Here is a 144,179-nt window from a genome sequence, read left to right as displayed (position 1 = left end):
CTTCACGGCAGAGGCTACGGTGGACTATTCGAACTTTTATCTTACATAGAAACATAGACTGTGTCGGCAGATAAGAACCATTTGGCCCATCTAGTCTGCCCAATATATTAAATACTATGGATAGCCCCTGGCCCTATCTTATATGAAGGATGGCCTTATGCCTATCCCATGCATGCTTAAACTCCTTCACTGTATTTGCAGCTACCACTTCTGCAGGAAGGCTATTCCATGCATCCACTACTCTCTCAGTAAAGTAATACTTCCTGATATTACTTTTAAACCTTTGCCCCTCTAATTTAAAACTATGTCCTCTTGTAGCAGTTTTTCTTTTAAATATTCGCTCCTCTTTTACCTTGTTGATTCCCTTTATGTATTTAAAAGTTTCTATCATATCCCCTCTGTCTCGTCTTTCTTCCAAGCTATACATGTTAAGGTCCTTTAATCTTTCCTGGTAAGTTTTATCCTGCAATCCATGTACCAGTTTAGTAGCTTTTCTCTGAACTCACTCCAAAGTATCAATATCCTTCTGGAGATATGGTCTCCAGTACTGAGCACAATACTCCAAATGAGGTCTCACTAGTGCTCTGTAGAGAGGCATGAGCACCTCCCTCTTTCTACTGGTAATGCCTCTCCCTATACACCCAAGCATTCTGCTAGCATTTCCTGCTGCTCTATGACATTGTCTGCCTACCTTTAAGTCTTCTGACATAATGATCCCTAAATCCCTTTCCTCAGATACTGAGGTTAGGACTGTATCACTGATTTTATGTTCTGCTCTTGGGTTTTTACGTCCCAGGTGCATTATCTTGCACTTATCAACATTACATTTTAGTTGCCAGATTTTTGACCATTCCTCTAGTTTTCCCAAGTCCTTTTCTTTTCGGTGTATCCCTCTAGGAACATCAACCCTGTTACAAATCTGTGTGTCATCAGCAAAAAGACACACCTTACCATTGAGGCCTTCTGCAATTTCACTGATAAAGATATTAAACAATATGGGTCCCAGAACAGATCCCTGAGGTACCCCACTGGTAACAAGACCTTGGTCTGAATATACTCTATTGACTACAACCCTCTGTTGACTGTCCCTCAGCCACTGCCTAATCCATTCAACAATATGGGAGTCCAAGCCCAAAGACTGCACTTTATTGATAAGCCTTCTATGTGGGACAGTATCAAAAGCCTTACTAAAATCTAGATAAGCTATGTCTACTGCACCTCCTCCATATATTATTTTAGTCACCCAATCAAAAAAAAAAAAATCAATAAGATTAGTTTGACATGATTTCCCTTAAGTAAACCCATGCTGTTTTTCATCTTTCAATCCATGGGATTTTAGATGTTCTACAATCCTCTCCTTAGGTATGGTTTTCCAATAATTTCCCCACTATTGATGTCAGGCTTACTGGCCTATAGTTGCCCGATTCCTCCCTACTACCTTTCTTGAGAATGGGCACAACATTTGCAAAGTTTCCAATCTTCTGGAACAACTCCTGTTGCTAGTTCACTGCTGAGCTCTTTTAATAGCTTTGGGTGTATCCCATCAGGCCCCTGTGACAGTTGACTTAGAACCTCTTCCTCTGTAAAGACACATGCATCAAAAGATTCATTAGTCTTCTTTCCTAACTGAGGTCCTTCTCCATTTTCCTTTGTAAAAACTGAACAGAAGTATTCATTGAGGCAGTCAGCTAGTTCTTTATCTTCTTCCATATACCTTCCTTCTTTTGTTTTTAATTTGGTAATTCCTGGTTTTAGTTTCCTTTTTTCATTTATGTATCTGAAGAATGCCTTATCGCCTTTTTTCCCTGACTGAGCTAATTTCTCTTCTGCCTGTGCTTTAGAAGCTCTTATAACTTGTTTGGCCTCTCTCTGCCTAATCATATAAATTTGCCTGTCATCCTCTTCCCCCCCCCCCCCCCTAAATGCTATCTTTTTGTTTTTAATGATTTTGGCCACTTCTGCTGAGTACCACAGTGGTCTCTTTCTTTTTTTTGCTTTTACTGACAAGCCTAATGCAATTTTCTGTTGCCTTCAATAGTGCCACTTTTAAAGTAGTCCCATTTCTCCTGGACTCCAATGAAACTGTTCCAGTCTGATAGGGACTCTTATACCACTAATCTAATTTTAGAAAAGTCAGTTTTTCTCAAATCTAAAACTTTTGTTTTTGGTGTGGTGTGACTCAGTCACTGTACTTATAATAAACCACACTGACTGGTGATCACTAGATCCCAAGCTTTCCCCTACAGTAATATCAGATACCAAATTCCCATTTGTGAATACTAAATCTAAAATGGCCTCCTTCCGGGTTGGCTCCTCCACTACTTGCTGTAGAGATAATCCCAGTAGGGAATTTAGAATATCTGTACTCCTGGCAGAACTAGCTATTTTGGTTTTCCAGTTAACATCTGGAAGATTGAAGTCTCCCATAATGATAACTTCCCCCTTCAATGTCATTTTAGCCATTTCCTCAACTAGTAGATCATCTAATTCTTTGACTTGGCTAGGTGGTCTATATATCACACCTACACAAGTTGCCTTATGATTATCAAGCTGCAAGGTAACCCAAACTGACTCTAAATTGTTCTCGCTAACTTGTATCAAATTAGATTTTATTCTATATTTCAGATACAGGGCCAATCCTCCCCCCTTCCTGCCTTCTCTGTCTTTCCTGTATAGAGAGAACCCTGGTATTGATATATCCCAGTCATTACTCCCCTTGAACCACGTCTCAGTAACAGCCACTACATCTATATTCTCAGATGCCATTATAGCCTCAAGTTCATTGATCTTATTCCCTAGATTGCGAGCATTTGTAGACAAGACTCTGAGCTTGTCATTTCTTAAGCTTTGTGCTACTGGCCTCTTCTGGCATTGTTCCGGGGGGCAGTTGGACTGCTGGATTATCACTCTTTTGCCCCCCTTTCCTAGTTTAAATGCTCCTTAGCAAATACTTTGAACTGTTCACAGAGGACATTCGTTCCCTTGAGAGAAAGATGCAAACCATCTTTCTTGTACAGTTCTTTTCCATTCCAACAAGAGCTAACATGAGACACAAAGTCAAACCCTTGGTTCAGACACCATTCACCAAGCCATACATTGAATTCCTTAATGCACATCTTCCTGTCATGCTGAAGGTTATGCACAGGCAAAACTGCAGAGAATGAAACAGTTGATGCAACCTCCTGTATATCCTTTCCAAGTGTGTGAAAAGCTTATTTCACCTTTGAAACCTCATTGCAAGCCAGATCGTTTGTCCCAAGATGGAGAATAACATCCACTTTCCTTTCCTGCTTTGCTTGCCTAACAATATTAAGGATCCGTCGTCTATCCCTGCTAGCGGTAGCACCAGGGAGACATCTCAACACCATTCTCCTCAAACTTCACACCTCTTATGATGGAATCGCCCACCAACAGCGGCTTACTATCAAACCTCACCTTCTTCTTTTTGTCTTTGGCTGCAGTCTTACATACTTTAGGCATGGGAGATGATTGTTTCTCACCCACTGTGCTTGAGCCATCCTCCATGTTGCTCTTGCACTCTGAAAGTGCTGCAAATGAATTATGGAGAGCCACAGACTGTGAGACATGCCTTCTATTCACAACTCTCAGTCTACCAGAACCTACAGTAACCCATCTTCCATTTCTAGGGGGCCTCTGTGGCAGTGGCATTGCAATGTTCTGTTTAGTGGTTAATTTAAAAATCTCATATTTCAAAAAGGTAATTTCCTGCTGCATTATGGAGAGCTGTCTGCAGATCAGACAGTATCCAAACCTCTGAAGAGTGGAACCTGAAATAAAAGCACAACAATTCCTGTACAGAACCAGGTCTGCCATTGTAAAGAGGGGAAAGATTTTAAACAAACAAATCTTACTTGTTTAGATTGTATCCACCTCCAGATTACCTCCTGAGTATCTCCTGAATATCTCCAATGCTCTTGGAGATCAGCTCTTGGAAAAGCAGCAAGCTATGGAAAAGCAGCAAGCTATCAGGGCATCAGGGGGATGGGTGGAGGGGGGCAATAGACATGACTGGGGTGACCCCTTCCAGAGCCGACAACCAGGGAGGAGGAGTGGTGGGAGAGCCGGGGAGGTAATGATTTTGGCCACTTTTTTTATTTACTTTTTATAAGTCACTCTGGTTGACTATAATAGGCAATCATTAGGTTGCCTATTGATGACTCTATAGCCATCACTGAACACTTCACTTTCAATATAACAATACAGTGCTGCCACCTAGTGGTCTGTATAGGTATATTCCACAAATAGCTGCCGAAGCCTGCTTGAGGCTTCGGTCTATTAGTATAGCAGAACAGGTTCCCCCATCTCAACTAGGGAGTACTGTTACAGGAGCGGGTGAAAGGCATACGATCAGCCACCTGCGCATGTACTGCAGGTCTCTGCTGTTTGAAACAGCAGAAACCGGACAGCTGTGGTGCCCACACGCATGTGCAGCGGGTGCCATAGCCACCGAGTTGCTGGCGAGTTCCTAGAATTTTTATTTTTTTGTCACAAGTTAGTGGAATATGAGACATTGTAAGAAAGAAATAAAAAAACATCATTTTCCGCTAACTTGTGACAAAAAATAAAAAAATTCTAGGAACTCGCCATGCCCCTTACGGAATACCTTGGGGTGTCTTTCCAAAATGGGGTCACTTGTGGGGTAGTTATACTGCCCTGCATTTTAGGGGCCCTAATGCGTGAGAAGTAGTTTGAAATCAAAATGTGTAAAAAATGCCCTGTGAAATTCTAAAGGTGCTCTTTGGAATTTGTGCTCCTTTGCCCACCTAGGCTGCAAAAAAGTGTCACACATGTGGTATCGCCGTACTCAGGAGAAGTTGGGCAATGTGTTTTGGGGTGTCTTTTTACATATACCCATGCTGGGTGAGAGGGCATTTGACCAAGATATTTATCTCACCCAGCATGGGTATATGTAAAAAGACACCCCTAAACACATTGCCCTACTTCTCCTAAGTACTGCGATACCACATGTGACACTTTTTTGCAGCCTACATGCGCAAAAGGGCCCAAATTCCTTTTAGGAGGGCATTTTTAGACATAGCTACTTTGTTCTAGAAGCCGTGCCACAAACCTGTCCGTGGGTTGTCTGGTAGTGTAGATCACTTGCACTAAAGTAAATAAGGCTGCAATACCACACACAACCTGCTGACAGGTGTGGCGCTTTTTTTTTTTTTTAAAGAAAAAAGAAAGCCGCCGTGTTTTTCTAATACACGACAACCCCTTTAAAACTTAATGTCTATATATTTGTCCCCACTTTTTATATTAATTTTCACTCATATTGTTAATAAATTTAATCCTAAGAAAAAAAATGGATCTCATTTCTTCCTGCTCCCTTGAATACTGAGTACAGTATGAATGAGATCCAATGGATCGTGCTGTGTACTTAGGTATGGAACATCTGTATAGAAATACAGACAAAAAAACCTATGGCTGTTCCTCCACTGAACAACATTGGCTCCATATTAGGGAACAAAACAAAATAGAAGCAAATGGTTGAGGCGCCGTCTGCACGAGGCCCTTCTCTGAAGAACATTCCTGTAGTCCTCGCACATGGCAGCCCGCAAGTGTGCGAAACCTGGAATTCGAAAAGCGAAATATCGAAAGTTCATGGTGAATGTCTTCTAATACGTAAAAAAAAATGATATATCAAGAAAGATAAACCCCCTTTAACCACCTCAGCCCCCCTAGCTTAAACCCCCTTAATGACCAGACCACTTTTTTTTTTTTTATTTTTTTATTTTTTTATTTTTTTTTTGGTAAGTTATACAAAAATCTCCTTTTTATTTAATTATCAGAAATAGCACATAGTAGTAAATACAAATCAACTAATGGATAACCTTTAAGGGTCCATTCACACATCCGCAATTTCGTTCCGCATTTTGCGGAACAGAATTGCAGACCCATTAATTTCTATGGGGCAGCACAATGTGCTGCCCGGATCTGGAATTGCGGATCCGCACTTCCGGGTCCACAATTCCGATCCGGAAAAAAATAGAACATGTCCCATTCTTGTCCGCAATTGCGGACAAGAAAAGGCATTCTCTATGAGAATGCCGGCGATGTGCGGTCCGCAAAATGCGGAACTCACATCTCAGATGTCCGTGTGTTGCGGATCCACGGATCCGTGGATCCGCAAAATACACACGGACGTGTGAATGGACCCCCAATCAATCAATGAAGAACATGTTAATGGGAAAAGACTCGACAATAACAATCTATGACATAGGCTAATATTGGACACGTGGTGTACAGCGTATTCCTCCGACATCTAAGACGTCATTTAGTTCAGAAAAACTGAAATTAAACTAATAAAAAAAGTGAAAAAAAAGGATGTGTGCGTCTTCCGAAGAATGATGGAGGCGGAGCATATGTGGTTAATGGCTCGGTTTACATTATTCCAAAAACAGTGGAGATGTGCAGGCATTCCCACCAATAATATGCCCCTCACCATGCCCCAACACTCTGCAGGTAGTGAGGGACTTATTCTATCAAGATTTCCAGGGTCCGATACCACCTGGTCACAAGTTCTTGTATTCGGATGCACCTAGAGGTGCCATGTGAATTTTGAAGGATTGTTTAATCTCCGATTCTGAGAGAGAGACCTCGTTCCTTCTCCCACTGTAAAAGATATGTGGGCTTAGATGGAGAAGTTCCCTCTAGAATCTTTTTATAGAAGAGAGATCTAAGACCTTTATGCTGGGTATGCAAAACCCCTTTAAAGGGAGTCTGTCATCAACATTTCACCTTTGTAACCCTTCCCATAGCTTTCTAGCATCCTTACAGTTAATAAAAAACTTTACCTTTTATGATCAATCCTGGACCTATAAAACCGGCAAAAAACATCCCTGCCGCACATGCAAATGAGGGCCCGCAAGCGCCCAGGGGCGGCGCCCCCCCCGCAGGCGCCCCGCCAGCTCAGCCCCCCCTTCACCCCCCCCCCCCCCCCCCCGCCCCTTCCCTCCCTCCGACCGCGTACCCACCAACCCCCCGCCTCGCCGAGATCCCGCGCCCGCGCACCCAGCCCGCCGGCCGGCGCATGCGCACCGCGACTCCCAGTTACGGCATCACCATAACTACGGCATTAGTTACGGCATCATGCGCTGGCTAACGGCGTGAAAACTCAACAAAGGAGGCGGTCCATCGGCGCATGCACATTAATTACTGTGATGCCGTACAAGGAATGGGCATCGCAGTGCGCATGCACCGGCCGACGGACCGAGCGCGCAGGCGCGGGACCCCAGCGAAACAAGAAGCCAGCAGATAGGCGGCCAGAGGGTAGGAAGGGGCGGGGGGAAGCGAAGAAAAGGCTGAGCAAGCAGGGCACCCACGAGGGCAACGCCGCCCCCGGGCACCCGCGAGCCCCCACCCGCACACGCCACAAAGATGTCCCCCGCCGATTCTCTAAGTCCAGGACCGATCACAAAGGTAACGTTTCTATTTTTTTTTTTTTTTTTTTTTTTTTTTTTTCTATCTTTTTTTAAAGTTTATTGGGAAAATTACAAAACATTAACAGCAAATTTTTTTACAACCCCTCAATTATTAATGACCCAACCAAATGTAGATAAATATAAATATAATTAGTTCATCTTTTAGTTGCATTTATAAAAAACCCTCCCCTCCCTCCCCCCTAGTCTGTGGTGCGTCAAGGTAGGACCCCCATAAACAAACCAACATGACCTCAGTTAGTCAATCTTCCAGCCACCCCATATCCTATTCCACTGGTCCTCAACTTCCCTCCGTTTATATATGATTTTCTCGTAATTTTTTACCTTATCAGTTAAATTTATCCATATATTTATGTCTGGAGTGGATCGGGCAAACCAGGTCCGACTAATCAGAACTCTAGCCAACATCAATATTCTGCTCAGAAAGATCTTTTGATACTTGTGATTTTTTAATTTGGAAAAGTCGTTAAGCACGAATACATGAGGTTCAAAAGGAATTCGAATTTTTAGTTTATGGATAATACAATTATTAATACTATTCCAGTATTTTACAAGTTCTGGACAAGTCCAAACCATGTGGAGGAAGTCTGCTCCTACAATATCACATTTGGGGCAGTTAGATGTGGCTCTCAACCCGCATTTATTCATCCATAGGGGAGTAATGTATAGTCTATGGGAAATGTAAAATTGTATTAGGACATGGTTAAAGTTCTGGGATACTGAAGTCAGATTCCCAAAAATATTCTCCCACCCTTCTACTCGCAAGTGCGGGCAGTCCGCTTCCCATGCTTTTTGTCCTGGTGATTGTGTATCGCTAAACCGTGCCTTAATTAATAACTTATATATATTGGAAATCTTTATTCTAGAAGGTGTACCCCCTACCCAATCATTCAAAAAAGATAAATTATCTATTTCCAGCAGACGTTTATCGTCCAAACTGGATAGTACAGATCGCAATTGAAAATACCTAAACCATGAGAGATTTCTTATATTATGTGTCATTTCTCTAAAGGATTTAATTTCTCTATCTTTAACTACCTGTGAAATATATAATATTTTATTCTTCTGCCAAAAAGTGTCAGCTGCAATATCATCTAACCTATGTAAATAGAAATTATGCCAAAGAGGCGTAAATGTGAGTGAACCCCTAACCTTCAACCATGTCCTAGTTATACCCCACACTTTCAGAAGTAGATTTCTAGTCTCTTTATAGTCTTGCTCATAGCTCTTCAAAAGCCCGGATTCCAACAAGGTAAAAATATTGTTATGAGCGTGGCTAGTTACCAGCTTCCCCAGGAGTGCACTGTCCTCTGATTCATAACACCTCAATAGCTGGGCTGCAATAAAATACCCTTTAAAGTAGGGGAGATTTAAACCCCCACACTCCACTGATTTATACAAGTATTCCAGCTTAATTCGCACTCGCTTTCTTCCCCATATTAAATCATTAATTATTCTTTCCATGAGTTTAAAATGTTTGTCTTGTATCCAAATAGGTGTATTCCTGAGCACGTAAAGAAATTGTGGTAATATCACCATTTTAACTAGTGAAACTCGATCAGCTCTGGATAGGGGAAGTTTCAGCCAGATTCCTATTTTAGCTCTGATCTTTACCATTATGGGGATCAGATTGAGTTGTACAAAATTTTCAACCCGAGGCGATATAGTCAAACCCAAGTATTGAATAGTATCAACAGTATCCAACTGTGTAGCAGGAACCTCCTTTTGTGGCAGGGGATCTATTGGGAGCAGACTAGTTTTTGCCCAGTTTATTCGGAGACCAGATACCTCACCAAATGCGTTAACCATTTGAATAATCCTAGGAAGAATGATTTCCGTATGATCTATAAAAAACAGGATGTCATCTGCATATAGTGAGATGCGGTCCTGTGTTCCTAGGGTACCAAATCCTTTAATCTGGTCATCCTGCCTAATGGCCAACGCAAGGGGCTCGATATAAATATCGAATAACAGGGGAGATAATGGGCAACCCTGTCGGGTGCCTCTGTTTAGATCAATACTACTACTCAGAATTCCATTGAGACTCAGTTTTGCCCTTGGGGATCTATACAACAGCCTAAGAGTACGTATAAATTTTTCCCCAAAGCCCATCTTAGCAAGAACCTTCCAGAGGAAGCGCCACTCCACCCTGTCAAAGGCCTTAGAAGCATCCAATGACAGGATGGAGCGGGCAGTCCCCCCCGGGGCCTGGATATTGGAGAAGAGTCGGTGTAAATTATGGTGTGTGCCCTTGTTTTGTATAAAGCCACTCTGATCAGGATGCACAATGGAGGAAATGACCCTGGAGAGCCTTGTGGCCAGGACCCTCGCAAGAAGCTTTACATCTGCATTAAGCAGTGAAATTGGTCTATAGGATTCTAAATCTAAAGGGTCCTTGCCTTTTTTTGGAATTAATATTATTATGGCCTCCATCATTGAGTCTGGAAGCATCCCCTCCTCTGTTGATTCAGCAAAGACCTCCAATAGTCTGGGAAGAATACAGTCCTCATATTTACTATAGAATTCATATGGAAGCCCGTCTGAGCCAGGGGTGGAGTTAGTTGAGCATAATTTAATAGCTCCCTCAAGTTCCTGAATTGAGACCTCCATTTCTAGCGCTTTCCTTTGCATCTCGGTAATTGTTGGAAACTTGATCCTATCTAAATAAAGATCTATCTTATCATCTGTAATGTTGGAGTCAGCTTTATACAAATCAACAAAGTAGTCAAGAAAAGCCTTCTCCACCAGGCCCTGTGAAGTGACTATCCCACCATCACTCAATCGAACCTTATCTATATGTTTTTTAGGTTGTTGATTGGAGATTACTCTAGCGAGGAGTTTACCAGGTCGCCCTGACTCTGTAAAGTATTTTTGCCCCTTAAAAAAAAGGTTCTGTTGGGCCTTATCCAATAAAAACTTAGCATATATTTGTGTGGCTCTTTGCATATTTTCCCTATTCTTCTCCGTCTTATGCATCTGGAAGGATTCTGTCGCCAACACTACGTGTTCTTCTAGATTTTTCTGTTTTTTTCCATATTCCTTTCTAAGGTACGTGATATTACTAACCATCAATCCCCTCATATACGCCTTATAGGTGTCCCATACTACTTGAATTTTTGTTGAGCCGTAATTAATATCCCAGAATCGGCCTATGTCATTTCGAATTGCTTCATGCGTCTTTATAACTGATAACCAATAGGGATTTAATCTAAAGGGAGATTTTGGTATATATCTTTCCTGAGATAGACATAGTTCAATTAGTATCGGAGAGTGATCTGATATTGACCTTGTTTCATATTTCATTCGCTTTATAAGTTTCACATATTTACTGTTAATCAATACAAGATCTATTCTGGACAATGATTTACCTGCTTTGCTAGAGCATGAAAAAGCCCTTTTCCCCTGTCTCAGGTGTTCCCAAGCATCCTCAAATCCAATCTCCATGCAGAACCGTGCCAGGGGGGACCCCCGGAGCGGACTATCACTCCTAGCTCTCGTAGAAACCCTGTCACAAAGAGGATCGATGACACAGTTAAAGTCACCCATAATCAATGTTGGACATTCTGGCCATTTATCCATGAATAGTAGAAGAGAGTTAAGAACCGAGAGAGAAAACGGCGGAGGGATATAGACAAAGGCCAAGATACATATCTTCCCCCCTATCCTACAATATAGGAAAATAAATCTCCCCTGTTGGTCAACAGAGGATGCCTCACAAACGAAATCAATAAGTCTGTGTATCAGCACCGTGACACCTCTCGAATAATTGGAGAGGGTGGAATGAAACGTGTGCGCAGCCCATCCCCTGTCGAGCACTCTAGTATTCTCCTCGGTAAGATGGGTCTCTAACAAGCAAATTATTGCTGGTAGGTGGGCCTGAGTTAAATCAAAAATCGCTTGTCTCTTACCTCTATCTCCCAGACCACGTATATTCCAAGCAAGAATTCTAGTCAGCGTCATTACCAGTGGTCAGATGGAAAAACCGGAGAAAGAGGAAGAACAAGACAAAGAAAACTAAAACAAGGGAAACTACACCTACCCTGACGCACCACAGCCCAACCCCACCCCCCCCTCCCCTCACCCCCCTCCTACCCCTCACCCCCCTTCCACATGCAATCCACCACATATTGTAGTAGATTTCTTTCCTATGACCAACCCTCGACCCTCCCCCCACTCAGCCACCCCCACCCCGCGATTAGGAAGCAAAGAAAACTATATTTCTTTTTTTTTTTTTTTTTTTTTTTTTAAAGGGTATAAGCCCCTTATAATACTAATTATTCCCGCCCGATCGTAACCCAATTGAGTCATCGATTGTTTCGCTCTAGCCAATCCACGGCTTCTTCTGAGGTATCAAAAAAAAAGATTTTATCTTCAAAAACAATCCGCAATTTGGCCGGGAATATAAGAGAATATTTAATATCCCTTTCTCTTAGCTTCTTTTTAACAGTCATAAATGTGCGTCTCTTTTCTTGTATTTCTTTCGAAAAATCAGGAAAAAAGGCCAGTCTAATCCCGTTATACAGAACCGGTGAGGATTCCCTCGCCCTTCTCAGGAGGACATCTCTGTCCCCTGTAGTCAGTAGCTTAGCAAGGATTGACCGAGGTTGTCTCCCTGGAATTGGTTTTCCTCCTGGGACCCGATGGGCTCTTTCAATCATAAAAAGAGGAGAGAATGACTCTTTACCAAAGTTCTCAAGAATTAATTTCTGTACAAATTCAGTTGGATTTTTTCCTTCCTCACCCTCTGGGATCCCTATTATTCTCACATTATATCTTCGTGACCTATCCTCCAGGTCCACTGCCTTTTTCTTCAAGAGATTATATTCCACTTTAAGTGTAGAAACTTCCGTATTTATTTTTTTGGATTCCTTCTGTATTAGGGTGACAGAACTTTCAAGGGTGTTGACTCTGTCTCGCATTTTGGACAATTCATCTTTTATTAGTCCCACATCAACTTGAATAAATCCAAGTTGGGTTGTAACCACCTGTATTAGGTCCCCGTTCTGTTTAACCGCTAGGAGTATTTCTTCCAGCGGTGAAGAGTTATCATTAGGGATTGCTTCCCCCATTATTCCATCTTCCTCTTCAGGGTATCTAGCGCCTTTTTGTATTTCTAGGTCTGTTACCTCCGATTCATAATTTTTTTTTTCCAAAAACTCCTTTTGTCCACCCCTCGTATTGACCCTTGGGGACTTCAGAAACTGGTCCAATTTTGTTGGTTCAGCAGTTTTGGACCCATGTTTCTGACCTGATAGATCAGTCGAACGCCTAAAGGCTTTTGGGCCCATAGCTTATTCCTCTTTATTCCTTTTTTTAAAATATTTATTTTTATTTATTTTTTTTTGGAGTATTTATTTGGTTTTTATTTTTTTTTTATTTTTTTTTCCCCCTTATTCTGCCTCCTTCTCTCCTTTAAATATATATCTTTTCTTCTTTGCTCTCCTTCTTTCTCTTTTTTTTTTTTTTTTTACTTTTTCCTTTTTCCTTATTCCTTATCCCCCTTTCCCTTTTTTTTTTAAAGTGCCTTCTTCTTAATTCTGTTTCTCTTCTCCTTTTTTTTTTTTCGCTCTCCCCCTTTTTTTTTTTTTTGTGTCCACTCTTCTTTATACTCTTTCCCCTCTTATTATTATTATTTTTTTTTTTTTCCCCCTCTCCACCTTATACTTTAAACTTTAGAGTTCACTTTCTTGTAATCATGTGCGATCATGTGCAATTTTGTCAAACTCCGTTTCAAGGTTAGTTGGAGTCAGCAATCGTGAGGAGGTTAGTCACTAAAGAAGAGAAGCTTATCAGCTTATCATCTTCTCCAACAATCCATTAGGTGGGGGGAACACAAATAGGGGGGGAACACAGAGGTTACTCACGGCACCAAAGGGGGGGTAGCAGTTCAGGCAGGAGCCGGAGGCACAGTCCACGGGGGTAAAGGAAAAAAGAACCTCCAGACAACAAACTGTTCACATCGACTTAGTGGGCGAAAAAGGAGGCAGGAGCGCAGAGTCGGGAATGGCAGAAACAACAAGCAGCAGCATGCAGGCTTGGACAAAAAGCAGGAACCAGAGGCACCCCCCACATCCGAACCAGCAGTCGATAACAGCGCCGCGGTTCAACAACGCTGATCACCCGTTCCCGGTTACAGAGAAGGTGGATGGAGGATTCGGCACAGAGACGCCAGCATAGTCGAGGTGGCAGCGGTGTAGCTGAGCAGCGGGGAAAGCCGGGAGCGCGACGTCCACTACGTCATCACGTCATCCCGTCATGACCAGACCACTTTTTACAATTCTGCACTACACTACTTCCACGGTTTATTGCTCGGTCATACAACTCACCACCCAAATGAATTTTACCTCCTTTTCTTCTCACTAATAGAGCTTTCATTTAGTGGTATTTCATTGCTGCTAACATTTTTACTTTTTTTTGATATTAATCAAAATTGACCGCAAATAAAATGTACCCCACAAGCTCCTTTAACCCCTAATTGACCACCAATATGCCTTTTTTGTTTTTTAAGGTGGTCATTAAGGGGCCTTAAGCCCCATTCACACGTCCGTAATGTGTTTTGCAGATCCAAAGATTCGCGGATCCTCAAAACACGGACACCGGCAATGTGAGTTCCCCATTTTGCTGACCGCACATCGCTGGCACTAATAGAATATGCCTATTCTTGTCCGCAAATAGGACATGTTCTATTTTTTTCGGGAACGGAAACGCAGACCCGGAAGTGCGGGTCCGCATTTCCAGAGTCGGGCCCGATGTGCGGCCCCATAGAAATGAATAGGTCCGCAATTCCGTTCCACAAAATGCGGACGTGTTAATGGGGCCTTAGTCTAAGCGCTGCATGGGTCTCCCTCACAGCGCACAGTCGGGCTCATGAAGTGCCGATCCTGGTCATTTAAACTCTTAGGGCTCTTTAACACGAGCGGATCCAGTGCGGATCTGGACAGCAGAGACCCGGAGCAGTAACATGATTGATAATGCTCTGTGCCTCTCTGTGATCTTTCTACTACAAAATCATGGTGACAACTTTATCTCACATTGATTTTGTAGTAAAAAGATCACAGAGAGACACGGATCATTATCAATCATGTTACTGCTCCGTGTCTCTGCTGTCCAGAGCGCGGCTTGGCCCTCATTCATGCTGCGGATGACACGCATGGGATCCGCTTGTGTGAAACAGCCCTTAGGTGCTGTAGTCAGTAGCTAATGAGACATCTAAGCAATTTAACTTGGTATAGGTTGTATGCCTATAAGGGCTCATGCATACGACCGTATGTATTTCGCTGTCTGCATAACATGGATCTGCAAAAAAACAGATGAAAGCCATGTGGCGTCCGTGTTACATCCGTTTTTCTGTGGATCTATTTTAACAATGACTGTCCTTGTCTGCAAAAAGAACATGTTCTATTTTTTTTTTTTGCAGAACAGACTAGCAGACATAAGGAATGCACACAGTCACTTCCGTTTTTTTGAAGTCCCATGGAAATGAATAGTTCCACATACAGACCACAAAAAAAACCAAAATGTACAAGGACAAAAAATATGTTCATGTGCATGAGCCCTTAGGCTGTGCAAAAAAAAAAACGGAAAAAAAACCAAGCCCCCATATGGCTACATCAACAGAAAAATAAAAAAAAGTTATAGCTCTAGAAAGGTGACGATGAAAAAACAAAATTGCTTGGGCACTAAGGGGTTAATGACTTTTACATAGCAGACAATCATTAGCCAGGGAAGTAATATAAAATCAATAGCAGGGCTAAAACATAAGTATGCTGAGCAAATAATAGTGTGCAAACACCGACCAAGGGAGAGCGCCGGCCACCCCAACGTATGCGTCGCTCCCGAAGCGTCTCCTAACCCCCCCACCTGCTATTGAGGTGATTTCCCTGGCTAATGATTATTGTCTGCCATGTAATAGTTATAATTACAGCCCCGCAGTACCTGGGCACCGGCCCGTCTGCACTCCGCATCACTTCACTTGAATGGGTCCGTAATCACAGAGATGCGGAACAAGTTGAATAGTTCTCGATCCGTCCCGGCCGCAACACATGCATTAGGGAGCGCAATTTGTGGTCCCTGATGCACAGAACAGATGCACAACGTTCGTTTGCAGTTTGAGTGCCTGGGTACCACTGCATCTGTGTAGTTAGTCCTATTTATATATTAAACCCACAAAAATATATAAAGTATTACTTTTATTGCAAAGTGATTTTTCCTGTGCATTCTTTGTGCGTTTATGGAGGTCAATGGGAAATATCAATGGTGGTGGTCTATCCTCAGGATAGGTCATCAATATCTGTTCAGTGGGGGTCCGACTTTTTATTTCTGTACACTCATTTTTCCTGTGCATGGCTTGTGGTATTTAGACGTGGCATTGTTACTTATTCTATAGGCCCTCATATTGGTTTATCCGTAGACTTCAATGCAACATCTGACATTAAAATTTTTTTTGCTTAAATTTTTTTTTCGTGTCCATTCCGTTTTTTTTTTTTTTTTTTTAGAACATGTGCTATTCTTGTCCGTTTTAGGCATTGTTACAATGGACCAGCCAAAAAAACACATACGGTCATGTGCATGTAGCCAAAGGATCGGTTAACAGTCCATTTAATATTAAAACCTTTAAAATTTTTCTTTTTTGCATCGCTTTGCGCTGCTGCCATGTAAATGAGGAAAGGGAGGTGCTGGAAGTGATGGGGGGGGGGTGATAAAGAAGAGGCTATGCTCCCCAGTTTATCACAGATCCTTGCACTGGGAAAATGTTTAAGGCTACTTTCACACTAGCGATTTTGCGGGATCTGGCAGGGTTCAGCAAACACGCTTCCGTTACGGATAATACAACAGTCTGCATCCGTTATGAACAGATCCGGTTGCATTATCTTTAACATACCAAAGACTGATCCATCATGAACTCCATTAAAGGTCAAAGGGGGACGGATCAGTTTTCTATTGTGGCATAGAAAACGGATCCTTCCCCATTGACTTGCATTGTGGGTCATGACTGATCCGTTTTGCTCCACATCCCAGGACGGAAAGAAAACTAGCATGCTGTGGTTTGCTCTCCGGTATGGGAATGCAACCAAACGGAACAGAATGCAATTTGGAGCATTCTGTTCTGTCCCCATTGACAATGAATGGGGAAAAAACTGAAGCGTTTTTTTTCCTTTCTGGTATTGAGACCCTATGACTGATCTCAATACCGGGAAATATTAACGCTAATAAATCTACAGATTTATAAATAAATTGTGAACATGTAGAGGAGTGCACACAATGCATTATTTTTAGGGCGGAATAACCCTGTAAGAGGGCAGGCGACGGCACACACACAATCCAGGAGACATGCAAAAAATGTATCTGAGGTATACGGGTCTATTTTATTCTATGGAGTTTGTGGAGCATTAGACCTCAGGCCCAAGACCATATCCATTTAGCGGGCCGCAAAATAAAGATGCAGTCTGTGTGCTGTCCGCATTTTAATTTGCGGACTTACTGTTTTCAACGGGTCAGTGGTCTGCAGTCAATGGATCCACAAGATATGCAGATGCAACATCTATATTTTCCGGATCCGTGATTAGCGGACGGCAAAACTGATACTGTTACATTTATGAGGCCTCAGGGTGTGCTTCCATAAGAGAATTAGACATCAACATGTCAGATTACCATGGACCTGCCATCAGATTGGTTGCGTCAGGAAGCTATTCTTCAGCATATTGCTGAACTGTCTAAGGGCTCAGTGAGATGAACACAAGGGCTCCGTGTTGCGGTCTGCAATGCATAGGCACCAGCTGCGTGCAAACCGTAGTGCGGATACGGACCCATTGACTTGAATGGGTCTGCAATCCACAGGATACGGGCAAAGGTAGGACATATCCTATCTTTTGCAGTGCTGAGGCACGGACCCAAAAGCCCAGAGAAGCGCTTTGCAGTGCTTCCGTGGGCTTACAATCCATGCCTCCAGTTCATAATACAGGTACAGTGCCCCTACGGTCTTGTCAATGGAGCCTTAGGCCCCTTTTTCGAGCGTGTCCGGATGCGATGCGGCAAAGTTTTGACTGCGATTGCGTTCCGTTGTTCAGTTTTTATCGCGCGGGTGCAATGTGTTTTGCACACGCTTGATAAAAAAAACTGAATATGGTACCCAGACCTGAACTTCTTCACAGAAGTTCAGGTTTGGGTTCAAGGTTGTGTAGATTGTATTATTTCCCCTTATAACATGGTTATAAGGGAAAATAATAGTATTCTTAATACAGAATGCATAGTAAAATAGGACTGGTGGGGTTAAATTTTTTTATTTAACTCACCTTAATCCACTTGTTCGCACAGCCGGCATCTCTTCTGTCGTCTTCTTTGAGGAATAGGACCTTTGATGACGTCACAGCGCTCATCACATGGTCCATCACATGATCTTTTACCATGGTGATGATCATGTGACAGACCATGTGATGATCGCAGTGACGTCATCAAAGGTCCTTTTCCTGTGCACAGCAAAGAAGAAGACAGAAGAGAAGCCGGGCTGCGCGATCAAGTGGATTAAGGCGAGTTATATTATATTTTTTTTTTTAACCCCTCCAGCTCCATTGTACTATGTATCCTGTATTAAGAATGCTATTATTTTCCCTTATAACCATGTTATAAGGGAAAATAATAATGATCGGGTCCCCATCCCGATCGTCTCCTAGCAACCGTGCATAAAAATCGCACCGCATCCGCACTTGCTTGCGATTTTCACGCGGCCCCATTCACTTCTATGGGGCCTGCGTTGCGTGAAAAATGCAGAATATAGAACATGCTGCGATTTTCAAGCAACACACAAGTGATGCGTGAAAATCACTGCTCGTGTGCACAGCCCCATAGAAATAAATGGGTCCGGATTCAGTGCGGGTGCAATGCGTTCATGTCACGCATTACACCCGCACGGAAATGTGAAAGAGGCCTTAGGCAGAGGTTTTCTTGGTGAATATCTTGGCTGAACACCCATTACAGTCAGGCACAATTCTGGGTAGTCACTTCCTCTGCATGTTTTGGGGACATCCAATATAAAAAAATGGCATTCCGCCATCTGTGATATATTGTATAGTTACAGTTTGATGAAGGTCACTTTGGACCGAAACATCACTTTGAAATAAGGCTACTTTCACACTGGCGTTTTGGCTTTCCGTTTGTGAGATCCGTTCATTGCTCTCACAAGCGGTCCAAAACGGCTCAGTTTTGCCCTAATGCATTCTGAATGGAAAAGCATCCGCTCAGAATGCATCAGTTTGCCTCCGTTCTGTCTCCATTCCGCTCTGGAACCGGACACCAAAACGCTGCTTGTAGCGTTTTGGTGTCCGTCTGACGAAACTGAGCCAAACTGATCCGTTCTTACACACAATGTAAGTCAATGGGGACGGATGCGTTTTCTCTGGCACAATAGAAAACAGATCCGTCCTCCATTTACTTTCAATGGTGTTAAAGACGGATCCGTCTTGGCTATGTTAAAGATGATACAAACGGAGCCGTCCTGGCACACAATGTAAGTCAATGGGGACGGATCAGTTTTCTCTGACAATAGAAACCGGATCCGTCCCCCATTGACTTTTAATGGTGTTCAAGACGGATGGGCTATAGAAGACATAATACAACCGGATGCGTTAATGACGGATGCATGCGGTTGTATTATTGTAACGGAAGCTTTTTTGCAGATCCATGACTGATCCGCAAAAGACCCTAGTGTGAAAGTAGCCCAAATCACGACTTGCATTCTTATACTTTGGAGTGCTGGAATTTTGTATTTTTTTCAGACTAGAAGTTGAACACAGAGTGCCACAAGATATTTATTATGTTGTTTGGACGATTGGTTGCCCATTTGGCCATTGAGCAATATGTGGAAGAGAAATTGCTGCCTCCGGGGAAAACGGGATGGAAGTTTTAACTTTTTGAATAATGCGAGTATAATAAGATTTGGTAGATACATAAAATATATATAATTACCTAGGAGAAATAAATAATGTGGTAATCTTGAGTTAGGCCTCATGCACACGACAGTTGTTGTGGTCCGCATCCGTGCCGCATTTTTTGCGGCTCGGGTGCGGACCAATTCACTTCAATAGGGCCGCAAAAGATGCGGACAGCACTCCGTGTGCTGTCCGCATCCTTTGCTCCGTTCCATGGCCCCGCCCAAAAAATATAGCACGTCCTATTTTTGTCAGTTTTGCTGACAAGAAAAGGGATTTCTACAATTGGCCGCCCGTTCCGTAAATTGCAGAAGACACACGGACGGCTTCTGTTTTTTGCGGATCCACGGTTTGCGGACAGCAAAAAACGGCACGTCGTTTGCATGAGGTCAAATTTAATTAAAAAAAGTACACGACTCATTACGGATAGTACATTTAGGGTACATTTACACGACCGTAAGTGTTTTGCGATCCGCAAAACAGGGATACAGGTTGTGTGCGTTCCACATTTACCGGAACGCACGCGGCCAGCCCTATGATAGATATGCCTATTCTTGATTGAGGACAAGAATATATGTTTTATCTTTTTGGTGGGGCCACGGAACTGAAGTACGGATTCTGATAGCACGTGGTGTGCTGTCCGCATTTTTTGCAGTCCCGTTGAAATGAATGAAAAAAATAAAAAATAATAGGTTGCAGTGCTCACCTGGTCTGTTGCTTTCGAGGGAGGCACGGATAAGTAGCAGGAACCACGCGCCTATGCAAAACCTAAGAAAAATCCAGCTTCCCAAAGAATGTGTTAAACTTTAATCAAAAAGTGCCATAAAAATCTGACATACAGTCCATGTCTACGCGTTTCGGATCATTAAATGTAGACTCGTGACATAAAAAAACGGACATGTTCACCTGAGTGAATATAAAATCAAGACTTGCAATATCAGGTGCTAACAATTAACAAACAACTCCACCTACAAAACCTGTTTCCAAATCACACGACATAAAAGTTTTAAATCCAAGAGATTATAAAATACACAAAAGGAACAGAATAAGAATCAGTACTGTAATATCAGTAATGCAATATCAAATCAGATTTACGATTGAGAGCTTTTGGAATGCGAGAGTCCATGCGAAAAATCCAAAAGGATTCTCTATTTAGAAGTAACCTATGATTACCTCCTCGTTTAGGAGGATTAACCCTTTGCAAACCCTGTACCTGATTCTTATGGCACTTTTTTGATTGAAGTTTAACACATTCTTTGGGAAGCTGGATTTGTCTTCTTTATTACACTGGTATGACTGGGTCCGCACCCGTTCCACAGAACTACTGTCGTGTGAATCTGCCTTTAAGAGAACATATTTATAACAGAAAAAATATGATGGTCGCCCTCTATCAAGACATCAAGGAAAACGTACAGGTTCCAGAGTGTGTGGCGTGGTATAGGCGAAGTAGGACTAGCGAGGAGGAGATTTTAATACTGATCAGTGGGGGGGTCTCACACCGGGGACCCCTGCCAATCAGACATCCATTTGCCCCGCCGATCAGATACTGATGACCTTGGAAACCCCTTTTAAAGCAATGTCAGGAATGGAAACTAAATGGATATTTAACCTGAATTCTATGTTCCCAGAAGGTTTGAACTCGAAGGTTTGCCTTTGAGAACCAAATACAGCTCATCAAAAGCTTATTAAAGAAGCTCCCCCCTTAAACTGTATATATAAGACAGTAGACACATGGACTTCCTGACGATCAATGACGAAGGAAAACTATTTATTTTCCAAAAAACTTGTAGGTTTATTGGTCTATACTGACACCCACAGCCTTAGTGAGGTCACTGGGCACTGGCATGGAGAATTGCCACTGGCCAGGGCACACTCCACAAACATTATATCACTCACAAACATGCCCAGAGCCTCAGGTCAGACGGGTGGATAAGGACGCCTTCACAAGCAGCAGGTTTTGTGTCAGAAAATTCTGCAACTGAAAATCAGTTCCATTCACCTTAATGGGCCTTGCAGAAATCCATGCGCTTCCTGCCCCATTCAAATGAACGGAACCAATTTTCAGTCGCAGAATTTTCTGGCACAAAATCTGCCACGTGTGAAGGCGTCCTAAAAGTGTTCAGTGGTGGGAACGTGACAGCAGCAAAACGGAGGATTGGATTTTGTGAATGAGGATCATGGATAGTGGGTGCATGATCATTATCCAAGGTCATCACTGCCCCCCTTCTCATTATCTAAATAGGGTCCACCATGGGTTATTAGAGTATCCGAGATAAATCTAGGTATTTGAGTACCCAGTGATTGTCTGAATATCAATACCCTGTGCCTGTAGTTCATAAAGACATGACAGATCATGGTGACTACTGGTTTAGCACTTAAAGGGGTTGTACCATTAAAAATATTCTAAATTTTTCAAACCAGCACCTGGATCTGAGTACTTCTGCAATTGCATGTAATCAAAATTTAGTCAAGCTAACGAGTTATTCACTGAAATCTATCTGCCGTTTTCCCAGCTCACAGAGGTGGACGCACATGCTCAGTTCCATCCTTCAGCTGCAGCGGAAAGGACACACCCCTGCTAGATTTATCGTGCATTTGAAGCAATGAATGGGGAGATCTCTGGATCCATGTGAGGTACAGGGCTGGTTCTAGCTTTGTTAGAAGGATATTTTTATGTACTATATGATGTCCGATTTTTTATTTTTTACATTATTCATGGGATGACCCCTTTAAAATGACACCAATATCAGATCAGATATGGGCGTCACGTATCAAAACGGTCTCAGAAAAGGCTTTCTCGACAATAGTGAACAACTAAAGCCTGTGTCATTGGATGTAGTCTGTTCTGGAAAGATGTAAGAGGAAATCTGTCATTTCAGAACGGTGCAGAAAATATGGCTCAGAACGCAAATCGTTGGTGTTGACGTAATAAATGAAGACTATGCCGTGCACTCTGCGTCCCATAATACTTTTTACCTGGCTACATAAGTGCATCTAATAAGCAACATGATTAACACTGACATTGGCAGATCTTCTGCTGGTAGCGAGTGCCGATTGAGGATATAGCGCCATTTACACGGAGACGACATGGTCACTGTAGGTGACCAAACCAATGGTTATTTCAATCGATTGTTCACATAGGACAGGCACGGCCAACCTGCGGCTCTCCAGCTGTTGTAAAGCTACAACTCCCACCATGCCCTGCTGTAGGCCGATAGCTGTAGACTGTCAGGGCATGATGGGAGTTGTAGTTTTGCAACAGCTGGAGAGCCTCAGGTTGGCCATCCCTGACATAGGGTGTCAGTCTGCTGCGCATCCCCCTTTACCCAGGACGAAGTGCGGATGACAAAGGATTTCAATGTCCGCATAAAAGAGGAGATCCACAAACACAATCATCTTTTAGATAAGTAATGAGAAGAATGAAAAATATTTTACTGCATTATCTATACAGTGTGCATAAATAAGAATTCGGGGTATACATAGTCAAATATACTCACAGTATACAGTCATGTGGATTTAGTAATATAGCGGTATTCTTTACATTGACTCGTGGTACCTAGATTTACTAGTGTCCTCCGCTAAAGGAAGGACGTCCTGAAAAAGATTATATTTTAATTGGACAAAAAAAAAAAAAAAAAAACACCTTTGGTGAAAAGGAGATAAAATACACAAATTCTGAAGGAAATAAAAATGAACAGAAGCACCACTACACGACTGAAATGGGTAACAGGTTCATAGATATGCAATTTGGCACAAAAATCTAGTTTGTTCAGTTGTTTCTTTAATAAAATAAACATTACAAGCCCCTCCTGATATAATATCACATTCATCGCACTCCCCTGAACATAAGGCTACATCATATAGGTGCATCTACCATGCAGGACCCGCTGATTACATAGGCTCCTGACGTCGTCTGTGGGGTCCTTGGAGCACTGTAAATAGGGGCCTGGCATCTGCTCCGCTTGTAAAGCATCGCCAGCATGCAATCACCAGGACCCTGCTTTGTGCCCCTCTGAATGTACACAAGTACGAGCCGTGGTCTCTTCCCCTACCACAACCAAGACTTAAAAAGGAACGTATATTTCACAAACAGCTTAAAAGAGGACCTCTCGCCTCTCCTGACATGTCTGCGTTAGTAACTACTTGCATTTCCCATGTAATAAAAATTCTGGAGCATCAATTTTTACGACTTCGGATAAATACTGTACAGAGATCCGTCTCCGTACAGTATTAGAATGTATGTGCTCCGATCAGCCACAGTTAGTCATTTGCGAACTTCGGTAGTGGATTTTTGGTACCTTGTTTGGTTCCAAGTTAAATGAAGTCACGCGCAACTTCGCAAATTACTTACTTTGGCTCATCAGAGCCCATACATTCTAATACTGTACGGAGACTGATCTCCATACAGTATTAATCCAAAAGTTAATGAAGAAACTTTGGATGTTGCATCCAAAACTCGCTTCGCTCATCACTAGTTATGACTATGTTAGGCCTCTTTCAGACGAGTGTCCGGATTTGCTCCGGATGCATCTTGGGTGCATTGCGGGAAACCTGTGCGAGTGCGCACGCAATTTCAGTCAGTTTTGACTGCGATGTTCAGTTTTTATTGCGGGGGTGCAATGCATTTTGCACGCGCGTGGTAAAAAACTTATGTGGTACCCCAGACCCGAACTTCTTCACTGAAGTTCAGGCTTGGGATCGGTGTTCTGTATATTTTATTATTTTCAGAAAATAGCAGCATTCTTCATACAGAATGCTTACTAAAATGTGACTTTAGGGGTTAAAAAAATTAATAAAATTAACTCCCCTCATCCACTTAAACGCATAGTCGGCATCGTCTTCTGTCTTCTTCTTTCAGGACCTGCAAAAGGACCTTTGATGACTTAATCGCGCTCACGTGGTGAGCATGGTGAAGTCAGCGCAGGTCCTGCTGAATGAAGATAGATCCTTCTATATTCATTCAGCAGCACCTGCGCTGATGTCACCACACTAACCACGTGGTGAGCGCGATTATGTCAAAGGTCCTTTTGCGGGTCCTGAAAGAAGAAGAAAGAAGACCATGCCGGCTGTGTGATCAAGTGGATGCTTGCGATTTTCACGCAGCCCTAATTATTTCTATGGGGCCTGCGTTGCATGAAAAATGCAGAATATAGAGCATGCTGCGATTTTTACGCAACGCACAAGTGCTGCGTGAAAATCACCGCTCATCTGCACAGCCCCATTTAAGTGAATGGGTCCGGATTCAGTGCGGGTGCAATTCGTTCACCTCACGCATTGCACCTGGGTGGAAAACTCAGTCGTGTGAAAGGGGCCTAAGCCATACCTCTATTACATTTATGAATGAATGGCCAACTGGCTGCAATGAGGGTCCAAATGGGTGTTACCAGTTTGGGGGGGGTCCCTGCACAGTCTGAAACAATCCAATTAGTGCTGAGAGTGGCAGTGTGCAGGGAGACACCCCCCCCATCACACTGGTAACACCCAGCTGGACCTTTATTGCAAACAGCTGGCAATTAAAGGGAGTCTGTCACCTCCATATGGCCATATACAGTGCTTACATGGCTCTGTAGCACACCTATACAGGATTGTAACAGTACCTTTGTTCTTTTCTTTAGACTTGCACCAGCAGGAAAAACTAAGTTTAATTCCTATGCAAATGAGCCCTCGCAAGTGCCCAGGGGCAGCGCAGTGTGTAGGTGCCCAGGGGCGGCGCAGTGTGTAGGTGCCCAGGCTGCTCTGCCTTCTTCTCGCTTTACTCCTCCCCGGCCTCTTCCTTTGCCCGCCCTCCAAGTCTCTTGCCTCATCGATAGGTCCGGACTTGGAGGGCGGGCAAAGGCAGAGGCTGGGGAGGAGTAAAGTGAGAAGAAGGCAGAGCAGCCTGGGCACCTACACACTGAACGCCGCCCCTGGGAACTTGCGAGTGCTCATTTGCATATGTATAAAACTTAGTTTTTCCTGCTTGTGCAAGTCTAAAGAAAAGAACAAAGGTACCGTTACAATCCTGTGTAGGTGTGCTACAGAGCCATGTAAGCACTGTATATGGCCATATGGAGGTGACAGACTCCCTTTAAGTCATAATGTCTAGTAGAAATAATAGAGGAATGGCACAACATAGAGCCATAATAGATGCTCCAAAATGGTTACGCTGGGAATACAAGTAGTTAGTAAAACAGACTTCTCAGGAGGTTTTAAAGGGGTTGTCTCATCTAGAACGTTGGTGGCAAATCACTAGGCTATGTCACCAACGTTAGATAGGTGAGGGTCCCATGTGCCCTTCATTCAATTCTATGGGAGCGCCGGAAATAGCTGAGTGGCGTGGTCAGCTATTTTCGCAACTCGCATAGAAATGAATGGAGTGCGCACCGTGCAAGCGCAGCCAATGCTCTATTCATTTCTATGGAACTGCCGAGCCAGCGCTCAACTAATTTCGGCACTCTCATAGAAATGAATGAAGGGCATGTGCAATGTGCTCTCGTTCTCTTTGGGAGCTTTATTCTAGAGATAGGTGTGGTTCCCAGTGGGAGGGGGACCTGCAACTATCTGACATTAGTGGCATATTCTAGTGATATGCCACCGATGTTCTAGGCGAGACAACGCCTGTAAGTTTGAAAGCCATTTAGATGGGTAAAAAAAACAAAAATAAAATACAAGAAAAAATAAAATAAAATGATAGAATATATGAACTCTGCAATGAAAGCTAGAAAACAAAGTAAATGATTGAGATGGCATTGTGAATTACACAATACCTGCTGGGTGACGAGCAGAAAGATATGAAAGCCATGTGGTGGGTCCATCAAATATATAATCCTCAGACAAATAAATATGAAATGTCTTCGATAAGAAGTACAAATGAAGACGCACTGCTCAGACATGGTGCCAGTCAGATACAAAGCGGGTGAAACAAAAGACGAGAGTATATCCACAGTGAAAACAGCATTGGATCCATGCCGATGATCGTGTCCAAAGCGCAAATCATAGAAAAACAAAAAGCAGCATGTAAATGCGATATGTGGACTCATGTCGGGTATGATCCTTGTAGGGGACAAACCACAATCACATTGCTTGGAACCTCCCAGTGCGGAGAAGGTTATGTAATTCTACATCTCAGATACGTTACAATAGTAAGGCAGAATATAAAAAGACAGGGAATGCTCGTGGCAAGGAGTTTAGACACTGGACAGAAAAAAATAAAAAATTACAGTGTATCTTCCAATTCATACATAACGTGACAAATGTCATTGTCATTGGGGGCTAGGAGATGCCTTTGGTTCTATTCCAGGGGTCTCACTTTCCGTGGCTGCCGTCTTTCGGTGACTTCACCTTAGCTGGAGTCCAATTTCCCACTCTCCACGTAGCAGTCTCATGACAAAGGCTTGATTAGATAGAGTTTCTCGCCTTGCTCGCTGGTAAAAATAGGGGCCTTTTTGTAATGTTCTACCAACTCCTCCATGGTGTTAAACTTGCGCTGGCCAATGCAGTACACATTGTCTTTCATCTGAACTTTGAAATGTTTGTTCTTGCCTTGGGCTTTCAGGGACACCGAGAAATCATTTGGCTATTGGGAAAAAGAAAAAAAAGAAAGACAGACAAAAGAATTACAAAATAAAGAAATCAACGAATAAAAAAAAAAACCTATGGAAATTATTTATTTATGAACGTAAAAGGGGTTGTCCCACGAAAAACACATTCTTTCAAACCAGCACCTGGAACTGAATACTTTTGTAATTACATGTAATTCAAAATGTAATTTTTTTTTTCCTGCTCACCAAGATGTTGCACATGCTCAGTTTCATCCTTCAACTGACCCCGAGCTGCCCTAGGGGAGAGCCGAGATACCCCCCCCGAGCTGCCCTAGGGGAGAGCCGAGACACGCCCCCCCGAGCTGCCCTAGGGGAGAGCCGAGACACGCCCCCCCCGCCCCCCCGAGCTGCCCTAGGGGAGAGCCGAGACACGCCCCCCCCCCCCCCCCCCCCCCGAGCTGCCCTAGGGGAGAGCCGAGAAACGCCCCCCCCCCCGAGCTGCCCTAGGGGAGAGCCGAGACACGCCCCCCCCCCGAGCTGCCCTAGGGGAGAGCCGAGACACGCCCCCGCCCCCCCCCCCCCCCGAGCTGCCCTAGGGGAGAGCCGAGACACGCCCCCCCCCCCCCCCAGCTGCCCTAGGGGAGAGCCGAGACACGCCCCCCCCCGAGCTGCCCTAGGGGAGAGCCGAGACACGCCCCCCCCCGAGCTGCCCTAGGGGAGAGCCGAGACATGCCCCCGCCCCCCCCCCCCCGAGCTGCCCTAGGGGAGAGCCGAGACACGCCCCCCCCCCCCCGAGCTGCCCTAGGGGAGAGCCGAGACACGCCCCCCCCCCCCCAGCTGCCCTAGGGGAGAGCCGAGACACGCCCCCCCCCGAGCTGCCCTAGGGGAGAGCCGAGACACGCCCCCCCCCCGAGCTGCCCTAGGGGAGAGCCGAGACATGCCCCCGCCCCCGCCCCCCCCCCCCGAGCTGCCCTAGGGGAGAGCCGAGACACGCCCCCCCCCCCCCGAGCTGCCCTAGGGGAGAGCCGAGACACGCCCCCCCCCCCCCCCCCCGAGCTGCCCTAGGGGAGAGCCGAGACACGCCCCCCCCCCCCCGAGCTGCCCTAGGGGAGAGCCGAGACACGCCCCCCCCCCCCCCCGAGCTGCCCTAGGGGAGAGCCGAGACACGCCCCCCCGAGCTGCCCTAGAAGAGAGCCGAGACACGCCCCCCCCCCCCCGAGCTGCCCTGGGGGAGAGCCGAGACACCCCCCCCCCCCGCGAGCTGCCCTAGGGGAGAGCCGAGACACACCCCCCCCCCCCCCCCGCGAGCTGCCCTAGGGGAGAGCCGAGACACCCCCCCCCCCCCGCGAGCTGCCCTAGGGGAGAGCCGAGACACGCCGCCCCCCCCCCCCCCCCGAGCTGCCCTAGGGGAGAGCCGAGACACGCCCCCCCCCGAGCTGCCCTAAGGGAGAGCAGAGACACGCCCCCCCCCCCCCCCCCCCGAGCTGCCCTAGGGGAGAGCCGAGACACGCCCCCCCCCCCCCCGAGCTGCAGCAGAAAAGAATCTCCCCTTGAGCTTGATATAAATCTAAGAGCAATGAATGGGGAGATCTCTGGATCCATGTGAGGTGGATTTCAAGCTAGAAAGAGATTATCCTGCACTATATGATGTGCGATTTTCATTTTTTACATTAGTCATGGTATAACCCCTTTAAATGGGTCACTTATATAAGTGTATCCCGCCCAACAGATATTGCAGTTATATCAATTTCTCCAAATACCACCGTTTATCAAAGCTGCCTTATTCTAAAAGTTATTAGGCTACTATTACGCCCTGTGACAAATCTGTTGAGTTGCTGTGGGTTATGTCCTTGTAATACAGGACGCACAAGCGTCATTGGTAAAAACAAGGGGTGGTTAGTAAAACATGATCTGCTGAAGTCAGGACATCTCGCTTTCCTAGGGCATGACAGGACAGCAGACACATGACAAACCAGGAAGTTGGATTCAAGCATAGGGGATAAGAGACAACTGCAAATTAGGTAAATTTGAAAATAAAACAATCCAAAAGGAGTAATTGATGAAAATACACTTCATAGAAAAAAGTAGTTTATGGCACAACCCCTTTAATGCTGTAACTACATACAGTATAATAACAAAACTTGGATGTACAAGGAAGTAGGTATGACCATAATATTTCAAGTTAAAGGGGTTGTCTGGATTCAGAGCTGAACCCGGGCAAATCCCCTTCTTCACCCAGGAAGCCCCTCTGAGATGAGCATCAGAGCATGAAATGCGCAGGAAAAGAGCTTTTTCATTAGATCCGGTGACGTACCAGGTCTCTGCTAAGCAGAGGCTTCTGCCTAGCAGTGTTCCCAGTGACATCACCGACACCAACAGGCGGGCTTTAGTGCTTCCCTAGCCTCCGCCTAGCAGTGCGAAAATGGAAACAGAACAGCCCTTGCCCTGCGCAATACAGTATGGAGCATCGGAGCATGAAGCGCAGATACATGACAAACCACGAAGTTGGATTTAAGCATGGGGGATAAGAGAAAACTGCAAATCTTATGTCAGAGGGGCTGCCTCTGTGAAAGGGGACCTCTGAGTTATGCAAGATTTGACCACATACTACGAAAAGGTGACTGGCGTCCATAGTCAAAATTATTTAAAAAGTGTAAGGTGCAAGTGTGCATCAGAACTACCCAATGTGTGTTGCAGATGAGCAAAATAAATCATCTATACTGTTTCTATGCTATACTACTATACTATTTTCGGACCTTATTTTGTACTATGTTTTAAGTTCTATACATCTAGCACCTCTCTGGGTTGAAGTCTGCTAAAGGGTTTTACGCAATTTTTAAGCCCTTCAATGACTAGACAGATTTAAAAAAATGTCATTTTTACAAAGTACTACAATCACACCTGCTAAAAGTAACCAAGAAATACAAAAAGTCATGGGGCTGCATATAAAAAATAAATAAAAAAAATCAACTGAACCCCTCAGTTTGAGTGGTGTGTGGTCTGTCAGTCGCCAATCATCGAACCTGCAATTAACAGCTTGTACCCTACAAATCCCCCCCCCCCCCCCCCCCAAACACACCTTAGTTAGCTTAATGCCCATATTTCATGTCAACCGAAGCAAATAAAAAGACCTTCAGCAGGCGCTGCACATCGAATGGAATTACAAGGTGTAATGCCTGGTAGGGGTTTTTACAAATCAAACAGATTGTACCAAAATCTACACATGGAGGTTCCATTCAATAAGCAGCACCTGCGGAATGTATTTTTCCTTGCTTCAATTGACGTCTTTCATCCGGACTCACTCCATAGGGACTGCTCTGAATATGCTTACTTTGGCATGTCGGGTTGGAACCCAAGGTGAGAGTACTTATACCCTCCCTTCTACTTTTATTCCCATAGGTATTGCTCTATGCGCTGTTTGTGTATTTTTACTAGATTTTTTGGAAGACCTATCTTAGAGTGGTCCTTATTTGGCTCCAAATGGAAAGGCCATGATAGATTTTGCTGCTCTGACCTCGGAGATGGCCTCCTAAGAGTGCCTCAGCGAGGTTCACCTATTACATGGCTGCGAGGCAAGGCTGTCCTCGCACTGGAGTGCACAGCTTAGGTGTGCTTACTGCTTTACTATTCAGACTCCATTGACTTACCGATGACTCACTGTCTCGAATTAGAAAGTCGCCCTCATTCCCTCTCTCGTTGAGTGCCATTTCTGCTTGGTGCCGCGTCACTTTTCCATAATACCACTGGTTGCCAGCAAAACGTCCAGTCACAGAGGGTCCAATGTAATCACATCGTGGTGGTAAAGGCTCATAACCCGAACTGGTCTGCATAATAGTAACGTAGTTCTTTGGCACCAGTCCTACAAGACCATTGCTCTTCCGGCATTTCCACCACTCTGGATCATTTTCTGGCTTCTCAATAACATCCATCATTTCACCCTTCTCAAAATTAAGCTCTTCCTCATTCGACGAGCTAAATGGATACAGGGCTTGAACGACATGTAGTGAGCGACCGTTATTGAGATTGTTGACCACTGCTGCTAATTTTTCAGACAATGTGCCCACTTGGTCACCAGAAGGGCTATCGCTCTCTTCAGTTACGTAGTTTGACGGAAACCATCCTACGCGTCCATTGTAACTTCCACGCCACCATCCATCACTGCACTTCTCCATTACAATCACCTTAGTGCCTTTCACCAAGGACAATTCATCATCCCTCTCTGCGGCGTATGTGAACTTTACGTAAGCTGGCATGTTGAGGTCATACAATCGCTCTGTGTCCGAGAAGCTTTCATCTGCTGTGGAAGAGGAATCTGGCATGTTGGGTTTTCGTTTTACTTTTCCAATACCTAAAAAAAAAAAAAAAAAAAGTCTGATTATTTTCACTTCCCAAATCTACCTGCAGGTTTGGTCCATTGCTTATAAAGCAAAACATCGAGAATACATGATGCAAGAACATTCATTTTGAATACTTTGTAGCAAATGCAACCTCAAGTACGGTATGAAAATAATACCGCCAGCATACTGGTTGTCAGTGCATAGGAACTCTACTATCCAAGGAGAGGGCAACTGATCATTTGTGGGTGGTCCACCACTTTCAAAACATAAAAGGAATACAAATACCACACTACTACAAAACACTGTGGATAATGAACACTATGAGTGCCAATCACTGGTAAGTAAGAGAAAGCAATATTAAAACCTCCCAAAATAAGTTCTCTTCTTCACTGATCCCTCAAAACGTTAAATCACTGAGAAAATGTTTCATATCTCAAACTTTGCAAATTGATGGTTCCTTCACTACGAGCCATACAAGCTAAGGTTTCCTGCATAGCAATGAACAATGACAAAAAGGTCTTCGATATATTTCCTGGGAGGCATTCATTTTACCTCCCTCTCCCACCATTACAACATGCGAACAATAGGTTTAGGAAAAGGTGTGGGGCTTGGACAGCATTGTCTTTGGCCGGGAGCCAGGTTTCTGTAATACTGACCAAGCACTGCCAAACCAGTCCCCCTTTTAGATAGATACTAACCCTCTTTGTGAACTGCAAGGTGCCAGCAAAACACAATGGCTCGGCCACCCCTCCCAATGCACCCAAAAGACGTGCACTCAAAGAAGCCAGCATGTTAAGTTCAGTGGGTAAGTGGTGTCTGGCAGCAACATCTCCCACAGGAACATAGTCATCAACCTCAGCTTTGTGCACTGAGCACATGGGGGCATATTTATCAAGACGGGCATTTTAGATGCGAGGTCATATAGCGGCTTCAAGACGGCCGGCGCCACGCCTCCTTTTTTTAGGCCTGGCGTGAGCGGGGAAGAAGTCACAGATTCTGCCGCAACATAACGTCCGACAGAATCTGCGCCAGATGTATGCCACAAAAGTGCCGTATATAGGTTTGTAAATGATCCCCATAGTCTTCCCCCACTGCTCTGAGTGATGGCTCTAGAAGTCGTATGACTGGATCATTCAGATCAGAGGGAAGGAGATAAAATAGAAAAATGTTCAGAACCGAGGGTAATAAACACAAACTAAACATCTCTGGGGCAGTTGTGGCACCAGGCAGATTACAAGCTGGATTTACTGGACATGCAACCCATAACCTATACAGTGCTGTCCGCAGTTCTGTGGGGTCAAAACTGCTGACAGACTCCTTATAAATACTCCAGGCAAAACTGATACAATGGTCTTCATAGACAATAGGAGAGAAGTAGTAAAACTTGCTCAACTTGCACTCATTTTTTCTGGACCATTTAGGAAATTAAACCAGTGACTTTGCATTTCGATGCATCTACCCCACTGTACTGTAAGGGCCGTAAGCCTTCCAGCTAGCTTCACACCGTTGGTTACTTAACCACTTCAGCCCCGCTAGGTGAAACCCCCTTCATGACCAGAGCACTTTTTACACTTCGGCACTACACTCCTTTCACCGTTTATTGCTCGGTCATGCAACTTACCACCCAAATGAATTTTACCTCCTTTTCTTCTCACTAATGGAGCTTTCATTTGGTGGTATTTCATTGCTGCTGGCATTTTTACTTTTTTTGTTATTAATCAAAATGTAACGATTTTTTTGCAAAAAAATGACATTTTTCACTTTCAGCTGTAAAATTTTGCAAAAAAAAACGACATCCATATATAAATTTTTCGCCAAATTTATTGTTCTACATGTCTTTGATAAAAAAAAAAAATGTTTGGGCAAAAAAAAATAATGGTTTGGGTAAAAGTTATAGCATTTACAAACTATGATACAAAAATGTGAATTTCCGCTTTTTGAAACAGCTCTGACTTTCTGAGCACCTGTCATGATTCCTGAGGTTCTACAATGCCCAAACAGTAGAAAACCCCCACAAATGACCCCATTTCGGAAAGTAGACACCCTAAGGTATTCGCTGATGGGCATAGTGAGTTCATAGAACTTTTTATTTTTTGTCACAAGTTAGCGGAAAATGATGATGATTTTTTTATTTTTATTTTTTCTTACAAAGTCTCATATTCCACTAACTTGCGACAAAAAATAAAAAATTCTAGGAACTCACCATGCCCCTCACAGAATACTTTGGGGTGTCTTCTTTCCAAAATGGGGTCACTTGTGGGGTAGTTATACTGCCCTGGCAATTTAGGGGCCCAAATGTGTGAGAAGAACTTTGCAATCAAAATGTGTAAAAAATGACCGGTGAAATCCAAAAGGTGCACTTTGGAATATGTGCCCCTTTGCCCACCTTGGCAGCAAAAAAGTGTCACACATCTGGTATTGCCGTACTCAGGAGAAGTTGGGGAATGTGTTTTGGGGTGTCATTTTACATATACCTATGCTGGGTGAGAAAAATATCTTGGTCAAATGCGAACTTTGTATAAAAAAATGGGAAAAGTTGTCTTTTGCCAAGATATTTCTCTCACCCAGCATGGGTATATGTAAAATGACACCCCAAAACACATTCCCCAACTTCTCCTGAGTACGGCGATACCAGATGTGTCACACTTTTTTGCTGCCAAGGTGGGCAAAGGGGCACATATTCCAAAGTGCACCTTTCGGATTTTGCAGGCCATTTTTTTTTTTTTACACATTTTGATTGCAAGGTACTTCTTACACATTTGGGCCCCTAAATTGCCAGGGCAGTATAACTACGCCACAAGTGACCCCATTTTGGAAAGAAGACACCCCAAGGTATTCCGTGAGGGGCACTGCGAGTTCCTAGAATTTTTTTTTTTTTTGTCACAAGTTAGCGGAAAATGATGATTTTTTTTTCTTCTCTTTTTTCCTTACAAAGTCTCATATTCCACTAACTTGCGACAAAAAATAAAAAAAATTCTAGGAACTCGCCATGCCCCTCACGGAATACCTTGGGGTGTCTTCTTTCCAAAATGGGGTCACTTGTGGCGTAGTTATACTGCCCTGGCAATTTAGGGGCCCAAATGTGTGAGAAGTACTTTGCAATCAAAATGTGTAAAAAATGGCCTGCGAAATCCGAAAGGTGCACTTTGGAATATGTGCCCCTTTGCCCACCTTGTCTGCAAAAAAGTGTCACACATGTGGTATCGCCGTACTCAGAAGAAGTAGGGCAATGTGTTTTGGGGTGTCTTTTTACATATACCCATGCTGGGTGAGAGAAATATCTTGGCAAAAGACAACTTTTCCAATTTTTTTATACAAAGTTGGCATTTGATCAAGATATTTTTCTCACCCAGCATGGGTATATGTAAAATGACACCCCAAAACACATTCCCCAACTTCTCCTGAGTACAGCGATACCAGATGTGTGACACTTTATTGCAGCCTAGATGCGCAAAGGGGCCCAAATTCCTTTTAGGAGGGCATTTTTAGACATTTGGATCCCAGACTTCTTCTCATGCTTTAGGGCCCCTAAAAAGCCAGGGCAGTATAAATACCCCACATGTGACCCCACTTTGGAAAGAAGACGCCCCAAGGTATCCAATGAGGGGCCTGGCAAGTTCATAGAAATATTTTTTTTTTGCATTCTCACAAAGTCTCACTTTCCGCTAACTTAGGACAAAAATTTAAATCTTTCATGGACTCAATATGCCCCTCAGCAAATACCTTGGGGTGTCTTCTTTCCAAAATGGGGTCAGTTGTGGGGTGTTTGTACTGCCCTGGCATTTGAGGGTCTCCGCAATTATTACATGTATGGCCAGCATTAGGAGTTTCTGCTATTCTCCTTATATTGAGCATACAGGTAATGAGATTTTTTTTTCCGTTCAGCCTCTGGGCTGAAAGAAAAAAATGAACGGCACAGATTTCTTCATTCGCATCGATCAATGTGGATGAAAAAATCTCTGCCAAAAAAAAAAAAAAATGGAGGGGAAAGGAGTCTGCCAGGACATAGGAGCTCCGCCCTACATCCATACCCACTTAGCTCGTATGCCCTGGCAAACCAGATTTCTCCATTCACATCAATCGATGTGGATGAATAAATCATTGCCGGGATTTTTTTTTTTTATATATATATATATATATATATATATATATATATATATATATATATATATATATATATATATATATATATATATATATATACATACATATATACATACAAAGTGTTTGCCAAAGCATAGGAACGCTGCCTCCTCCTCAGCTCGTATGCCTCGGCAAACATATCTGTTACTGCAGAGGAGAAAATCCCGTCTTGCAGCGCCGCATACACCGACTTGCGTGTAATCTGACAGCAGCGCAATGCTTCTGTCAGAATGCACATCGGTGCTGCAGCTGGTCGATCGGTTGGTCCACCTGGAAGGTAAAAAAAGAAAAAAAAAAAAAGAAAAAACCAGGCCGCAACGCAATAATTTTATTAACTTTGCAACAGAACATATAAACTTTAACTTTTTTAACTGAACATTAACGTGTTTGCTTACTGGTGTGTTTTTTTTTTGTTTTTTGTTTTTTTACCTTTATAGAACAAACCTCTCCTTCCCCATGGGTCAATGTGCAAAGCGCAAATCGCCCAAAGATGTGAAAGGAGACGTTTGCAGCAGCAGTGAGTGAATGGGCCCTAATAACCCTGTGTGCCTGTCCTGGTGAGATGATCCCTATGCTAATAGTGTACCTGTGAGTGGTACTTCCGGAAACACTCTCCAAAGCATAGGGCAGGGTGGTCCGGACAGTCAGGACAAATAGCGGGTGTCACGCCTTATTCCACTCCTGCTACAGACACTACATCTTTGTCGGGGTGACTGTTGGGTTGAGGTACCAGGAACGACATTGGGGAAATGTCGCTCGTGTAGACGGCTAACTACACTGGTGGTTGGGGCCACGGAACCTCCTGGATACAGGAGGTTCTCGATGATCTCTTCCTGAAATTTGAGGAAGGATCCAGTTCTCCCAGCCTTACTGTAGAGAACAAAACTATTGTACAGAGCCAATTGAATTAAATATACAGACACCTTCTTATACCAGCGTCTGGTTCTGCGGGAAACTAAATACGGAGACAACATCTGGTCATTGAAGTCCACCCCTCCCATGTGGAGGTTATAGTCGTGGACTGAGAGGGGCTTTTCAATGACACGGGTTGCTCGCTCAATTTGTATTGTTGTGTCTGCGTGAATGGAGGAGAGCATGTAAACGTCACGCTTGTCTCTCCATTTCACCGCGAGCAGTTCTTCGTTACACAGTGCGGCCCTCTGCCCCCTTGCAAGACGGGTGGTAACGAGCCGTTGGGGGAAGCCCGCGCGACTAGTTCGCGCGGTACCACAGGCGCCAATCCGTTCTAGAAACAAATGCCTAAAGAGGGCCACACTTGTGTAAAAATTGTCCACGTAAAGATGGTACCCCTTGCCGAATAAGGGTGACACCAAGTCCCAAACTGTCTTCCCACTGCTCCCCAGGTAGTCAGGGCAACCGACCGGCTCCAGGGTCTGATCTTTTCCCTCATAGACCCGAAATTTGTGGGTATAGCCTGTGGCCCTTTCACAGAGCTTATACAATTTGACCCCATACCGGGCGCGCTTGCTTGGGATGTATTGTTTGAAGCCAAGGCGCCCGGTAAAATGTATCAGGGACTCGTCTATGCAGATGTTTTGCTCTGGGGTATAAATATCTGCAAATTTCTGGTTGAAATGGTCTATGAGGGGCCGAATTTTGTGGAGCCGGTCAAAAGCAGGGTGGCCCCTGGGACGGGAGGCGGTGTTGTCACTAAAGTGCAGGAACCGCAGGATGGCCTCAAAACGTGCCCTGGACATGGCAGCAGAGAACATGGGCATGTGATGAATCGGGTTCGTGGACCAATATGACCGCAATTCATGCTTTTTTGTCAGGCCCATGTTGAGGAGGAGGCCCAGAAAAGTTTTTAGTTCGGAAACTTGGACTGGTTTCCACCGGAAAGGCTGGGCATAAAAGCTTCCCGGGTTAGCGGTGATAAAATTGTGTGGCATACCTGTTTGTTTCGGCCACAACTATGTCTAAAAGCTCCGCAGTCAAGAACAGCTCAAAAAATCCCAGGGCCGAACCGATCTGAGCTGTCTCAACCCGAAATCCAGACTGGGCAGTGAAAGGGAAAACTACAGGTGCGGCTGAAGTTGGGGACTGCCAATCAGGGTTTGCCAGCACCTCTGGGATTCTAGGGGCTCTACGGGCACATCTTTGCGGTGGCTGCGACGGGGTCACTGCTGCACGTGCCACCGTACCAGCTTCAACTGCCCTTCTGGTGCTCGCTACTTCACCAGGTTGTACGGCAGTGCTGGTACTAGGTCCAGGGAGGGCTGGGCTGCTGGTGTATGCCTCACCACGTAATCCGACAGCACCAGCCCCACTCTGCTGCTCTTGAAGCGGATCCTGCGGTCTAGCGACACGGGGCCGGGTACGCCTGGTGCTATCAGGGACCTCAGCCTCCTCGTCCGAACTTTGGGTCAGAGAGCCACTGCTTTCTACAGGTTCGTATTCTGACCCGCTGGATTCATCAGATGAGGGTTCCCACTCCTCATCCGACTGGGTCAGAAGCCTGTAGGCCTCTTCAGAGGAATACCCCCTGTTAGACATGTGGGCAACTAAATTTAGGGGTATTCCCTGAGACTACCCAAGAAAAAAAAAGCAAGCCTGTCTTACAAAGGGGAGGCTAGCGAAGTACCGGAGGCCGCTGCGGTTGATAAAAAATATCAAAACTGATTTTTTTTATCGCCGCAGTGCGTGTAAAGTGAATGTGCAGTGATCAAAAAAAAAATTTTTTTGTCACTGCGGTGGGGCGGGTGTGGGCGAACGCACGTGTGGGCGACCGATCAGGCCTGATCGGGCAAACACTGCGTTTTGGGTGGAGGGCGAACTAAAGTGACACTAGTACTATTATAGATCTGACCGTGATCAGTTTTGATCACTTCCAGATACTATAAAAGTACAAATGCTGATTAGCGATACGCTAATCAGCGAATAACGGACTGCGGTGCGGTGGGCTGGGCGCTAACTGATCGCTAACTACCTAACCAAGGGACCTAAACTATACCTAAAACCTAACGGTCAATAACAGTGAAAAAAAAAAAGTGACAGTTTGCACTGATCACTTTTTTCTTTTCACTTGTGATTGACAGGGGTGATCAAAGGGGTGATCAAAGGGTTAATTGGGGTTCAGGGGGGTGATCAGGGGCTATAGTGTGGTGTTTGGTGTACTCACTGTGAAGCCTGCTCCTCTGCTGGATCCAACCGACGAAAAGAACCAGCAGAGGAGCAGGCAGCCATATATCAGATCATATTTACTAATATGATCTGATATCTGGCACTTTGATTGGATTTTTTAAAAATCAGCAACCTGCCAGCCACGATCATTGGCTGGCAGGTTGCTGACGAAATACTGCTGTGCGAAATGCCGGCGCGAACTGCGCATGCGCGCGCGCATATTCGCGTCATCTCGCGGTATATGCGTGACTGTGCGCAGCGCTGCCACCTCCGGACCGCACATCTGCGTTAGGCGGTCCGGAGGTGGTTAAAGGGGTTGTCCCATGAAAAATATTCAGCAGTTTTCAAACCAGCAGCTGGATGTGAATACTTTTGTAATTACAATGAACTCTATCTGAATAGCGCCACCTGCTGTTTGCTCTTTTTCTAATTTCTCTGTCCTGTTCACCGACCTGGAAGTACATGCTCAGTTCCATCCTTCCACGGCCACCAGCTGCAGCAGAAAGGACACACATCCCAAGCTGCCAACTCCAAATAAATCTAGCAGATTCATTGGCGCAGTGAAGGGGGAGATCTCTGGATCTTTGTCAGCTACAGCGCTGGTTTTAGCTTTGCTAGAAAAAGACCGTCATGTACTATATGATGTTCGATTTTCATTTTTTACATTAATGGGGTATTCCCATCACATACAATGGGGGCATATCGTTAGGATATGCCCCCATTCTCTGATAGGTGCGAGTCCCACCTCTGCGACCCACACCTACAAGGAGAACGGACCGGGGAGAGATGTGGCTGGAGGACCCCAGGTTTCCCGAGTTCCGTCCACCACCAAGCGCTGCTCTCATACAAGTGAAGGGGAGCGCACCGCGCACGCTCGGCCCCTGCTCCTGTTTGTTTCTATGGGGCAGGTGGAAATAGCCGAGCCAGCACTCTGCTATTTTCGGCGGCCACATTGAAATGAATGCAGGGCTGCTGCGCATGCGCAGTGCGCCCTCCATGAATTTCTGTGCTCTGTTGTCGTTGTAGGTGCGGGTCCCAGAGGTGGGACCCGCACCTATCAGACAATGGGGGCATATCCAAGCAATATGCCCCCATTGTATGTGATAGCAAAACCCCTTTAAGCATGGAATAAGCCCTTCAACACTTTGGCCTAGGAATTTATGGGCCAGTGTGCACACTACATGAAGTACTAAGTTGCCTCATGCTGGACCCTTCCACTCCTGAAAGGGGTCAGCATGTTGGCAGATATATAGTCCAGGACTTGTAACTGCAGGTAGCTTACTAGAAATGCCAATCGTAGACAGTATGGTTGAGGGAACCTCCTGGCCGCTCCCTGGTTTGTGTTGACAGGACTCTCTATAGTGGTCTTCATGTTGGTAATCGCACACTAGAGATCCTGCCTCCGTGTTTTTGAAGCCGGATGCTTTTCAGCTGTTTAACATTTGGCTGCTGGAATCATTTCAGACATTCCATCCTGAGACTTTAATGTCTTCTTCCTGTTGTGCACAGTGACATCCTGCTCCAATGCTCTAAAAAAGGACCTTCTGAATGATGCCGCTGATCGAGATTTACAACAGAGCTCATTTACAGATACTGTGAAATACTAACCAGTGGAATTAAAATCTTACGCTTTTCTTATTCACATGATTTTCATCACAATTCCTTAAAGGGTTTCGGTCATCAGAAAAATGGGTATTAACCTGGCTGACATTAGCGGTGTGCTAATGTCAGCTGAACATATTTTAGTCCCATGTCACTATGTGCTGCTGTTATTTAGAAAAATTAGCTTTTATAATATGCAAATGAGCCTCTAGGAGCGGGGGGCGGGGGGTTGTACCTGCTCCTAGAGGCTCCGTTTGCTTACCTCTTTCCACGCCTTCTACACTTCATTGACAGGGCCAGGCCAGCAATGGTCTCCTGTCTGCGGGGAAATCACTTGCCTGCGCCGTCCCGTTCAGTATTTGGCGCAGCAGCAGTGAGGGAAGGACGTTCGCTGGCAGCCGGCTTCCTAACTGCGACATTCAGCACAGGCGCAGTGAGGAAGCCGGCTGTCGGCGAACGTCCTTCCCTCACTGCACCGAATACTTAACGGGCTGAAGCGATCAATTGAATCGAGTAATTGGACAAGAGGAAAAAAAATATATATAAAACTATGCACATTTTTTGCATCAAGTATTCGTTTGTGTCATGTGACCACGGTGTCAGGTCATAGTGCAGGTAAGCGCGCACTATAACCAGACGCTGTGTGACATCAGGATCCAGTACAGCGCGAGAAGAAGAGGAAGAAGCTGTGGAGCGGCACCCCTACAGGAAAGGTAAGTATTTTATTTCACTGGCGCTGGGGACATGGCACTGAAGGGGGACAGCCGGAAATGGATGGCATGCAGGGGCAGATGGCACCGGGGGACACAGAGGGGCTGATCTGATAGCATCAAGGGACACAGAACTGATGGCACTGGGGTGGGGGTGGGGGGGCTGATGGCACTGGGGGAACTGATGCACTTGGTCTGATCACACAGGGGGGAACAAAGGGTGTTGGGGGCTGGTGGCAGGGGGTCTGATGAGTTTTTATAAAAGGAAAACAGTCTTAATAAAAAAATTTATTATTCGATTAATCGTAAAAAAAAAAATTGATGGAATACTCGATTACTGAAATACTAGTTTACTGCAGCCCTAGCATGAACGCACTGAGCACAGGATTTGACATGCATGATATATGACTTATCAAGGGTCAGCCTTAGTGCGCTACACTAACACCACTGCCAAACTGTCAGCCCAATGGCTAAAGGATTGAGGCCTGCAGAAAACAGCTCTGTTTGGGAGCCTCAGGCTGGTGTAAGACTTAGCTTTTTGTGGTAGTTTTTGTGGCAATTTATGATGCAGTTGCTTTTGAGCCAAAGCCAAAAGCAGGTTGGGAGGGCTGAGAGATATAAAAGGAAACACTTTTGGCTTGGACTCAAAAAAACTGCGTAAAAAGCTGTATGTGACAACTTCTAAGAGGCTGTTCACACTGAGTTGTTTTACATAAAAAAATAAAAATAAACTGCAGGCGGCCACAAGGAAGACGGCTCTCACTGTTTTGAATAAGAGGTCTTGCTGCAGTTCATGCGACCACAGATTTTTGCCACAACATTGCCAAGAACATATCCTTTCTTGGCGAGTGTACAGCCATGAAATGCGGCTTCCTATTAAAAACAATGGGAGGTGGTTTCCGCGCAGCTACCCGTTGGTTTATGGCATGTAATCAGCGCCAAATTCAGCCGTCAAAAACTGTGTGAACAGCCCCTAAGGTGTGTGTGTATGTATGTATATATATATATATATATATATATATATATATATATTTATTTATTTTTTTAACCGTGGGTGGAGGCTGTTAGTACATGATGGGAGTTGTAGTTTTCCCAACAGCTCGGCTGCCACAGGTTTGTACACTTTGGTCATTAATGTAAGATGCACTGTAGCAAAATAAAAGCTGTGCTGTGATTGGCTGATGTGGCAAAATGCTGGGATGATCACCTCCTATGGGCAACAAGTAGTTTGCCTTTAAGACAGCACATGCAGGGAGATGAGGGGCAGACTGAAATGCAGGGGAATGAGAGGTAGAATGAGAACCAGTGCCTCAGCAGTAACGGTTACACGAATGTATAAAATGCATGTCGGCAACAAACAGTACATGCAGGGAGATGAAAGCCAGAATGAGGGGAGATGTAAGATCCAAAAGATTCTATGTAAAGGGGCACTCCCAAAAGAGGTACAAAGAGGTTTCCTCACATGAGGCAGTAACAGGTATTGCAAAGTTTGCAAGCAAGACCTAAGTGTTAGGGCAGCCATAAGCATTCAATAGCTGCTGGCTGAATGATAAGCTCTCTCTCCTAACTTCTTCCCAGCAACCCCATACACATACATGTCTGGCCAAATGTGTATGTGTATTCAATGGGGAGAGGGGAGAAAGCCGCTGCCAGAGACTTCTCATCTCCCAGGAGAACAGATGCATCAGGCGAAAATATTCATTTCACCCAATCCTCATCTCCCTCAATACATTAAACTGTGGCTGAACCCACCAAGAACGGTGAGTTCAGCCAACAAAACACTAAGGAGTATGGGGGCCTTTAAAGAAAAAAACATTTTTTGTAAAAAATATTTCAAAATATTGTGGATGTCATCTTTACCTGTGTAATTTCTAGGTAAGAAATAGCAAATCTATGAATAGAAAATATTTCTATAGATGTACAGTACAGACCAAAAGTTTGGACACACCTTCTCATTCAAAGAGTTTTCTTTATTTTCATGACTATGACAATTGTAGATTCACACTGAAGGCATCAAAACTATGAATTAACACATGTGGAATTATATACATAACAAAAAAGTGTTTAACAACTGAAAATATGTCATATTCTAGGTTCTTCAAAGTAGCCACCTTTTGCTTTGATTACTGCTTTGCACACTCTTGGCATTCTCTTGATGAGCTTCAAGAGGTAGTCACCTGAAATGGTTTTCACTTCACAGGTGTGCCCTGTCAGGTTTAATAAGTGGAATTTCTTGCCTTATAAATGGGGTTGGGACCATCAGTTGCGTTGTGGAGAAGTCAGGTGGATACACAGCTGATAGTCCTACTGAATAGACTGTTAGAATTTGTATTATGGCAAGAAAAAAGCAGCTAAGTAAAGAAAAAACTAGTGGCCATCATTACTTTAAGAAATGAAAGTCAGTCAGTCCAAAAAATTGGGGACACTTTCAAAGTGCCCCCAAGTGCAGTCACAAAAACTATCAAGCGCTACAAAGAAACTGGCTCACATGCGGTCCCGCCCCAGGAAAGGAAGACCAAGAGTCACCTCTGCTGCGGAGGATAAGTTCATCCGAGTCACCAGCCTCAGAAATCGCAGGTTAACAGCAGCTCAGATTAGAGACCAGGTCAATGCCACACAGAGTTCTAGCAGCAGACACATCTCTAGAACAACTGTTACGAGGAGACTGTGTGAATCAGGCCTTCATGGTAGAATATCTGCTAGGAAACCACTGCTCAGGACAGGCAACAAGCAGAAGAGACTTGTTTGGGCTAAAGAACACAAGGAATGGACATTAGACCAGTGGAAATCTGTGCTTTGGTCTGATGAGTCCAAATTTTAGATCTTTGGTTCGAACCACCGTGTCTTTGTGCGACGCAGAAAAGGTGAACTGATGGACTCTACATGCCTGGTTCCCACCGTGAAGCATGGAGGAGGAGGTGTGATGGTGCTTTGCTGGTGACACTGTTGGGGATTTATTCAAAATTGAAGGCATACTGAACCAGCATGGCTACCACAGCATCTTGCAGTGGCATGCTATTCCATCCGGTTTGTGTTTAGTTGGACCACCATTTATTTTTCAACAGGACAATGACCCCAAACACACCTCCAGGCTGTGTAAGGGCTATTTGACCATGAAGGAGAGTGATGGGGTGCTGCGCCAGATGACCTGGCCTCCACAGTCACCGCACCTGAACCCAATTGAGATGGTTTGGAGTGAGCTGAACCGCAGAGTGAAGGCAAAAGGGCCAACAAGTGCCAAGGCATCTCTGGGAACTCCTTCAAGACTGTTGGAAGACCATTTCAGGTGACTACCTCTTGAAGCTCATCAAGAGAATGCCAAGAGTGTGCAAAGCAGTAATCAAAGCAAAAGGTGGCTACTTTGAAGAACCTAGAATATGACATTTTCAGTTGTTTCACACTTTTTTGTTATGTATATAATTCCACATGTGTTAATTCATAGTTTTGATGCCTTCAGTGTGAATCTACAATTTTCATAGTCATGAAAATAAAGAACTCTTTGAATGAGAAGGTGTCCAAACTTTTGGTCTGTACTGTACATCAGGGAAACGCCAGGTATATCATCTTACACCTGAATCTGGCATAAACCATAGCACAAAATGTACACCAGCTCACAGCTGCCAGAGAGTTGCTTTGCTAATGCACGGACTGCCAGATGTGTGGAATTTATTAAGCAGCTTCTGTTAGAACTTCAGAGATTCTACCGTTATGTGTGAGCGGGTGAATGCAAGCTCAATATTTTCTGAGGACTGTACATCCAGTGGTTTTATTAGCCGGCTGACACTGGCAGATTCCAACATTTCACATAATGGAAGCCTCTACACAAGACCCTTTTAGATAGACGATTGGAAACTCGACTGCGTTCGGGACAGTGAACACAGCTGTGCTTTAAAACACAATGCAAATGTACGGCATCTGTACGCAGTGTGCTTTATCTGCAGACCCATTCATTTGAATGAGTGAGTCTCACAGGAAAAATAGGTAGAACTGTCAGACCATGCAGAAAATTACTCATGGACATATATCCATTCAATTGAAATGGTTTTTAAACTCAAATGGAAACACTGTCTATATGTTAAGCGGAAACCAGGACCAAACAGACTTTGGGAGGAAGAAAAATAAATAAATTGGCAATAATGTAATATACGGTATTACCCAGACAGGATCCCAAATTTTAAACTTTCCCTTTTCTTAAACTTTTAAAACTTAGGTTTATAATATTTATTAGACAAGGCAATTGTATTTCAGAAATTACTACAGTAAGGAAGTCCTGTAACATTCCACAGACAATATTACTGGGCCATCTCTGCATCTGAATTCTACATTAGGAGGTTTTTTTTACTGAATCACGATTTTATTATGGGAATCTGTAATGTTTCATTTGTGCTGTAGGCTCCACTGACGGGACCTCAACCATCCCGCTTTGGGGATTAAAAGGGTAGAAGTTTCTCATGTCCTTTTGACAGAACGCCGACACTGGGGTGAACAGACTCTAGAAAGTCCAAGGAACAATTAAGTGGAGGGGTTATGATCTTTTAAGCGTGGAAGAGTCAGGGAATATATGGAGAATAGATCAAGGACTTTCCTCAAAAGCTTTTACACACAAAAAAAAAATGCAATTAAAATAAAGATCTAAAAAGATGAAAGATATTTGCCCAAAAAATATATTTTTAGATCTAGTGAGGGGTAGATGCAGTATGAGTGCCTTTTATAATTGCATGCACGCCAGGCTTTGGCTCAGAGAGGTGCATAAAAAAAAAAAACGTAGGAAAGGGCTACATTCGCCAGTCGTAGAGACTTTAAATGGTTTGGCAGAGAACATGCCTGACCACCGCTCCAGTTAAACACCACACTGTGGTTGTGCAGTCATAAAGGAATGGGTGGCCTCAGGACTCCCCTGATAATGATCGGTTGTGGTTCCAACAACAGGTGATAAATGTGGACTGCTAATAGTTTCAAAAATACATTTATTCTGCAGCAGGACAACGACCACAAACACACAGCCAACGTCATTAAGAACTATCTTCAGAGTCCTCGAAGTTATGATATGGCCCCACAGAGCCCTGATCTCAACATCGAATGGAGTAACAAACCCCAATAAAAAGTTGAATAAAGAACCAAGTCAAGAATTTGGGTGTCTGGCGCATGTATTCACATTTTTATTGAGGTTTCTTATCCTGCACACAAGTTTGACGTCTGGGAAGTACTCCTCTACACCGGCAGCCACCCAAGTGATTTCCAAATGCTATCAAAGTGGTTGTTTCTGTTCCCAACCAAACAAGGTGAAAGCAATACCTTCAGTTCTAATAACCATATACAGATCTTTGGGTCATACTGGACTACTCTATGTAGCGCTTGCCGATGTATACATTATTTTCATTTCAGTGTACTCAACATCATTGAGTCTGACTGGGATTACATGGAGACAGAAGGATTTGAGCAAGCCTACCTCCACAGAAGATCTATGGTTAGTTCTCCAAGATGTTTGGAGCAACCTCCCTGCCGAGTTCCTTCAAAACCTGTGTGTAAGTACCTAGAAGAACTGGTGCTGTTTTGAAGGCAAAGGGTGAGCACATCAAATACTGTTTGGATTCACATTTCTCTGTTGTTCATTCACTTTGTATTTTGATTTATAAAAATACTACTTCTATTTTCTGAAAGAATACCAAGAAAAGTATTGAAACACTCAATATCAATTGATACCACACAAAAAAAAAAAATACATGGGGTCAATTATATATACAGGTCCTTCTCAAAAAATTAGCATATTGTGATAAAGTTCATTATTTTCTGTAATGTACTGATAAACATTAGACTTTCATATATTTTAGATTCATTACACACCAACTGAAGTAGTTCAAGCCTTTTATTGTTTTAATATTGATTATTTTGGCATACAGCTCATGAAAACCCAAAATTCCTATCTCAAAAAATTAGCATATCATGAAAAGGTTCTCTAAACGAGCTATTAACCTAATCATCTGAATCAACTAATTAACTCTAAACACCTGCAAAAGATTCCTGAGGCTTTTAAAAACTCCCAGCCTGGTTCATTACTCAAAACCGCAATCATGGGTAAGACTGCCGACCTGACTGCTGTCCAGAAGGCCATCATTGACACCCTCAAGCAAGAGGGTAAGACACAGAAAGAAATTTCTGAACGAATAGGCTGTTCCCAGAGTGCTGTATCAAGGCACCTCAGTGGGAAGTCTGTGGGAAGGAAAAAGTGTGGCAGAAAACGCTGCACAACGAGAAGAGGTGACCGGACCCTGAGGAAGATTGTGGAGAAGGACCGATTCCAGACCTTGGGGGACCTGCGGAAGCCACCGTGTACAGGCGTGTGCAGGAAATGGGCTACAGGTGCCGCATTCCCCAGGTCAAGCCACTTTTGAACCAGAAACAGCGGCAGAAGCGTCTGACCTGGGCTACAAAGAAGCAGCACTGGACTGTTGCTCAGTGGTCCAAAGTACTTTTTTTGGATGAAAGCAAATTTTGCATGTCATTCGGAAATCAAGGTGCCAGAGTCTTGAGGAAGACTGGGGAGAGGGAAATGCCAAAATGCCTGAAGTCCAGTGTCAAGTACCCACAGTCAGTGATGGTCTGGGGTGCCATGTCAGCTGCTGGTGTTGGTCCACTGTGTTTTATCAAGGGCAGGGTCAATGCAGCTAGCTATCAGGAGATTTTGGAGCACTTCATGCTTCCATCTGCTGAAAAGCTTTATGGAGATGAAGATTTCATTTTTCAGCACGACCTGGCACCTGCTTACAGTGCCAAAACCACTGGTAAATGGTTTACTGACCATGGTATTACTGTGCTCAATTGGCCTGCCAACTCTCCTGACCTGAACCCCATAGAGAATCTGTGGGATATTGGGAAGAGAAAGTTGAGAGACGCAAGACCCAACACTCTGGATGAGCTTAAGGCCGCTATCGAAGCATCCTGGGCCTCCATAACACCTCAGCAGTGCCACAGGCTGATTGCCTCCATGCCACGCTGCATTGAAGCAGTCATTTCTGCAAAAGGATTCCCGACCAAGTATTGAGGGCATAACTGAACATAATTATTTGAAGGTTGACTTTTTTTGTATTAAAAACACTTTTCTTTTATTGGTCGGATGAAATATGCTAATTTTTTGAGATAGGAAATTTGGGTTTTCATGAGCTGTATGCCAAAATCATCAATATTAAAACAATAAAAGGCTTGAACTACTTCAGTTGGTGTGTAATGAATCTAAAATATATGAAAGTCTAATGTTTATCAGTACATTACAGAAAATAATGAACTTTATCACAATATGCTAATTTTTTGAGAAGGACCTGTATATATATTTTTTTAAGTGAGGCACATTGACATCTAAATTGATAAAACCATGTGCCTCAGACTAATAGTAACCGAATCAAGTACCTCCTCATATAATAGGCAATATGGGCAATGTGAGATACATGGAGTTACAGTACTTACTATTAATGTGAGGCACATGGTTTTATCAATTTGAACCTCCATGTGCCTCATATTAATACTAAGTGAACTCACCAAGTACCTTACGCATTAACTCTATATTGTCATCTATATGAGGAGGTACTTGATGAGGGTCACTTACTGTTAATGTGAGGCAAATGGAGGTACTAAAGTAATAACACAATGTGCACAATGAAATCACGCCCCTTTGAAAAAGCCGAGCGAAACGCGCGTCGGGGTGCACTCATCAAGGCTCTAGGGTTTGCCCCCCATTACATGCCTGATTGGTGTTTTACATGCCTGTTGTGGTTATTTGGGTTTCAGGTGGATTTGGCACATGAGTGTGTCTGATGTTTTTGATACTGATTACAGATTATTTCCAAAAACCTTTGCAACTTGGTTGGTATGTTATCACCTGTATGACTATCATAATGCACGTTTTCCTTTGGCCTGCTGGGGAGATTTATTATCTCTGTACTTATAATATGGTCAGGTCATTAGGAGGGGTGCATTAAGGGGGTGCAGTGATCTGGTGTAACCTTGGTGTGGCGCCGATTTGCAGCGCTACTGAATTACTGCTATGTACTAATTATATTTATTATTGTCCATTTGGTTGTCCTTTATGAGACTATTTAATAAAAATGTGTCATTTATGTATAAGTGTGTTCTTGTTTATTGGGTATGTATAATGTGCACAATGAGTCACATCAACCGTGATGTTCCTCTGTGAGGCTGGCTGGCCATGGTGCTGATCACTGGAAGGTAGAGGAACCCTCCTGACCTCTGCACAGGTCACAGAGCACGTCTAGAAAACTGTCCCACAGAAGTCAATGAGGTCTCTTCCTGTCTATGGCCTATGTGCTGCACTCAAAGAACAGAAAGTCCTGACATATTTTAGGCCTAGTGGCCAGTGTGAAAACTCACCAATTTTTTTTTAAAAAAAATATATGTTTAACATAAAAACATAATTTAAACAATAGGTCACTTTCTGGTGTCACATTTTCTTTAGGCATGTGTGGGCTAGTGACACAGATACTATATGAACGCTCACTATTACATAGGTGACAATTATGGCCCATGACGGCCGCTGTAAAGTAGATCACTAAATGCTGTTAACAGCAGTTCAGGCAAGATGGCCGCTCCTATAATCAACTTCAGGAAATAGAATAAAAATAAAAAAAGACCTACAATCAGAAAATAAAAACAGACAAGTATACATGTTAATATCTGGTCTTAACAGGCAGAAAAACCTGTAGGTTACATTCCCTTTAACTGTAGCACCGGGACAGATTCTTTCAAAATAGTTATCATACCACCCTCAACCAAAAAATGTTGTTAGGCCTGAACCAGCCAGTCCACAGAAAGTACTATAAAACTCCTCCAAACAAGAGAAAAACAAAGAAAAACGATTTGTAGGACATGGAGAACTTAAGATGGTAAAGGTGGCCGTGCACATTAATTTAAAAGTTTAACAAAATGGACAATTTTGACCATAACAATTGTTCATCAGGTGAAATTTAAACTACAAATTTTATCTTGGGCAGCCAATGACAGACTGTCATAGCCTGGAATGAAGTTGGCCGTGTTCAAAAGTTTTACCTGACAGTCGCTGGTCAATGAATGACAGAATGTGCTCCTTCACTCTGTCATTGAACGTGTATGACCAGTGTTAACGAATGCTGTGTTGGGTTACTGCAGCTAAGCTCCTACTGAAGGGAACGGAGGCCGAGATGCAGTAACACAGTACGGCCACAACACTTAGAACGGAGCTATGCTTCCTGTTCCATTCAAAGTGCAAGTTCTAGAGCCAAAGGCTGCAGGGAAGAGCAGATTGTCGGACCCTTACCAAATCATATATTAATGACTTATCGTGAGGACAAGTCATCAGTATCACACTCTTGAAAAACTCCTTTAAATGCCAAGAACAGGATCAGATCCTGTTGGGACAAAAGAAGGGAAATCATTCCTAAACAGCGCGGTCGGGAAAGTTTTCCCTGTTCTTAGCACAGAAGTGATATTAAAGTGGTAAGTGTGGGGGAGGGGAGGTGTTTCTTCTCAATAAGTTCTTATAGACACCTCCGGTGTTGTGAAGTCCACTACAAAAATAAAGGGTCTGCAACGCACTCAATTCTCATATGGTGGGCTGCAGTGTTTAAGCAAAAAGCAGTTGATGTTGAGGCTCCAAGGATAATGAAGAGATGAGAGTTTCAGGTTTGGACAAGACAGACACATGTAAATTATTCCAATCGTTGAACATCCAAAAATCACATATTTTGCATGGCAAATATATTCCAATAATATAAAGTGGTGGGGAACGGGTGCAAAAGAATTTGGCATCATCTCAGCTGAGGGCATTTTATACACACAGATACCTGTTGGCCAAACACTTATTTCTCCTGACGGGGTTTAACCAACATACATGGGATGCCTACGGGCATCTTAAAGGGGTTAATCCAACTTCTATAATAAACCACAGAACACACCTCCCTTAGACAATACTTACTTGCTCTCTGAAATCCGCGCCCCTGCATCTCCCCACGTGGATCAAAACATCTGGCAACGAGGGGAGCAGCCAATAGCAGACCGCGAAGGAGACCAGCCTCCCTAGCATAACCCGGGCAAGGAAACAGCAAAAAGCGCAGTGCTTGCACGAGTGCTGCATGCTCATCAGCAAGGGGTGTCGGGAGTCATCGACGTCATCAATATAGGAAACCAGACAACCCAGTGGATGATCCTTCCCCCATGTTCCCCATGACACTGATAAATGCATTTACCAAGGATTCAATGGCTATAATATAATCCAATGAGTTTATATAGGTGATGCTTACTAAAAAAGAAAACAACTACCACCACAGGGTAAGATGAAATATTGCATGACTTGTAACGATGCTTTTCCATTAGTCACTTTCAGCAGGCTTACTAGGTATACAGGGCTCATCACCTATGAACGCCTGGATAGTGGAGCACCACTCACCTCGTCATACACCGCAGGAACAATTTCACAGAAAAGCAATTTACCTACTCAAGTTTTTGGAATGGTAGTGAAACACAAAATACTCAGAGGAAGCCCACCCAGGCAAGGGAAGGGCATTCAGACGCCATTCAGGATGCCCCTGGTTGTATTCCAGCTCAGGTAAAGGTAGCAAACTGGAGACTGAGACTAATCATGTTTCCAAGTTTTATTTCCTTCAGTAATTAAGAAGTCATCTTGAAGGGCTGCCACTGCTCATTAGGACTCCATACTGATGCAACAAACATCGGGGAGGAAATCTACAATGTCATAATGGAGTCCTAACTCAATCAGGGGACCATTCATGGTCCCAGCTGAGTGATGCCACATTGTAACTCCTTTCCTGCAGCCAACAGATGCTTCCTGTTACCAAGATAACCTCTCATCTGTTACTTGTAGATTATTTATTTAATTTCTTTACTATTGGTTATATTTTTGGGAGAATTACAGAACACCAATAAGAGAACATTCTCCAGACATTCCAGGACATGCACTGCAAGGAATTACGACCAAACGGTTTAAAGTGTTGCTCTACGTTTAGGCACTTTTTGCCATTTTTTAATTTCAGTTAAACCTGAACTCTAGGATATACATAAGGAGATATAACCAGTAAATCTTTCTTAAAAGGGGTATTCCAGTTGTTTCAAGTTATCCCCCAACTACAGGATAGCGCGTAAACTATTAGATCGCTGGGGATCCTTCCACTGGGACCCAAACCGATCACAAGAATTGGGACCCTGTACCCCCCCCCCCCCCCCCAACCCGAGCCCACCGAAATTAATGGAGCAGCAGGTATAGCATGCGCACAGCCACTCCATTTATTTCTATGGGAGTTCAGACAGCAGAGTACAGTGCTTCTATAGAGATGAATGGGGCGGCTGTGCACACGCTCTACCTGCTGCTCCATTTATTTCCAGGGAAGGCTCTAACAGTTATAGGGTCCCCGTTCCCTGGTGGGGGACCCAGCGGTAGGATGCCGACCAATCAAATAGTTATCTGTAGCTATACATTAACATGTAACAACCAGAATACCCCTTTAACAGAGCCATGACCAGTATTTTCTATTTTTACATAGCTCCCATTGACTGAAGTCCATCAGATTTCTTGCAGCTCAGTGCTTAGCACTGGTGCCTTGCAGTGTTGGGGGTCCTAGGTTCGAATCCAACCAAGGATGACCTCTCCATGCAGTTTGGGGACAGCGAGCAATGATAATGTCAGTAAGGGCTCATGCATACAACGTATGGCCGGCCCATTATAGAACAGTCCTATCCTTGTCTGTAATGCAGACATGTTCTATATTTTTGCGGGGCCACGGAACAGACAAACCTCTTTTACGGCCCCATTGACGTGAATGGGTCTGCACCCGACTAGCAAAAAACGCGGATCGGATGCAGACAAAAAATATGTTCGTGCACATGAGCCCTAATGTGTAGCAGAATATACAGGTTAGTAAAATAAATGCTTTATTCTTGTTGTCAAAAACAGTGGAACCCAAATGAGAAGGACAAAAAGTCCTAGGAACAGAACCAAGCACTTCTCTGATGTCACGGCATAGCATTGTGGCACACTGAGCCCATTTATTTATTCGGCAGTGGTAACGTGTCGAAAGCTGTGGCGCTAAAACTGGGATGCTCCAACCAGTTTTTTTTTTTAGGTTTCAGACAACCATGTAAAGACTGACCAGTCTAAGGGTCCATTCGCACGTCTGTAGTTCTGGGTCCAGATCTGTTCCGCAATCTTGGGTCGGCAAAAGATGCTGACAGCACACACCCTGCAAAAAAAGATAGAACATGTCCTATTCTTGCCCTCGATCGTGGACAAGAATAGGCATTTCTAACATAGGACTGGCCATATGCGGTCCGCAAATTGCGGAATGCACATGGGCCAGTAACCTGTTTTGCAGATCCGCAATTTGCGGAATGCAAAAACACTTACGGACGTCTGAAAGGATCCTTAGGCCCCTTGCAGGAAAGAAAAAAAAAAAAACGCAATTTCGCAAGCAAGTTCATTCAGTCTTGTATGCGATCGCATTCAGTTGTTGAGTTTCTATCACGCGGGAGCGATGCGATTTAATGCGTTTTGCACACACGTGATAAATAACTGAAGGTATACAAACAATCTCTTAGCAACCATCCTTGAACGCATCACATGTGCTTGCGGATGCGATTTTCACGCAGCCCCATTCACTTCTATGGGGCCAGCGTTGCGTGAAAAACGCACAATATAGAACATGCTGCGATTTTCACACAACGCACAAGTGATGCATGAAAACCAACACTCATGTAGACAGACCCATTGAAATAAATGGTTCCGGATTGAGTGCGGGCGCAATGCATTCGCAACACGCATTGTACCCGCGCGGAATACTCGCTCGTGTGAAAGGGGCCTTAATTTGTTGTCCACTGGCCTCATATTATTAAGGGGCACACGCCTCTCATATCTGTGGTGCCCTCCGAGTCATACATGCACCAGAACTAAAATCTATGCCAGCTAGGAGCTAGCACAGATCCCACATAGAACTTATGCTAGTTTTCAGTGTTTGGGCGCATAAATATGCCAACTCGCCTAGATCCCATTAATTATAAAAAAAAAAAAAAAAAAGGAACAAATCCACACTAAAAATTTGTACCAAAATTTGGGACCTATTCCACAAAACTAACAAAAGTGTTTAATAAATGTGCCCGCCCCAAAAAGTTTACATTGTGATCTACTAAGGACTCTAGATATATCCGGACCCCTGCTGCCTTCGTATCCGCATCATCACTTTGTCCCATCTCTGTTCAGGGTACGAAACAACAAAATCCCCCGTTAACCCCGGACATTACTTCCAGTCTGCTTCCCCAACTCATCGCAGAACTTTCCATTGTTTCCACAAAGTTCTCTGAAGCCGACGACTCTTTAGTGACTGAAATTCTCAGAACGCGGTAGTATTTCATGATGTGGTAAATTTTATAAACCACCGTGAAGTGTGTACTGGAGGGGAGCCGAATGGGAGTACTAATCTGGTAAAACTTCCTCCTTCAGACCTGTACGACTCTGACCTGTAAGCAGCAGAAAGCTCTTAATCCCAAAAATAAAGAAAGACAAAAAACGGGCTTAACCCCTTCTCTGTGCCTCTTAATCCAGCCAGGAGCTTCGACTTCACTTCCATTTCCTGTGAACAACCAGTTGCCAAAAGTCTCTGTGAGCCTTGTGACCCACCATTGTTTAGAGAGAGACCCCCAGTCTGAAATAGTACGGCCTTCCTGAGGAGCGTTTAACACCCTGTGCTACCGAAAATCCCTACACTCTATACCCTTGTTACAGAGCTACAGAGAAACCCGATAACTTCTGTTCATCAGATGTAGCAGAGTGGGGTTTGTCATTTGGTACAGCCATAGGTGTTTTATCAGAACTGGAGAATGCTCAGGAGCCAGACCCATAGAAAGCTGTTACTGGTGCCGAAACATTAGGGTGGTTTCCTATTTTACCCTATTAGGACTCATTCATATGTCAGTAAATCACAGACCTGTTCTGACCATGTTCTCCACAGACTGCACAGGATTCTATTGACTTTAATGTGTTCATTCACATATCCTTGTTTTTCCACTGACTGTGGAGACATGCTCCATTTCAGACCATGATACGGGCCAAACATGCCCCTGGAAGTCTATGGGTCTGTGACCACTGATGGCAACCATGTTCTGTCAGTGGTTTTCCACTGACCATTGGTAGGAGACCCTCTGGAAATACCTTTCTCAGCCTGGCAGTGCATGGGATGTACGGATAACACATGGACCGAACACGGAAGCCTTTACAGACATCTTCACGGATGAAACACTGCCCATCTTCAAGACTGTAGATGAAGTGAATCCACAGCACTCAATATTAAGGGCAACAGACATAGCGACGTTTCGACCTGTGGTCTTCATCAAGCCTTGGTCTCTATCCGTGAATTTTTTTTTTTTTTAATGAACCGTTTCCAATTTGGGTTTGGAGTGCTGCTTATTATGCTGTATTATGTTATACATCTTCAACACTGGACATCGTCAAGGAGGTGCGAATAAAGCCTTACTGCAAACTAATGTCCTTCTCAGTTTGACAATATTCCCGTCCGGGAGATGTCAGAGCGTAGAACGGACAGTGCTCGGACTGAACACTGACCAATGAAAGCAGAGTCGGACTGGCTCACCACAGTACCAGACGAACCTCCGGTGGACCCCCTAATAAAAGAGCGCCCTTAAAGGGGTTGTAAGTTATTTTTTGTTCTTTGAAGGTTTCCAACTAGGCAAATGAAAGGACTTTACAATTCACTTACTTTATCTCCTGTTGCTGCTTTCTCAGATTTCACTGAGGGTCACATGACCTGTGATGTCAGCCACTCTCCAGGGCCGTCTTTAACGCAGGGCAAAAGGGGCAGCTGCCCCGGGCCCAGTTGTTCCTGGGGGGCCCAAAGCAGATGCCTCTTGAGCCCCGCTGGCAACTGGTAACGTGGGGGGGGGACGGCAGGGCACAGGGAGATTAGCGCTTCCATTGTGGAAGCGCTCATCTCCATAGTCATCTGCATCGCCGTCCTCAGGACAGCGATACAGATGGAAGTACTGCGGCGGGGCAGGGGAGGGGAGGGAGAAGTGTCCCCATTCCTCTGATAGGCTGCAGGTACTAGACCTGCAGCCTATCAGAGGCCAGTGCATGATGTCATCGCACCGCCTGAGCCGTACAGTGCGGAACACAGGCTGGAAGAGGCCTGCATCGCATCGCTGCCAGCCTGATGGAGGTAAGTATAAGTGTTTATTTTTTATATGGTACTACTACCACCACTACTGGCACAAGATTGGGGGGCATCTATGGAGGCACCTGTTACTGGTACATGATTGGGGTACTTGTTACTGGCACATGATTGGGGGCATCTATGGGGGCACCTACTGAGGCCACAAAGAAGGGGTATTTTATATGGGGAGCCCTGTATAGGGGCATTTTATACTGGGGCACATTATGGCAAGTACTATGGGGAAGAGGAGAGAGGAGTACTATGGGCTCATCTATGTGGGGCACTAAGAGTGGGTATTTTATACTTGTAAATTGTGGGGGACACTGAGGGCATCTACTTGGGCATTTTATACTGGTACATTATGGGGGGCACTAGGAAGAAGGGTGAGAGGAGCACTATGGGGCATTTACTGGGGGCACTATATATTTGCACTGGCAGTGGTGTTCTCAGAACTCCCATAGAAGTGAATGGAGCATGCTGGGAGTTGTAGTTTCACAACAGCTGGAGTACCAGAGGTTGTTGACCCCTGCACTAGGAATTTTGCTAGACTGTCTAGGAGGACCATGGGTCTGCATCAAGCTCCAGCGCTAGAGACTGGTGACCATCCGCCACCTTGGGTTGAAAGCACGGATAAGGCATATCTATACAGCCCAAGATCCCTTCAATTCTATAGCCAAGGACACCACCACAGGTCCACAAAAGAGCAGCAATTTAATGGCGCCATCCACTGGTGGTGGCTCTTCAGGAATAGCACAGCTTTTGCTTGCAAGCATTTATCTGCTGGGAAATCTGAAATATCCAAAAAGTTCTAACGGAAAAGTCAACGACATAATTTTCCATCCAGCGGTCCAATGATGCAAAATGTTCAGCCAAACAGAGGGAAATACGCGAGTGCCAGACCCCTCTGGTGTCACATCGGGCACATAAATGGAGCTGCTGGCTCATCACAACTCTACAGGGGTTAATTAACATGTTCACCTCTGCTACATCTATATAGTTAGTGACAATAAGCGGTCATTCTGAAGCATCAGATCATTCTATAGACGGAGGAGATGCATGAGAGCGTAAGCCCTAGGGACATCCTGGACGTCTTTAACTCTTTAGTTACTAGTCAGGACAGAAAAACAGTGTTCGCCCGAGATTCCACCCCTGATTCCACCTTACATAAGGTAAAGCAGTCAGCTTCTCAGGGTCACTTGCGGTGAAGCATGTCGCCCCACACCTCAGCCCTGGAGGAGGGACACTGCTCAACTACAAAGCAGGGACTAGAATACAAGACGCAGTCCACAGGGGGACTGGTAAGGCAGGTTATAAGTGACCACCATGGACCCCTGAAGAACTACTTACTGAACCAGTGTTTGAAGAAGTTTGGAAGATCCATTCTGTGCACAGTGCCTGGTCTCTCAGAAAGCGTTCTTCTCTCTGGAGCACAGCCTAAAACTTCCTGGCGATGGGGTGGGGGAGCACAGTGGTCACATGACCCGGCCCTTCCTACGGAAAGAGACAATTCTCTGGCCTATCCTACCTCTGCCTTAACCCTATGAATACCAGTCACCAGCTAAGTGAAACTCCTCTTCTGGTGGCTTGTTTGTAGAGCCTGGAGTTTCCAAGTGCAGAACGCTTCAGAGGAGAATCCACTTGGCTGCTGAGCATTATATGATCTGAGAGTATGTACCTATACCAGTGATGGCGAACCTATGGCACGGGTGCCAGAGGCGGCACTCAGAGCCCTCTCTGTGGGCACCCACACCCTGGAAAACGTATATGTTGTATATGCCTTAGACTTCTCCTGTCAGTCATCAGTGCAGGGCGCACCATGAACAGCACAGACAGCGCAGTGAATGTAGGCAGGCTATTGTAGATAAATGATAAAGTACATGAAAGATATTCTATATTGGACTGTAGTATTCAAGGTAAATTGCTGTGTTGGCACTTTGCGTAAATAAGTGGGTTTATGTTGCAGTTTGGGCACTCGGTCTGTAAAAGGTTTGCCATTAGAGACCTATACCAAAATGAACAGAGACTAAACAGGTTTACATATATAAAATATATATGCTTTATTGTAAACACAGATTACATAGGAGAACATGATACATCAGATAAAGAGGACTACACCTGAGAAGGTATTCAGAGTATACATGGCCCAATTTTATACATACACATATACCAGTGATACATATAGGTGTGACGCCCAGCAATACTACAGTACAAGGGCGTATTATCTAATCAAGTTATGTCTCCATATCAAATAGCAGTACGCCAGTAACATAACTGGGACTCCCGGAACCATCCAAATAAATATGCTGGGGAACACACACAAAGAGCCTGAACCCACAAATAACAGAGCGGTCTATCTGCACACACATAGGGCCACATTCATCATGACCGACCGCTCACTCCGCTTTCACATATGGCTAAAGTCAGATTTCTGATCGGCCCTTTAAGACTGTGATAAATGTGGTTTGACGGTAGCAGTTTATCTGTCAGTAAGCGTCTTTATGAAAAAGTCACATGTTCTTTTAAAAAGTTGCATAAGATAAGCATGGTCCGCACTGGAGTGAAAGTCGCAAAAAAATGCGCACATTTTAAATTGTTGCAATAGTAAATCTGTCTAGAGATTCATTTACATAAGAAAACACGCCCACTTTCAGAAAACTGGCGAGCATAGTGCAGAGCCAATAAAAGTCGCAAATTTTTGCGCAGTTTAAGCGATTGGACAAAAATTTTCGACTTTTTCATTCGATTATTCTGACCTGAGCTAATGATAAATCTGGCCCAAAGTGTTTACCTCATACCTAAAGTCACAACGGTATCACATACCCATCATAAGGATATCCCCCTCAGGAGAGCCATGTACCCCAATGTGCGTTACGGTGATGCCTTCCACGTTGGGGTACGTGGCTCTTCTGAGGTGGGTATCCTTATGATGGGTATGTGATACCATTGTGACTTTAGGTATGAGGTAAACACTTAGTGGTGTATTTGCACACACTGTTATTTGTGGGTTCAGGCTCTTTATATGGGTCCATTCACACGTCCATAAGTGTTTTGCGGATCCGCAAAACACAGACACCTGCAATGTGCGATCCGCAATTTGCGGACAGCACATCACAGACACTATAATAGAAAATGTATGCTCTGGTCCGGACAAGAATAAGACGCGTTCTATTTTTTTCAGGAACGGATTGCGGATCCTGAATTGCGGATCCTGAAAAATTGGATCCCGAAAAAAAAAAAAACGGATGCGGATCCCGAAAATGCGGATTCGCATCCGTTCCAGCCCCATTAAACGTGAATGGGTCCGCAAATTGCGGAACAAATGCGGACCCAAATTACGGACGTGTGAATGGACCCCAAGTGTGTTCCCCAGCATATTCATTTGGATGATTCCGGTAGTCCCAGTTAGGTTACTGGCGTACTGCTATTTGGTATGGAGACATAACTTGATTAGATGATGTGCACTTGCACTGTAGTATTGCTGGGCGTCACACCTATATGTATATATGTACCACTGGTATATGTGCATTTATAAAATTGGGCCAGCCCATACGATTTTTCGTTTTTCCTCCACATGTATACTTTGTGAATACCTCCTCAGGTGTAGTCCACTCTATCTGATGGGTCAGGTTCTCTTTCTTTATCTATGTAATCTGTATTTATAATAAAGCATTTTTTTATTATTTTTTTTTATGTAAAACCCGTTTAGTCTCCGTTCGTTTTGGTATAGGTGTATTTATGTACACGGAGTAGGTTTCTAATAGGGTCTCATTTTATCATAGTGCCTAACACATTGTTTGCGGGCCTATATGTACTTTATGCTTTGTAACCTGTGCATACTGATTATGTGCGTATGTAGCCTAAAGGGTATATGCACACAGTGCGTATAATGTGCGGAAAATCAGCAGAGTAAGGCCTCATGCACACGGCCGTGGAACACGGACCGTGAGATACCGGCCTGGATTCCTGCTGAGTGCAGGAGCGCACGGCGTCATTGGTTGCGCCAACGCCGTGCGCCCGCTGCTGTACAGTAATACACCCGTATTATCTATAGTAGTGCATAACTGTACAGCAGCGGCGGCGGCATGAAGCGCACGGCGGCAGAGCAACCAAAGACGCCGTGCGCTCCTGCACTCAGCAGGAATCCAGGCCGGTATCTCACGGTCCGTGTTCTACGGACGTGTGCATGAGGCTTAAGGCCGGCTGCGCGTTGCGAAATGTGTGGGTTTTTCATGCAGATTCCCGTGTATAAAAACTGCAGCATTTTATCGTACCAGCAACGTGTATGAGATACAGTGGAGATTGTTTCCGTGCAGAGATGCGGTTTTGAGATGTATTAGCATGTCAATTGTGTTTGCCGTTTTAGCTGCGGATTTCATCGCTTTCCGTAAAGACATTGTGGATTTTGGTGCAGATATGCTGCAGTAACGCACATAAATCCGCCTAAAGCTACCTGCACATGGGGGAGGATTTACAAACAGAATTTCATGGGAATTACTCTCCATTCCTGCACCAAAATCTGCATTCGTCACTTGCGGATTATGATGCGGTTTTGTCCAAATCAAAAGGATGAAATCAGCAATAGAAATCTGCAGAAACAACCGACAGGCTGCAGATTTTAAAATCCGCAGGTCAATTACCGCACAGAAAATATATGCAAAGTGTGCATGACCTTAGTTAAAATCTCATTCCCTTCGAGAATCTGCATAATCCGCAACATTATGCATGTAGCCCGAGGGTGCCTTCAAACGCTGCAGAAATGTACGCCACTGAGAATCGGTTCCACTCATTTGAAAGGGGGCGGCATGCACAGGGACTTCTGCAAGCCCTATTTATGGGAGAGGAACCGATTTAGGCAAGGGCGACACCTGTCGTGGCCAGGATCGCTGAGCAGCAGTGATCCCAGAGAAATGAATGAAGCTGGCAAAGGAGACAATATGGACGATCACAATACATTAGTAGGTGCCTTGTATTAACTTTCTCTACATTGCCATGGTACAGAAGAGGTTAAAAAGCATAACCTACAGAATAGCCCAGCTATTATATATGACTAAGTGTTGAGAAAAATTTTACTTGAGAAGGAGGGGGGAGAACTGCAAAGTCTTAGGATCCGGACCTCAGGCTGGAGGGCGACTTGTGTAAACTTGCAGCCTGGGCAGCAGATCAGTCAATGTCAGCGCGGCTCCCACATTGCCCTATAGTAATGCTTCTTTCCATGAAGTCAGCCAGGTGCACAGCGAGGCATCAGAGACCACGTCCGTGATTCACTTCTGCTCATAGGATCGGTTTGTGTCTAGCTGTAAGCAGTGACTAACTGCTCAAGGACTAGGCCAGGCAGGGGGTTCTTTTATTTAGACGTCTCTATTCGGGCTGCCTGTGTTCCGAATGAGTCACGTTGACCCTCCCGAGCCTTCCTAGTCGGGCACTCCTGCATGTAAACATTAACTCGCCCGAACGACAACCCATCGCTTAGGCTGCCCGCAGACCGGCTGGTTTTCTTCAGGTTATTTTATGCAGTTTTTGAAGCGAAAATTAGAAGTGGATCACAAAAGAGGAAATCGAAACAGCAGATATCGCTTCTCTCTTTAGAATCCACTCTAGGTTTTGGCTTCAAATACCGCATTTAGACCTGTTTCACACTTACGTTGTTGTTGTTTTCCGGTACCGAGATCAATACCAGAAAAAAAAAACATTTCCGTTTAAGTCCTCATGCATATGGAAAGGAAAGAGTTTTTTTTCAGGACGTCTTCCGTTCAGTCAGCAAAACCTCTGCAAGCTGTGGTTGTGTGTCCGGTCATGAAAACGGAAATAAACGGGTCACTGAAAACAATGTAAGTCAACGGTGACAGATCAGTTTTTTTTGTCTAAAAAAAAACAAAAAAAAAAACACACACACGATCCGTCCTCCACTGACTTTCAATGTATGTGACAAATCTGTTTTTTTCCCATTTTTATTTCATACAACCGCATCCTAACGGAACAGACGCATCCTGATGTGCAAAATCAAAACGCATCCATTTATTTCCGGTATAGAGATCCTCTGCCGGATCTCAATACTGGAATCAACAACGCAAGTGTGAAAGGTCAATGGTCAAACCTTAGCTTGAGGGTGGAGTGTCCGTAAAGTATGCGGATGCCGTAAAGTATCCTAACAGGAGTAGCAGCGGCTAATCATTGATCCATATGACTGTGTGGGAAATGGACGACAATTCTCATAACTTTTATTATCAGTGTAGGTTTTATACCGGTCGTGTGATCCCATGTATGTTCATGCCATTCTGTGGTTGTACGTGCCGTTCTGTCTGCGCCTGCAGGTGGATTACGCACTGACCTTGGAGGAAATCAGTTTATCACCTGAATGTTACAAAACTGGCCCTTTCCAAGTGGTAATGAAGATGGTTCCTGGAAATGCAGACACCGTGGAACCTCGCCCAGCGCGGGTCCAGGAGCTTTTCAAAGACAGTGCCAGAGGATGAAGAAGATATCTCATAAGCAATAACTCATCTCTGGTACAACTCACGTACTAATAATTGATCATTGCATTCCACGTGATGTGGGCATCGTAGGGGGTCTAAAGATCCCATCCCTGACAGCCAGCATGTCCACATAACCAGTATCTCACCTTCTGGGACAACCACACCAATCATGTGTGGTATCAAAATGATCAGCCGGATATAATACACATTATTAAAACATGTTGGGTCCCGAATATACATTAGTGTGGACGGGAAGCCATGTTTTAATAATATTTCATGTCTGCCAGCTGAGTATATCTTTAATGGTTTTGCCTTATGCCCTGAATGAGCCCAGTAACCTTCATTTTTAAGTGTATGAATGCGGTTTGAGTTAACGTGTATTTGCTATACATGTGGCCTGTTCCACTGAGAACCTGCATGCGAGTGGGGCGCTGTGGGGTTTTCTATGAGCCCTTAATTAATCAGTGTACTGATTTAAAGGGGTTCTGCAGTTTATTTAAACTGATGATCTATCCTCTGGATAGATCACCAGCATCTGATCGGCGGGGGTCTGACACCCGGGACCCACGTCCATCAGCTGCTTGAGAAGGCAGCGGCGCTCCAGCAGCGCTGCAGCATTCTCATTGTTTACCGCAGGCCCAGTGACGTCACGACTAGTATCAACTGGCCTGGGCGGGGCTAAGCTCCATTCAAGTGAACAGATCTTAGCCCCGCCCAGGCCATTGATACTAGTCATGACGTCACTGGGCCAGCGGTAAACAGTGAGAAGTCCGTGGCGCTGCTGGAGCGCCGCTGCCTTCTCAAACAGCTGATCGACGGGGGTCCCGGGTGTCAGAACCCCGCCGTTCAGATGCTGATGATCTATCCAGAGGGTAGATCATCAGTTTAAACAAACTGCAGAACCCCTTTAAATGTCATTGGTGGCAGCGTGTAGGGGTGCATGAGATGCTGTGTCAGGGTGTGATCGAGGCTCAATCCGAGGCCTGTGTGTAGGGGCGCAAGAGATTAAGTGCGTGAAATAGATCGACCCTTGACAGTCGCACCTGGGTCACGTGACAGGGAGGTTACTGTAAGTGCCACTGGGGTTTTTTGCAGTTTGATACATCAGGTCTAAAATTTACCCATTTACAGAAAAAAAAAAAAAAGAAAAAAGGTCATTATTTTTGTTACAGACTTCCTGGTTAGATTTTTGCTTCCTTATTGAATACCTTCTTTTACGATCAAGTTGTTGAATGGGATTTTCATGCGTGACCTTGCCTTATTTGCAGAGGTATTTGTCCAGCCAAAAGCCAGAGAGCAGTCGGATCCCGTCAGAACCCATTTTAGTCAATGGGGATCTGGAGGCTATGCCAGATGTAGTAAATTCCAGTTGTCTGCTCCTCTGCTGGAACAGACTACTGGAGTTGGTTGCCGCAGATGTGAACCTACCCCCAAGTCTACGTTGACTCGCATGCCGAGCAGACTCATTGCCTATTATGGGCCACATGCTTGCCAAATGTGTCCTTTAGACATGTGTCTAGTTGGTATGCACTAGCAAACCTCTTTTCAACTTATTTGTGGGTTGAAAGAGGAAATATTTGGCCTCTTTCACACGTTCATGACGACATCTATAGCAAGATGGTTAGTGGCTCTTCGGTGAAGACATCCGTGAAAAATCAATGTTTGGTCTGTGTGTCCGTTTTTTGCCCTCTGTGTCTCATTCATATTCCATGTACAATGCTAGGCTGAAAAGGAATTTCCAGAGCATCTCCCAGCAACGACCCATGAAAACCATGGATGGCACCAATGTTACATCTGTGGTTTTCACAGACCCATAGACTATCATGTGCTTGAGGGATCTATAATAATGTACAAAAATTAGGGCATGCTTCCTTGGTGTCACCATGGACCCACTGTCCATGGAAAACCACTGATGTGTGAATACATAGATTAAAGTCAATGGGTACATGTGCTGTCCACGATTCAGTGACCCGTGAAAGAGGCCTAACCAAGTCTTTGGTCAGGCTTTTGTTTTCAGTTTCCTATATACCATACATGCATTTTATTGCAGGATGCCCAAGACTTGTTCTGCCCCTTCTTATGGCCCAAAACTGAGAAGGCACCAGAAGGACAATATATAGTTACCATATTTTCGCTTTATAAGACACTTTTTTCCCCCAAAAAAAGTGGAGGGGGAGAATGGCAGTCTGTCTTATAAGCGAACACTAGTGAGCGCTTCCATTATGAAAGCGTTCATTAGTATGCAGGAGTCGCGGGAGCGGTGAGTGATGCTCTTCAAGTGCTGCCTGTACTCACCCCTCCCTGGTCTTCCTCACACACTATGACCCGACACTATGCAAGATCGGGTCACAGTCCACCACAGGCCCAGAGAAGACCAGGGAGAGGTGACTGCAGGAGAGACCATTGGACCTAAAGTATAGTGGCGAAGAAGGAGAGGTCTGAGATATAGATATAGATATATACGGTATATTATTTTTTTTTTCCTCCTCTAAAACCTAGGTGCGTCTTATCAGCAGGTGAGTCACATAAAGGGAAAAACATGGTATACTCTTTAAATACTCGTCACAGAGTTAACGTCCTGTGAAAAAAAAAAAAATCTGACAGTACACGAATGGTATCTGAGTGCGGTCCGTTTTTCAATGATTGTTGCTAAGGAGATGCTGGGTGTTATTCTTCAGTTTTTTTTCCACGTGTGAACGACGGATGATGAAATCCTGATGAATACGGAAACACAATTGCAGGTAGCGCTGATGCAAAACAGTGCATTTGTCATCAAACAAACCTGACATGTTATGTATCACTTGCATGACAGAGGCCTAAGGGATTGCTACTGTCTCCTTGCTGGTCAAGAATAGACTATGGAATAGCATAGACTATGGAATAGCAAAACAATTTCTTAAAAAAAATAAAAAAAAAAGGAAGACATGATCCCTAAAATACATACATGAAACTGTAGGGTTTTTCTAATACCAAGCACAAAAAAAAAAAAAAAAAAAAAAACACAATTCACAAGGTGACACACAGTCACATAACTTGTAGGACATTCTTATAGGGTATAGTCACATGCCACATTTAATAACCACATGTGGCTTTCCTGTCATTTGCCACACAGTTTTTACAGGCTAACATGCTGGTGCTTCACCCATGAAGAAAATAATAAGTGTGTCTAATAACGTCATCACAAACTGCAGTATAACCTCATTAAGTTTTCAACTGTGGTCTCTCTGGTGCGGTAATCAACCACACCGCAATCTGTGAATATATCCATATAATACAGACAGGTACTCCATTACCTCCCCCACCCCACCCCCAAAATATCATGGATGCAGACAATTCCCCCATTGACTTTCAATGTAACTCCAGACAGATCCGTTTTGACTCAAAAAGGGACAGGTTGCTTAAAGGGGTTTTCCATCAAGCCCCAATTGCATCAATTCCTTTGTTCCTTTTGATCTCCACTGCACCATTACATCCCTCAGTCATGTAAGACTAAAGTCCTATAAGTACGTTCTTCCTGCTTCATCACAACACGACCCCTGAGGAACCTGAAGGCATTAACGTCACCCTCCTTGTGTCAACACCTCATGGCAAGGGGCTGTTCTGATTAAGTGACAGTCCCTTGCGCTCACATGGCTCACGTCTGGTTGGGCTGGACATTGAGAGTAGGGAGGCATGTGCGAAGATGGCAGCTACACTGGGGAAAGCAAGCAAGAAAGTGCCTGGAACACTAGTCCCGCCACCATCTTAGTTCGGAGCCAGCACAGACAGGAGAGCGAGGTTATATGGCACACCACCCATAACTGTCTGCAACAGGTACGGGGTCATTTATGCTAATCAAAAGGCTGCGGAAGTGTTTTTTGGTTTTAGTGCTCACTGGAAAACCCCTTTTAATGTCAGAAGTGCTGCAGTGACCAACTCCATCGACTACACAGATGATGGAGCCGAGAGGTTCTGCCACTGGAGATACTGCAGAACAGCTGATTAGCGGAGGAGTGGGGCCCAAGATGCGAAAAAGTTATTAAGGCGCATGCAACTCTTCATAAATTTGACGCATCTTACGCCAGACTTATTTTTTCTCTTTTTTTTTTTAATCAAGACTGGTAGATTAAATTACGCCCCATAATTTTTTTTTTTTTTTAATAAGTCGGACATCCAAAGTGCATTTCTCTGGCCATTCGCTGTCAATTAAAAGCATACTTCTGTGGTAAGTATGTGGCCATTTCTTATGTTGTTGTTAGGTTAGTCTTAAAGGGACACTGACAGGCCCAAAAAGCATATTTAGGGGTATATGACAGTATAGGTCTTATAAAGGGTATTAGAATCATCTAGGTATCCCCCCTGTCCACCTCATAAATACAGTAATCTGAAGTTTTATAACCTGCTTTCCTGGTGTTCAATCTGCCCAAGGGGCGGTGCTTCATCTCAACTTGCGCCCAGCCAGCCTCGCCACAACTGCCGTTTGAAGCGCCGCCCAGCTCATCAATATTCACTGAGCTGGGCGGCTACTCTGAAGCGCTGTACTAGTGTCCCCGGCCATCTTCAGCGCATGCGCCCGGCATCCTCACTGGCCGGGATCGCATCGCGCATCTGCTTTATGCGCATGCGGGGCGCTGCTGTGCCCGGCGCATGCGCATAAAGCAGACGCGCGATGCGATCCAGGCCAGTGAGGGTGCCGGGCGCATAAAGCAGACGCGCGATGCGATCCCGGCCAGTGAGGGTGCCGGGCGCATGCGCTGAAGATAGCCGGGGACACTAGTACAGCGCTTCAGAGTAGCCGCCCAGCTCAGTGAATTTTGATAAGCTGGGCGGCGCTTCAAACGGCAGTTGTGGCGAGGCTGGCTGGGCGCAAGTTGATATGAAGCACCGCCCCTTGGGCAGATTGAACACCAGGAAAGCAGGTTATAAAACTTCAGATTACTGTATTTATGAGGCGGACAGGGGGGATACCTAGATGATTCTAATACACTTTATAAGACCTATACTGTCATATATACCCCTAAATATGCTTTTTGGGCCTGTCAGTGTCCCTTTAAATTGTCCACCAGATTAGATAATACATCAAGAACGGAGAGCCTAACGCCTGTAGTAAACTGGTCCATTGTCGGCCAATCGTTAATGAGTGTTCATAGGAATGCTCGTCAGTGATAGTCTGCCTGTGTAATACTGACGCCAATTACCCGATAAACGATCATCAAATGCTGAAAAACAGTTTGCCGGCAGCAGATCTTGCGGTCTAATCACGACCTGCTGCCAGCAAACTAGAAAGTATGGGGACGAGAGAAGGCATTAGCGATCACTCCTCCCCATGCTGCGGAGGATATCACTGCATGAAATAGCAGCGGTTTCCTCCACCGACGAGCAGGCAACTGCCGGGAAGGAGCGCTTCCCTACCGACAATTATATGCTAGATGGTTTAATGCAACAGCCCTGAGACCTGCTTTGTTCTCAGTATGGCTAATGTCCACCCAGAGGACATTCCTGAGCCTGTTAATTAAAAGGTCAACTTCAGATAATTATAGTTTCTCAAAATATAGTTTTTCATGAGAATCGGAGGGGAAACTAATGAGGTTAAGAAGAAGAAACAATGACACAAATCTATTGAAATACACCTAGGTCCAAGCGCAACCACTTGGCAGGGATGTCATGGAGCACCCCTTGTGTATGAGCTGGAGGGAGGGTTCACACAGGTTGGCGAGATACGAAAAATTGCAGTGGTGGGATATTAAAAATATCTCCAGGAAACACAAGTCATAAAGGTGCCCATCTGGCCTTCTCTTAGGGCAGCCACACATATTCAATAGCTGTCAGACAAACAATCGTACGGCCAACAGCTCTCTCTCCTGAATGCCCCATACGTGTTCAGCTCAGTGGAACATGTATGTGTATTCAATGAGGAGAGTCAGGAAAGCCACTGCCAAATATTTCTGCCGGTGGCTTATCTCCCAGGAGAAGAAAAGGATTGGGGCAAATTATTCACTTTGTCCGATCCTTCTCTCCCCTGTAAGACTCAGGAGCTCCACACACATTAGACTGTCAGCCGTTCTCGGCGGGTTGCCAACAATTATCTAGCTTGAATGTTGGGCCTTTAGATCTATCTGTTTTTAGAAAAGCTGAGTGACAAGGATTATGGCTGCCTCCTCCTACATGGGTTGTTACCTCACTTTCAAGCTTCATAAAGGCAAATTAGCGCCATTTAAATAATATCTACATATTCAGAATTCAGCACCATCTTGAAGTTAATTTGAAAGTGCCACTGATTGAGGCATGCTGCCTTATAGAGTTGGCCATGGTGACTAAACTTAGCTCTTTCTACAATCAGAATTACAGATAGAGACATTCTTACTTTTAGCTACATGCAAATTAGCACGAGGGGCTGGCCTGGCCCCTCGGAGCACCGTTTCAATCACAGAAAAAGCCGCAGAGCACAAATGGTGCAGGCCCCCATCAAACTAAAGGTCCCAGCAGTCAGACACACACTCCTCACATCGATATGATGTATTGAGTTAGAACAGGCAGCACATGAACTGACCACGGACACATCAGTCGATGGGCCACATCACATTTTCTGCATTGTATCATCAGCACGAACTACTCTGGTCTCACTCACGCTATGGTAGTAAAAAAAAAAAGCAACTTATAACCCTGCTCCAATAGAGGCCCGAAATCTGCGACAACTTGGCAAAGTCTTACCACGATCATTGTCAAGAAAGTAAAAAACAAAACGAAACAGAAATGGAATGCGGTCAGAGGCGACATGGACTTCATACAGATATGAAAATTGTAAATTTTTAGCAAACCAGTTTTACAACACTCCTCTGAGTAAGTGATGGCACATATTATCTACATGCCATTACTTGTTACAGTGTACAACATATTACAGGGGGTTCTGCAGAACTGGACAATTGTTGACCCTACCCTACTGCATCGGTTGGATAGGTCATCAATGTTTCAGTCCTGGAGAATCCCTTTATAGGGAGTCTGTCACCACCATATGACCTTATACAGTGCTTATATGCTCTGTAGCACACCTATACATGACTCTAATGGTACCTTTGTTGTTTTCTTTTGACTTGCACAACCAGGAAAAACTCAGTTTAATCCATATGCAAATGAGCACTCACAAGTGCCCAGGGGCGGCGTTCCCTGTGTAGGTGCCCAGGCTGCTCTGCCTTCTTTTTTACTTTACGCCTCCTTTGCCCACCCTCCAAGTCCCTTGCATGATCGCTGGGTCCGGCCGAGATCCGACGCCTGCGCACTGCACCGCCGGCCCAGGTCATGCACACTATGTGAAGCGATGCAATGCCCACAATGGGCATCACAGTGCACAGAGCAGCATGGGCTCCTACACAGGGAACGCCACCCCTGTACACTTGCGAGTGCTCATTTGCATACGGATTAAACAGCGTTTTTCCTGCTTGTGCAAGTCAAAAGAAAACAAAGGTACCATTAGAATCATGTATAGGTGTGCTACAGAGCATGTAAGCGCTGTATAAGGTCACACAGTGGTGACCGACTCCCTTTAACGGTCTTACCTACAGAAAGCCAAAGTTTGCTGGACAAGCAAATATTGGAGTGCTATAATTTTTCTCCATGCTGTGGTCAGATTCCTGAAAAGTCACTAAATTACCTATAACCCATGAATGCACTTACCCAATGTGTCCTTTAAATTTTTTACTATCGAGGCCTTTCGAGCACTGTTTTTTCTCTCGACATAATTGGAAGGTACGAAGCCTGTTTTGTTCATGGAGTTGCGGACACGCCACCAAGATTTTGAGTCGTCCAAAAGGAGGAGGCGCTCATTCTTTTTGATGTCCAGTTCCTGATCTTGCTGGGCCACATAGTCAAACTTGGCGACCACAACCACCTCTTCTGTTGTCATCTTCTAATTTTATTGGCACTGAAATAGAACAGACATGCCGAAACATTATTCTCATATATACAACAGATAAAAGGCAAAGTAGAGGATTTAGTGAACAGGATGCTAGAACTTGGTCATCAATTTATGTTCTAAACTGAACTTTACGTTATTGGGCCATAGAGTGTACAACAGGACACAAAACTAGGAAAGTACTACAACAAGTACTGTACATTTGGCAATACAAAATGACCGGCTGACTGCACCAGGTAGGAGCTGGGAGAGCAGTATACAACATATGTTTTGTGGAGCTTTTATCATCAGTATTAGGCTCCTTTCACACCTGCGTTCAGGTGTCCGCTCGTGAGCTCCGTTTGAAGGGGCTCACGAGCGGCCCCGAACGCAGCCGTCTGGCCCTAATGCATTCTCAGTGGAGGCGGATCCACTGAGAATGCATCCATCTGCCAGCGCTCAGCCTCCGCTCCGCTCAGTGAGCGGAAACCTGAGCGCTGCAAGCAGCGTTCGGGTGTCCGTCTGGCCGTGCGGAGGCGAGCGGATCCGTTCCGACTTATAATGAAAGTCAATGGGGACGGATCCGCTTGAAGATGACACCATATGGCTAAATCTTCAAGCGGATCCGCTCAGGCTACTTTCACAGTTAGAAAATTTTTCTAAGTTATAATGCAGACGGATCCGTTCTGAACGGAGCCACCGTCTGCATTAATATGAGCGGATCCGATCGAACGCAAGTGTGAAAGTAGCCTTAGTGTGAATATGATGTTTTATTCTTCCGGATTTTTCTCCTACAAGTGGACTGGAGGTGGAGCGTCATTGTGAAGTGCTCTCTGCACAGAAGTGTTTCATAGCTGCACCTTTCAGCTCTGAGTGACAGCTATAGTATCCAACCAGGAGACCAATACAGCTGTCAAAGCAAAGGTGACAGGCTGTTAAACTCTACGCAGGGAACAGTTTAATGTGACGTGGGCACTTGCAGGAGCAGAACATGGCAGAATAAAACTTAATATTCACACTACTCCTAATAAACGTTCTACAAAGGTAATTTGTACAGCTATCCCCACTGTTGTGAGCAGTTCAAGATGCTCACTGTTGACAGCTTCCTTTTAAAAGGGGTTCTCTGGGAGTGACCGCAGACTGCCTCACTAAGCTGAAGATTCATACTTGCCTGCTCCCCGCCGGACATGGCTCAGACGTGTCTCTGTTACGGTCCACAGAGTGTTACATGCGATGCAGCATTGACTAGCTTCAGCGGTGACGTGCTGCTTCTGGCCATGTCACCACTCATTAGCTGCAGTGAAACATGTGGCCTTGCCCATGCTGCTCTGAAACACTAAGGCTAGGTCTACACGATGACATTTGTTGCGCGACAAAAAGTCGCGCGACATTTTGTTGCACTAATGTCGCGCGACAATTTTTATAATGGCAGTCTGTGGTGTCGCACTGCAACATGCGACATGCTGCGATTGCGACACGACAGTCGCAGAAAAATCCATCTCGAATGGATTTTCTGCGACTGACGCGTTGCAGTCGCAGCATGTCGCATGTTGCAGTGCGACACCATAGACTGCCATTATAAAAATTGTCGCGCGACATTAGTGCAACAAAATGTCGCGTGACAAAGGTCGTCGTGTAGACCTAGCCTAACATAGACACACTGAAGCCAGCACAGAGATTTAGGCCCCTTTCACACGGGCGAATTTTCCACAAGGGTGCAATGCGTGAAGTGAACGCATTGCACCCACACTGAATCCGGACCCATTCATTTCTATGGGGCTGTGCACATAAGCGGTGATTGTCACACATCACTTGTGCGTTACGTGAAAATCGCAGCATGCTCTATTTTGTGCGTTTTTCACGTAACACAGGCCCCATATAAGTGAATGGGGTTGCGTGAAAATCTCAAGCATCCGCAAGCAAGTACGGATGCAGTGCGATTTTCATGCACGGTTACTAGGAGACGATCGGGATGGGGACCTGATCATTATTATTTTCCCTTATAACATGGTTATAAGGGAAAAAAATAAAATCTACACAACACCTAACCCAAACCCGAACTTCTGTGAAGAAGTTCGAGTACCAAACATGCCGATTTTTCTCACGCGTGTGCAAAAGGCCTTAGTAGATGCTTACATTCCCCATGCAATTACAATTCTCGAGAATTGTTCTGCCGTTCTTCTCATATTCCTGCTAGACGTTCAGGGATAAAAAGGTGCAGATGGGTGTTACCATTAGGCCATGTGTCTCTGCAGAGTCTGACACTGCCAGCATTGACTGAACAATGCCAGACTGTGCAGGGACACACCCCCTACTGGTAACACCCATCTGTACCTTTATCCATAAGCTTCTAGCAAGAATAGAATAGAAGAAGAAGAACAACAACAACAGCAAAACATAAGAGTCCCAAGAATACATTTCAATTGTCATCTATGGAATACAATTATTTACTAAAACAGACATGCCAGGAGTGGTGGTAGGTCCCCCCTAAAGGGGTGTTCTGGTTATTAACTGTTATCTCTTATCCATAGAACAGGGGATAATTATTAGATTGGTGGGGTCCTATCGCTGGGACACCCATCTATTGCGAGAATGGGCACCCTGTAATAAACGGGAGGTCGAGCGCACACACTGCCACTCCAGTCATCTCTGACAGCTGTACTCTGCTGTCTCCCATAGAGATGAGTGGAGCAGCAGGTTGCATACCTGGCCTACCACTCCATTTTGGGGCACTGAGGGGTACGGGGTACGTGATCTGTGGAGGTCCTAGCAATAGAACCCCCACCAATCTAATAGTTCTAGATAACTGGGAAACCTGAAAAGGACCATGTCTATGGTTGTACTATATATCTAAGTTTTTGTTGTTTTTCTTTGTTCGGTCAGGTTTTTTTTTTTTGTACGGGGTACATTCTGCAAGCAAATTGAAAAAAAAAACACTTGATACTATATTTAACTTTTAGAAGGATTGCCTTAGAAAAAAAAAAAAAAAAAAAAAAAAAAAAAAGTGAACATGATGCCTGTAGGGGGCAACATATCATGGTACACAGAGGGCCCATGTGCACGAGGGACTGCTGGGAGCAGAATAGGCACAGATCACTACTAGTCCGTTTCAGGAACAGATATTACTAGTAAACAAGTTCATTATTTTGCACTTTTTACACTTGCGCTATAGCGACAGGTTAGTGCCTGCACTGTCAGGGCCCCAGGCTGCGAGCATGTTCCCGGCTGGACGTTTTGTTGCAGTACTGTTTGCTATTAAATAGGGTTTCCTGTTTCTAAGTCTAATCAGCAGCTTCAGGAAGGGGAGCCACGTTCTCGAGTTCACTGCAGAACCAAGGACGCCTATTTTTAATATCTTCCAGTAATATCCGCAGGCCACAAATAGAGCACAGCGGCCATGGCTTATAATCAATGGAAAAATTGGGGGTTTAGGGCTTACTGCATTTTCTTTATACTGAAACATAATTCATGGCGTCCCACATGTAGATATATATTGCATATAGATTAGATTTAAATGTCCCCCATTCTGCACAAAAAAGTTTTCAAGAACTGGTTTAAAACATGAACTTGAGAAGGAAAATTAAGTTAATTAAGTCCTGTAATAGAGTAGATTGACGGGTTATTGCCTAAAGGTCAGGTTTCTGCGAGTTGTGTGGAAACTCTTTAAATTGGAATGTCTCATGAATATAACCCCTGTCCATATGAACATCATGCTGTGGAGACCCCCACTTTATGAGCCTCTATTATTCCAGATCTGGGGAGGGGTACTGTGTCTCGTTGTGGAGCGTGCCAGATGACGCAGGGGGCATCTAGGTAAGGCAATGCACCATGAGAAAAAGAAAATGTAAATAGGCCTTCATCCAGGAGGATGGGAGCTGCCTCTCTAGTGCCACCTACTGGATGGCTAACCTACAAGTTAATGTCCGATCCTTTAAAGCAGGCTCATGCACATAACCGTATGTATTTTGCAGTCCGCAAAAAATATGGACGACGTCCGTGTGCATTCCGTATTTTGTGGAACGGAACAGCTGGCTTCTAATAGAACAGTCCTATTCCAATAATTAGACATGCTCTATTTTTTTGCGGAACGGACACGGAATGCACACGGAGAAAACACATTTGTGTCAGAGCTCTTACACTGGAGAGCAATTTTCTTCCCCCATTGATACATCACTCCAAATTTTGTATTTTATTTTTAATTTGTGGATTAAACCCTTTAACATGACTTGGGATGTACGGTAATCCAAACTGCCGCACAAGGTCTGGAATAGAATAGCCTCCATGTAATGCTTTATTTTACCCCTTATTTATTCTGATAATTAGGCCTCTTGCAGACGACCACGTGTCCCCCGTGGCCGTATTGCATCCCGCAATACACAGGACACCGGCCATGTGCATTCCGCATCACAGATGCAGACCCATTCACTTGAATGGGTCAGCAAATCTGGAGATGCAGTGCGGAACTTGTCCTATCTTTTTGCAGAATGGACAGATCGCGGACCCAATTCAAGTGAATGAGTCCACGATCCGCATGCGGCTGGCCCATGGTCTGTGCCAGTGCATTGCGGACCGCAGCACACATTCGTGTGCAAGAGTTCTTAGATGTGCTAGAGAGATTTTGATTTCTAGAGTTTAGAAGTCTCTGTATTCGTGGGAAGATTAGAAACCTATAGCGCCCCCTCCTGGTTCCCTGTAGGCTGTTTTGCACAGCCTAAAATAGAATATGAGGAATCCAGAAGCATCATAAGGAATTTCAATAGCACTGACCATTTTGGTAATGAGGTTTATATTTCGGTCAGAACTACCTCTCTACCTGCGATGATATCATGCCTGCCGCGCTGAGCCACAGACAGCACAGTGCGGAGCAGACCATTGCGCTGTGCTGTGCTGCTTGCGGTTCAGTGCAGCAGGCATGACGACATCACATCGCGCGCGCCTGCCAGCATTGAACACCGGGGGCAGGTAAACAGTGAAGCAGAGAGCCGATGGCTCAACTGTATCTGTTTCCCAAGGACACAGATACAGTTGAGAGGAGGGGTACTATGATGATGGAAGCATCTGATTCTTCCCTATCCTTAAACTAGTCTTCACACTCCAGATGGCAATGATTGCTATGTTTTGAAGCCAAAACTGTGAAGCAAAAGCCTTTAGCACATGTGGTTGAGCAATCTAGAGAAAATACTCCAACACAATAGTTATATAAAAAAAAAAAAAAGTGTATGACAACACATACAGGAAACATATGGCACGCCAGACATCTCCTTACAGATACATGTTTGTAGCACCAGTGTTAAGACCCATTCTATGCTAAACACTAGTTGGGGTCATAACAGCACTCCACTTTGTAATATACAGCATTCTAGTTACCTATAACTAGTAAACTAGAAGAGTCTGACTACAAACAGTGTCCTTACAGTGTCCTGTAGTCAGATTCTGTTCCATTAGTATAAGCTCCCCAGCGTGTGTCACACAGCAGGTCGCAGTGACTGAGGGACACCATCTCAGCAGGGAGAATGGAAGGACTGCGCAGACTACCGTGGTGCCAGGGGGTAGAAAGTAACAGACTGTCTCAGTGGAGGGCAGAATAAGCTTGAATGGGAGAAGCGAGGTGGGGAGGGTGCTGGGTGCAGGGGGAGCGTTTCTGGCACATGTCACTGAAAAAAGGTAAAGTCTGCTGGGTTCTACTTTAGATATTTGTTGCCATCCTAAAATTGCAAAAGTCAGAGCAATGCTAAAAGTCCAGGATGAAAGAAAAAACACTAATGCAACTTTTAAAAACTTTTAAAAGTAAACCCTCACCAAGCATCACACTGGAATGTATAACCTGATGACATCTAATAGTGGCTATAGCTAGATAGATGATTCCAAACTGTATAGGATGCTGGAGACAGAAATGCAGGTAAAAGCACAGGAAATGCTGTAGAAGCATGCATGTCACAGGCAGCGTGCAAACTCCAGTCGACTGCAAGGGGAGGTCAGAATGATTTGGGCAATAGCCTTACGTCATCTACAGGATGCAGGAAGCCGCCTGGAGGAGGTTCAGTGACAACAGCCAAACACAATGTTTTTTTTTTATTCCACTTTTTTTTTTTTACTGGGGTTGTTGCCCATGTAGTTGTTAGAGGTGAAGGATGCTAAATGCATTCCCCCTGTAACAACCTCATAGGCAATTATTGCAACATGTAAGCCTTAAAGAGGCTGTGAGAAATATGAATTAATATTTACTGTCAGCCATGTCAGTCCTGCTTCAAAGCCCCAGCCCTGATTGTCATTTGATTCACCTCTTGGAAGGTTCATCAGTATACATGCAAAATAAGTTTCCACCCCCAGCCATCCGAGTGTCGGCTGCCAAGGAAGAAAGCCCCAGGGGTCCAGGCTTCAAGGAGGCCCCAGGTGGAGAAGGTCACACCTCAGTCAACCAGTTTGGAGCCAAGCTAAATCCTGCAGGAAAACCCCCAGCAGGAGGTATCCGCCCTTGCCCAGGATCAATGATACCTCTCAGACATGTTGGCACCTACCTTTCATAAGGAATTATAAATCGCCTGGCCATCGCAGGCGCAAACCGGATACATATTTGTGTCCCGATGGCCACGATGTACGTGCCCATGGCCTTTGTTTAATGGGGTGAGGTCAGGGGAGGGAGATATCCATATCTCCCCATAGAAACCACATAATGGTACCAGGGTTAGACTACTTGTAGCCGAAACCCAGGCAGGTCAGTTGGTCCCAGAACCATCTCCCTGTGACCCTCTGGTCTGGAGCTATGAACCCTAAAGGGTTTTGTGGGTCATTTGCTGCCAGCCCAGAAGAGGGGGAGTGGACCCCTCCCTGAGGCCGGGAGGGGAAGGGCCGGCTACAGGTTAAAAGGCTTGTGCCAGTAAGCGGCCGTGTCTTTCTCTGAAGAAGGGTCACATCGTGTAATGTGTTTAGAGGGACCCAGGAACTAGCTGAGATCACTGCCCTTCATGTGGACTCCAGCAAAGAATATCTCACAACCAAAAGGAACTTTCATCTTACCCGGTAACTGACTTACTCTGCTTAACCCTGTTGTACCAAAATAATCTGTATCTGTAACCTAAGACTACTGTATGGATTCTCTGTGTATATGGTGTTAAATCTAGTGTGCCCTTACGGCAATTAAATATATAATTTAATCTTGTGCTGTCTTGCATCTCGATCACAAATCCCCACGTCTGTGTTTTGGCCTAGTTAAAAGCTACCGCGGGTTGGTTTCTCACCCTATATAATCCCGTTAGCGGACCGGGCTTACATTAAAACGAGAGGCTGGTGGCAGATACCCGGGCTGAGACAGCGCTGTTTTCACTGCGGCACTAAGGAGGCTCTCAGCTTGCACCTTCTCTTTGCCCGTGTGGACAGGAGGTGTGTGGGTAAACTGTACCAAGCCGATCTTACCTGCTCCTCTGGAGGGCGCAACATCAAGTTTTTGGTAACCAGGGACAATACCGCGTTTCGTGAGCTCGACGTAGTTGACGTCAAGCGGGCACGAGGTGTGGTATTCGTCACAGAGGTTATTCTAGGAATTGACAATGACGACCTATCCTTAGGATAGGTAATCAATATCAGATCAGTGGGGGTCCAAGTCAAGGCACCCTGCCAATCAGCTGTTTTAGGGAGCCGCTGTGCTCACTGGAGGTTGAGCTGCAACTAGGCCATGAGACCGATGTACGGTGATGTCACATGGCCTAGGAAGAGGCCACAGATTTCAATGAGTGCCAGCCTCTTCTAACAGTTGATTGGCGGGAGTCCAGGGCAACGGACCCCCACTGATCTGATAGTGGTGACCTATCCTGAGGAGGTGTGGGAGGTGACTCAGTATAACTAGTATTTTATTCATGTAACTCTGCTTGTTCAGAGCTCAGTAGTCCATCAGTGACTGACAGCTATCTATGTATACACACAGACAGGGAAATCTGGCACTCTCTGATAAGAAGGCCCAGTTGAGATACTGAGATCAGAAAGAGCAGAGATGCTCAAGAGGTTGCGGCAAGCTTTTGACTTAACCCTTATGCACAGGATAGGAGATTACTTGCTGACCGCTGGGGCTCCGATTGCTGGGACCCCCATTTATCACGAGAGCATAGGTCTCGTTCCCCTGTTCTGATGGAGCGGCAGGTCGTGGATGTGCACTGCCACTCCACTCATTCTGTAAGGGAGCACCGGAGACAGGAGAGTAGAGCGCTTTGCTGTTTCCTGCGGTCTCAGAGAATGAATGGAGCAGCCACGCACACAAACGACTTTCCACTCCATCAGAATGGGGAAACAGGACCCCCGTTCTCATGATTGGGAGGGGTCCCAGTTGTTGGACCCGCAGCAATTAGTTAGTTATCCCCTATCCTAGGATAATTGAATGCAGACTGATTAAGAAAACTGAAGACTTTGCCAATGCACTTACCTTTTCAAAAGTACCCATAGCCTTTAAAGGGAGTCTGTCACCAGGAAAGTCAGTGTTAAACCAGGCCCAATGCCCTGTAGGTCTAGCTCAGCTGATGTAATGATACCTTTCACTTAGTGATCCACTGCTTCATTCTGGTGAAAAAGTACTTTTAATCAGTATGCAAATGAGCAGTTAAGTGCACAGAAGGTGGCCCCATGCCTTGTTTTCCACCTTACCTCTGCCAGCCCCTCACTGCTCTTCATTAACAGGGCCAGGAGAGATGACTATGCACAAATCTGATTGAAGAGCAAGGTGCACAGAGTGATTTGGGCCCGCGCCCTCGGTGCACTTTATTTGCATATGTACTAAAAGTACTTTTTCAGAATGAAAACAATAAATCGCTAAGTATCATTACATTGAGCTAAGCTAGCCCTACGAGGCATAGCGTTATGGTCACAAACTCCCTTTAAGGATTGTGTTGACTTGTAGGACAGGTGTCCGGTGCACTGTATATTTTTAAAGAGCAAATATGCAACTTCTCTATTAGCTAGACTCAAGTATGTGTTATTTCTAAGGTTGCACATGGCACAATTAGCGGCGCAGTTTACTTAAAGGGGTATACCCATCACAGACAATGGGGGCATATCGCTAGGATATGCCCCCATTGTCTGAAAGGTGCAGGTCCCACCTCTGGGACCCGCAACCTACAATGAGAACGGAGCAGGGAAATGAACGGAGGGCACACTGCCCATGTGCAGCCACCCTCCATTAATCGGCTAGCTCAGCTATTTCAGTCTACCCCCTAGAAATGAATGGGAGCGGGGGCCTCACGTGCGCAGTGCGCTCCCATTGACTTCTATGGGAGAAGAGGTGGTGGACAGACCCTGGGACATCCGGGGTTATCCAGCCACAGCGCTCCCCGCTCCGTTCTCGTTGTAGAATAATATGCCCCCATTGCCTGTTATGGGAATACCCCTTTAATGCTTAAATTATCACATTCTCCTGTACAGCTTTCCAAATTGCTTAACTATATTCTGAGAAAAGTTTCATACCATGTGGCCAGAAACCTAAGGAAGTAGAAAGTGTGATGCAAAAACCTTTGACCACATCTAGTTGAGCAATGCAAACTATTTCAAGCTTGCTACTTAGAGACCCAATATATTTGTGCATGGCAAAGTGGTTTAAGGCTTAAAGGGACACTGACAGGGCCAATAAGCATATTGAGGTATATATATGGCACTACAGGTCTTATAATGGGTATTACAATCATCTAAGTATCCCCCCTGTCCACATTATACATACAGTAAACTTTAAGTTTTATAACCTGCTCCAACGGTCTTCAATCTGCCCAAGGGGCGGCGTTTCACCTCTCTTGCGCCCAGCCAGCCTCCCCAACTGCCGCTTTGAAGCGCCGCCCAGCTCATGAATATTCAGTTTGCTGGGCGGCTTCTGCGGTCCCCGCTCTGAAGCGCTGCGCTGAACAGTGCCCTGCGCATGCGCCGGATCTTGTGAAGTCGGGGACAGTAAGCGCCGCCCAGCGAAGTGAATATTGATGAGCTGCCAGATATATACCTCAATATGCTTATTGGCCCTGTCAGTGTCCCTTTAAAGGGGTAGTCGCACTTTAGCAAGTGGCATTTATCATGTCGAGAAAGTTAATATAAAGGCACCTACTAATGTATTGTGATTGTCCATATTGTCTCCTTTGCTGGCTTCATTCATTTTTCCATCACATCATACACTACGACCACCCTGTAATCCACCAGTGGTGGTCAGGCTTGCAAACTATAGGAAAAAGCGCCAGCCTCTCTGGTGGCCGGGACCGTGGGAGCACACACAAGCACGCAGGCTCAGCAGCTCCTATCCCAGCCACCTCATATCTTCGATGCAATGGTGACCATAACCCCTGGAAACGAGCAGTGTATAATGTGATGGAAAAATGAATCCAGCCAGCAAAGAAGGCAATATGGACAATCACAATACATTAGTAGGTGCCTTTATATTAACATTCTCTACATGATAAATGCCATTTCCTGAAGTGAGACATCCCCTTTAAGGCAAGCCAGCCTTCAGGGTGAAATTTATCAGCAATGGAATTTCATGTTTTTGTTTCTCCACATTCAAAGTTTCTCTATTTTTGAACTGGCTGTTGCCCCCGACCATCCATGAAAGTTAAATGTGGCTCACAACATACATAAAGTTGGGGACTCTCACCCTAAGACCTCGATTGCAGCACACTTCTAAAGTGGTTATCCGAGACTAACAATTGCTCCCCCATATGCCGGGCCTCTCACACTGAATCTACTTACTTGGCTCCCCGCACCGCTCCTGGTCCCCGTACCGTTGCAGCTGCTTCTCCCCGTGCACTGATGGAAACATCCAGTGTTGGGGGGGCAGCCAATGGCATCAGGGGTGACGCTAGGGACGCTCGTCCCAGTCAACGCCTACCATAGGTTGTCCTCCCTTCCCAGAAGTTTTCATCTGCGAATGGGGAGAAGCAGCTGCGGCGGTGTGGGGACCAGGAGCGGCGCGGGGAGCCAAGTAAGTAGATTCAGTGAGAGGGGCCCGGCATATGGGGGAGCAATTGTTAATCTCAGGTAACTCCTTTAATGTGTTTGTTCACATCAGTGGTTTTTCCACTCATGAAAGGTCAGGGGAAAAAGCATGGAGACCTGCACTACTTTGGTCTGTTATGTGGACAAAACACGGCTGTTGAAGTCTAGGGGGTCCGTGAAAAAAATAAATAAAAAAAAATAAAAAGTCACAGACGAAAATTTTCCAGGGACGTCAAACGGACATGGAAACGTGAACGAGGCATAATACTCACTCAATCTGAACACAACTGTACACTTGGATTCAGCACAAGGCCAACATTAAACACTTTTCAGGCTGAGTTCACATCTCCATCAGAGATGTTCCTGCAGCCTGCTGGGCAGACAAAAACCGCGTTTGGCTGATCGAAACCCGGAACTTATGCTGTGAGCGGATCCCCCCAGAAACACCAGCAGGCTGCCGGGGAAGTGATCCTATGAAGTCTGCTGAGCATCCCACACATCTCATTTACCCCATTACATATTCTATGAAAGGGTGTCATATAAAGGAGTTCCAAAACATACCACTCGGCATGAGCCTCTGTGTCCAGAATATAGCGGAGTTTAAATGACCGCTGTGGTGCAGAGTCATTTCAACGCCACGTGGGACGCTGCACCAGCCGAGCCGGTGATCTTCAGCGGTCATTTATACTCCGCTATATTCCGGATACAGAGTGGTAATCTACACCGCGTGTTTGTAACAATAACATGAAATGATCTATGTGGCCACAAAATAACAGCTACGATTCTAGATAAACTAGACACAAGGGACGCCATGTTATGGCTTCAGAAGAGACTCAATATCACTTCTATATTAGACCGGTTATTTGTCCACTATGTCAGTGGCAAGAACAAAAGGAGGATTGCAATTTTTAGCCTGAAAATCGTGGACATTTGATATTTACTCATTTTTACCTTTTTGCTGGTCGAAAATTGGAGAGCGTGATCCATTTTTAGTTTTCTTATGAGTATCTCATTACAGTAATTGTTTGTCTTGATCCTCTCTAATTTAGAGATTGAATGCAGATTTGCACCCTCACAGCATATAAACTATTGCCAACCTGCGATTGGGAGGCTGCAAACCAACATACAGGGTCAGTATAGTTACGGTATGTTTATGGACAACTGTTTATAATTATTTGTATTTTTGCTTCTATTTTTATTAGTATTCCATTTTATTTTTATTATTTTCATAAGTATTTTTGATCATAAAAATGTTTATTTTTAGAAAAAATACGTATCTGATTATTCTATGCAACAAAAGATAGAGTGCCCTCCAATAGATAAATCTAAAACATGTACATTCAGAATGACGCTATATAATTATCGGCATACCTTCCCCACATCAAATCTTTCCGTTTTCCAAATCCAGAGAACCACCTAAAGAAAAGAAAAAGAAAAAATGTAAGAAAAAGAGAGAGACACAACATAAGAAAGCGCATGGATGAAAGCCAAGGAGCATTACCGACATTGGGAATAAAAATCCAATTGGTTGGCTCATCACAGACAATAGCATCATATCGCTCAGGGCAGTGGCCTACTTTTAATGGAGACACACCATTCAACTGCTACAGGGCATGGAGAGAGAGGGGGGCCCAAAGCTGAAATCCTCCTTTTCCAACAAGAAAACACCGCATTTTGATGCAGCTGCCACTTGGGGGAGCAAAGACAAAAGAGATTATAGCTTCCATGGTAATTATGTAAATTCCTTTGCACTGAGCTCCCCCTAGTGGTGGCTGCAGGCAGCCAGCTTTGTGATCGAAGGGGAGCAGAGTTCTCAATATATTTTTGCCAATTATCTTGATGTAAATACAAATACATCAAGAAATATTGTGGCAAGAATGAGCACCATATTTATAAAGCACCTATTCCACTTTTTCCAACATAGAAGTGGACGAGATGGAAGGCAAATTTTATATTTAATTAAAATTTCTTCCGCTTAAAGGGAATGTGTAAAATGTTTTCTGCCAGTTAAAACCAGGTAGCGACAAATCCTTTTTTTTTCTAATTTTTTTTATTTTATTATTCTGGTCCCGGAATATTATTATGGGGCCGGCCATCTTGTCTGAGCTGTTCTAAACAACATTTAGAGAGCTATGCTTTAAAGCAGCCACCATGGGCCATAGCCCATGGACCAATGGTCAGGAGGGGACCTCATTTATTTCTATGGGAGAGTTTTCTAGGCATGCTCTGTGACCTGTGCAGAGGTCAGGAGGGAGTAGATAAGATGTGATTTATAGGTAATATCAGTCATTATAATCCTGCCTATAATGATAATGAACTGACTGCTGAAAAGTGATCTGTACAGACCAGGAAGTGGCACATAGGCAGAAAACTAATTTCCAGACCATATTCTAGCAATGATCTGTGAAGGCCACAGACCAAACATGGATGGCATCCATGTTGTATCTGTGGTTTTCATAGATTATTAATGTGCATGAGGGATCTGTAATCATGGACAAAAATAGGGCATGCTTCAGTGGAGTCACCATGGACCAAAGGTTCATGAAAAACTACAGATGTGCAAGTACACACATTAAAGTCAATGGATACGTGTACTGTCCATGAGACCACGGACTGCACACGTCTGATCCACCGACATGTGGCAGAGACCTTACTCAACAGCTTGCAGCAGCTTAGGAATAGACTGGTTTAACACATGCTTCTGAGTAAGATTATTAATGTAGGCTGTCCTAACCTATGACTACAGACGTCAGCGTAGGCCCAGACCACCACTTCTTCCTATATTTCCACAGGATACAGGATAAGCGTCTGATCGGCAGGGGTCCAACCACTGGGGCTCCCCCATTTAAATGCAGTAGTGGTCACACATAGGTGCTGCTACTCCATTCAGTTCTATGGGACTGCTGGATATAGCCACATACTTGACTATCTTAGCAGACCCATAGGGTTGAATCAAGCAGTGGACACACGCGTGTTTGCTGCTCCATTCAAACGGAAAACCCCAATGGTTGGACCGCAACTCATTAGACACTTATCCTCTATATTTGTGATGGCATAATCCCTTTAAGACAACTTATCCCCTGTCCATAAGCAGTGATGGCTAACCTTCGGCACTCCAGCTGTGGTAAAACTACAACTCCCAAGATGCACAATTGCATGGCTGTCCTCAGAACTCTACAGAAATGAATGGAGCATGCTGGGAGTCGTAGTTTCACCACAGCTGGAGTGACGGAGGTTAGCCATCACTGCTTATGGACAGGGGATAAGTTGTCTTAAAGGGGTTATGCCATGATTGTCATGTACATATGATGTCTGATTTTTATTTTTTTCAACAATCTCCTTCTAAAAAAAGCTAGAACCAGCCCTGTACCTCACATGGATCCAGAGATCCACCCATTCATTGCTCCAATTGTTCTGTTAGTTTTGTTTCAGGCTGGTAGCTCAGGGGCATGCCCTTTCTGCTGCAGCTCTTTCCTTGCAACTGACAAGGATTCTAACAAGAGATATGGCTGGTGACAGTTGAATATCTTAACTTGTGCGACTGCCTTAGCGAGAGGGACAGAGAAGTAAGGCCCCTTTCAAACGAGCAAGTATTCCGCGCGGGTGTGATGTGCGAGTTGAACGCATTGCACCCGCACTGAATCCTGACCCATTCATTTCTATGGGGCTGTTCACATAAGCAGTGATTTTAGAAGTGAATGGGGTTGCGTGAAAATCGCAAGCATCCGCAAGCAAGTGCGGTTGCGGTGCGATTTTCACGCATGGGTTCTAGGTGACAGTCTATTCACTGTATTATTTTCCCTTATAACATGGTTATAAGGGAAAATAATAGCATTCTAAATACAGAATGCATAGTATAATCGTGCTGGAAGGGTTAAAAAAAATAAAAAAGTTAACTCACCTTATCCTCTTGATCGCGTAGTTCCCGGTCTGTTCTTTGCTAGCTGTGGGCTAAAGGACCTGTGGTGATGTCAGATCACATGCTCCATCACCATGTGATCTGTGAAGAAGTTCGGATTTGGGTACCAAACATGCGTGACTTCTCACGCGAATGCAAAACGCATTACAATGTTTTTCACTCGCGCGGGGGAGAGGAGGAAAAAAAAAAAAAAAAAAAAAAAAAAAAAAAAAAAAAATCGCACATTTTCCCGCAACGCACCCGCCTCTTATCCGGGCAAAAAACATGACGCCCGTGTGAAAGAGGCCTAAGGAAAAGAACAAACAGCAGGTGGGGCTATACAGATACTTTTTATTGAATAGCTCAGGGGCTATGCAAAAATTTGTATTACATGCAATTACAAAAGTGTTTAGATCCAGGTGCTGGTTTGAAAAAGTATGGGACAATGCAATTAAACACAGCTAGATGGAAGTAAGCTTTGACAACAGGAACAATCCACTCCGATATCCATCAATCTGCTAAAGTATTACATTAAGAAGTTATGCAAGCGTATTTTCCAAGCCTGTCGATCTGAGTAGCAGGTTGTAAAAAAATGGCGTGAGCCAGGTATACCCACAGCCCTCTACAAGTCTACTCATTTTCAGAGCAGACCTTCATGACCAATCAGGAATCCTGCAAAACCAGAAGACTAAACTAAGCCCAAGTTCACATCTGTGGTGGAAGCTCGGTTACAGACTACGGCAGCGATGGCGAACCTTTTAGAGACAGAGTGCCCAAACTGCAACCCAAAACCACTTATTCATCCCAAAGTGCAACCACAGCAATATACCCTGAATACTACAGTCCAGTATATCTTCCATGTACTTTATCACTTAGCTATAATAGCCAGCCTACAATCAGTGCGCTGCCTGTGCTGTACATAGTGCGCCCTGCGCTGATGAATGGCGGGGAAAGTCTAAGGCATATTGGTACACCATATACTTTTTCCAGGGCTTGGATGCCCACAGAGAGGGCTCCGAGTGCTGCCTCTGGCACCCGTGCCATAGGTTCGCCACCACTGGACTACAGTAAATATACTGCAGTATGTTGAGCCATTTTGTTCGGCAGAATGACGGGCACCATATCGGAAACCTGACGGATACCATCATAGTCAATGGGATCTGTGGGGTGCCATTGGTGCTCATCAGCCGATGAATCCGCCATTTCTTTCATTTTTCTGTTCCTAGACCAGAACAGAAAACCGGAACAATACGCAGGAGCTGTGCACTTAGTCTAAAGGGATGCAGGCCATGTATACAGCACGCTAAAATCTACAGCATTTGCAAAAACGGGTATAGTCGATAGGAATGAGACTTGCATACAAATCACACAGCCCCACAGCAAAAGTCGGATGTAGCCCCCCAACTTGCATCTCCTTTGTCTTCAAACATTGATCTGCGGTGCAGGATAGCACATCTTCGATAGTTCCCTTAGGAAAACAAAGTCAGGACGTGATAATGGTAATACCACAACTGACGGGCAATGCCACGGTGGCACCTCTGCCTTACAGAATAGCTGAGATTTATTTTAAAGCAGCGATGGTTCTGTTCACACTTTGCAGTTTTGCACGTTTTAGGGTATAAACATCAACCCATCAACAACATTTAGTTATTATGACTTCTATGTGTGAAACCCTGCCATCGAAATGCTGACAGGCACAATGCGTGGTTTTACTCCGAGTCATTCAAGGCAAAAAAAAACCTCAGAGGCTTTGGCAAAAAGGAGGAAGTTCCCGAAGAAAATACATTTTTGATCTTTTAACCACAGCTCAGCTCATCAACCCTCTGTCTCAAAAAAGAAAGCCAGATCAGGACAGGATACCAGCCTTTGAATATCATTAAGAAGGTTTCCATTCACAGCCTGTAAGCAGAGATCGTGAAACTTTTTGGGGCAGATTGGCACCTCTGAAACTGCCTGACCTGTTACATGTGCGCTTGGCAGCTGAAGGCATCTGTGTTGGTCCCATGTTCATATGTGCCACATTGTTGAGAAATATGACATTTTAATATATGCAAATAAGCCTCTAGGAGCAACGGGGGCGTTGTCATTACACCTAGAGGCTCTGCTCTCTCTGCAACTGTGTGCAATCTCCAGTGATGTTTACACTGCCTGGCCTCCTCAATCAAAGTGCAGCAGTTGCAGAGAGAGCAGAGCGAGCAGAGCCTCTAGGTGTAATGAAAACGTCCCCGTTGCTCCTAGAGGCTTATTTGCATATATTAAAATAGTATTTTTCTCAGCAATGCGGGCACATATGAACATAGGACCAACACAGGTGCCTTCAGCTGCCAAGTGCACATATAACTGGTCGGCCAGTGTCATAGGTACAAATCTGCTGAGAGATGCCCTTTAAGAATTAAAACACCAACTGAATACCAAAGACCCACACATTTTAATTTTACTTACGTATTACTTTTATACTGCTAGCTGTGTGAGAAGGCAGCGGAAGAGCCTACATCACACTTCATGATGTAAGATATAAAATGAGGCGAGTGTGTAACCCACAGGAATCCCCCACCCCGTGCCAGCATTACCAGCACCCGGAAGACAGGTGCAAAGAATGTGAACTCTTGCCCTGTGCACCTGCATGTACTACAATACATCACACAGTAACTGGCATGGCCTGGATTCCTTCCTCCAGCAGTGACAGACCCGACCACCAACAGGTTACTCATCCCATTATATAGACAAGAAATATATTCACCTCACCCTGGTGATACCAATCATACTCCCGACCGGACGGGACTCAGAAGTTACATAACTGCCACTTAGGAATGGTGAGCCTTCATATAGTATCTGTGTCCCCAGACTCCCCAGCCTTCAATATTTTCTGGTCTTTGGCAGCAGGCACAATGCACAGGAAGAGACCTCATTGACTTCTATGGGAGAGTAGGCAAGCTCTGCGACCTGTGCAGAGGTCAGGAGGGAGCAGATAAACTGGTATATGATCTATTGTGAATGGTATACTAAGGTGATATCTGTCACAGTAATTCTGCCTGTGAGGATAATGAGATGACTAGTTGAAAAGAAAGTCTCAACATATGATTAGGACTAGTTGCTAGTGAGAACACTGCAAAGTATTTATTTTTACATATAAATAGTTAGGCTACTTTCACACTCCAGTTTGGTGCGGATCCGTCATGAATCTGCACAAACGCTTCCGTTCAGATAATACAACTATCTGCATCCGTTCAGAACAGATCAGTTTGTATTATCTTTAACATAGCCAAGACGGATCAGTCTTGAGCACCATTGAAAGTCAATGGAGGACGGATCCGTTTTCTATTGTGCCAGATTGCGTCAGTGAAAACGGATCCGTCCCCATTGACTTACACTGTGTGTCAGGACGGATCCGTTTGGCTCAGTTTCGTCAGACAAGCAGCGTTTTGGTGTCCGCCTCCAAAGCGGAATGGAGACTGATCGGATGCAAACTGATGCATTCTGAGCGGATCCTTATCCATTCAGAATATATTAGGGCAAAACTGATTACTTCCCCTTCCCCTTCCCCCCTCCATTATACGGCATGGGGCGGCTGGGGCCCCAAGGAGACATTATACGGCATGGGGCGGCTGGGGCCCCAAGGAGACATTATACGGCATGGGGCGGCTGGGGCCCCAAGGAGACATTATACGGCATGGGGCTTCTACTGACGAGACTCCTGACAGGTATATTCCCCATCCCCTGCTGTTGGGTACAGTTCAAATGCCCTGTGCAAAGGCCGCGGTTGATCCTGAGCAGATCTATAAACTTGGCACAATTCCCTTCAACATTTCAATAAGAATCAACAGACCTATTTCTCTGAGAAAAGCAGGAGGCCATCACTGAGCAGTAGAGGTGACTACATTGGGCTCCACAGGAGTATGGAGATCCAGCGTAGTCACTCATCACCTGCAGGATTTTTTTTCCGGGCAACTGTCCAAATGTATTATGGCCACAAAACCCAGACTACTACAGCTTCAACTGAAATGAAACCTATGGTGACCTCAGGTTGAGTTTATCCACAGAAGATCCAGCATTCAGGCAGTAAAATACAATCAGATTATTCCACTGTGGCCGTACGGAGGACGGCAGCAACTATACAAAGAACTTAGTAAAAAAAAATAATAATAATTAGCCCAGAGATGAGGGCAAGCACGGTCAGACTGACGAAAAACTGGTTCCGTCTCCACTGTCAGCACATAGACAATTGTCTGCATCAGTCGCTGCACTATTCTGACTGGTTGCTAAGGATACACTGCCTAGCAACCACAGCCCATTCAAAGATATTGTCTGGCAGCAGGCCCCTAGCAACCGGTCGGCCTCAGGTCAGCAGAGTCCAGCTCAGGGCTGAAATGCCACTGGGATGAAATCAAGGAGGCAAGCGAGGACTTTACCACAACTTCTTCTATTACTACCACATAAACCATATTTTTAAAAGAAGCAGAAAAACTCAAATTTTACATTAGAACCTAGCAAAGATGAGAGAACTCTGGAGCCATGCCTGAACACTGGTGTTCTTCCAGATGGTGGGACCTTGTACAATGTCTACATTATAGTCTGAGAGACCACACTAGTGCACCTACATACTCTGCACCGGAAGAACGCAAGATTGTGCAAACAGTGTCGGCACTGTGCAGCAATTGAAGAAAACTAAAGAATTTCTGAAAATTTGGAGAGAAAAAAAAAAAAAAAAAAAATACATTCATTCCAGTCATTCCTATGACCTGACATCATCTGCTACCTGGTCATGACCTCCTGCAGCTTAAAAAAATAAATAAAATTTAAATAAAAAAAAATACATTGATCCAGGGAAGACTAATCGACAAGATCTTAAAACATATAAAGGGGAAGGGGTATGGTTCTGCAGATGACCAGTATTGCCAAGGGGAAGGGGCATGGTGCCTGAAAACTGTCTGGGCACGAGACCTCCGACTAAGGGTCCTATGCTTTAAAATTTAGCCTGGAGACGCAAAAGTGCTCCATAAGCGAGCCATTTCCAACAAAACCCTTTAGTGACCAGCCTGTTTTGGGCCTTACTGACCAAGCGGTTTTATTCCTTTTTTCATTGTTGCGTTCCAAGAGCTATAACTTTTTTATTTTTCCGTCTATATCGCTGTATGGGGGCTTGTTTTTTGTGGGACAAGTTTTAGTCTTTAATAGCTTTTATTAAGGCCTCAGGCACACGGCAATTTTGCGGCCGTTCCATGCATTGGGGACCGCAATTTGTTTGCGGGCAGCAATAGGTCAGTGGCCGTGTGCATGAGGCCCAACTCTTTCGGGGAAGGAGGGGGGGGGGGGGGGCGGCTTCCCAATACCCATAACTTTTTTCTTTCTATGGAGTTGTGTAAGGGCTTGACTTCTGCGGGATGACTCAGTTTTCATTGGAATAATTTTGGAGTAAATGCTTTTTGATCGCTTGTTAAGTATTTTGGTGGCAACTAAGAATAAATTAGCAATTTTTTATTTATTTTTTTACGGTGTTAACTGTAGAGCAGAGTAAATATCTGTACCTGCGGGGTGCCCCCCGCTGTGCTGCCACCCTGACAGTTTTTTTTTTTTTTTTTTTAAATAGAGCTCCTGCGACCCGTTATGGCCCCCCGCAAATTTCGAGCTCAATATGCTATCGGAGCAATGGGGAGGAGACGCAGTCTTTCTTTGTGGGCGTCTCCTTCTCCCCTGGCTGTAGCGCTGTCCAATCGCAGCGCAGAGAATCACAGCCAAGAAGAAAAAAAAAACACTCCCACGGCTGTGATGCTTTGCGCTGCGATTGGACAGCGCTACAGCCAGGGGAGAAGGAGATGCCCACAGAGAAAGACTATCTACTCCCCATTGCTCTGATGCTCAGTATTAGTATACTTAGCACAAAATTTGCGGGGAGCAATAACATGTCGCAGGAGCGCCATTTAAAAAAAAAAAAAAAAAAAAAAAAAAAAAAACAGGCAGGGTGGCAAAACAGGTACAGGTATTCATCTCGCTTACTACAAACCAATGAAAGGTCCTCTTTAATTTTCCAACATGGGGACTATAACAGACAACACTTTGATTGCTTTTAAAATACTGGTCTGGGCTGGTAGAGCAGGAGTGCTGCTCTCATGCGAGCACCAGGCCTCCATGCAGAACTTATACCGGGTTATCCGGTTATATTTACAGTATCTCTCACCCACAATGGGGAGTTTTCCTTACCGGGTGAGCGCTGTGCTCACGATTTTATTCTGTGGCAGGCACTTCCGTGATCACGTGAGGTACATTGGGCACGTAATCCTAGCACCATTTCAATTACCCCATTCTGGCAGCCATATATCTTTTGGCTTGTTTTTTGTTGGATCAGTTGATAATTTTAAATGCCATTTTGGGGCACCCGATTCACACAACCGTATCTTCAGCCCCCATGCCATTCAAAATGCAGCTTAAAAGGTATATGCACACGAACGTTGTTTGTTTCCATGTCCATTCAGTTTTAGTTTTTTTGTGGATAGGATGCAGACCCATTCATTTCAAATGGTCCGCAAAAAAATGCGACAGCACACCGTGTGCTATCCACATCAGTATGTCCGTTCCGTAGCCCCGCCAAAAAATAAAAAAATAATAAACATGATGCCTAAAACAGACACGAATAGGACGTTACAATGGATCCGCAAACAAAACACGGATGTCGTCTTTTTTTTTTTTTTTGAGAATCGCAAAACACATACGGTCGTGTACATGTAGCCTAAAGAGGTTGCCTCAGTTCAGCAAATGCCATTTATCATGTAGACAAAGTTAAAGTGGGGGGGGGGGTCCGCCTTTTTCTAACTGATGACCTACCCTCATCTGATTGGCAGAGGTTCCCCACCGATCAGCCGTTTTAGAAGGCAGCAGCCTTCCTGGAGGCCAGTGAATGGGGTTGACCTCCAATACCATGCACAGCCACTATACAATGTACGGATCTGTCCTTGGTTTGCAGAGAGAAGGCCGCGGTGCTACTGCAAGCGCCGCTGCCTTCAGAAACCGCTAAATTGGTAGGGGTCCTGGGTTGTCAGAAGCCTACCAATCAGATGCTAATGACCTATCCAAAAGGATAGATCAGTAAGAAAAAGGGCGGACAACCACTTTACTAATGTATTGTGATTGTCCATATTGCCTTCTTTGCTGGCTTGATTAATTTTTCCATCACATTATGCATTGCTCATATCCAGAGGTTTTGGGCACCTTGCAAACCAGCAGTGATGGCCATGCTTGCACACTATAGGAAAAAGCGCAGGCCTACTGTATATGTGCTCCTGCGGTCTCGGCCACCAGAGAGAGTGGCATTTTTTTCCAATATGTGCAAGCACGACAACCGCTGCTGGATTGCAGGGTGGTCGTAACCTCTGGATACGAGCAATGCATCATGGGATGGAATGATAAATGCCATTTGATTAAGGGAGACAACCCCTTTTAAATAATGTGATAATTTTTTAGGTTGGATTGTTATGGACACAGCAATACCAATCATTTTTTTTTTTCCAATAATAGGGGGCTTTGTAAGGAAAAAGACCTTTTCAGTTTGATCTTTTTTCCCCAAAAACTCTTTACCCTTCATCAACTTCCATTTGTGATCTTCTAATCAGTCATACAATAAACTGCAATACCTCTATATTGCTTTGCATTATGCCTGTCGGGCAGGGCCTCAGATAATGGCAGTTTCGGGAGTCTTTATTACACCCATCAGCACCCTGCAATCAGACTGCTGGTGGGGTGGGGATGTGAAAGGGTTGGACAGGACTAGACAAACAAGGGACATGGAGCTTGGGCATGGTGGTGATCAGTGGAGGCGTCAGATGAGCACCGATCTGATACTGGCCTAATCCAAGGATTTGCCAGCTATACTTTATTCTCAGAAAATCCCATATGATTTTACAAACAGAATAATAATAATAATAATAATAATAATAATAATAATAATAAATTAATTCTGTTACCGTATTGGTAAGAAGAGGTGATCGGTATGAAGAGAGGCTCCTCCGTTATCTAGGCGCACTGTAAACCCATCTGTGGAGAGAACCAGTATATGATCAACTATTGGTAAGAAAGAACTACTAGCCTGCCCTGTTACAGCGCAATAATGTGTAAATAAAAAACAGGGTCTTTGGGCGCCGCTACTCCCGTGAAGTCTAGAACTTATTAAAATAATCACTACTTCATGATGAAAAAGTTATAACTTCAAAATGCATACATTGCTGCTACATTTAAAAAAATAAAAAAATCTGTATTTTTCAAGACAAAGAAAAAGAAGAAAAGAAGTCGAAGATTGCGGCGCAAAGGACCTTTGTGCTCAGCGTTCTAAGAAAAGAGCTTCCAGAACGGTTAGATTAGGGGACGCAGTTACTAAAATTAAGGCATGGGTGGAACTGTAAAGCCACTTCCCAGATGGGAAGAAGGGAAACAGATGATCTCATCCACATGTGACTAGACCATAAGGATAATTGGGTTGTTTAGCTTTTTTTTTTTTATGGGTTTTTATGTCACTTTATTCCCCTAACTGAGATGAATACAGTATGAAAGAAAAGCTAAACATCCTGCAAATCGCAATCCGTTACGTAGACAATTTTATGAACTTCCCAAATATTTGTCAGCAACAGAATTTGCACTTGGCTTCGGTGAGGGTAATTAAAACAGAGAAATTATAAATGAGGAAATATTTCAGATGGGATTCATACAATTGATGGGATGACAGTTTGCTGCTTTTCCGGAGAATCTGCAATGATAATTTGATCCGTAAACTGTCTTGTCCCCCTTCTTCCTATAACGGTCTGCATATTTATCACTTAAAAGGATTCTGTCACCAGAATTAACCCTATTAAGCAAGCTGACATTAGCGATGTGCTAATGTCAGCTAAACCTAACTAGCCTGTTCCTGCTTTTATCTAAGCCCCCATTACGCCAGGCTCCGTTCTCCCACCTTTGTCGCCTCCCTCCAAGTCCTGATTGACAGGGCCAGGCTGCGCTCACATCTGTCTGCCAGCCCTGTGCTCTGGTGAAATCTCGCGCCGTTCAGTATTTTGGCGCAGGCGCGGTGGGGAAAAGACGCTCGCAGGCTGCCAGCTTCCTCACCACGCCTACGCCGAATACTGAACGGCACATTAGCACATCACTAATGTCAGCTAGCTTAATAGGGTTAAATCTGGTGACAGAAACCCTTTAAAGGGGTATCACAGACTAGGTTAATCCCTACCTGTAGGACAGGGGTTGGCACATGTCACAAATTAGTGGCATATCACTAGGACAGTGATCAGCAACCTTCGGCACTCCAGCTGCTGTGAAACTACAACTCCCAGCATGCAAACCTACTTGGCTCCCACAGAAGTGATAGCACCCCCTCATGCTAGTGGTCCCAGCGGTCAGACCTCTGCCGATCTAATAGTTAAACTTTCGTCAGATATGGTTTGCATATGCCTCTAATGTCAGATAGGGGCAGGTCCCAGAGGTCCTCTAAAACGAGGTCCCCAAAGTGAACAAGGGCGCACTGCGCAAGGGCTGCCACCCTCCTTTCACTTTCATTGGAGTGTCGAAAATAGCCTAGCACTGGTTCGCCATTTCCGGAACTCCCATAGGGGTAAATGAAGGAGGTGGCCGCTCCTGCGCAATACGCCCATGTTCACTTTGGGGACCTCATGCTAGAGATCGGGGCAGGTCCCAGAGGTGGGACCTGCCCCTATCTGACATTAGTGGCATATCCAAGCCATATGGGATGAATGTGTGAAATGACCCAAACCTTTTAACTATTAGATCGGCAGGGGTCTGACTGTTGGGACCACAAGAATGAGGGGGTGCTGTCCCCCAAAATGGACGGCACAGGTCAGGCATTAACACTGCCACTCCTTGCCTTCTCTATAGGATTGCTGAAGATGGCTAAGTACAATTGCTCGGCTATATCCAGCAATCCCATAGAAATTTATGGAGCAGCAGTGCACATGCTTGACCTGCAGCTTCATTCGTTTTGGGGGGACAGGGCCCCAGTTCTCATGACCATGATCCTAGCAGTCAGACCAGCACTGGTCCGTAACCCCGCAGCGGGGCAGGATTAATAAAGAACTCTATACGCGGACACCTTGCAGAAAATATTAGATAAAAGTCAAGTAGATGGAATTCAGAACAGGCGGCATCCAGAGCGCTTCTCTGGGTAATGAGAAGAGACACATGGAGGCAGCGAGGGTCAGCGCTCATCTTCAGTAATTAAATGAAAACACTCCGCTCCCCACTGTTTATTTTCTCTATTGAATTCCAAGAACATAAATTGTGTAAATAGGAAATTCCAAATGTTTGATATTTTCCAAGTTCCAACGTGAAATGTACACCCTGATCCAAGGACATTTTTTATCATGCAACCCCCAGGAAAATGGAGATTATACAGTCGCTCTAAAGGCGTATTTACACGCGCCGAGCAGCAGCCGATTATCAGGAAGCCAATGCTCCTTCCCTACACAGTCGGCTGCTCACTCAGTAGAGGTGAAGCTCTGCATTTACAGGCAGCAATCTCCTCCACAGTACAAGGACAAGCAGTCGCTATTGCGATCACTCACCCTCATACATTGCATTATTCCTGGGCAGCAGATGGCGGTTTAGACCGCATGACCTGCTGCCCAGAAACGATAGTTTAGGTGCCTGCGAGAATGACAGGGTCACCTGATGAATGAGCGCTTTACTCGCTCATCGTATGATCAATCGCACCTTCACACAAGCAGATTGTCAGGAATGAGAAATTGCAGGACCGTTCGTTCCCAATAACCTGCCTGTCTAAATCCACCTGTGCAGACTGCAAAACGCATACGGAAATTGCAGATCCGTAAAACATGGCTACCAGCCAGTCCTATGGTAGAAATGCCTATTCTTGTCCGCGATTAGAACATGCTCTATCTTTTCTGAGGGGCCGCAGAATGGAACTACGGATGCGGCTCCATTGAAATGAATGGGTCTGCATCTGTTCTGCAAAACGTTGTGCGATTGGGCCCCTAAGGCTGTTTTATAGCTAGGTATTGTAGGGGGCTGCAGTAGGGCTCGCACAGGTAATGCACACAGATTTGATATTTGTGGTTTTTGGGCCAGATTTGATGCGGTTTTGCCGCAGATCTCACCCTTCCTTTGAATACAGTGAAATCCGCACCTAAAACAGCAAACAATTGACATTCTTCAGATCTGCAAGGCAATTTCCGCATGGAAAGAAAGAAGCAAAGTGTACCTGAGATCTGCTTAACCTCATACTTTGCTGGTACTGCAATACGCTGCGGTGAAAAACCGCACATAGACCGCAAGGTGTGCAGGTGGCCTTAGATGTCATACAGCAGCCCTGGAACGCTTATGGAGCCATTCTCTGCTGCAACACACAGACTAACCATGTGCATGAGGCTTAAAGGGGAAGGGGATTTGCAGGACGGCCTATCTTTAGGACCCCCAGTACACCATTGATCAGCTGATTGAAGGGTCGGGGGAAGGGGATCCAGCATTATTCACAGCTCACTGCTGATCAGTCCTATTTAAGCGAGTCAGACTGATCTGCAATACCAGGCCAGCTCTACAAAACGTAAGGCCCTGTGTCTAGTAAACAATGGAGGGGATGCAGCACTCGGTGGAGGGTCACAGCCACTTGAATCAGTTAAACAGCAGTGGTGCCGACAGCTGGACCCCTAGGATCAGATATAAAGATAGACCATCAATAAAGTCCTAGACGACTGCCGCCTACATTTCTGTACAGTGCTTGCACCAAATGCACTCCTGGACCACTTCAGGACCAGGCATAATTAGGTTTTTATTGCCTATTCTGTCAGTCTTAGTGGCAGGGACTGGAGCCTCTGGGTGCAATGACACCACCCCTGTTGCACATGGTTCAAGAAAACTCACAAAGAAATGGGTCTAAAAGCATTACATTTGCATGTCTGCTGGATTAATTCTCATAAATCTGGTGACAGATGCCCTTTAAGGAGAAATGACATAGATGAAGTGACAGCTGCTCATACACAGAACGTACCTGACCGCCATCTTCTCTCATATTGGCAGTCTGCATGCTTCATTTATAAGCCACTGCCAAACACCTCTGAAAGTGCTCATCCCCCAAGGAAGTCCATGGTAAAGTATGTTGAAATGCCCCATTCATTTCTCTAATGTGTACAGGCCGTTTCAGCACTGTGCTGCAGGATGATGCAAATCTAGGGGTCGGAACCTTAGATAAAAGGCCCTATTACACCATCTGAGTTTTGTTTGGTCCAATTATTGGGAACAAGCATACATAGGAAGACTCAATCATGATAACGGGCCTGCGTAAGGATGCTGCAACACTATGGCAATGATGGATAAAAAATAAAATAAAAAAAGAAACAAAAAAAACACGTAAAAAGTGTTTTTGCAACATCGACATTTATGTTGTGTATCCTTCCAATAAAAGGGGGGTGGGGGGGGGGGGAGCAAATCACGCAACAAACTTGAATTACACCAATTACAAAATTGAATTACATTAATGCTATCCAACTTAACTTTTGGGGGGGGGGAAATGCAGCAAATGGGAGCAAAAGGGAAATATGTTGCTACAAAAAGCAATCGTTCCTCCGCCATTGCGATAGACCAATACGAATAAGCGATAAGGCTAGTTTCACACCAGTGATAAAATGTTGCAGCAGGCTGTTCTTGTAGTTTATCACATCTGGATTAGCCGGATACTGCCGAGGATACGGCCTCTGTCAGGCATTAGCACTGCGATTCAGCCAGACAAAAACTGCTCCTTGCACCAATATCGGAAACCGGGAGGATCCCAGTCAGGTCCTATTATGGTCCACGGAGACTGGCGGTGCTGCAGCAGGTTACGGCTTTGCAGGATGTGATGAACTCTGGCCGCCTGCTGTGCTGTCAGAACATTTCAGCGCTAGTGTGAAACTAAGCTAATTGAGGAGTTTATCGCCGATTGGCACTCGTCTAGCGCAAACAGTGTAATAGGACTCTAAGAATACAGCGGCCTGAGGCCTTTTCACATGGTCCAAGGGTCGGGACAATTATCGGGGGATCAACGTTAATCTGAAACAGTTTCATATATTTGCCCTGCATAAACTTGCCATCAATCGCCGAACGTCTAGATCTTTCGTGCAGCACCTAAAATCATTTGTCGGTGGCAGGCCGGATGTAAACCGGGATCTTCTGCTGACCAAGAATGAACCAGTATGGAGAGGATTGACCCTAGCAGCGATCCAGCGGGAATGAGGGTTGTTCCTGACCATTGCCTTCTGCATCGGCCCATGTAATGGACTGGACACAATAGAAACCATTCTCAAGGACAACCTGAGGATTTTTGAGAGGATCAGGGGGTTAAAGTTTTTTTATCCTTCACCAAACATTTTCCATTTAGAAAGTGATGTCCACATCATCATACCCTTCTTCACAACCTCCCAGACATGTGGTTTACACGTCACAAAATTACCTCATCCGATTCTGTATCAAAAAGACGCATCTTAAATTTAACTCCATATTTTTTGGTTCGCTGTATGTCCAGCTGCTCCACTGCAACAGTAAATACATATTGTACATATTTCAGAGGATTAGTCCAAATCCAACAGCTTAGGCCCCTTTCAGACAAGCGAGTATTCCGCGCGGGTGCAATACGTGAGGCGAAGGCATTGCTCCCCGCACAGATTCCAGACCCATTCATTGCAATGGGTCTGTGTACATAAGCATTGGTTTTCATGCATCACTTGTGCGTTGCGTGAAAATCACAGCAGATTTTCTATATTCTGCATTTTTCACGCAAAGCTGGCCCCATAGAAGTGAATGGGGCTACGCGAAAATTGCATCCGTGAACGAGTGCGGACGCGATGTGTTTTTCACGGATGGTTGCTAAGAGATATAAACCTTCAGTTTATCACGCGCATGAAAAAAATCATCGATGTGCATTGCACCCGCACGATAAAAACTGAACACAATCGCAGACAAAACTGACGGAACTTGCTTGCGAAATTGCGCATTTTTTACTAAACGCATCTGGACCTAATCCGTATCGCTCGTCTGCAAGGGGCCTTAAAGAGGACCTCTCACCACTCCCGACAGGCCTGTTTTAATAGCTGCATGTATTCCTCATGTAATAATTCTGTAACATCTATTCTTATGGCTCTATGGTGTGCCATTCTGCTATTATTTCTATTAGACGTTATGAATGAATTGCTAGCAGTCTGCAGTAAGGGTATAGAGGGGTGTTAACAGTTTGGGGGGAGGGGGGGTCCCCTGCATAATGGAAACGGGACGGATCCGTTTTGCAGCGCATAGACTTCTATTATGATGGAATGAATAATGGAATGCCTCTAAAAGGAACGGAATCCATAACGCAATTCACCTTTTACCACCAAACGAAGCGTGAACGAATTTCAAAATATGAAATTCGCTCATCTCTACATACAATAATTCATATGTGACCACAGATTGCGGGCTCAGTCCAATTTTCAGAATGTCAAAGTGAAAATTACAAAGAAGTGGTTAAAAAAAAAAAAAAAGGATGAAATGAAGTGAGAAACAAGCTCATTTTTTGCTGCATAAATATGAATAAGAGCCGAGCGCCTGCACAGTTCCATTTGCATTTGTCAGAGCGACATGACAGGTACATTCTGAGCCCGCTAATTTTAGAGTAGTTTCTCTCTAGAGAAATAGAAATGAAAACTGTCAAAAAATATGCACAGGGGGGGTTGTCCAATTAATATTTCTTCTGAACAGCATAGTTGCCAACAGTCCAGAGTTTGCAGAGACCGTCCCGGCAAGCTCAGGCGGTCCCAGACCCAAATGGGCCACCTTAAGTAAGCCCCACCAGGTTTGTGGGCGCTCCCAGGGAGAGGTATACATGCTGGAATTTACCAATGGGCCTTTTGGTCACCATGTAGTATATGTCTCTTCACAAAGATGACCTACGGATAACGTACACACTTGTACTGCACATAGCCGCATACGTCAGGAGATACCCAGCGTATGTGCCGAACAAATGTGAGGTGAACTCAGCCTAATTTTCACTGGGAAAACTATTCATATAAGAGGTGTACATATTTTTGCAGCCCCCTCGTAACGAAACAATCGCAGATCTCTACATGCATGGCCGATTGTACTTCACAGGAGACGGGGCCTCTTTGAAAGCACGTTGTTGAGATTGCGCAGATTTACAATGCTTACACGTTCTTTTGGCAAATGGTCATAATCTGTAAAATGTCAGAACTTTGCCTGGGGACCTTACACATCCAATTACATCATGGATTGCAAGCATTTCTCGGTAATGAGACCCTCTCATAGCTCTGTCTGCTGACTGGACATTGCCAGGCCAAGTAGACCATTATATTCTACAAGTGTTGTAAAAAAAAGTGCGAACAATGACTGAATGGATCAGTAATGCACAAGTGGTGTGAAGGCCTCAGTCTGCCTCCCACTAAACACATGACTGGATCTCACGAGGAAAACATTACTAAAACCCTTTGCTAAGCGTTTCCTACTTTTTCCTCTGTGATATTATTCTAAAGTAAGCCTTAGGCCCCATTCACAACGCTGGAATTTTAAAACCAATTTTGGGCCAAGAACTCGCAGAATCCGCCTCCCATTTTTTGAGGGGCCATTGGTTTAAAGGCGTCACTTCACCAAGAAAGCACCCGTCTTGTCCTTTCTTGGTGTGGTGTCCGGACAGACGCTGATGGAAAACTACGTGGGGGTCTGTTCAAAATGTATCTCCATTCATTGGGGCCAAGCCGTGAGCGTGTTGTGGCATAGTCCGAAAAAAAGCAATTCATGGTGGTTCCTGCCAAGAAATACAAGGTGGATGTTGCGTTTGCAAAGTCTGCCATGTGTATGGGCGTCTTCGGGTGGACTGCAATATTTCCTGATGGCTTCAGACCACTCAACAGACAAGTCCTCACGTACTCACATACACAACTGCTGTTCTCTTCTGGCCAGGTAAGACTGTACATAGAGAGGAGGACAGTACAAACACTAATGACGTATCCTCAGGATCGGTGGAGCTCAGACACTTGGTAACCCCGGCAATTAGCTCTTGGAAGGGCTCATGGTGCTCAGGCAAGTGCTGCAGCCTCTTCCTTGCCCTGTGAAACAATCTGATCTTTAGGATAGGTCATCAGTATTGAATTCACAGAATACCCCTTTAAAACCAAACTTTTTCTCCATATTACCATGATGTCATGGATTATGAATGAAGCTGTTGAGGTGCCTGAAGAAGGCAACAATTTCAAGCAACATTGGTCAAACTAGGCAGTAGAAGTCGACCTCCAGCCAAAAACCACCAAAACTACAGAGTGCTTCTATTCATACACGGGACACATTTTATCTCCTGGCTGCTGCACTTGGAGAAAAGAATCACTGAAGCAGTTTTAAATGATTTTTTTTTCAAATCAATACACGAAGAATAGTGTGAACATTAAGCCTAGAAGCCATTACCTCTTGATCTACATCCGACATTAGAGTGCCTATTAGACTATGCTGGAGTTTTTGTCACTGCCACAAATCTGTCAAACTATGCAACAATATTGGAACCAGGGATGGATCACCACATTTACAAGAGGATTCATATTTGGTACTCCGTGTGCATTCCGTTTCCGTATGTCCGTTCCGCAAAAAAATAGAACATGTCCTATTATTGTCTGCATTACAGACATGGGTAGGACTGTTCTATTAAGGGCCAGCTGTTCCGTTCCGCAAAATACGGACACCATCTGTATTTTTTTTGCGGACCGCAAAATACATACGGTCGTGTGCATGCGGCCTTAGAAGCGGTGGTGGATCTTCATAACTCTGGCGGCTCCACTGCCAGGTATAGAGCTTATTAAGAAACATATCTAAAACATTGGTCTTAATAAATGTGCCCCTGTATGTTTTTCTCTTATAAAAATGCATTTCAATTTTCAGAAATAAAAATAATCCCCTCCCACTGGACTAAACTACGCTCTAGGACAGTAATGGCAAACCTTTTAGAGATTGAGTGCCCAAACTGCAACGTGCCAGCACGGCAATTTATCCTGAATACTACAGTCCAATAGTATATCTTCTACGTACTTCATCACTTAGGTATAGTACGTATAGAAGATAGCTATAGTACTTGCCTACATTCAGTGCGCTGCCGGTACTTTTCATAGTGCACCCTGCAGGAAAGGAAAAGTCTTAGGCCTCTTGCACACAAACTTTTTTTTTCCCGTGTACTCTCCGTTTTTTTGCGTTCTGTATACGGTCCATATACGGAACCATTCGTTTCAACAGGTCCGCAAAAAAAAATAAAAAAAATATGCACTCAGTTTCTGTATTTCCTTTCAAAGACAGAACATGTCCTATTATTGTCCGCATAATGGACAAGGATAGTACTGTTCTATCAGGGGCCAGCTGTTCCGTCCTGCAAAAAACTGAATGCACACGGACGTCATCCGTATATATTTGCGAATCAGTTTTTTGGTTTTTTTTGGACCGCAAAAAACTGAAAAAGCCATACGGTCGTGTGCAAGAGGGCTAAGGCATATTGGTACACCATAGACTTTATCCAGGGTGTGGGTGCCCACAGAGACGGTTCCGAGTGCTGCCTCTGGCACCATTGCCATAGGTTCGCCACCACTGCTCTAGGATGACATGGGGCCCCTCTTTCTCAGTCTTTGCAAAGTACCAGATGCCACACAGCAGGGAAAGCTTCAGCAAAATGCCCCTCTTCAAAATGTACCAGTGACCGTATACTGCACAGACCATGAGTGAGGATCCGTGGCAAGGTTTACATACAACGATGGTTAATAAAATCTTTATTTTTTCTAACAAATATTACACTGAAAAGTACCGGTACTTATTCCTGAGAGGGAAGTCCTCAAGCTTTAGATCAGTGGGGGTCCAATTCCTGGCACCTTCCGCTGGACAGCTCTTTGAGAAGGCCAAGTGGCTCTTCCTATGTCAGTGACTTCATATTTATCGGTCATATGGCATTGCCACTATAAAATTAACAGTGCCATGCTTGGTAGGAGTAAGGAGGCTCAGCCACAGCCTCTTCAAACAGCTGATCGGCAGGCATGCTGGAAGTCGGACCACCACAATCAGATGTTAATGACCTATCCAGAGGATAGGTCATCAACGGGGATGACCTATCGGTACCACTTGGAACTGAATGCGAGTTCGGAAAATATTTTTAACAGTAGAAATTGATTTCTGAAGTCATTACCCGAAGTCCCGCAACACTTCGCAAAGTAATAACTTCGGCTCATAGGAGTCAATACATTCTAATATTCTACGGAGCGCTCGCTCTGTAAAGTATTATGCAAATAGACTTCGGATGTTTCATCCGAAGCAGATTCGCTCATCCCTAGTCATCAATATTTTACTTTAAGAAAACCCCTTTAATTGCCGAACATCTATTCTTCTGAAAAAGCCGAAGATAACAAGGAAGCTTTCAATCAACATCTTCCATGTACGTCAGAGGTCATAAGATAAATATATTACCGCACAACATAGACATGACCACTTACGACAGGCCACCACAACGTAGGTCACTAGTCATAAGACATCGCCTAGGTCAGTGGAGATAGAGCGTGTGATCTCTGAAGAAATGAAAGCCCTTCACTTCATAGACATTCATGGTGAATGATCTCAGCCACAACTGAGGCGGCCTCTCCAGCCATCAAAGGCTCCTATGATACTGCAAAAACTAATTCTAACGATTGTCAGGTTCTGAAACAAAACCCAGCAAACTGATAAAACAGACAGCACAAAACACACCACGTCTGGGAAAAAGACAATCTAAACGATAAATAAAAAAGGTGAACTTATTACCTGCCAAAACGTCATCATTGACAGTAATAACTGCAAGCAAGTCGTTTCTGGATATTTTTACATCAGTCAGATGTTTGATTTGAAAAGGATTTTCCAGGATCCAAGAAGGCCAATCAACCCATAGTTAAAGGGATTATCCGAGATTTTCTTACCAATGACCTATCCTCTAGATAGGTCATTAGTACCTAATTGGTGGGGTTCCGACACCTGGGACCACCGCCAATTAGATGTTTGAGAAGGCTCTGATGCTTCTGCGACTGTCGCAGGCTTTTCTCTGCTTTTCCTAGGCCAAGTGACAACAAGTTTGTGTGTCACGTGGCCTAGGATCAGATCAACCCCATTCAAGTGCGAAGCACTGTGCTTGGTAATCTGCGCTAAGGCAGCGGCGCTCCTGTTTGGCGTGGTTCCTGGGTGCCAGGCCCTCACCGATCAGATACTGAAAAAATCCTGGAAAACCCTTTGAATGCCAACTTGTTTGCAGAAGTAGGTTTCCAAAATACAATACTTACCGTCTCAAAGTTGTGTGGATCGGATGCTCTGGAACGCGGTCACAAGACGCGTCACTTTTCGAAAACTCTAGATCTACCAACATCACAACTTTCAGTCTGGATACCAGATTTCAAGGCTGATCTATGGGTGGGCATATGACTTCCACAGACCATGACACTAGAGGGACCAGAACCACCCTCCTCCCTCTGCATGCACAAATTTGGTGGATTGCTCACCAGGGAGATTTATATTTCTGGCCCCATCCACAGCCTCTCCTGTCCCAGGCTTTAGAAGTAATATGTTGGTTCACAGACCAGACTGTAACCTGGAAGTCAGACTGAAGGACTTGATGGCAGTGGATGCGGTATTTCCATAGAGGTGCGTCACATGAATGAGATTGCGAGCGGCCAGTCCACGCAACTTTGAGACAGTACGTATATCCGAAAGCTTCTTCTGCAGGCAAATTAGTATTAAGATGGACTCAAGGTTCCCAGAAATGCCCTTTAATACAGCATGCTATTCTTCCACACTACTTTATACAGAGGCATCCAGTAAAAAAAAAAAAAAAAAAAATAATGTAATTTTTTATTTCTTTTAAACATGGCAGTACATACCACTTTATACAGACACAGGTTCTACTAATGGGACAACCCTTTGAAGGCCCAAATCAATGACAGGAAATTTAGTACGTGGCGCGTTCACAAGTCAAGGGTTCATCCTCCCAGAAACCAAATTTAAAAATAAGACACAGTGAAAAAAATAATAATAATGCATTTCCTCCTCATGGATCTGTGGTGATCTAGCACAGCAAGACGTCTGACTTCACCCAGTCTGGAGTTCATTATAAGCCGGAAACACATCATCTCACAAACATATACCACAGCCAGAGAGTCAAGACCGTGCAGAGCTGGCGTTATCAGAAGACTTCTTATCCTCTGTTCTGGAAAGATTTACAGCGATTATATGCCAGAAAGAAAAGAATCGCTGCACCCTGTATCCAATGTAACTCAAGGTTTATTCCATAAATTCACTTTTACGTTCTCCTAATTTTCTACACGAGGAACAAAGTGAATTCCGATATTCGTTACAGGACATTTTGGTCCCAAACTGATCCTTTTCCAAGTTCTATCTGGAACACAGTGGAGGCAGAGTTTAGTGGTGGACACTTAAAGGGATTGTCTCACGTAATATATTCTACAGTTTTCAAACCAGCAGCTGGACCTGAATTCTTTTGTAACTGCCTGTAATAAAAAAAATTAACATAGCCACTGAGTTAAATATATCTGTATAGTGCCACCTTTTGTTTGTCCTGCTTTCTGAGGTGGCTGCACATGCTCAGTTTCATCTTACAACTCCCTTCTGAGCGGTGATAGGGAGAGCATGGACACGCCCCTTACCCCCAGCAGAAAAGACACGCCCCCTGAGCCACCAGCTTGATATAAATCTAGCAGAGCAATGAACGGGGAGATCTCTGGATCCATGAGAGGTACAGGGCTGGTTCTAGCTTTGTTAGCTAGACTATATGATGTCCAATTTTCATTTTTTACATTAGTCTAGGAAGAACCCCTTTAAACCCAGTTATAACTTGGATGGAAGAGCATGGCAAGTCTTATATCTAGTGCCAACAATGCCATTGTGAGCTTCCATACAAGGCTAACCTATGTAGATGGACTTCTCAACCATCGCCAACAGCTGTTTCCCTTTACATAGTGACCTTGCAGCATAGGCGCCATTAGGTTGCTAAAACTAAACAGTCTAAATGAGAAAGTGGGAGGAAGAGGTTTTAGAAGAAACCTTATTACTGAAGACCCTGGCAGCAATGGAGGAGATTATTCAAGCTGGAGCTCTGGTTTATTGAGATGTTGTCACACCTGCAGGTTCTTTGTTGCAGTTTTTTACTCCAAAATCAGAAGTGGAACATAAAAGAAAATCTGTCATCATAATATTGGACTATTATCTGCAATACTTCAAGAGCAGTCCTGCAGATAAGGAGTCCAGAGCACCATTTTTATTTTGCTACTGCCCCATTCTCCCCGGTGACTACATTTAAAGATGCGCTAAAATACACTTTGAAGACTTCCGCCCATGCGCACAAGAGTCCTCTCCATTGTGCTTGAATGTGCACAGCAGTCTGGACTGTGTATTTCAGCGCAGCTTTGGGCTGTGGCGTCAGTAAGAATGTTCTGACTGACATTTTATCACACGCCGACTCCTTCATAATTTTCTGAAAGTAAACCTTAGGCCTCATGCACACAACCGGTGTGTCTTGTGGTCCACAAATCGCCGATCCGCAAAACACTGATAGCGTCCGTGTGCGTTCCGCAATTTCCGCACGGAACAGAGCAACAGATGCGGACAGCACACGGAGTGCTATCCGCATCTTTTGTGGCCCCATTTAAGTAATGGATCTGCATCCGAGCCGCCAAAACTGCGGCTCGGATGCGGACCAAAACAACGGCCGTGTGCATGAGGCCTTAACATCGGTGTTTTGGTCAGTGATTCCATCAGTGATTATGAGCCAAAACCTGGACTGGAGCCTCCACAAACATAAGGTATTAGGGAAAGATCTGCTCCTGTTCTGTGTTTAGAGCCGCACCTGGTTTTCACTAAAAATCACTGATGGAAATCACTGACCGCATACATATGCAATGCACTATGCATTTACGGCCTCATGCACACGACAGTTGCCCAGCCGTGGCCATATTGCGGCACCAGCCGTGTGCTCCCCGCATCACAGATGTGGACCCATTAACTATGGAGTGTTCATGGTGATTGTCAGTGCCTTCGCAGTGGAGTGGAATAAAAGTCGTACTTTTATTCCGGCCGCCTTTCAGCATGTTCGCCGTGCTGACGCTAGAACTCCGGCCTGCCCCCTTATAGTCAATGAGGCCTGAGCGGTAGTTCGGCAGCACGCGTGCACTAGCGGCAGCACGGATCCGACAGGCTGTTCACCCGCCGGAACAGACTGCCGAAGTTGCTTGCCGCTAGTGTGAAACTAGCCTTAGTCAAAAATAAAAAAAATAAAAGAAATCTAAATAATCGAACTAGGCACAAAAGCCTCCAAAACAGGCGCAATTTCAGGAGGATAGAGATATATCAACATTTTTTAGACTAAAAACAGGCACAAACACTTTAGTAAATGTGCCCCACTAGGTTTTGTTATGTGGGCTCATGCACATGGCCGTATTTTACAGCACCCAATCCAGGTTTTTTTTGCTGGTTGTATGTTGACCCATTAAATTCAATGGGGCTGCAAAAGATGCAGAAAGCGCTCCGTCCGTTTCTTTCGCATGGTATCAAATGGTACAGAGTGTCGAAATACATTTTTATGGCATCGAAATAGAATAAAAATGTTGGTAATGTGACAAACCTTGCCAGCTCAATCTTAGGGTGCATTCACACGACCGTATAAATGGATCTGCATCCGTTCCGCAAATTTTCAGAACGGGTGCAGACCCATTCATTTTAATGGGGCTGCAAAAGATGCAGACAGCACACCGTGTGCTGTCCGCACATTTTCCGGCACCATTAAAAATGGATGGGTCTGCACCCATTCCGCATAATTGCAGAACGGAACCGGACCATTAATACAGACGTCTGAATGGAGCCTTACTCCGTGTGCATTCTGTTTCAACATTTCCGTTCCACCCAAAAAATTACAAGTCCTATTATTGTCCGCACTACGGACAAGGATAGTAGTGTTCTATTAGGGGCCAGCTGTTAATGCCGCAAAATACGGAATGCACACGGACGTCCTCCATATTTTTTACGGATCTGTTTTTTGTGGACTGCAAGATACATACGGTCGTGTGCATGAGGCCTAAATGTCTGTTTATCGGCACAAAAAAAAAAAAAAAAAAAAAAAAAGATAGAACATGTCCTATTCTTGTCCATTTTGCAGAAAAGGGTAGGACTGTTCTACAGAAGGCAGGACATACCGTTCCGCAAAATCAGAAACGCACACAGCTGGTATCCGTGTTTTGCGGACCGCAAAAACGGCAACGCCCGTATGCAAAAGTCCTGAGCACATACCAATAGGTTCCAGTACTAGGCAGACCTGGGGGCTATTGTTAAGCCGCTGGCTGTCACGACAACCCATCAGCAAAGGGGTGCCAATGGTTTACTTTGTTTTTTTTTTATTTAAAAAAAATAAAATAAAATCATACTGAAAAATCCCGTCTAGTGATTTTCCACTTTTAACAAATTAGATTATTAGCGGTTCTGGGAGTTTAGAGCCAAATCCCTACTCTCACTGCCGCATACACATCACATGATAGCGAGCTGGTTTCTTCCCATCCTAAAAGGGAAACTACAGGCTGCTAAAAAGTGAGAAACATGTCACCCTGAATGTGTGAGAAGTATTAACATCTACTATTAGTACAAAAAATATATACCACCATCTGCAATCTAGAAAAACACCGACAGCACATAATCAGAACTGCAAAAATTCCCGGCAGTCCTTACAATACATTTTGGGTCTCCTACTGAATTATATGCTAGTTGCTTCCACGCTATAAAAATAAAAATACCTTAAAAAGGAGTCATGCCATGATTAATGTAAAAATGAAAATCATATATAATCTAATACATAACATCATTTCTTTCTAACAAAGCTAGAACCAGTCCTGTACCTCACATGGGTCCAGAAATCTCCCCGTTCATTGCTCCAATTCCTGTGCTAGGTTGCCTTCAGCCTGGCAGCTCAGGGGGCATGTCCTTTCTGCAGCAGCTCTCTCCCTGTAACGGTCATAGTTTCTGACAGAACATATGGCTGGTGGCAGTTGAAGATTTACGTAGGTCGCGTTTTTTTTTCCAGTAGTGTGCAAGCACGACCACTGCTGACGGAATTGCAGGGTGGTCATAACCATGGAAACAAGCAGTGTATAATGGGATAGAAAAATAAGTCTAGCCAGCAAAGGAAGCAATATGGACAATCACAATACATTACTAACTGCCTTGTATTAACTTTCTCTATATGATAAATGCTATTTGCTGAAGTCAGACACCCGCTTTAATATGTGAATATTGTAAGTTTTGCTATTTATTTGTATTACAGAAACAGGCAAGTGGTTTTCTGGCTATAATTTTTGAGTCACTCCCTGTGTCCTACTTCCTGTCCTGGCTCTAACTTCCTCCCTTAGCACAACAGACCGCCTCATTGACCTTCTCAGTCAGACCATTCACTGCGACCAGAGAGGGAAGGGGTGAGGGACTACATTACAGCATCACACTGATCAGTGCGGTGCTCTTCTGTAGGCCTATAAAAGAGAACATTACAGCTGTCATCCCAATTCTACAATCTACTGTTTTACTAGTAGATAACATCTTCCCCATACAGCAGCAGTGAACTGACAATGCACTACCCATCTATATAGGAGTTTTACTGCTCTGTGCTGACTGCTCCCGAAGCACAATATTCTGCATTTCATTTTCAATGGTACAGCACTACCAAAATGAAAAAGAAAACAGCCAAACATTCTAAAACCATGCTTTCTATGAATATGCGGGAGATTTATCAACTGGTGTAAAATAGAACTGGCCTAGTTGCAGAACAGGGAGAGGGAGAGGGGGGGGGGGGGGGGGGAAGAAGTACAATCCAATAGGTTGCTATGGGCAACAAAGGCAACTTTCCTTTGAACCAATTTTGATAGAATTGCCCTCTAGAAACATCCCTTTCTGATGGAAGTGTCCCTTTAATTTGGACAGAAAGGGTTAAGCTGCAGACAGCACTGTTGCTTGCCATCCAGAATACCAGAACGTTTACTGGAAACCTCGAGTCCAGATGTGAACAGCGCCTTGGCAAACAGACATGAACCTGTCAGGAGATATATGCGCCGGCTCCTCCCTGGACTGACTGATCTGTGTGTATGGACTGACCTGTCAATCAAGTGAAGAGAGGCAGGGGGCGGGAACCGCATATAATATGACCGGTTCTGTCATTACTAGCGAAGAGCGGAGTATTGGGAAATTCAATTCGGCTGCTTCACTGAATTTTACAAAAAAATAATAATTAGTTTTGTGATGAATTACTTTGTCACAAAGCGAATTTCTTTGTAAGTAGTGGGTGCACTGACAGGGAGCAATGATCGCGCCGCCCTCAGTCATCGTAACCCTCAGATGCCGCGGTCATACCAGATTGCGACATCTGATATACATAACAGGGTGTAAAATGTAAAAAAAAAAAAATATTAAAAAAAAAATATTAAAATATATATATCAATACAAGTCATACCTGCTCCATTTGCTCGCAATGAGCCGGCCGTCGCCATTTAGCTTGAAGATCTAGTGCGGCCCGAGATGATGTCATCACGCTGGCTAAGATAGTCATTTCGGCCAAGATAGTCAAGCAAGATGGCAACGGCCAGCCCGTTGCAAGCAAATGGAGCAGGGAAGTATGATGTTTTTAAAACTATTTCAGGTTAAATCGATTTGCTACCACGAAGCACGAGGAAATTCGACTTTGCGGCAAATTTAATTAATCCTGAAATTCGGATCGAAATCCACTAGTCATTACATAAGTGTGTACTGTGCACTATCCAGTGCAACCCTGGTACCAATGTGTATACAGGCGAGAAACTTAGTAAAGTTCCACTGCTTCTATATTATTATTTAACCGCCTCCGGACCGCCTAACGCAGGATCGCGTTCCGGTGGCGGCTGACTCAGGCACAATCACGCATCATCTCGCGAGACGCAAGATTTCCTGTGAATGCGCGCACACAGGAACTGCAGGTAAGAGAGTGGATCTACAGCCTGCCAGCGGCGATCGTTCGCTGGCAGGCTGTAGATGCGATTTTTTTAACCCCTAAAAAAGGTATATTAGACGCTGTTTTGATAACAGCGTCTAATATACCTGCTACCTGGTCCTCTGGTGGTCCCTTTTGCTTGGATCGACCACCACAGGAAACAGGCAGCTCAGTAAAAGTAGCACCAAACACCACTACACTACACCCCCCCCCCCCCGTCACTTATTAACCCCCTGATCACCCCCATTCAGATGTCCGTATGTGTTTTATGGATCGGATCCGCAAAACACATACGGGCGTCTGAATGGAGCCTTACGGGGGGGGGGGGGGGGGTAATCACTCCCTGATCACCCCCCTGTAAGGCTACATTCAGACATTTTTTGGGCACAAGTTAGCGGAAATTTATTTTATATTTTTTTCTTCTTACAAAGTCTCATATCCACTAAGGCCTCATGCACACGACAGTATTTTTTCACGGTCCACAAAACGGGGTTCCGTTGTTCCGTTTTTGTTTCCGTGTGTCTTCCTTGATTTTTGGAGGATCACCAGACATGAAGAAAAGTGAAAAAAAATCCAAGTCAAGCTTGCCTTGCAAATGATAGGAAAAAAACCTGACACGGATGCGGATGCGGTTGACAATCTTGTGTGCCGCCGTGTTTTTTCACGGACCCATTGACTTGAACCGTTGTCCGTGAAAAAAAAAAAAAAGAAAAATAGGACAGGTCCTAATTTTTGGGACGGATTGAAAACACGGATCACGGACGCGGATGACAAACGGTGCATTATCCGAGTTTTTAACTGACCCATTAAAAGCCAATGGGTCCGCAGAAAATCACGGAACAACGGACACGGAACACAACAACGGTCGTGTGCATGAGGCCTAACTTTAGTCAAAAAATAAAATCTCACATGAACTCACCATACACCTCACGGAATCCAAATGCGTAAATTTTTTTTAGACATTTATATTCCAGACTTCTTCTCATGCTTTAGGGCCCCTAAAATGCCAGGGCAGTATAACTACCCCACAAGTGACCCCATTTTGAAAAGAAGACACCCCAAGGTATTTCGTGATGGGCATAGTGAGTTCATGGAATGTTTTTAATTTTTTGTCACAAGTTAGTGGAATATGAGACTTAAGGAAAAAAATAAAAATAATATCATCATTTTCCGCTAACTTGTGACAAAAAATAAAAAGTTCTATTAACTAGGGATCGACCGATTATCGGATTTACCGATATTATCGGCCGATATTCAGGATTTTGAACACTATCGGTATCGGCATCTATTTTGCCGATATTCCGATAGTGTATGGGGAACACAGATCGCGCTGCTGACAGCGCTCTCCGTGTTCCCCTTAGCAGCAGCACAGGGGAGAAGGAGCAGTGTCTCCTCCCCCTGTGCTGCTGCCGCTGCCGCCAATGAAAGGACAGGGGACAGGAGGAGGGGAGGAGCTATGGCCACTGCTCCACCAATGAAGCTTAATCTATCATTCATTCATATACAGGAGGCGGGAGCTGCAGGATCACATAGCCGGCTCCCGGCCTCTATGAGCTGTAGCTGCGATCTGCGGTAGTTAACTCCTCAGGTGCCGCGGATCGCAGCTACTGCTCATAGAGGTCGGGAGCCGGCTATGTGATCCTGCAGCCAGCTCCCGCCTCCTGTATATGAATAAATGTGGGATTAAGCTTCATTGGTGGCGCAGTGCGCCCCCCCCCCCCCCCAGTGGTGGCGCATAGGGCCCCCCCACCCCAGTCGCAGTGCGCCCCCCCCACAGGATTCCCTCTCCCTTGCTCCTCCGATCGGAGCCCCAGCAGTGTAATGCTGGGGCTCCGATCGGTTACCATGGCAGCCAGGACGCTATTGAAGCCCTGGCTGCCATGATAAGCTCCATGCTGCTGTGTGCACAAAGCACACAGCAGCAGGGACAGTGTGAGCTCCTATTCACCCTGATAGAGCTCTATCAGGGTGAATAGGACAAGGGTTCTAGTCCCTAAGGGGGCTAAAAGTTAGTTAAAAAAAAAAGTTACAAAAAAATAATAAAAACACCAAAATATTAAATATAAATGAAAAAGAAAGATTTACCAAAAAAAAAAAATACACATTAACAATAAACATAAATTTTCAGCAGATTTGTGGGAATTTTTTATTTTTTTTTCAAAAATGAAAATTCCCAGAATATCGGTATAAATTATCGGCTATCGGCCTGAAAGTTCACAAATTATCGGTATCGGTATCGGCCCTAAAAAATCAATATCGGTCGATCCCTACTATTAACTCACTATGCCCATCAGTGAATACCTTAGGGTGTCTACTTTCCGAAATGGGGTCATTTATGGGGCGTTTCTACTGTCTGGGCATTGTAGAACCTCAGGAAACATGACAGGTGCTCAGAAAGTCAGAGCTGCTTCAAAATGCGGAAATTCACATTTTAGTACCATAGTTTGTAAACGCTATAACTTTTGTGCAAACCAATAAATATACACTTGGGCCTCATGCACACGACCGTTGTGTGCATCCGTGGCCGTTGTGCCGTTTTCCGATTTTTTTCGCGGACCCATTAACTTTCAATGGGTCCGTGGAGAAAAAAAAAAAAAAACGGAAAATGCACCGTTTTGCAGCCGAGACCGTGATCCGAGTTTCCTGTCCGTCAAAAAAACATGACCTGTCCTATTTTTTTGACGGACAACGGTTCACGGACCCAGTCAAGTCAATGGGTCCGTGAAAGAACATGGATGCACACAAGATTGGCATCCGTGATCCGTGGCCGTAGGTTACTTTCATACAGACGGATCCGAAGATCCGTCTGCATAAAAGCTTTTTCAGAGGTGAGTTTTCACTTCGTGAAAACTCAGATGCGACAGTATATTCTAACACAGAGGCGTTCCCATGGTGATGGGGACGCTTCAGGTTAGAATATACTGAAAAACTGTGTACATGACTGCCCCCTGCTGCCTGGCAGGTGCTGCCAGGCAGCAGGGGGCAGAACCCCCCCCCCCCCCTGTTTTTAACTCATTGGTGGCCAGTGGGCCCCCCTCCCTCCGCTGTAGATAACTCGTTGGTGGCCAGTGGGCCCTCTCCCCTCCCTCCCCCTCTTAATTAAAATCGCCCCCCCTATCATTGGTGGCAGTGGAGAGTACCGATCGGAGTCCCAGTATAATCGCTGGGGCTCCGATCGGTAACCATGGCAACCGGGACGCTACTGCAGTCCTGGTTGCCATGGTTACTTAGCAATTTGTAGAAGCATCAAACTTACCTGCGAGCAGCGTTGTCTGTGACCGGCCGGGAGCTCCTCCTACTGGTAAGTGACAGGTCTGTGCTATAGGCAAAGCGCCGCACAGACCTTTCACTTACCAGTAGGAGGAGCTCCCGGCCGGACACAGACATCGCAGCTCGCAGGTAAGTATGAAGCTTCTACAAATTGCTAAGTAACCATGGCAACCGGGACTGCAGTAGCATCCCGGTTGCCATGGGTACCGATCGGAGCCCCAGCGATTACACTGGGACTCCGATCGGTACTCTCCACTGCCACCAATGATAGGGGGGGAGATTTTAATTAGGAGGGGGAGGGAGGGGAGAGGGCCCACTGGCCACCAACGCGTTAACTACAGGGGAGGGAGGGGGGCCCACTGGCCACCAACGCGTTAACTACAGGGAGGGAGGGGGGGCGGCCGCACTGGCCACCAATGAGTTAACTACAGGGAGGGAGGGCGGCCGCACTGGCCACCAATGAGTTAAAAACAGGGGGGAGGGGGCAGTCATGTACACAGTTTTTCAGTATATTCTAACCTGAAGCGTCCCCATCACCATGGGAACGACTGTGTTAGAATATACTGTCGGATCTGAGTTTCACGATCTAGCTCATATCCGACAGTATAGTCTAACATAGAGGCGTTCCCATGGTGATGGGGACGCTTCAAGTTAAAATATACCATCGGATTGGAGAAAACTCCGATCCGATGGTATAAAAGGGACTCCTGACTTTACATTGAAAGTCAATGGGGACGGATCCGTTTGAAATGGCACCATATTGTGTCAACGTCAAACGGATCCGTCCCCATTGACTTGCATTGTAATTCAGGACGGATCCGTTTGGCTCCGCACGGCCAGGCGGACACCAAAACGGCTTTTTTTTCATGTCCGTGGATCCTCCAAAAATCAAGGAAGACCCACGTACGAAAAAACGGTCACGGATCACGGACCTACGGACCCCGTTTTTGCGGACCGTGAAAAAATACTGTCGTGTGCATGAGGCCTTATTGCAGTTTTTTTTAGCAAAGACATGTAGAACAATAAATTTAGAGAAAAATTTATATAGAAATGTAGTTTAAAAAAAAATTACTACAACCTAAAGTGAAAAATTTAATTTTTTGCTAAAATGTTGGTAAATTTCGATTAATAACAAAAAAAGTAAAAATGTCAGCAGCAATAAAATACCACCAAATTAAAGCTCTATCAGTGAGAAGAAAAGGAGGTAAAATTCATTTGGGTGGTAAGTTGTATGACCGAGCAATAAACCGTGACAGTAGTGTAGTGCAGAAGTGTAAAAAGTGCTCTGGTCATTAAAGCGAACCTTTCACCAGGATTTCACATAATAAACTATTACCAGTACCTTATAGATTATCCTAATTGTGTTTCAATGCATTCTTGTGCCGCTTTCCTGGGATGGATATTCATGAAAAAAACACGACTTATAAAGTACTCTTCTCCAGCTCCTGAAGTCACGCTAGAAAGTCAAGGGGGTAGCCCTTCCCTCACTCCAGGCTGTAACTCCCCTGCCCTAACCCCGCCTCTAAGTAGTGTAACTGACACCCGACTCAGTCGCCGAGACCGCGCTTTTACAGGCGGCGCATGTGCCGTTGGACTCGATCGCGATCCTGTAACTGAATCGCGCATGCGCCGTCCCCGATGCCTGCCTGTCTTCTCTTCCTCACGTGCGATTCAGTTACATGATCGCGCTTGAGTCCGACGGCGCATGCTCCGCCTGTACAAGCGCGGTCCCGGCGACTGAGCCGGGTGTCAGTTACACTACTTAGAGGAGGGGGAAGGGCTACCCCCTTGACTTTCTAGCGTGACTTCAGGAGCTGGAGAAGAGTACTTTATAAGTCGTTTTTTTTCATGAATATCCATCCCAGGAAAGCGGCACAAGAATGCATTGAAACACAATGAGGATAATCTATAAGGTACTGGTAATAGTTTATTATGTGAAATCCTGGTGAAAGGTTCGCTTTAAGGGTGTTTAAGCTAGGGGAGCTGAGGTGGTTAATAAGGACTCTACAGGCTGGATCGGCACTAGGCACCCCGGGCTGGGATTTCCACCTGCTGTAATACCCATCCAATATTGATCTGGAGCATGAACTCGGACGACTAAATACCAAGCACAGAGTCAGAAGACGACCGGAGGGGGGAATGAAAAGCAGATGCTATCTGCTCAGAATCTATTTATTGTGACAGGCGATGATGTCCTGCACCTTTAAGATTTTTCCATTGGGTTTAAGCTGCACAACCCCCACTGGAAAAGTGATCAAATCCCACAGTTCCCAGGAGCCAAAACAAAAATAATGCTGAGAAGAGTCAGCTGGAGGAGCGCTGGAGGGGCCCCTGCCCAAAACTCACCCGTGCCCTGTAGTTATGCTTGCCTGCACTCCCCCGAACGCAGATTGTATGGTAACACATGTATTAAGCAGTGCCTCTATACAGGAGACTATTCCCCCTCCCCCCCCCCTTCCCAAAAAAAATAAATAAAAAAAACAGTACGATACATTTAAAGGGAACCTGTCACCAGTTTTATGGTTTCCTAACTAAGGGTAACATAAATAAGTGACTGATTCTCTTAGCAAAATGCCTTCTTTAATTGACCCAGTCAATCTGCCAACATCTTGTATTGAAAAGCTCCAGCTGATAATGATGAGTCATGAATATTCATTAGCTCCTGACACTCCCCGCCTACCTGGGCAGGGGAGTGGCTATAGCTCTGCATTAAATATACGCTGGACTCAATGACATCACGCTTGACTCAAATCAGCTTATTAGCATGCAGCATCTTTGTGTGTATATTATGAGGTAACCATCTGTCACACCAGTAAGTGAATACATCTAAGGCACTTTTTAGTAGTTAATGATTGTATATAATTAGATTATAATCAAATATCCACATGACAGGTTCCATTTAAAACAAGAATAACCTCAGTAAGGCTCTAGGCACACGACCGTATCCGTTTCACAGTTCGCAAATCACAGACCTGCAAAATAAGGATGCAGTCCATGTTGCATCCCTATTTTTTGCAGAGCCGCAGTCCACATTTTCCAGACACGTACAGGATATGTTCTATGTTTTTGCGGCTTTCTGCAAAAAAAAAAAAAAAGACTATGCCCGCAAAATGCGGACCACGGACATCATTACAAACAATGTGTACGGAAATAAAATGCGTGCAGCACACGGTCTGCATCCGTATTTTGCAGGTCCTCAAAACAGATACGATCGTGTGCGTTCAGCCCAAGGCTACCTGCACATGATGCGTATTACGGACAGATTTTCATTGGGAAAACCCACAAAATAAGACTGTACCAATTCAGTAGATGAGATTTTCAAAATCTGAACTCTACTGTACAGAAACTCTCCGGCACGGACACTGACCTGCGTTGCAGATTTTGAAATTAACAGTGTGCAGATTTTCACCATCTGCAATGCGAAGGGTACAATCTGAGGCATATCCGTGTCAAAGTCAGCAAGCAACAAACGTGGATTTTGATACGAAAAGCAGTGAAATCCCGCAGAAAATATGTGTAAACTACACGGCCTATCAGACAATGGGGACATATCCTAGCGATATGCCCCCATTGTCCCAGATGGTAAAACCCCCTTAACCCCATAGATTCCACAGTCAACAGCATTCATGGCCTCTAGCCAGTTAGACAAAGAGGGTCTTCCCTTGGTCACCATCAGCACCCTGCAAAAGCAACTGCAGGGTGCCAACACATTCCCATGGCAGCTGGGGGCCTAGTAAAGACGGCTAGGCCTGCCATGACTATACTCCTATTCGGCTCTACCACCGGCATTGCCATATAGACTGCTCACCACTGTTATTGAGATATTGTGCTATAATGCATTGATAGCGATGTCCCCTAAAGATTAAAGGGGGTTGTCCCATTACAACTAATCTCCTATCCACAGCAGACTCCCGCCTATCACTAGAAAGGGGGCCCATATTTTCCCATTTGAATGAAGCAGGGGGACACACAGGTGCATCACCACAGCATTCATCTCTTGGGGGCTTCCGGAGATGGATACAAATTTGGTACCAACGTACTCAGACTAAAGTTAGTATGTCACTGACATTGAACGGGGGATGTGCACATAGGTAGACACTTTATACCCTATTCCTAATGTTAAGCGTGACCACTGCTGCTGGATTGCAGGATGGTCGTAATCCCTGGATATGAACAGTGTATAATGTGATGGAAAAAAAAAAAAAGGAATTAGACTTGCCGGTAATTCGGTTTCCAGAGATTGCCTCATGACAGCACAACAGGAGGACGTTCCTCTTTGATCTTATTGGGACAGGAAACAGAAGTTAAAAAAGGTCCCTCCCTCCTCCAACCACCAGGATGGATGCAACCGATTTATTAAAATCATAAGAAAATCATAGTAGTTAGTAAGGGAGGGAATGGACGGGTGCTGTCATGAGGGAATCCCTGGAAACCGAATTACCGGTAAGTCTAATTCCTATTTTTTATCTAATCCCTCATGACAGCACGACAGGAGACGTACCACATTATAATTTAGGGGAAGACCAAGTCTAAGGACAACATATATCAGATATTTATCATTAGATAAAAATACTATTTCATAGAATCAGGAATAAACCTGAGACTGAAACTTTGATTCTACCAGAAAACTGAATCTTGATGACAGAATCTGTGAACCCAGTGGTAACTCTGAAATGTCTATCTGCATCCTTGACCAACAGACCTACCTCCGGCCATAGACAAATACTTAGAGGAAGAATAAATTGTCTTATTAGACATCGGCCATAAAAAGGATGACCTTTACCTCCAAGCCTAGTCTATATGGTAAGTACCATTGCGTAAAAGTGATTCGCTCTCAAACATCAAATATAACCACTGCACCGAGGAAAAATCTACTGTAGACCCCCATTACTGTAGACCCCCATTACTGTTCATTCCCAAGTGCTTAATTGTTATATATGATAAAACAACTAACTCCGGAGTGTCTACAAGGTATACGCAAGAAACCGAGCCAAGCTGACAGCACTGGCACATGACAGCACGGACATCAACAGGACCTGAGCAGCGTACATAGCCACAGCTTGTGTGTGAGCATGGCAGCAAGTGTGAATGTGGACAGAGGAATGCACAGTCTCTATTGCCGTTTTGTAGCTCCCTGGGTTGGCGTGCAGCGAGGGGAGTCTCCTTGCCGGAAATGAGGCCCTTGAGGTTATGGGTATTAGGTGCACTAAAGGCAGGCTCCCTAATGTTCATAACATCAGCACCCTTAGGTAGAATAACAGAAGAGGTTAGTTGGGCATAAGTTGACATTTACTGAAAATCACTAGTCTTGACGTAGATATACCAATTTATTGCCATAGAAGGGATAGCTATAATCCATAAAAGACGAATTCCCATCCAGGATGGTGCTGCCTCCCATTCTAACAGGTCTGGGTAGGAGCTTTACTAAATTTCAGTGCTCTGGTCACACTAATGTTCCTTTAACTTCAGGCTGACCCATAATATCTCCAGGTGTAGAGTATACTATACAGGTGGGAGCCGGCCACGCACCGGAGGCCATGAGGCGGCACACGCCAGGCACGCACCGGAGGCCATGAGGTGGCACACGCAAATTTTTTCTTGGATAAAAGGAATCAAGTTAGACTTAACTAAGCCAAGTTGCTAGACCTGAAAGAGTTAAAGGGAACCGGTCACCTCCTAAACGCATGTTAAACCCGCCAGCAGTACCTCATACTTTTCATCCTGCAGTCCGATGCTGCATAAGGTCAGAAAATGATCTTTTATCCTCCATCCGTGCTAATTTGCATGTCAGTTTGAAGTCAAGGGGGCAGCGGCCTCCTTGCTTCAAGTCAAGGTAACCACACCCCCCTCTTGCCTTTGAGTGACAGCCTGCAATTCGGCTTCGCTTTCCAAAGTCTCTCTATTTTACTGCGCGATCCCATGCCCTGACATGGCAGGTTTGCTGGTGGGTTTACATGTTCTCTTTAAGCCTGCGACCTTGTCAATTGAACGCAGCCTGAAAAATTTTAAATCCACATTCAGTCCTCATTAAAGAAATAGGTGATGCTACTATTGCCTGAATTCCCATTTAGATCCACACACTAAATTCCCATTTAGATCAATTAAAGTAATCAGAACTATATACTGTTTCAGGCGCACTGAGACGAGATCCTGCTGAATTTCATTAAAGAACTGCGGCTCTAAGCTCCATGAACCCATAGCCGTTCCGTTAAATTTCCCTACCTCGTGAGATTTCCCTACCCTCGTCACTTCCGGCCGCACAGGACATGACGTGGGAGGTGTGGCAGAGGTGTGCAGCGCAAGCGCACAACGAAGGGGTAGGGAAATTTCACAGCAGAGTAAGCTGGACACCGGCCGACACTGCGCAAGCACCGGGAGCCTCACCAGCGGTTAGCGTAGGGAAAAAATTACGAGCCAGTGCAAGGGTGGGTGATCGGATGGATGCTCTCATCTGGACACTGTCCGACACTGCGCATGCGCTGGGAGCCTCACCAGCGGTTAGAGAAAAATTACAGGCCAGTGCTTTTTCCCTACCCTAACCGCTGGTGAAGCTCCCGGCACATTCGCAGTGTCGGCCGGTGTCGAGCTAACTCTGCTGTGAAATTCCCCTACCCCGTTGTTGTGCACCTGCGCAACGCGGCACACCTCCTCACGTCATGTCCAGTGCGGCCTGAAGTGACGAGGGTAGGAAAATGTAACGGAACACCGTCCATAGTGAGGTAACCATGCCGCCGATCTATACACTGTTATATATCATACGAGTGTATTACTGTAGTGCAGCGGCGGCACGAAGCGAACGCCGTCATAGCAACCAATGACGCCGTGCGCTGCTGCTGTCAGCAGGATGCCAGGCCGGAATACCACGGACCGCTCACGGCCGCGTGCATTCGGCTTTAGGCCCTAAAACTTCTTGCAGAATCTCTTCAACCCTAGAGCAGGGAACCTCTCTGCGTCCATCCCCTGTAGAGACAGGAAGAACACTGGTGGCTGGAGGTGGGAGGGACCTTTTAACCTCTGTTTCCTGTCCTGAATCCAGCCAGCAAAGGAGGCAATATGGACAATCACAGTACATTAGTAATGGCCAGATGTCGCAATAACACCTTTACAAGAAGTTTTACTCCCTAAAAAACGTCTGATGCGTATAAATATGCACAATGATTTCACCGCCATTCATGAGCGCACCGAGCGCTGTGAACGACACAGGCAGCACAGATATCCAATCACAAAGCTCCTCACAGTACAGAGCTTCATTATTAGAGAGGAGGCTGCTGATTTGTCAGTACCAACAGGCTGCCGTGCCATTGGCCGATTCCCTCCCCCCCCCCCCTTCTCCCGCGCACTGAACACATTGCAGCAGCCATTCCGCGCCATTGCAGGCTGCTGATGAAGGGAAAGCATGGCGGGAATGGGGCCTCTGTGGAGCAAAGACAATGAGAGAAGTGCCAGCGTGCCCTGCAGGCTTCTATCTGCTGCTGGGAGCTCCGAGTGGAGGTTTGTCAATGGAAAAACTAATAGCCAAGAGGCTAAAGAAAACCCATATTCTTATGTTACATCAGAACTTTCATTTGATTGCTCTGATACCTAAACACCAAAAGGAAAATAAGAATTTTAAAAACCTGCTGTTACTCTAGATGACCTTATGTTGATAGTAGTGTTAATAGAGTATCAAGGGTCTGTAAAAGCAGGTACCCTACTTTTATAAGCCTTTAGGACTCTTAACACTACTATCAACATAAGGACATCTAGAGTAACAGCAGGTTTTTTAAATTATTTTTTTCCTTTTGGTGTTTAGGTATCAGAGCAATCAAATAAAAGTTCGGATGTAACATAAGAAGCGGGGTTTTCTCTAGGTCAGTACCCTGGACCAGAGGTCTTTTTCCCCCGGATGGAGCACACTTTCCACAGATCAGACTATAGGGTACATTATACTGTGCAACAGTCCGATATATTGTGTATAATAACTGGCTCTTGTGCATTAGTCTCAGACCCCACCCAGTGCCACCAGACCACCACCACTGCTCCCTGCCACACCCACCAGACCACCACCACTGCTCCCTGCCACACCCACCAGACCACCACCACTGCTCCCTGCCACACCCACCAGACCACCACCACTGCTCCCTGCCACACCCACCAGACCACCACCACTGCTCCCTGCCACACCCACCAGACCACCACCACTGCTCCCTGCCACACCCACCAGACCACCACCACTGCTCCCTGCCACACCCACCAGACCACCACCACTGCTCCCTGCCACACCCACCAGACCACCACCACTGCTCCCTGCCACACCCACCCTGTTCAATGCTTATTGCATTGAGTTTTGCACAGTCTACTGCTCCGATCCCTACGCGAGATTTGGTGCTTAAAGAAAGGTAGGGATTCAGTCTTCTGAGAGAGATATTTAAAATGCTCAAAATGTGCTAATTCTGCATTGAAGACACTATAGAGAAGACTGCATGAATAGCAACCCCCTAATGTTATATAAGCCAACGTATTAATAAAAAATATATATATTTTATATGTATAACTACATATTTCGTACTCTTCCTCGGCTTAAAAATACTCCTCAAAAATGGTCAGAGTAGTATTTTTACTCTTCTGGAAAAAATGTAGTGCGACCTCTGGTAAGTGCATTGTATTACGGTAACTTTCTGTACATGATAAATGTCACTTGCCTCCCTTTAATTAGACTTTACAACCCTCCCTATGGGGTATAGCTACAAATATATTACAAATACAGCGAGAAATAACAAACCATACCTTGCCACAAGATCCAAACCCATCATTAAGACACCTGGCAGTCATGGGGGTTAAATAATAGGGCGGCTCCCAAGAGACTCGGCAATGGAAGTACGTGCTGAGGATGCGCTGAAGGACGGCCCGCCGGTTCAGTGCTATTACATTCCTCACAATTTCACATGGCTCGCAGTATTTGCCAAGAGCGAGCGGACTGGGAGCACTTCACAGCTGTGTAATCCCAGTGCTACACGGAGTAAATTCCCACACTCCCCCATAGTATACATTGGGGGGAACCAACCAGGGATCCGGGAGGAGAACGATCCACAAGAAGCAATCCTGTTAATAAGCACAACGTTGCCTTTGGGATAGTTACAGCTCCTGCCTCATTTGTTTTAGGCTACAAGCACATGACCATATGTGTTTTGCGGTCCGCAAATTGCGGATCTGAAAAAATAAAATAAAAAAAATGTAAAACACACAACAACGGATGACATCCATACACCATCCGTTTTTTGGTTTTTTTTGCGGAATGCCTAAAACGGACAAGAATAGGACATGTTCTATTTTTTTATGGGGCTACGGAACGGACATACTGATGCGGACAGCACACCTATCCTAAGGATACTCCATCAATATCAAAATGTTCGACAAACCCTTTAAGAAGCCACGTCTGAGGTAAAGCTGTCTACATCAGGCATGCTTAACCTGCGGCCCTCCAGCTGTTGCAAAACTACAACTCCCACAATTCCCGGACAGCCTACAGCAGGGCATGGTGGGAGCTGTAGTTTTACAACAGCTAGAGGGCCGCAGGTTGAGCAGCCCAAATGAATGTCCATCATCCTAGACTCTCCCACAGTTCTGGCAAATATTTATTCTACTATAGAAGGATAAGCAGCTGCCGGACGCCTGGCTCCACCTATCTTACAGGAACCCATCGTTTTCATCACTACAGGTAGATAGGCCCTCTAAGGGTATATTCACAAGTTGCATGTTTGTACGCACGCCTTCAATAAGCCTGCCACGTATACAAGCATCCTCTGAGGACGGGTCCACGGATCATTTTTCTGCAAAGCAAAACCCATGAGCCAGAATTACCCAGAAGCAAAAGGCCTCATGCTCATACCGTATTTCAAGTCAACATCGGGTCGGGTTCGCACACGGACCCATTCATTTCATGTGTCTGAAAAAAGAAAAACAGCCAGCACATACGCGTCATCCGTGTGCTGTCCACATCCATGTGTCCGTCCTGCAAACTATAGAACATGTCCAATCCCTGACTGTTTTACAGACAAGAATAGCCATTCTTATAATAGGGACTGAGGAAAATGCGGCATGCACGCGGAAGGTGTCGTGGTATGCAGACCGCAAAACGGATACATTCGTGTGCATTAGGCCTAAATGTGCGGATTCCATTATGGAAATGAGATTGAGACTTGTTAAAATTTCATCCACTTTGCCGCTACTGAAAACGCTGCAGATTTTTTTAAAGGGGTTCTACAGATGTGGAAAGCTCATCTTAAAGATCGGCAGGACTTTCAAGACGCAAATTATTTTTTTCATACTCTTCCAAGGCCATGTAACGTCACCGTACATCAGTCACATGGCCTAGTTGCAGCTCAGCCCCATTCAAGTCAATAGGACTGAGCTGCAATACCAAGCACAGCCACTATACAATGTAGGGCGCTGTGCTTGCCAAGCTGCTGGAAGGCCACAGTACTCACAGGAGCACCACGGCTTTCTAAAAACAGCCAATAGGCAACCGTGCCGGGACTCAGACCCCCGCCGATGTGATACTGATGGCCTATCCTGAGAGAACCCCTCTAAGGTATAATTGCACAGCTGTCCACTACCTAGCGCTGTCAGCAGTTTTACAGAGTCAAATCTGCAACCAGCTTCCATTAAAATCTTATAAAAAAAAATAATAATTATGATTTCTAAAATGGTCATGAGCAGAAGACACGCGGTTACATCACCACATAGGATGCACCACAACCCGAATCAGAACAATGCTTGGACTCCATAACTGGGGACTGCCCTGGTTGTAGGACCTGTTCACACTGTACTGATCCGTTATACAGGAGCCGCCATTCTAACTAAGCCATCAAAAATAAAATATTCAAAATATTTGAAGCTGTGAGCGGTTTCCTGCCTCTGGGGGAGTCTACGCTCTAACACTACAGCAGATCTACTCCGAAATCAGGAAGCCGTCTCGGGCTGCAGCATGTACTGCGCTGGTCAACATGTACAGATAATATCCCTGTAACAGTGCAGGCTATGCAAACAATGCCCGAGGATTTCTAATAAAAATGCCACATCCGGCCCCGCTAATGTAAACACAACCATGTAAAACTAACCAACAAGCCAGGACAGATGCAGCAGAGCTGAACTTGTCATCTCACACTCTCCAAAACTTGTGCATTTTGTCAGCTGCAAATAACGCTAAACTCATGACAAACTTATGCGCTGCTGTGCTGCCGCCAGAAGTCTGCCCCGCCCCCATTATAGTCAATGGGGCCAGAGCGGTGGTCCGGGGGCACGCGTGCACTAGCCGCAGGACGGATCCAACAGGCTGTTCACCCGCCGGAACAGTCTGCCGGAGTCTCTTGCTGCTACTGTGAAACTAGCCTTACCCTGGGTTCACACCTGAGCGTTCGCGATGGAGCGCTCTGTATGCGCGATTGTACCGGCGTTTGCAATCCATGCGCGATTGTACCGGCGTTTGCAATCGCGCATACAGAGACAAGCGAACGCCCATTGTCGCGCGTTCCCGAAAGTCTATGTACGGGAACGCGCGACAAAACGCCCCAAAGAGGCTCAAGAACTTTTTCGAGCGTAGGGCGTTTTTCAGCGCGTTCAAACGCGCTGTAAAACACTCAAGTGTGAACCAGGGCCATAGGGAAGCATTGGCTTTCCTGTGTTGAGCGTTTTACAGCGCGTTTGAACGCGCTGTAAAACGCTCAGGTGTGAACCCAGTGTTAGGCCCGTGTACTGAAATGCAGCATGAAGCTGGAATCAGGCAAATAGTCCTTTTTTCTTTCATGCCACTAATGGGGTCACATAGGAGGGGTGTTAATGCTAAATACTGTGGGCACCACAGAGGGAGGGGACTGCCATGCTAAATACTGAGGGCACTACAATAGGGGGCGGGGGATACTAAAAACTGGGAGCACTACTGTGGGTGCTAAATAATGGAGCCACAACAAAGGGGGGCTGCCATGCTAAATACAGGGGGCACTAGAGAGGGGGGCGGCCATGCTAAATAGTGGAGACCCTACAGTAGGGGCTTGCTAAATACTGGAGGACTACAGAGAAGGGGCCATGCTAAATAATTAGAGCACTACATAAGGGGCTCATGCTAAATGCTGAGGGTACTACAGGAAGCAACTATAAACACTGGGCGTTCTACAGAGGTGGGCAATTATAAACACGGGAGGTGCTACAGCCGGGCAATTATAAATACTGGGGGCACTACAGTGTGGGGTGGGGGGGGGGGGAGGGGGGAGTTATAAATAAAGAGGGCACTACAAGGGGGCATAATAACTGCATTACTACTAGTGCGGGTACTGTGGTGGCAATATTATAGGACACAATAATACAGAAGGGACTACTACTAATGTGGGCACTTGAGAAGCATTATCACTACTGGGGACACTATTACTATGAAGGGACTATCTGTATGGCACTATTATTTCCGAATTATAGTATTTGGGGGCACAGGAGCACAGTGTGCTCAGTATATAGCAGGGTAAGGGTCCATTCACACTTCCGTGTGTGTTCTGCAGATCCGCAAAACGGCAATTTGCCTTTTGCGGACCGCACATCGCCGGCACTAATAGAATATGCCTATTCTTGTCCACTATTGCAGACAAGAATAGGACATGTTCTATTTTTTTGGGGATCGGAATTGCGGGTCCGGAATTACGGATCCGGCCCGCACATATAGTGCAGCCCCATAGAAGTGAATGGGTCCGCAATTCCGTTCCGCAAAATGCCTAACGGAATTGCAGATGTGTGAATGTAGCCTAACACTGTTGGGGCACTAGGAGGGTGAGAGTGATGGAAAGCGAAGGAACCTAAGAAATCTATGTGGAAAAACATAAATAACGCTATAACTTGTCATGGAGGTATGGTCCAAATGGAGAAGATGAGGAAAGAGACATCAGAGGAGACATCACTGGATGTAACGTTTCTCCAAATATGTTTTGGGGGGGGGGGGGGCAGCAGAGGTTGAATTGCAAATTTCCAGGGAGGGGGGGGGGGGGGCTATTTCAATTTTAGCATCAGGCAGCAGAAAAGCTAGAATCAGTCCTATTGTGCTGCCAGCTAAGGGTACTTTCACACTAGCGTTTTTCTTTTCCGGCATAGAGTTCCGTCACAGGGGCTCTATACCGGAAAATAACTGATCAGGCATATCCCCATGCATTCTGAATGGAGAGTAAGGGCTCTTTCACACTTGCGTTCTTTTCTTCCGGCATAGAGTTCCGTCGTCGGGGGTCTATGCCGGAAGAATCCTGATCAGTTTTATCCTAATGCATTCTGAATGGAGTGAAATCCGTTCAGGATGCATCAGGATGTCTTCAGTTCCGGAACGGAACGTTTTTTGGCCGGAGAAAATACCGCAGCATGCTGCGCTTTTTGCTCCGGCCAAAAATCCTGAAGACTTGCCGCAAGGCCGGATCCGGAATGAATGCCCATTGAAAGGCATTGATCCAGATCCGGCCTTAAGCTAAACGTCGTTTAGGCGCATTGCCGGATCCGACGTTTAGCTTTTTTTAGAGTGGTTACCATGGCTGCCGGGAGGCTAAAGTCCTGGCAGCCATGGTAAAGTGTAGCGGGGAGCTGGGGGAGCAGCATACTTACCATCCGTGCGGCTCCCGGGGCGCTCCAGAGTGACGTCAGGGCGCCCCAGGCGCATGGATGACGTGATCGCATGGCACGTCATCCATGCGCATGGGGTGCTCTGACGTCACTCTGGAGCGCCCCGGGAGCCGCACGGACTGTAAGTATACCGCTCCCCCGCTCCTACTATGGCAACCAGGACTTTAATAGCGTCCTGGCTGCCATAGTAACACTGAAAGCATTTTGAAGATGGATCCGTCTTCAAATGCTTTCAGTACACTTGCGTTTTTCCGGATCCGGCGTGCAATTCCAGCAAGTGGAGTACACGCCGGATCCGGACAACGCAAGTGTGAAAGAGGCCTAATCCATTCAGGATGCATCAGTATGTCTTCTTTAGTTCAGTCGTTTTGACTGATCAGGCAAAAAAGAAAACCGCAGCATGCTACGGTTTTTATCTCCGGCCCAAAAAAAAAAACTGAAGACTTGCCTGAATGCCGAATCCGGCATTTTTTTCCCATAGGAATTTATTATTCAAAATACCGGATCCGTCCTTCCGGCCTGCGCAGACCGGTAAAAATGTGAAAAAAGATACAAGACCGGTCCGTCTGTCCGCATGACAAGCGTCCAGATCCGTCTCACAAAAGCTTTCAGTCAGCGGCAGATCGGCGGATCCGGCACGCAGTTCCGACGACGGAACTTCCCGCCGGATCAAACTGCCGCAAGTGTGAAAGTAGCCCAAGTTCATTCAGGAGAATGAGGAGTTGTTGTGTCCGTAATATGAATGGTAAGGGCACATTTCAGACAGATATGTATACATTTTTTCTCTCAATGTGATATTTGAGGAACAATGGCCTCTTCTTTTGGCTTTCTTGGAAGGCAACGGCAGAGAAGGGGGCTGCCAAGAGATGAAGTGGCACAGCGTTTCCTACCCCCGTTGCCAAGTCATTCTAGCGATTGGAAGAGTCAAGGCAGACAGACCTCTGCTGGCTGGACATTCACGGTTCCCAGACCTTCTCATCTTACAGGCTTCCGTAGATTTAAAAGATTTCAATGGGTTACCAAAGGATAGACATAAATAAGATGGACATTGAGAAGGCATCACTGATAGAAAACTATGAAATGACATGGTTGTGGGTCTAAGAGCCAGGACCTCAAACATGTCCCTCCATTAACTTTGAACAAGTAGAAACTTCTATTAGGAAATCAATAAGCCTTATGGACACCCTGTCACCAATGAGACATCCATGACCAGTGTGACAGACAGGTCATAGAACCACACAAATCGCCTAATTCAGTGACAAAGAAAAACACAATGGTGACTACAGCGGCCGAATACAATGAACGTGCCATCATGTAGGCATCACTACTGGAATATCAGTTCTAACCCAAACATGGACACAAGGAACATTCTGACTGTTGCACAAGTCAGTCCGATTTGGCTTGTCCCCATGGTAGATCCTTCTTCAACTGAGGCCTCATGCACACGGCCACGGATACGCAAAAACCACGGATACGCAAAAAAAGGAAGCCCATTGTAGGAATGCCTATTCTTATCCGCAAAACAGCTAAGAATAGGACGTGCTATATATTTTTTTTTTTTGCAGGGCCACAGAACGGAGCAAAGGATGCGGACAGCACACGGAGTGCTGTCTGTATCTTTTGCAGCCCCATTGAAGTGAATGGGTCCGCACACGAGCCCCAAAAACTGCTGCTCGGATGCGGACCCGAACTACGGTCGTGTGCATGAGGCCTGAGGAGGTGAAAACTAGATTGGCTAGTCTAACCGATTAACCGACTGATGAGCCTGTGGTGGACGGCACTGCCAATACTCACATCCACGACTTGAGAAACAGGGAGGAAAGGATGAAAGAACACAATATATGATGCCCACACCGTAAGCTTCAGGTCATGGGGACCACCTGTCAAATAGAATCTGTAAAAGGGACAAAAACGTGATGACTTTTTAAGACTGGTCATTTGCACAGAACAACGTGGATGAATGTCCGCCAATCAAGTCGTCAAGATCCTCACGTACTTCTGGTAATGGACGCCAGTCACAAGAGGTTACAGCAGATCACAAGGTTTACTCTCCAGGTGGTAAAGAACCACAACTGCACCAAGCAAAGCTTCCAAGACAGACCAAACCGTGTAGGTCATGTACAAGGAGTTCTCGTACCATATCCTCAACCTGATAAGCGATGGGGGGGTCTCACCTAGCATAGAAAAGGACACGGCCAACGCATCCAGGTGGAGAAAGAACACAGAAGCAGTGGCTGGAGGGGACTTTATCCTCCAGAAATTGAGGGTCCCAGGGCTGAGAACCAAACCTCAGACATAGATAGAGAGATAGATAGATAGAGATATAGATAGAGAGAGATATCTACATATACATAGAGTACATGTCTCTACAGAGTCAGCAGCCATAGGACCTACAGAGGAGGATGAGGAGTGTGCTGCTGCCATGGAGCAGACCCCACAGAGGAGGATGAGGAGTGTGCTGCTGCCATGGAGCAGACCCCACAGAGGAGGATGAGGAGTGTGCTGCTGCCATGGAGCAGACCCCACAGAGGAGGAGGAGGAGTGTGCTGCTGCCATGGAGCAGACCCCACAGAGGAGGAGGAGGAGTGTGCTGCTGCCATGGAGCAGACCCCACAGAGGAGGATGAGGAGTGTGCTGCTGCCATGGAGCAGACCCCACAGAGGAGGATGAGGAGTGTGCTGCTGCCATGGAGCAGACCCCACAGAGGAGGAGGAGGAGTGTGCTGCTGCCATGGAGCAGACCCCACAGAGGAGGAGGAGGAGTGTGCTGCTGCCATGGAGCAGACCCCACAGAGGAGGAGGAGGAGTGTGCTGCTGCCATGGAGCAGACCCCACAGAGGAGGAGGAGGAGTGTGCTGCTGCCATGGAGCAGACCCCACAGAGGAGGAGGAGGAGTGTGCTGCTGCCATGGAGCAGACCCCACAGAGGAGGAGGAGGAGTGTGCTGCTGCCATGGAGCAGACCCCACAGAGGAGGAGGAGGAGTGTGCTGCTGCCATGGAGCAGACCCCACCGAGGAGGATGAGGAGTGTGCTGCTGCCATGGAGCAGACCCCACAGAGGAGGAGGAGTGTGCTGCTGCCATAGAGCAGACCCCACAGAGGAGGATGAGGAGTGTGCTGCTGCCATGGAGCAGACCCCACAGAGGAGGAGGAGGAGTGTGCTGCTGCCATGGAGCAGACCCCACAGAGGAGGATGAGGAGTGTGCTGCTGCCATGGAGCAGACCCCACAGAGGAGGAGGATTGTGCTGCTGCAGCTCCCCAGGCCTCGCACTCAGCTGAAGGACCGCACACTGCAGACAATGAGCCCCTGCAGCACACAGCAGCAGCCGTACGTTCTCACCTGAACACCGCGGCTCTCCACTCTCGTGACCCGGCCCCTGGAGCGCCCTGACACCCGGCCTCACAGTCCACCGCCCGCAATACCGACCTCCACCGACTACAGACAGCGGAACCGCCTTCAAAATCACGCCCAGACAAACCCGCCTCCCCGGTAACCACGCCCATCTGCTTCCCTACCTCCCCTCTGCCTCCGCCTCCGAGTGAACTAAATGGTATCAAAACTAAGTTATGCAGCAGACGCCTGCGGCAGACAAAGAGTTACTGGGCGTGGCCAACCAGAACATTCAGCTAGTCCACACACGTCCCGTCAATCATCTCTCGCCGGTGACGTAACAGGTTGCGACCACGCCCCTTGGAGACGTATCCCTCTGCATGAAGGATGAATGATTGGATGACGTCAGGCTGGGAGCGGCGCATGCGCAAAATTGAGTTGTACGCTGGCATTGCTGTGCGGTTGCTGTAGTAATCGCCGGGCTTTGTATGAGTATGTGTTTAGAGCCTTTGTGACGCCATGATTTTCTGCAATTTTTGTTGCAGACGTTTAGTGTTTCAACCGCTGTCTAGACTAAATCGCTGACACGTGACGGAATTATGACGTCATATATTGTCACGGTATAGCCTGTCATCTCATAATGCCTGCTGCTGCAGGATGACGTCAGTGCTGCCCTCAGCAACAGGTCGGAAATAAAAAGGTGTTAATTTCTAGTAACAGCACCAAAGTGAAGGCAATAATGGCCCAGAGAAGTGCATTCTGTAGTCACAGCGCACGCGCAATACTGCACACCACCTGCGGACAGAGGGGGGTGCTGTTTTGGGAAGAAAACTTTAAAGCACATTTTTTTTAAATGCTGTTTTTCAAGCCCAAATCAGGAGTGGGTGATAAAAGAAGAAAAAGCATTAGGGCCCGTCCACACAGTGGAAGCCGCGAACGGGTCTGTGACGTTTAAAGGGAACAGCAGCGGTGGCTTCTGCTGGTAGATTTTCATATCATCAAAAGAGAGTTTTGCAGAGTGAATGGGCCCTTAAAGGGGTTTCTCAGTATTGTGGTCATTTTTGATTAGCCCCCATAGCGTGTGGTACCTAATGAAAAGTATCACACTAGCCTGCTCCGCGCCTCTTCGTTCCCGCACCCTGGCTACGTTCGGCAATCTCCCGGCTCGTCTGACGAACTTATGAACAGAGTCAAGTGTGGCACTGGGGCCAAAGACTAGCCACTGCAGGGACCTCTTCCCAGTTGGCATAAGATCCAGCGTCAGTCTTGTTTATTGTACTTGGTTTCGCTTCATGTCATTCGGAAAGCCCTCAGACCCTTTCACTTTTTTCACATTTTGTGAAACTTATGCTCATAAAAATAAATAAATGATTAATGAGAAAGTGAAAACTGCAAATTTATTAAAAAGGAAAAACAAATATTTTTCATGGACAAAAGTATTCAGACCCTTTGCTGGGACACTTGAAATTTAGGCTACTTTCACATCAGCGTTTTTGCTGGATCCGTCATGGATCCACAAAAACTCTCCCATTCTGACAATACAACCGCCTGCATCTGTTCTGAACGGATCCGGTTGTATTATCTCTAAAATGGCCAAGACGGATTCAGCACTAAAACCATTGTAGGTCAATGGGGGATGGAACAGTTTTATTTTGTGTCTGAGAAAACGGATCCGGCACCATGGACTTAGGACTCATGCACACGACCGCTGTAGTTATGCGGTCCGTTTTTCACGGATCCGTTGTTTCGTATCTGAGGTTTTTTTTTCTCTCTGATTTAAGCCCTCTTCCGTTCAACAAAGCATATCCATGTGGTTTCCGTATGCGATCCGTTTTTTGTGGATCGGAAACAGTAACTTATTATTCACCAAACATATAAATATGGGCTGGGCATAGCATTTCTACAGTATGGATCCGCAAAATACAGATGAAATCCGGATGTATTTTTTGCGGACCCTTTGACTTGAATAGGGCCTCGGACTGTGATCTGCAGACAATATTATGACATGCACAATTTTTTTGCGGAATGGAAATATGGAAACGGAATGCACACGGAGTACCTTCCATTGTTTTTGCGGACCCATTGAAGTGAATGGTTCCAAATACGGTCAGCAAAAAAACCGGAACGGAAGCGGTAAGAAAATACATTTGTGTGCATGAGCCCTTACATTGTGTTTCATGACAGATCCGTTTTGCTCCGTATCCCATGACGCACACAAAAATGCTGCTTGCAGTGTTATTCTGTCCGCCATGGGGACGCAACCAAACAGAACAGACTGCATTCTGGTGCACTCTGACAATGAATGGGGACAAAACTGAAGTGTCTTCCTCCGGTATTGAGATCCAAAGACGGATCTCAATACCGGAAAGGAAAGAACACTGATGTGAAAGTAGCCTTAGCTCTGATCGCCTCCCATTTCTCTTGATCGTCCTTGAGATGTTTCTACACCTTGTTTGAAGTCCACCTGTGGTAAATTCAGTTGATTGGACGTGATTTGGAAAGACACAGCCCTGTCTATATAAGGTCCCACAGCTGACAATGCATATCAATGCAAACCAAGCCAAAAAATTGCCTGTAGAGCTCAGAGACAGGATTGTGTGAAGGCACAGATCTGGAGAAGGGTACAAAAAATTATGTTGTACTGAAAGCTCCCAATAACACAGTGGCCTCCATCATTCCTAAATGGAAGATGTTTGGAATAACCAGGACTCTTCCTAGAGCTGGCATCCCTGCCAAACTTACTAATGAAGGAGAAGGATCTTGGTAAGAGAGGTGACCAAGAACCCAATGGTCACGCTGGCTGAGCCCCACAGATCCTGTGTGCAGATAGGAGAAACTTCCAGAAGGTCAACCATCACTGCATCACTCCACCAATATGGAATTTATGGCAAAGTGGACAGAAAGAAGCCTCTCGTCAGTAAAAGACAAGTGAAAACCCACCTGAAATTTGCAAAAATGCATATGACTCTCAGACTGTGAGAAACAAGATTCTCTGGTCTGATGAAACCAAGACTGAACTTTGACTTTAATTCTAAGGATCATGTCTGGAGGAAACCAGGCACTGCTCATCACCTGCCCAATACCATCTCTGCAGTGAAGCATGGTGGCAGCATCATGCTGGGGGGTGCTCTTCAGCGGCTGAGGTAGGAAGACTGGTCAGGGTTGAGGGAAAGCTGAATGGAGCAAAGTACAGAGATATTCTTGGGCCACATTCCGCTTTTTAACAGTACATTTTTTCACTGATGCCTTTCTTAGAAATAGCTGGTAAAAATTGTCCCCTTCAATTGTATGGGATCTGTTGGTCCATGAAAATGGACAAAATAGGACATAGTCTGTTTTGTGATGGCTGTTATTTATGGGCCATCAAAAAAACGACTGTGTGAATAACCTCATAGACTACCATTGTTTTTAAAATGGTCGTGTGATGGCCTTTAAAAACACATCCATCACACAGCAGTCGTGTGAATGATACCTAAATGGAAATTTAAATTCAGAGTGCTCTGGGCCAAAAGTTCACCTTCCAACAAGACAGTGACCCTAAGCACACAGCCAAGACAACACAGGAGTGCATAGCTCCCAACTGTCCCAGCAGGACAGTCCTGGATTTTGATGGCTGTCCTGCGGTCCCGGAACAGCTGAATTATGTCCCACTCTCAGCTGTCTCTGTGTCCATATGACATGGAAACAACTGATAATGGGGTAATGGGGAAGCAGGATCCGTCCACTCCCCGCATCACCATTTAGCTGCCAGCGCTCCCCAGCAGCAGCAGCATGCCCTCACACATCGTACTTCTGGTCTGGAAATCAGCTTGTGGTCTCCTCCTCCACAGACAGGACATCGTGCTACTGCTGGGGAGGGCCAACATCCGAGCTGTGAGCATCGGAGGAACCAGGTGAGTATTTACTGTTTGTTTTTCTTACTTCCTCTGAAGGGGACATGTATCTGGTGTAACCACTGTGAGGGGGCACATATCTGGTGTAACCACTGTGAGGGGGAACATATCTGGTGTAACCACTGTGAGGGGGCACATATCTGGTGTAACCACTGTGAGGGGGCACATATCTGGTGTAACCACTGTGAGGGGGCACATAACTGGTGTAACCACTGTTAGGGAGCACATATCTGGTGTAACCACTGTGAGGGGGCACATATCTAGTGTAACCACTGTGAGGGGGCACATATCTGGTGTAACCACTGTGAGGGGGCACATATCTGGTGTAACCACTGTGAGGGGGCACATATCTGGTGTAACCACTGTGAAGGGGCACATATCTGGTGTAACCACTGTGAAGGGGCACATATCTGGTGTAACCACTGTGAGGGGGCACATATCTGGTGTAACCACTGTGAGGGGGCACATATCTGGTGTAACCACTGTTAGGGGGCACATATCTGGTGTAACCACTGTCAGGGGGCACATATCTAGTGTAACCACTGTGAGAGGGCACATATCTGGGCATAATTACTTTGAGGGGGCACATATCTGGTATAACCACTGTGAGGGGGGACATATCTGGCGTAACCACTGTTAAGGGGGCACATATCTGGGCATCATTACCATGAGGGGGCACATATCTGTCTTAAATGGGGTTTTCCGGGATAATTTTTTTTTTTTTTAACAGTTACCCCCCCCCCCCCCAGATGTTTTTATGTATTTTTCCACTTCAGCAGGGCTCCGACAGTCCCCCACTGATTGTTGACATCTATGTTTGTGTGTGGTAACTTCCTGCCGCACTGCCTTCTGGGTCCCAGCGCAGCATCACGTGGTTTCAGGTGTCTGTCTGCTCCTCCCTGCATCTGCCCCCGCAATTCATATGCCGCCTCCTGCCGCACATATTCCTCCCCCTTAGTTACGCCCCTAAACGCCTCCATGCTTAGGTGAAAATAATTGCTTATTTCTCCAGCCTGCCGCCCCATTTGCCTGTATTTTACACTGGAGGCGTTTACAATGCTAAGCAGCATAGTGCTCTGCCTCCTTCATTGATAAGAAAGCGCCCTGCCCGGTGACGGGGCGTGGCTTAGCGCGGTGTGTTGCCGCCTAGTTACCGCCCCTCCATGCGCTTGGAATAATTAGAGGCTGACAGTGACGTCACCGGGCTCCTTATGAAGTGAAAGAAGAGGCTTCGCTCTGCAGAAAGGGACCCGGTACGTCACTGACTCTGAGAAAAACGGCACTTCCGGCTGAGAATTTGTGAATTGAAAAAGGGGCATCGAAAATGTCTGGTAAAAGTAGGACAGGCATGAATGTAATATTTAGGGGACTGTTGTACACATACACCAATGTCCCCCCAATCCCAGACAACCCCTTTAACCACTATGAGGGGGGACATATCTGGCGTTACCACTGTAAGGGGGCACATATCTGGAGTAAGCACTGTGAGGGGCAGTGGCGTACCGCCCATAGAGGCAGACCACGCCACTGCTATGGGGCCCGCGGCACTGGGGGGCCCGTAGCGCAGATAAGGCCCCGCCCACTGATGACCTGCAGCCGGCTATGCGGCTGCTTTTCTCCCCAGGGCCCCCCCCCCATGTTTAGCTGAATCGCCTCCCAGAGGCGCGGCTAAGTCCTAGACACCCGCCCCCCTCCTCAGCGCTGCGCTCTGAAACACCCGATCCTCCTCTCGTCGGCGTCCCAAATCCCGCGCAGGCGCAGTGCCGGCGATTGCCTGCGCCTGCGCTCTGATAATACGGCTGAGGGCGACAGCTTCAACATCGTCACTGGGCATGCGCCGAGCCCAGTGACGATGTTGAAGCTGTTGCCCTCAGCCGTATTATCAGAGCGCAGGCGCAGGCAATCGCCGGCACTGCGCCTGCGCGGGATTTGGGACGCCGACGAGAGGAGGATCGGGTGTTTGCAGAGCGCGGCGCTGAGGAGGGGGGCGGGTGTTGAGGACTTAGCCGCGACTCTGGGAGGCGATTCAGCTAAATGATGGAGGCGTTAGTAGTTTTCATATTTAGGCGGGCACGGCACTAATCAGAGGGGCACCGTGGAGAAAGAAAAACGCCCCTCTGGGCTCCAGTCCGGCTTACAGCAAGAATCGATTTTTAGAAGAAAGGACAAGACTGACATGGAAAAGAAGAACACAGATGGAAAAAAGGTACTTTATTAAACATGGATCCATGAGTACCTTTTTTCCATCTGTCTTGTTCTTTGGATTTTGAGTCTTGTCATTTCTTCAAAAAATCGATTCTTATGATATGTAAATGATGCTGTAAGGAGCCCAGAGGGGCGTTATTCTTTCTCCACGGTGCCCAGGAACGCCCCTCTGAAGTGCCGTGCCCGGCTAAATTTGAAAACTAATAACGCCTCCAAGTTCATCTAAATCGCCTCCCAAATCCGATCCTCCTCTCGCTGGCATCCCAAATCCCGCGCAGGCGCAGTGCCGGCGATTGCCTGCGCTATGATAAGATGACTGACGGCACTGCGCCTGCGCGGGATTTGGGATGCCGGCGAGAGGAGGATCGGGGTGTTTGCCGCAGAGCGCGGCACTGAGGAGGGGGGTGTTGAGCACTTAGCCGCGCCTCTGGGAGGCGATTTAGATGAACTTGGAGGCGTTATTAGTTTTCAAACTTAGCCGGGCACGGCACTTCAGAGGGGCGTTCCTGGGCACCGTGGAGAAAGAATAACGCCCCTCTGGGCTCCTTACAGCTTCATTTACATATCATAAGAATCGATTTTTTGAAGACATGACAAGACTCGCAATCAAAAGAACAAGACAGATGGAAAACAGGTACTCTGTTAAACATGGATTCATGAAAAAAAAATTGGGGGTAAATTGCTAGTGACAGATTCCCTTTAAGGCTACTTTCACACTTGCGTTCAGAGCGGATCCGTCTGGTGTCTGCACAGACGGATCCGCACCTATAATGCAAACGCTTAGATCCGTTCAGAACGGATCCGTTTGCATTAACATGAACAAAAAAAAAAAAAACATTTTTTTTTTTTTTGTTCATGATAGTGCAAACGGATCCGTTTTGACTTTACATTGAAAGTCAATGGGGGACGGATCCGTTTGAAAATTGAGCCATACTGTGTCAACTTCAAACGGATCCGTCCCCTTTGACTTACATTGTAAGTCTGGACGGATCCGTTTGCCTCCGCACGGCCAGGCGGACACCCGAACGCTGCAAGCAGCGTTCAAGTGTCCGCCTGCTGAGCGGAGGACAGACGGAGCCATACTGATGCATTCTGAGCGGATCCGCATCCACTCAGAATGCATTAGGGATGGACGGATCCGTTCGGTGCCGCTTGTGAGAGCCTTCAAACGGAACTCACAAGCGGAGATCCGAACGCAAGTGTGAAAGTAGCCTAACATGGCACCCCAAATAAGAAGACCTGCAGGCTGCAGCAGATATCCCATGTGACAGGTCACCCCCAGGAAACCCCTAACAGTTTCTGTAGGTCATGTATAAATTTATTTAATGGGGGTGTGGCATGGGAGGAGCAAAGTCAGGAAGTGGGAGGGGCCATGGTGGGTAGTGGGCGGGGTTAAGGGGCCCAATTCAGATTTTTGCTATGGGGCCCAGTGATTCCTATGTACGCCTCTGGTGAGGGGGCACATATCTGGGCATAATTACTGTGAGGGGGGACATATCTGCATTAAGCACTGTGAGGGGGCACATATCTGGGCATAATTACTGAGGGGGCACATATCTGCAGTAAGCACTGTGAGGGGGCACATATCTGCAGTAAGCACTGTGAGGAGGCACATATCTGGGCATAATTACTGTTAGGGGGGACATATCTTTCCACAACTACAGTGAGGGGGCACATATATGGCTATAACTACTGTAAAAGGGGCACATCTGGGCAATGTGGGCATTACTAGTGTTGAGCAATATACCGGTATTAAGCAATATTACCGTTTCTTAATTACTGCAGTATTTTAGTGATGTAATAGGGGCAGTTGCACTTGACAGTGCTGACTGCTTCTAAAATGTCCGGCACAGTATGCCCACATCTATAGTGCAGATGTCTCCAGCAGCTGCCCGAAACCAACATGTTATCTAGAAAACTTCCCAGCATTGCTCCGTCCACAGGAAAGTCTGGTTACGTGGGCATACGTCATCTCAGGTCCTTTAGCTCACCAAGAAATGGCATCTAGTGGCTGTAAACCCGCGGAGCCAGGAGACCCGGTACTGGATAACAGTCGCTGTGCTCCGGGAGCTGCTACGCAGAGAGGCCGGGGAGAGGTAATATGGCTGCAGTGTGTAGCGATAGTCAATGGTATCTGAGGGGGGTGAGTAGTGTTATATATTGTCACGGTGCGCAGCAGGTGGGGGGGGGGGCAGCAGGGGATAGCCCCCATACAGCACAATGTGGGCATTACTACTGTGTGCTGGCACAAAGTGGGAATAGTTACTATGTGGGGAGCATTAAGGAGACTTACATCTTACTCCACTTTTACATATGTCCAAAGTCCCTTTTGGCTAAGTCAGATTTATTAATGGTCCTTTAAGACTGTGATAAATGTGGTTTGACGGTAGCTGTTTATCCTTCAGTAAGCGGCTTTACCAAAGTCACATTTCTTTACGAAAAAGTTGCATATTCTATTAAAAAGTCACATAAGATAAGCATGGTCCTCACTGGAGTGAAATTGTGCAATTTTTTGCGACTTTTCTAAATTGTCGCAATAGTAAATCTGTCTAGAGATTCATTTACATAAGAAAACACGCCCACTTTCAGAAAACTGGCGAGCATAGCACAGAGCCAATAAAAGTCGCAAATTTTTGCGCAGTTTTAGCGATTGCACAAAAATGTGCGACTTTTTCACTCCATTATTTTGACTTGAGCTAATGATAAATCTGGCCCATAGTGTGTATAGTATGAAAAATATTGCCACTGCGTGCTATGTGCGCCACAAATATTGTCTCTCTTTCTGTTTTTCAAATGTTGGGAGGTATCGGAGTGGTTTGGGGACATCTCTGTGAATATCCTTGAGTGGCCCTGCCAGAGCCCTGACTTAAAGAGGACCTTTCATGGTTTTGTATTAATTGCGATAAGTACCTTTACTTGGGAAGTACCCCCCACCACAGGAGGAGGCACCAGGGTTTCTCAATGGGCGTCTCCTTCTCCCTGGCTGGGCCACGATCCAATCACATTGGAGAGCGTCACAGCCAGGGAGAAGTTGAGTTTTTTTTTTTCTCCCTGGCTGTGACGCTCTCCGCTGTGATTGGATCTCGTCCCAGCCAGGGAGAAGGAGACGCCCATTGAGAAACCCTGGTGCCTCCTCCTCCCTGTACAGATGCTCAGTATTAGCATACTGAGCGCGAAAACTGCAGGGGGGCATAGCGGGATGCAAGATATTTTAAAAAATCAGGCAGGGTGGCAGCATCAGCGAGGGGTACCCCCCAAGTAAAGGTATTTATCACAATTAATACAAAACCATGAAACCAAATCAAAAATCTCTGGAGAGACCTGAAAATATCTGTCCACTGACGGTCCACATCCAGCCTGACAGAGCTTGAGAGGATCTGCACAGAAGGCAGAAAATCCTCAAATCCGGTTGTGCAAACCTTGTGGCATCATCAGGGCCGGCGTCAGAACCCGGCATACCCGGGCAAGTGCCGGGGCCCACTGTAAGTTAGGGGGCCCATTCGTTTCCCCGGCGCGGCTCCTTTAAAATTTTGACATAGTGACTTGTGCAGCGCTGCTGCTTGCTGCCCCCTCGCGGTCTCTCCAGGCCGAGCTTCTGTGCGCGTGCGCGCTGTGCGGCGCGTGAGTACAGTTGGGCACGCCACACTACAGGCAGCGCACAGACTCTCAGCCTCACAGCCAGGACTCGTCTCGGAGGGCACAGGGGGTGGAGCTGATCAGCAGGCGCATCTCCAGCCTGCAGAAGAAGATTCAGGACATCATAGCCGATAGCCGAGCGGAGCCCAAGAGGAAACCTGGAGGCTGGAGCAGCAGGTGGAGTTGTTCTTTTAGAATTCAGGTCAGGTGAACTACAGTCTACAAAGTAATGTGGGGCTATATGTGTAAAACCCAAAAATAAAGGAGCAAGCCAAGCCAATAATTCGATGAATATTACCATGTATTGCAACTTGCTCAGCTCAGCAGCACACATGCCTGTAAAGCAATAAACTCCTATAAGAAAATACCAGAACGCATGAAATCAATTATACAGTTTATTGGCAAAAATGTATAAGAGGAAATTTTCCTCTTATGAATTTTTGCCAATAAAGTGTATTATTGATTATTATTTTCTTATAGGAGTTTATGTTTTAGGCCTCATGCATACGGCCGCTGTGTGCCCATGGCCTCACGGCCCATGTGCACTCTACATCACAGATGCGGACCCATTCACTTGAATGGGTCCGCAATCACAGATATGCGTAACGAAAGCATGGATCGGAACCCCACGGAAGCACTATGGAGTGCTTCCTTGGTGTTTTCGGCCGTGCCTTTGCACCTTAAAAAAAATTGAATATGTTCTATTTTTTGCGGGTGGGACGGATCACTTACCCATTGAAGTTGAATGGGTCCCAATCCGTCCCGGCCGCCGCACGGATATTGCCCGTGCATTGGGGACCACAGATTGCGGTCTCCAATGCACAGAACGGATGCATAACGGCAGTGTGCATGAGGCCTAAGGCACACCCTAATGGGTTACAGTTTAGACCACCTTCTGGTACATGTTGATAATTCCCTTTTAAACCCCAGTCCATGTCCCCTCAGTACTGGGAATCAGTGGGAGTTATATTAGATGGTAACAAAAGGTTGGAGCATAACTAAAGGTGGAATTCCCTTTTAATGTCCCCTAAAGGTGGCTACACATTAGATAGAAGTTGGTTGACAATTGCACAGGTGTCTGTCCATATGTATGTCTGTGTGTGTGTGTGTCCCTGTGTGTGTGTGTGTGTCCGTCCCTGTGTGTGTGTCCGTCCCTGTGTGTGTGTCCGTCCCTGTGTGTGTGTCCGTCCCTGTGTGTGTGTCCGTCCCTGTGTGTGTGTCCGTCCCTGTGCGTGTGTCCGTCCCTGTGCGTGTGTCCGTCCCTGTGCGTGTGTCCGTCCCTGTGCGTGTGTCCGTCTGTCCCTGTGCGTGTGTCCGTCTGTCCCTGTGCGTGTGTCCGTCTGTCCCTGTGCGTGTGTCCGTCTGTCCCTGTGCGTGTGTCCGTCTGTCCCTGTGCGTGTGTCCGTCTGTCCCTGTGCGTGTGTCCGTCTGTCCCTGTGCGTGTGTCCGTCTGTCCCTGTGCGTGTGTCCGTCTGTCCCTGTGCGTGTGTCCGTCTGTCCCTGTGCGTGTGTCCGTCTGTCCCTGTGCGTGTGTCCGTCTGTCCCTGTGCGTGTGTCTGTCTGTCCCTGTGCGTGTGTCTGTCTGTCCCTGTGCGTGTGTCTGTCTGTCCCTGTGCGTGTGTCTGTCTGTCCCTGTGTGTGTGTGTGTGTGTACGTGTATCTGTTCCTGTGTGTATTTGACTGTCCCAGTGTGTGTCCTTGTGTATATGTGTCTTTCGCTCTGTGTATGTCTCTCTCCCTATGTGTGTGTGTGTGTGTCTCTCCCTCTGTGTGTGTGTCTCTCCCTCTGTGTGTGTGTCTCTCCCTCTGTGTGCGTGTCTCTCCCTCTGTGTGTGTGTGTGTCACCATCACCATGCCCATAGTGTTCCTTTCTCTTGACGCAGCTGCATCAGGACGATCTGTATGGGGCAAGAAGAAAAGGAGGAGGCAGCGCCGCCAGCATGGAGTCCGTGGCAGAGACATAGGGAGGCACACTAAGGACCTAGGTAACACTACCACATAATCTACACTAGTGTTATCTTTGGTTTTACATAGGACTGCAGGTAACACTACAACATTATTAGCACCAGTGTTATCTGTGGTTTTAAATAGGACTGCAGGTAACACTACTACCTTTTCTGTACTTAGATAGCCATGACTGTGTTATCTGTGCTGTTACATAGGACTGCAGGTGATATCTACAATATTATCTGTACTCAGAGAGTTATCACTGTGTAAGGGGGCCCACTGAGACTTTATCGCCCAAGGGCCCACATGAACCTGGAGCCGGCCCTGGGCATCATACCCAAGAAGACTGGAGGCTGGAATCACTGCCAAAGGGGCTTCAACTAAGTACTAAGTAAGGGGTCTGAATACTTATGTCACTGCAAGATTTTAGTTTTTTCTTTTCAATAACTTAAAGGGAGTCTATCACCTAAAATGACCATTATACACCCCAAACATGATGATATCCATTACATTCCCCATTTTATAATCTTACCTTTCATATTGCTGTCCGTCGCCTATTCGCTCTTAAAAACACTTTTATTCCATATGCTAATCGGGTTCTGAAGGTGCCCAGGGGCGGCGTTTATGCGGCCGGTGCCCAGGCTCCACGGCGCTGTTCAAATCAAACCCCTCCCCTTTCACCCCTCTGGCCCGCCCTCGGTTCTTCAGATACCATCCTCCAGTCAATGACCAATCCGGCGCCTGCGCACTCCATTACTCACTAGGGCAGAGGCAGCAGAGCGTTTAATGCGCATGCGCCGGCCCGTACATCCCGATATTTTGGCAGTTTACTTCCGCCGGCTAGATCGGGATGTACGGGCCGGCGCATGCGCATTAAACGCTCTGCTGCCTCTGCCCTAGTGAGTAATGGAGTGCGCAGGCGCCGGATTGGTCATTGACTGAAGGATGGTATCTGAAGAACCGAGGGCGGGCCAGAGGGGTGAAAGGGGAGGGGTTTGATTTGAACAGC

At 45.5% G+C, this 144,179-nt stretch overlaps 1 protein-coding gene across 2 annotated transcripts; it reads right to left on the bottom strand.

Annotated features, from left to right (window-relative positions):
- Nucleotides 1-25,434: 25,434 nt before the first annotated feature.
- Nucleotides 25,435-131,641, bottom strand: NCK1 (NCK adaptor protein 1). 2 transcript variants are annotated; one of them, XM_044289701.1, is made up of 6 exons: nt 131,499-131,641; nt 93,202-93,271; nt 82,720-82,764; nt 70,182-70,428; nt 30,555-31,255; nt 25,435-26,942 (listed from the first exon to the last, which is right to left on the bottom strand). In XM_044289701.1, the coding sequence occupies exons 4-6, from the start codon at nt 70,408-70,410 to the stop codon at nt 26,748-26,750; spliced, it is 1,125 nt and encodes a 374-aa protein (XP_044145636.1). In that variant the 5' UTR covers nt 70,411-70,428; nt 82,720-82,764; nt 93,202-93,271; nt 131,499-131,641; the 3' UTR covers nt 25,435-26,747. The 2 variants fall into 2 exon arrangements, with proteins under 2 accessions (XP_044145636.1, XP_044145637.1); XM_044289702.1 differs by lacking the exons at nt 70,182-70,428; nt 82,720-82,764; nt 93,202-93,271; nt 131,499-131,641 and adding an exon at nt 57,406-57,518.
- Nucleotides 131,642-144,179: the final 12,538 nt, after the last annotated feature.

The sequence above is a fragment of the Bufo gargarizans genome, chromosome 4, assembly GCF_014858855.1.
Source record: "Bufo gargarizans isolate SCDJY-AF-19 chromosome 4, ASM1485885v1, whole genome shotgun sequence".
Classification (NCBI taxonomy): Eukaryota; Metazoa; Chordata; class Amphibia; order Anura; family Bufonidae; genus Bufo; species Bufo gargarizans.
The sequence above is the reverse complement of the archived record's forward strand: the minus strand, read 5'-3'. Positions and strand labels throughout refer to the sequence as shown.

Bases quoted from the DNA above. Each gene is read 5' to 3' on its own strand.
- NCK1 (XM_044289701.1), bottom strand. From the start codon at position 70,410: ATGACAACAGAAGAGGTGGTTGTGGTCGCCAAGTTTGACTATGTGGCC. The intron at 31,256-70,181 runs GTAAGTGCATTC...TTTTTTTTTTAG, and splicing joins AAATTTAAAGGACACATTGG to GTATTGGAAAAGTAAAACGA. The intron at 26,943-30,554 runs GTAAGTCAATGG...TTTTCCCAATAG, and splicing joins TTCGAGACAGTGAGTCATCG to CCAAATGATTTCTCGGTGTC.